This window comes from Dermacentor andersoni, chromosome 9, assembly GCF_023375885.2.
Source record: "Dermacentor andersoni chromosome 9, qqDerAnde1_hic_scaffold, whole genome shotgun sequence".
Taxonomy (NCBI): domain Eukaryota; kingdom Metazoa; phylum Arthropoda; class Arachnida; order Ixodida; family Ixodidae; genus Dermacentor; species Dermacentor andersoni.
In genome coordinates this window covers 78,999,195-79,135,465 of record NC_092822.1, presented here as the reverse complement: position 1 = coordinate 79,135,465, position 136,271 = coordinate 78,999,195, and the positions used below count along the sequence as shown (strand labels likewise).

Below are 136,271 nucleotides of genomic sequence, written 5' to 3'. Positions count from 1 at the left end.
AGGAATGAAAAGCATATTTGAAAGGTGCTTTTTAAAGCATTGAAACATTAATTGTGACTGGAGGTACCGTATGAAAAATTTGGAGGGCGCGTAAGCTTCGCCTTTAAGAGTGGAAGGCGATAGCATTCAAAGATCCCTGACTGCTTCCCACGCATTCCGGCAACTTTAGCTTACGTAACCGCAATGTTCACCGTGAAACGCTGGCAGCGAACGCTATGCAAGAATGCGAGCTTTCTGGTAGAAACGTGGCCTCTTGATGAGTCGCGATGCTCGGAGGCTAGCACCACCAGAATGGTGTTATTGCGAGGAGCCGAGCGCTCTGCGAATCGCAGAATCGCTGGAAAAAGGGACTTATGTTTGAGTTTGTGCGTGTGTGTGTGTGTGTGAAAACCTTTATTGTGATGAGGTCCGGAGGCTCGACTTCTCAAGCCAAGGCGGGCCGCTTCCACGTTGGCGCTGTCAGGCCAAGCCTTTCAGTGACATCATGGGCCCTCTGGACTGCCCTTAGTTGGTCCTGAAACAATGGGCTTTGAAGAGAATTATGTTTTCGCCTACATTCAAATTACAGTCAGACGCAATCAGACGCTGTCTGTAGGTTCTTTGCAAGTCTCAGTTTGCGATTTTCTGACCAATTTTACTGCGAAAAACTCAATTTGTTCAGTAACTTCCTTGCGCGACACAGAGGGCCTGCGCAGTTGGGAATGCGTGGTACAAAACGCTGGACGCGAAACGCTGACGCCTGCTTTCCTGCGACGCGGGGCCCTTAAAGCTATCGCGTTAATATGTGCGATGCATCGACATTATTAGGTAGTACAACGTTAGTTTCCTTAGGAATAGCCCTATTTTTAGCCCTATTTTAGTAAGAAGGTTCAATGGCACGCTGACAAGCTGCGTTTCACCGTCCTTCCGGGTACAGGACTTTTTGTGCAGCGCTTCACATAAATATCACGACACTGCAGTGCGTGACGATTTATTTATTTATTTTATTATGACCATCATATATATACACAGACACACACACACACACACACACACACATATATATATATATATATATATATATATATATATATATATATATATATATATATATATATCATGCCCAGATTAGTAATAATGCGAATGCATGTTATGTACCATTACGCGAAAATTCGTCGACGTCGTTAGAGCGGCGTGACCGAGCGATGCAGCCCAAAATGGCCGACAGCGAAATAAGCGACCACAGGTGAAAAAATGCTCACATTGACGTCGAATTTCGGAGGAAAGTTCCTTTGCACAAAGTAAATTAATGGATTTTAAAAACAAATTTGGTACATTTTGATGTGGCTGGAAATCTTAGTTTATATCACATTCTCTTTGTTCTCATTTCCGTTATTTTAAATTAGTACGGCGTACCACGATACATTGTAACTTGCAGAAAAATATCAGTTGTCCCGACGCTAACCATTTGGAATAACGAAGAGATGAGCAAGTAGAGGCCTAAGCAATAACATTGATATCGAAGGTATTTTTTACTTTTCTACTTACACAATATTGAAATGTTACAAAATTGAGCAAAATAGCAATTTCCACTCATTATCCACGTTGGCCTCTATGAGTAGGTGTGAATCACCTTATCCTCATTGCTATCGGCCATGCTCTATACTACATTTGAAAGTACTAAACATGGCCGTCAAACAGGTATTTATTATTAAATAAGTATTTAAACAATGAAATCACTTACGACAATAACTTTCCTCACATCACACGGTCAGACCTCCTAAAATAGCTTATAACAGTAGAGATCATTGACTGTGACTTTGACCTTCCCCGTGTTAGTAAGTAGACCATGTCGTAAAGCCTTCCTTTACTATGTGTGGACGACAACACGTGACGTATATTCACAGCATGCGCTTTCGGTTATTTTAGACTCATGCTACATTAGTGTTTTTGATTCTTTCTGAGAGGTGTGACCTCGTTATTGAACACGGTGAGCAAAACGAGAACAAGGTAAAAGCGGGATTCAACGGTACGACAACTGGACTTGCCTTTTTCAAGGCGACATATGCTTTCTTCGGCACATCATATACTTAGGCTTCTTCTAAAAGAGATAGGGGGTAAGGTGGGTGGGTGAGGCAACGGCGGAATGTGTTAGTGGCGAAGGTGTAGAATTGAGAATAAAGGGGTGCTAGGCACATGGCTGGTAACACGGCCGAGTGTCAGCCGGCATGTCAACGGCCATGTGCACAGCACCCCTCTATCATCTGCTTCGCTGGAAGTCAGTGGGTTGTCGTCTCGCTGAAAGAGATAATAGAAGGAAAGGCAGAAACTGGTGCTCGTGAAAAAAATTACTGGAATGAAATAAATATGTATATATATCAAAGAAAAAAAGGAGGAAACAAAAACAATAAGCAACCAAATGAATATAGCTAAGAGTTGTTGCGTATAGCTTGAAATGTTGCATAGCGAATAGATTCTAAAGCTCCCTTCGAAACATTTATGCCTATTGGTTGCAATGTCTTGAATTTACGGATACAGTATATTTCTCCATATTTTCTTTCTCCTTCAGAACAGAAATATGACTGTAACATGTCCGTGCGATCTGCGTTTAACATGACGTTCATTGATTGTTCCACTTCACCGATATTGTTTCTTATAGAAGGAACACTCAAACATATAAATCATGTCCGACTTTGTACAAGTGAAGCTAGATTTGACTTGCCACGACCTTGCCACATTTGATGCCACGCTGAAACCGATGTAATTGAGTAGTGTGAAGAAAAAAAAAAAACATTTTATTTCCCCATTGCGTGGTGTCTGTAGTCGAAGGACGCGCAATTGTGTGGACCTTTAACAGTTCAATGGAGCCTGTAGTGTTGCCACGTGGCATGAAACTCGTTGTATTAAAACCCAAATTATCCACGATACTGGTTACGCTTATTGCTGCTATAGGAGAGTGTGAACATCTAGATTCTCATGGTTTTCAAAGATTCCCAACTTGTACAAATGATCTGTAAGTCACTTAGTCAAAGCGAACGTTATGCACTCCTGGGCGTTCTCTCTAAGCGCTCGAAAGTGTTCGACTTATGGAAAAGCAGCAAAATGCCTCTAATTTCAGCGTCTCGAATACGTCATCGGATCAACACAGCTTCGCCGCATCCCATACGGTAGAAACCTTAGAGAGTGGTACCGTCAGAGCGCAGCATCATCAGCGAGCAAGTGCAAGAGATGCTAAGAAAGCAGTAATTCAAGAATAGGCAAGTCCCTGGGCCGCTCCCGTCATTCTTGTGAAGAAGCTAGATGGTACGTTGAAATTCTGCGTTGACTACCGCCGACCGAATTCCGTTACAAAGGAAGACGTCAATCCGCTGCCCCGTATTGACGACGCCATCGACTGTCTGCATTCCGCTTCCTACTTTTCTTCCGTGGATTTCAGAGCAGGCTGTTGGCAAATTCCGGTGCACCAAGCTGACAAGGAAAATAGTGCATTCGGTACGCCTTGTCATCCATGGCGATTTTTCAATGGCGTACACTTTGTGCTGTGCGGATAAGGCTCGTCGACTTGCTCGCTTACATGCATTGGCCGCGCAAGGCCACTTTAAAACCTGCTACGACAGTGACAACCAACAGGTTGCCTATGTTTCTGGCGACTTCGTGTGGCTGTAGACTCCAATGCGCAGACGTGGCTTGAGCCAAAAGCTGCTTGCAGACTATGCGGGGGCTTTCATTATCCCCCGTCATCCAAGCGAGGTTAACTACGCGATTGCACGTCACACTTCCTATGGCCACTGTTCACGCAAGACTAAGGTGACGCATGTTGCCCGCCTGAAGCCGTTCACACGAAGGATACAGGAGTGACTCCTCCGGAAGGTTTCGTCTGGGAGAGGAGGAATGCCACAAAGGGCCACTGCAGGTAAAATACGCCGGAAGCGAGAGGGCAGATAGAGGAACACGACGTTTCTCCTACGATTTCGACGGTTATTTTGTGCCTTGGTGATCATTAAAGCCACCCCTTAACCCTATCCGGAGACTGTAACAATATTATTTTACCCGAGGTATTTCCTGGCCCTGAATTGACAATGTCCACTGTTTTCATTGATTACCCCAACACCCCATCTTTTAATGCTAAATTTCAGATCTAATTTCTTGCCTTCCTGTCCACAGATTTTAGCCAGATGGTGCGTATCACTTTGCTGGTGAGCTTGCAACACAATGCCGTCCGCATAAAACTAACCTGGAAGCTCCTGCTCCACTAATGTACCCGCCTGTTTCTATGAGAGATTAAGCGCGATATTACTTTCCTCTAGCGCAGTTCCCATACTTACCATGTGAATCATAAACAGCAGTTGGAATAAAGGCCTTACTCCCTTGTTGATATCAACTTTTTCCTCGCTCCTGATCCGTTCTCAATCATCGCAAACGGTCTTTTCTAGGTAAGTCTCTCTCAAAACTTGTATAAAAATGGAATGTGATCAGCGCACCTGGCGCTGCAACCTGCAGTAGTTTCCTTGCCTCATGAGTTCACCTTGTGCCACCTCCGCAACCGTTCGTGTTGCCGCAGCTCTTTCATTTAAGCGGTTGTATCAGGTCTTACAACATTAATAATACCAATTGATAATAGCTGCTTGGAGATGAGGAAGTGTTACAATGCTACTCATACTTACACAATTACTAGAGGAGTTTCTGCATGAATGTTTATATCGTGTTACATTGTGTGATGTTAAATTCCCTGTTCTGCAGAAACTGGCAGCGATCATCCTTCTTTCCGTTGTCCCCACCGTGGAGTTCATTGCCCCTTGCTCCGGAAATCCAGTTTCCGTCACCGTGGGGGTCATTGTCGCTTGGTCTTTCTGGAAACTGAAGCGGCTGCCCAACTGGGGCACCACGACTGCCACTCGGCAAACCTGCTCTTACTTTTGAATAAAGCCACTCCACTCGCCGTTGTCAAGCTGTCAAAATGTGTGTTTCTTGCCTCCTCCAAACCGAGCTCCAAACAAGTGGTTACGCAGAGCATTTACGTTTTTTTTTTCGAACATTAAGAGAGAGAAAGGCAAAGGAAAGACAGGGAGGTTAACCAGAGATTATCTCCGGTTGGCTACCCTGTACTGGGGGAGGGGCAAGGGGATGCGATAGGTGAAAGAGCAAGGCCTAAAAAAAGGAAAAAACCTAAACACATACACGCACGTACACGCGAACTGTTTCTGTGGACACTGTCACGCAGCCCCCAAAGACGTTCCTAGTCTTACACAGTGTCACCGTACAATCCTACGTCACACAGTGTACAGTCACAACCTGTCAGAAAATCCCGTGTCTTTTAAGTACCGCAGCAGTGCCTTCAAAGCGGATCGCACTGGTGTTCGCTTAGGCCAGTTTCCAAGGATCTTGTTTTCTGTCATTGGGCATTACCATTAAGCAATCACGATGCTGCTCCTACTCCTGTTGACAGAGTCGACGCCACAGTTACGTCTCCTGATGTGAAATAGTTAACGTTTGCAACTCCGTCTGCAAACTCTATCAAAGTGCCGCGGGAAATGTGTCAATGCTAGTTGCTAAGTCGGCAACAAGCAATTACAACCGACCTTCACGATGCTGTATAACCCTTCTAGCCACAGAAACACTTTGCTTCAGCGGGTCTTCCAAGTCAGTTTCGGCCACCGCTTAGCCATTGCGTAAGCCACAGCATGTGACGTCGACGAGGACACTTGCTCGTGGAGGAAGCGTTACACTGTCTCCAGAAACAGGAAGTACGTCAACATGCCGTTGATCGTCCTGCACGTCGATTGCGCGGTCGGCTGAAAATGTGATACGACGCTCTTGAAGATTTTTAATATCGCCATACTCCTGCAGGAAGTCAACATAACGAATAACGTCGCGGGAGCGTTCGCGTAATACAAGGCAACACGCTACGAATGTAGATCCTTAAATTTCAACCCTGGTCGTGCAGGCGCCCAGTAGGGTAACGATGTGGCCGCGAGCTGTCAGAATATGCGAGTTATCCCAGGGCGTGATCAATTTCTTCAGCTGCGTCGCCATTCTCCCACTTAGTATCGAGTATTCTGCGCCTGTGTCCACTAAAGCGCTAATGGCGTAACCGTGAATAGTCACTGCTATATCGGGAGAAAGCCGGTCATCCTGTTCCGCTGTAGGTGATGTCAGATCGGTACCTATCTGTGTCTGAGTCAATCGGGGGTCTTCAGTACTTCGATCGTCAGCGACCTCGCCCCCAAAGATTGCTTTAGTTAGTTTTCCTGGTGGGGTCTGCGCGACTGCGCGCTAGAATGCCGCTGGGGCAGAGGTGAGAATTGTCTCGGAGACGGTGACCCCGACTGTCACCCGACAGGCGGTTGCAAGCGCTGCTGAGAGTCCTCAATGTCCCGGGTTCGCAGGCCGTATCGGGGCGGCGGCAAATATGCGCAAACGCCACAAAGTCCAAGGCGCCAGCATGGGCACTGCTGGTACAGGTGGTCAGCCTCACCGCAGTGAAAGCACAAAGGCCGGCGATAGGGTGCGTGGCAAACCGACTTCCGAGGGGACGTGTGTCTACCGTCGATGCAGTGGACCAGTTGCTCCGGACGATGGGCAACTGGAGCGGCATGAGGAAATGGAGGCGGCGTGTACCCAGCTTCGCAGTAAGATATATGCTGCGCCGGCTGGAGTGACAATGTAGGAGGAGTACGGATGAACAGCGGTGGAGAGGAAGCAGGGTGCCTTAAGGCTTACGCGTAGGTCGCACAGCGGTATTCAATAGGTCGTGCCATAGAATGATCAGGTGGCAAGTTATCACGGAGGGCCTGGTGCAAATCCTCCTTGATGACGCTTCTAAGGGACCTTACCGTAGGGTGCGGTGTTGGTGTGACGCCGGCCCTTTGCAACTCTTCACGCACTAGAGAGCGGATGAACTCTCTCAGACAGTCGCGGTTGCTTCCGATGGTCGTGAAAATGTCAGCAGCGGACATGCTTTTCACTTGCCGCTCATATGAGTTGGATCGAGGCAGGACCATTTTTTCCATGGTCACGGCCTCGGATAAGAACTCTGCGACCGTCTTCGGAGGGCTCAGCCCCAGACCAGCAAAGAGCTGCTTCTTGACCCCGCGCATCAGATGGCGTAACTTCTCCTCAGACATTCGTGGATCAGCTCCTCTGAAGAGGCGCGTCACGTCTTCGATGTACGTGGTTACAGTTTCGTTTGGCAACTGGACACTGTCCTGAATCGCTCGTTCCGCTCGTTCGTGGCGATCAGCACTGGAGTGCTGATCGCCATGAACGTCGCAGCAGCCGACGACAAGCAGCCGACGACAAAATTCATGCCACGACGTCAGTTGCTCCTCATGGTTCCGAAACCATGCACGCGCGCCGTCCTCCAGGTAGAAGTAGACGTGTCTCAGTTTTGCCGCGTCTTTCCAATGGTTCAAGGCAGCCACACGCTCGAAGTCAGCCATCCAGTCTTAGATGTCTTCCAACACTGCTCCATGGAACGTCGTCGGAACCCGTGGGCTCTCAAGTGTATACCGGTTCAACATCGTGCTCTCCGTACCGGTTGGGACGGGTTGAGCGGAAGCATTGGTCATACCGGTTGGAGTGGTGGGCGCAGCGCCAGCGACTTCTGGGGCTAGTCCCCTAATTCTGCGGCTGACGCGATGCACGGGAGTGTCGACTGGCACTGGATTCGTCGCGCGAAACCTCGGAGGGGTTTGCAACATCCTTGAGGGCTACCCAGTACCTGCGCCAGCTTGTCACGAGCCTTCAGACTATTATTGTGGTTTTATTAAACGGGAGAGCAGCGGGCTCTTGGAATGCGCGTCCGTCGAGGTTGGCTCGTGAGCAGCGAAGGCGCGCGGTCTTTTCTTTTATTTTGGGCTCGACCCACTCTTGCCCTCGACCTGCATGTGGCAATACCATCATGTTCATCACTTCTTCAGCCGCTTACAGACCTGCTGCGTCGGGACCCCAATATACCACCTGCCTTCCACTCGTCCTCGGAGCACGAACACTCCTTCCTGGAAGCCAAAACGCGGGTGGCGACTGCAGTGTTGATGATTCTTCCGTGGCCCGACGCCCCTACTCGCCATACGGCAGACGCCTCGACCATGGCAGTGGGTACAGTAGTGCAGCACGATGGCACAGACTGGAAGCTTCTGGGTTTCTTCTCAAAGCGCCTCAAACCCACAGAATCTGGATACAGCACATTCGGGAAGAAAATGTTGGCCATCTATTTTGCGCTGTGAAGCATTTATGTATTTTCCTTGAAGACTGTAGCTTTTACATTCTGACCGACCACGAGCCATTTGCTTTAGTTTGCAAGAACAACAGTTCATCGTATTCAGAACGTGAGCTTCGACCACTTTCCATAATCTCCGAATTTACTACGGACATCTCCCATATCTCTCGGAACGAAAATGAGGCAGCTGACGCGCGGTCGCAGATCGACGCTGTTCCTGCTGGTCCTGTGGATTTCCTCGCTCTAGCCTCTGCCCAGCAAAATTACCCCGAGCTGCGTCAATTGCGGGAAAAATGCTGGTCACTCCAGCTTGCTGAAGTGCCGCTTTCCTGCACAACGGCATAGGTCAGGCAGCTCGCACGAAAATCCTCGCCCATTCATGCCCCATCAGTTTCGGTAGCCAATATTTGCTTCACTGCACACGCTAAACCATCCCGCCATCAGAGCCACACAGGTGCTTATCATAGACAGCTTCGTCTGGCCAGAGATCAACAAGGGTGTTCGAAGCTGGGCAAGGAGCTGCCAAGCCTGTCAAGCCGTTAAAGTGACCAGGTACAGACGCTCAGAGGTACATCCATTTCGATCACCCGCATTTAGATTTGGCGGGGCCCCGTTCCGCCATGCCAATGTTTCAGGCACCTCCTCACGTGTGTCGACCGAAACTCAAGCTGGCCTGCGGCGACGTCCTTACAAGACATCAAAGCCGAAACAGTGGCGAAAGCATTTGTTGCTACGTGGATGTCGCGGTACGGTTGCCCTTTGCGCATAACTACTCACCGAGGTGGACAATTAGCTCGCTTTTTTCTGCCCTGGCGCAGCAGCAGGCGCCAGGGCAGCCAGCAGGCCGCCCTGCTCAGCAGGCACTTTCATGACACCATGGCTTACCACCCACAGAGCAATAGCCTGGTCGAGCCTCTCCTCGGACAACTGAAGGCGTTAGTGATCACCCCACCCGACAAACACCCCTGGGTGAAAAGGCCGCCCTTCGTAGTGTTTGGGCTGCGAACAGCAATGAAGGATGGCCTCGGAGCCAGCGCAGCCGAGGTGCTCTATGGGTCAGCCATCCGCGTTCTTCGCCATTTTTCGGCACCCTGGAAAGTACTCCGCCAGCGGCAGCGCAACGTTTAACAGAGACTATATTCCTGGCTCTACCACCTTCGACCTGCACCACCACCTATCGCCCTCGGGCAGCCTGTGTTTAGATTGCCGATGATGGACACAAACACACACGTCTATAAAGCCACCATTGACTTCGGAGTAAACCTTGAAGATTCACCTTCGTGGCAAACAGGAGACAGTGTCGTCTGACCACGTGCGAACATTAACTCTTCATTCCTTCCACCATTGCCCCTTGGCCCGGAAATCTATTTTCCCTAGTCATGGGGGTCATTTGCCCCTGCTCTTTCTTGGAACTGAAGCGGCTGCCCGATTGGGGCGTCACCACTGCCACTCAGAAAACCTGCTTTCACTTCTGAATAAATCAACTCGACTCTCCGTTATCAAGCTGTCAAAACATGCATTCGTTGCCTTTCCTAAACCGAGTTACCATCAATCTCGCTACGGGCAGCCAAACGGTCTTAACACATTCTAATCGTCCTGTCTTTGCCTCTCTTCCGCTCCTTCTCCTTATTTCCCACTGCACCTCGAAGCTGTGCGAAGTGCGTTAACATGTATGAGCAGAATAATCAAACCTTGAAATATTAGTATACTGTATTATACATTGTAATGGACAATGTTTACTTTTTTTATCTGGCATAGTGTTCTAACGGCAGATATCAATACATACGGCGCTTAAGATGCACTGGGAAGTGTCGTCCGCTTAAACTGGGAAATCTGCTAGCCTCTTCTCTATAAGGCATCTATCTTGTCACAGAAATTCTCTAATACTTAGCAACGAGGAATCCACAGGTAAAGGAAAAGGACAACAGAGAAAGCGACAAAAGTAGAGAAGCATCCTCCTGGAGTCATCAGGTAATTAGTTTCGTTATGATTTCAGATTTGGCTTATCGTATGTACTTTGTGAGCTGTGCATTTCGTTTGAGCAGCTAGTTTTATATTGCAATGGACAACTTTTTAATTAGTGCGTATTTCTTGGGACAGCAAATTAGTGAAGTGTTAAGCATGCGCAATAACAGCTAGAACATTATTCTGCTTTGTTCTGATTGCTACTTTTGTCATGACTATGTGTGCACGCTCTCGTAAATACCAAAGACAAGGCAGCAGTTGTGTGCAGGCCGTCTGCTCCAGTAAAGCGCATTGAAAAGCATTTCAAGTAGCCGCAAACATAGCGCTATTACTGAACTACAGATTTGTTTATAAGACCGAGCGGTGTAACTTAACTCCAGGTGAGGCCGTCCTGGTGGAAACATTTTCTTTAACAGACCTTTGGTAAGAGACGTCAACCTTGACATAGCAAAGGCTAATATAGAGGTCAATATACTGTTTATGCCGATGTTCAGTGGCGAATGCCAGCCCGAACTTTGGAGACGCGATTCTGCATTTTAAACGGGCAGTCCCACGGCGTCTGCGTGTAGAATATTCAGCATGCATATCTGAATATTGAAGGCGCTTTGTTGTTCCAGTCCACGGGCACAGAGGGCCTTAAAAAACAAATCTGGTTTCTTGGAAGATTTGCTTAGAAGCAGTCATATTTTCAAAAGAAAGTGTGCTGTGGTTGTTGGGGAAAAAACTGCAAGTAGTGAAGCTTTTAGAGTACGATCGAGAATTTGCCCGTACACATCAAAAGAAATAATTAGGTGCTTCACCATTTCAAGCTCGTACGTAAAAAACCGTGCCCTGGATGTATCTGTAGATTGTATATCAATTAAAAGCGGCCCGAAATAATAATCAGCTGCTTACCTACGATATTGATAGAACGCAATCATCAAACACGCTTTCAAGGGGATCGGGATGGGTACGAAAAAACTCACCTACGTACGCAACCTGTAGGTAACCGAGACCGGTAAAGGGCGAAATCTTTACTGTATTACTTTTTAAAGTTATTCAACGCAATGATAACACGGTCGTTATCATCGACTGGTATGTTCCTAGTGAGAAACATTTTCTTTTACGGGTAAGAAAATGAACTATAATATATATTACAGATATATTACAATGGTAATCTAATTGCTTCCTTACTGAAATGAAGAGAACATGGCGAGAATTCGTGGCAGAGTTATGGATTCAGTATTTGCGATCAGCGAGAAGCCTTCTGTGTTCTTGTAGGGTGAGATTTCGCCCAAATGGTCTAAATGAAGAACTGGCGCCGTGGACACAGTGGCATTCCCGATACACACAGATACGAAATGGATATTGTGTCACTGGGTGAGGGATCTATTTACTTCGGTATACATCTCTAGCGGAAATCAGGGTAGCAAAGCTCAAGCCATATTCACTCATTAGAACAACCTACGTCGGCGTTTTGTAGTAATGTCTATTACCCTGCCATATCGTGGAACATAATTTAATAATATGCAGGCCTAACAAGCCATGCGTTTTATATCAGCTCAAACATCTGACTGCAACACCTAAATAATTCAAATTTGTGCTAGCCTATATGCCCAGCACATGAAAAGTTATGTGATTTTTTGGACGAAGAAAATCATCTACAATCCTATTTGAAAAAAGGGCTCATGGTTACAAATCCTCCTCAAAGATGCATTACGAACTAACAAAATTACAATAAAATTAAAAACTTGAAGAGTTCGTATTCATTCACTGCTCAATTTCAGCGAGCCAAAGTGATCTATTAGTCTATTATTAGTGCGAGTGCCCGGAATCTGGTTTTCTTCGCTGTATTTTCGATGTGCATTAATGTTATCAAGCTAAGCGCGAGTTCAATACTAAGCGAAGCTCTTTAATGATTTGTCCATTTAACCTTTCTTAACACTGTATACAGGGAAGGCAAGCACGTTGTAAACGCTGCACCTAACGAACCGATAGCACATTGTAACACAGTTTTAAACATCTATAATTATCGTTTTACTCTATATTCAAAAATGTTCAGCCAGTCTGCCATGGGAACATTCTGTGAGGCATCAACATCAGATATGTTCTTTGAAAGTCCGGTATGCATACCAGTAACGGAAACATTTACGAGAGCGGTGGCGAAGTCGAACTCTCAGTAGCACGTGCATCGAGGCCGATGCGCACGGCTACATACAAAATGTGATGAAGTAGCTAGCCTGCTACATGATTTACATGTCAGTACTGCACCTTATATTGATTGTGTTCACAAGCACACGGCAGTGTTTTAGAGAGTGTAAGCACATAAAATTCAATGTTGTGGACACCACCAATGTGAAGCCTTAACTCGGCCAAGATTCCAAATTTGCACATCACCTAAATTGCTTATTTTGCAAAGGAAGGCTGAAAGCCTTCCGAATACGGAAATTTTATTATGTGGCATCAGCTCATTAAAAAGATCCATAGTTGGAGGTCGTCACCATAATAACAGGAAAAGTGGAAGCACCCTGAACATCACTTAGGGGAACACTCTGACACCCAGTCTGCCTGCTATGGAAATCAATAGCGCGTAGTTTTCAAATTTTGTTGAAGATCGCCTCTGATTTATAGCGGGCAAGGGACTTGTTAAAGTTCAACATATCACGGAGCCGTTTTAAGCTGAAGCGATGAATACTAAAATAGGCATTTGATATATTCGGTATTGTTTTAGCACAAAAGGGCCGAAGACAGCCCAATGAACAACAAAAAAAAACACTTCTATTCAAACGGACATCACACAACGTTTGACGTGATAGTATTGAAGTTCGGAAGTTGCAGCCTCCTTATTTTATACATTGCGAAACGTTGTGAGTACATTTACAGCGCACTCGCTGGGCGCCCTGCAGAAGATAGAATAACGAGAACACCGTAGTGAATTCCCGTCTAGACGCTTGCTAATGGCGCAGGTGACTAGTACCTAAGCTTGACCCGATCACCAGCCTCTACACGAGTTTGGCATGCTTCTGAAGAATAACAAGGTCGTGTGTTTACTATTATACGAAGGCGTATCTGAGAGTTTATTCAACTAACATTCTTAAATTACGGCAGAATAAATGCTAACACTTGCCTTGCAGTGACAGTTTATGCGCATGATTCCCATAATTCTTGCGCTGTTACAGCCGCTGCCACGCTTACTACTTACTGCGGTGCCAATGAACGCTCTTCAAAAATCACAAGGTGAGGGCGGCACATTTATTGCGGAGGACATTTTAACCGCATCCATTTTAATGAGAGACTCATCTACGTGTTTAGCTGAATGGCGTCTGAGCATAAAAAAAGCCAATAGGCTAAGACGGAACACTCCCATACTGCTTTCAGGCTGAGATGCCACACTGCAGCCAGCATCTTCAATGACCGGTCAGATTGTTAATCATCTCTTTCTAGATGACCGGCAGACCGCATATCTGTCTCTTGCTTCAATTCTGATAAGGGAATATTCACTTCAAGGTTCCCCCTGATCGTTATTATCATCTTGTATGGAAGCTGCGTTTAATAATGAACAACTCCTTGATATTTATGTTATATTTGGCGTGCTGTACTCGATTCTTTTCATTTTTAGTGGACCAGCACCAAGCTGGTGCAGCCATATATACAGTATATACAAGCAAGCCCGAATTAGGTCATTAGAAGGTAGAGAAACATATTTAAATGTAAGCCTTTTTTTTTGGTATAACGATTATGTGTACAAGCGATGCACATTTCTGAGGTCGTCGGCTGTGTCGCCCCGATGTTGTGCATAAAGTACAAGCACGATAACATCGTCGCCGCCCACCGTTTGCTCCATGTCGAGAGGAAGCACGCGAGGATGAACCGACGATGATGGCTCAATCTCGTATGCACAAGGGAGGAAAAAGAGGAGGAAGCGTGCTGTCTTCCGTCGTGCGCAAGGCATAGTGAGCGGGGAGGGGGGGGGAGGATTCTGTACTGGGCGGTCGCCACCATCTTCAAAGCGATACGCGGTGGGGGCTGAGTGCGCTGAGTGCTGATATCTTCGTGTCCACTATCTCAAATATTCATATGGTTGAATACCCGCACGAATGACGTTAGAGTTAGTGCGAAAGCGCTGGATTGACTCAACACAAAATTACGCAGCGCAATCTTAATAGGTAATCCTGTTTTGTAGCAAAAGCGCTGGCAGCACATCAACGATTCAGCAAAATACAAATTGGTCGAATTCATACGGCGATTAATACAGGAGGGACGGAGACAAAGAAATATCCTAAATTTTTTAAGGAGAGTCTTGTTCTACCGCAATTTAAAAAAAAAAAAAAACGTTATATATCTAGCCTGAGTGAGGTACAGGGATCATTTTTAAGAGGGAGCTTTAGCTCGGGCCCAACTCCGATGCGACCTACTCAAATACATGCAAAATGCTAAAACGATTTTATGAGATATCCCCTGAACCGATTTTAATTAAATTTGTTGCCTTTGAAAGAGAAAGTTCAATTCTAGTGACAGTTGCAAGCGGAATTTCTATTTAGGCGTTAATATTGACAAAATAGGTTTCAAAATTTCGAAAGAACGAAAATACCATAGAGGCACGAAGTTTATAAATTAATAGCACGGCATCAAGAACAGATATCGCCCTTCTGTAAACGTCATCCATTACGTAATTCAAAGCGGATCAATTCGATATGTCAATTGATATGTTAAGTGAATTTGTTATGCTGCGTACAAGGGCTCGGCAAAAGCTGTATGTCCATTTTACTGATTTCTTTAGATTCATGTGTAACATATATATTTTGTCCCCTTTAGATCTACTACCAGATGCTGTTCACAGAATTGTGACATCATATTTCCTTGCTGAGTTAGCGAGCTGTAAACTTGATAGTTTCGTTTTCAAAAAAAAAAATATCGATGTTTTCCGATTTCTAGTAAAAAATTGACAATCTAAAGAAAATTAAAAAAAAATAGTCACTATATTCTGAGTAGTCCTTCATAAAGAAAGCACGAAAATCCCAATAAAGAAAGGCGTCAGGCAGGGAGATACGATCTCTCTAATGCTGTTCACAGCGTGTTTACAGGAGGCATTCAGAGACCTGGATTGGGAAGAATTGGGGATAAGAGTTAATAGAGAATAGCTTAGTAACTTGCCATTTGCTGATGATGTTGCCTTGCTTAGTAACTCAAGGGACAAATTGCAATGCATGCTCACTGACCTGGAGAGGCAAAGCAGAAGGGTGGGTCTAAAAATTAATCTGCATAAAACTAAATTAATGTTTAACAGTCTCGGGGGGAAGAGGACAGCAGTTTACGATAGGTAGCGAGGCACTGGAAGTGGTAAGGGAATACATCTACTTAGGGCAGCTATTGACTGCGGATCCGGATCATGAGACTGATATAATCAGAAGAATAAGAAGGGGCTGAGGTCCATTTGGCAGGCATTCTGAGATCATGAACAGCAGTTTGCCATTATCCCTCAAAAGAAAAGTGTATAACAGCAGTATCTTACCAGCACTTACGTACGGGGCAGTAACCTGGAGGCTTGCGAAAAGGGTTTTGCTTGAATTGAGGACGCCGCAACGAGCTATGGAAAGAATAATGATGGGTGTAACATTAAGGGATAAGAAAAGAGCAGATTGGATGAGGGAACAAACGCGAGTGAATGACATCTTAGTTGAAATCAAGAAAACGAAATTGACATGGGCAGCACATGTAATGAGGAGGGAAGATAACCGATGGTCATTAAAGGTTACGGAGTGGAATCCAAGAGAAGGGTAGCGTAGCAGGGGGCGGCAGAAAGTTAGGTGTGCGGATGAGATGAAGTTTGCAGGGAAAACATGGCCAGAATTATTACATGACCGGTGTAGTTGGAGAAGTATGGGAAAGGCCTTTGCCCTGCAGTGGGCGTAACCATGATGATGATGATGACGATGATGATGATGATGATGATGATGCAGTGAGGAGGCGTTTGGAAGGAAATAACTGGAAGGATAAAGCCGTTCATCGTACTACACATCAGGATTGGGTTTTCCCTATTTCTGCTTTTTGGTGAAGGGTTCCTAAATATAGTGATGCATCGGTCACATCCAGGTCATGACTAAGATGATCGAAAGGACCTCGCCGTGGGACCAGCCCTTTGTAACTGCCCTCTCTTAACAACTAAAATTATTTTCGCTTTGGAGTGGCACCAAAAATTATGGACAATTTGTGCAGAGGGTGCATGGTGGGAGAATACGGCACCACCTTGGAAAATGTATTCAGTGTTTCTAGTGCTAACATCATTGTTCAATAATAGATCAAAATGTAAGCAAAAGCAATGGTGCCGAAAAAAGCAAAATAAATGCTCCCGCCCGTTTAGGCAACTAAAGAAGAGCATCTGCGTCATTTTCGTAGTGCGAAATTACAGTCTATGGGAAAGTAATTTAAGTATACGAGAACGATGTTCCGTTGAGCCAAAACGCACTAGGAGTAACGTCGTATTGCGGGCACAGGTCGCTGAGCCACTGATAATGGCTCGGAATTTCTTCATATGTCGCCAAAGAACAAAGCACACGCGCGTTACCACGATTTCCCCTAACCAATCCTTCCCATTGCTGAGAATCGATTCGGCGTCGTCTTTCTCCGCAACATAACGTGATATCCAGTGAGCCCATTAGCGAGTCTGTCACTTTTTTCTTACCTTTATTTGATGATAAAGGAAAGCTAGCCACCGAATGCAACATTTTCTTTTTATGGCTGGTAGCGAAGGACAAAATATCGAATATCAGACAAAAAAGCTATTTCTTTAATAATGTGTTCTCCATTTACTTGGAACTTGCCGCGCTTTAAGAGGGGCAAATTCTCTCTCTAGCGCTATCTATCTAGCCGTTTCACTGGTAGTCAATGGTGTAACGGATACAGCGTAGGGCTGTGGTGTTGTGGGAGCAAACTTTGGAACCAACCGTTTGACTAATTTGGGTCATTGAGTAAGGTGCCACCCTTCAATGAACCTCTTCCATGCTTACTAGGGACACATGGCAAGTGCTGCTAGTTGTGTACCACTCCACATTGAACTTTTCTGACGTCAGCTTGGGTCACTGTGTATGCGCCCCTGCGGTAGGCCGCTGTTCAATGGCAAAATGCTTATTAAAAATTTATCCAGTGCATAATAGAACGAAACACGCGTCATTTAAGCTCAGGAAATCTTGTTTAATTATTCAATCACAAGTGCACCACGTGGGACCTTCGTGGCGGTGCCTCTAGATGGCGCAGCGCGTTTAGTGAGAATCGTGGCAAGGGAACACGGCTGTATGCATGTATTGTACATAAACGAGCCTCGGCGGTAGCAAAACGACGCGTCGCTACCTTGCATCAAATCTCATACCCGTGGCATCCATCTTAAGGTGAATGGTAATGTAATTATTTTTTTACTTAAGGGATACATAACAATAAGGAGAACGCGGCCTCTAGCAACTGCCTTCGCACGCGCTGGGAAGCCGCGCTGCTCAGCCCCGCCCTCGAGGATCAACTATGGGCCGTCCAGCGGGTTGAGGATGCCGCCAGGGCACACAAACTCCCGGCCGTCACCTAGGCGGGGCCTTTGGCCCTCCCTAACAACTCGCAGGACACGCAATAAAATTATTTCCTCCTCCTCCTCCTGATGCATGCAAGAAATGGCTCACATCACAAATTCACATCAGGCATAAGTAATATGGCGAAATATTTCAGCAGTTAACTGGTAATAGCTGACAATCTTGTCTCCATTATCCGCGGACATTGCGACCAAGAAATGACTGAGAACACGTGTTGAGAAATTGTAGGGGTAAGTGCAGGGAATATTGTCAAAAAAGTTAAATAATTCGCGCCGCGTTGTGAACGAAGCGGTAATTTGTGATTCATGATCAAGCTTTTGTACCAAAGAAATAGTACGTTAATCGTGTCATTAAGTCATGGTAACCACGGGTAATGCGAAGGAACGCAGCCTGATAGAAATGAATAGAGCTCGTTGGGCAATCTCTCCGTATCACAAACGGACATTTGTCGTATCAATAAGAACACAATACAAGTTCCATGTGCTCTTGGTACGGTACTTAGCGATAAGAGAGATCAAGAAAGACAGACAGCATACATGTGTTGACTTACACATATGCTTTCCGTATTAATTGTCCTGATGCATATGCTGTTCACCAGGGTAGTCAAAAACAAATTGGTCGCAGTTTGTCCTATTGTGCATTCTCAGAGATGAAAACTGCTATATTTGTGTGCAACAAGGTAAATGAAATTAAAGTTGGATACCTTCTAAAATCAGTGGAAGAAGCTGTAGTCCATAGGGAGAGAAAAAAGTGGGCAAATACTAGAGAACAAGCGTAGGCATATGGAACAAACGTAGCTCGCTGACAGAAGAGCTTAAAATGAAGAGGTCAAGATGCGTGGGCCATGTATCGGATACAACACACATACGGTACTATGTTAGTGAAACTATTAGAAGACCCTTCTCCAGGAGCCAGTCTGAAACAATCAACACAGCACATGGATTCTGGTGCCTGAAATACTAGCCAGTAAGGGCAGGTGAAATCAAAAGAGCATCACGATGAACTTTCGTAAAAGGTTGCCTTTCGACATTAAATGCAAAACTAATAGTTAGAGTTCGCGAAATGCCACACCGGCAATGTGTTCGAAATGAGAAGAGACTATAAATTGTTAGTTTGCCTGCAAACAAATACTAGTTTGTCTCTGTATTAGTGGCTATGCCTGAGAAGTTTTCGTCATTGAGTACTGGACGAAATATCTCTTGCAAACGGTCTGTGCATTAGCCGAGGTAAGACAAGGCCCTTTCTTTCCTTATACTTCGACGTAACGTTGAAGCCACATGTAAGTAAATGAGGCTAGAAAATAAGACAAGGCCACACGATGGTACAAGTAGGAGGGTGTTAGGGTGGTTACAAGCAGTGGTAATAGTACTTTGGCACAGCAACAGCTCCCGTCCTCTATCCAAGAAGTGCGTTTTGTCATCTTGAACGCGGCGGCATGCAAAATGTCAACATTCGATCTAGAGGCGTTATTGATTTGATGAGTGCAATTTTGCGGAACATGTTGCGCCAGTTCGGGCCTCGATAGTGCAATAAATATACCCAAAAAATGTACACAAGCAACCAGCAAAAGCCAGACACACATAAACATGTGCGTCTTATTTTGTATTTTGTGTGGCTGACGTTAATCTCCTGGGAACGATATGGCGGACTATGCTGCAGGTCCCAGCGGCCTGCTTCACATACAACGGTATTAGAACCATATGCTATTGAAAAGCATGCAAGAAGCAACGTGATGGCGGCGGACGCGGTATCGCGTTGTCTTCACATTTATTCGGGAAGACCAAAATGACGAGCGTAACGGCGGCGTACAGAACAGCCGATAGCGTTAGGGCTTCTTTTCTTTTCTTTCTTGTGGATCATGAGCCGAGACACAGACGAGAGCAGACGATGTGCGATCACGTGACGATGACGTGACACAGTGCGATGACGTGGCTAAGTCCCACCCCAGGAATTTTTCATGTAAGCAGGAAGGCAGTACAATAAACTCCACTGTATCAAGAACCTTCTGAATAACGAGTCAGGTGACGCACACAGCAGTTAGTTGAGCAGGCTGAGTGCTGGCAGTGCCAAGCACAACACGAGAAAGTGACCTGGAGTCCTTCCCGAGTGCTCCAAAAAGCATCTCACGTAAGCAGAAACCACTGCTCCCATGTGAACGAGTGCAAATGCAGCGGTCCTTTAACGCGTGCTTCAAAAATGTTTTGCTATGATGTCGGAGGCTGCCTAAACTACTGCCTAAAACTGTAAGCGCTGTTCACACTTGTTGGAATGTCCAAGGCACCTAACCGCTTTCAAGTTCACATGCTTACGCGCGGCTCAGAACCACGATGTTAGACCTTTTTTATATCTTTTTTTCATCTTTATTTTTCTTCTATTTAGCCTACACACGCGACCAAAGACAATGGAATGGCGCTCCGTTGCTACAGTTGAATGAACAATATCGTCCTATCCATCCGTATGAGTTCCACTCCGTTAGCCTAGCGCTGCTTTCTAGAATAAATTGCAGCTTTGTCCTTCGAATTCACATACGTGACAACCCGTGGCCTCGGGCCTAGATGTGGCACCTGCCTTGTTCTGGTAATCATTCATTGCGCGGTTGTTCTCCTGCGAGACGTGTGCAAACCAGGGCTGACGGATCGCAGACGCGTTTGCTGTAGCTTAAAAGAGGCATAGCCTTCCGGATTGGCTACAAGCTGAGTCTGAAACGTCTTCTTCGATCATTGTGGCAGCAGTAGAATGTGTCACCGTGGGAATGTGTCTGTTTGTCGGGTGAGCAAGGCGGCGCGCTCCGCCATTTTTTCCTTTAGTTCTCGTAAGCGCTGTTCAAATTTGTTGAAATGTCTAAGGCGCCTTGCCGCTTTAAAGTCAACCTGCTTACGCGCGGCTCAGAACCACGATCTTAAATCTATTTGTAAATATTCTCCCCGCTACTAATTTTTCTTCTCTAGGGCCTATCCACGCGATCAAAGACAATAGAATAGCGCTCGATTCCTCGCTGAATAAAAATTATTATCCTACCTGTCGCGATAGTACCGTGCTAAGTTAGTCTAGTACTGCAGCAACCGTCTCGCGGATAAACCAAGTGAGTCTTTAGAGACCTGGGATCCTCTGGACTGGTCTTCTCCGTAATAAGGTGGCCTCACTACCTACAGGTTTTTCTGAATATCTCGGTGGCTCATTTGCAGTAGTCAGATGTTTTTGTTCCCTTTTTTCGAACATCGGGCTTCTAATCTGAAGGCAGTAAGTTCGAATTTTCCTACACTAAATCTCCAGGCTAGGATTTGCGCCTGACAATGGAATAAAATGGAGAGACAGTGGGGCTATAATATGCCAGGTGCAACCAAACAAGGAAAGCCTACAAAACGCCAAGACAATGCCTCACCAGGTCAAGAAATGTGCTCCCTGGTGCAGTTTTCGGCCACTATTTCCCTCATGATTCCTTTAATCAACCCATGGATATGTTTAATATTATATATATTAGAGAGGCTCTTCCAGATTCGTGGCAATCAGCTCGGGTAATTCTAGTTCTGAAACCAAGAAAGACGACCCTTTGTCTTGACTCGTATCTCCCAAGCTGTTTTTCCAAGCTAATGGAGAAGATGGTAGACAGTCGACTGCAATTGTGGTGTGAACAGAAAATGTGTTTTCGGACTACATGACCGCTATTTGACAAAATCTGTGTACTATGGATGCAGCCTTAGACATTTCCATTTGCGTCGAGCATGAACGAATTTGTGGAAATATTACATTAGCAGTATTCTTAGACATTCAAAGAGCATTCAACACTGTAAGTCACATACACGTCCTTGCTGGTATGTTAAAGCTTGGCCTACACGGTCGAACGCTGCGATGGGTATCAAATTTCTTGAAAGATAGAAAAATCTTTATGTAGACAATTGAGGGAGAGAGTAATTAGCACAGCATCCCGCAGGGCGTTCCGCACGGCAATTTTCTCAGTCCGTTTTTATTCAGCTGTGTCATGGCAGCCTTACCACAAAAACTCCGGTGTGGTCTACAGTATTCTCTGTACGCAGATGGCATCTGCATATGGACCTGTGGATCTCATATACAAGACATTCAAACAACGCTGCAGGAGGGCCTTGATAGTATTGACACACTTTGGTGTCGTAAAGTAGTTGATTTAATTTGATAATGCCATCGTCGGCAGGACAACGAAGGTCATCTAGTAACAGCTTGCGGAAATTATCCAGCATGTGGGTATGCGCACGATGGTCGGTGAAAATTTTTCGCAATCTAAAGTGGACCGATGACAGATTTAACATAAAGACAGAGTTCACACCAGTAAATACAGTACGCAGAAAATAGTAGTTATTTATTTACTTCAAAAACGCATATTTGGACCAAAATTTGCTTAGTATCGCCGCACAAAACACTCAAGGTTCTTTACCTTCTTTACCAATTGGGTTCTGTGTGTCGTAGAGTTCCTACGGGACTTCAGGAAACATTACTGATAACGTTAGTGTGACACTGTGGAAGGTATGGATTGCTAATTTTATGTAAATGCTGTAATTCATTCACTTACATTTAACACCACATGCACATAGTCCATAACGTTTCCCCCTTTACCGAAATTTGGTCTCGTTCGCCGGCAGTTGAAGTATTCGTTGAAGTACAGGTGAACAGTGAGTGGTTTAAGTATCGTGCAATTCACAAAACGCACTACGCTTACAGCACTTGAACGGGTGATTCACTGCAAAGGGCCAGGCTGAGGAACACACTTCGATCCTCTTCTACATTTACCCAAACCCAGTGCCTTGTCTTGCAGAATATAAACAGGGTGGTTGCTTTAGTTGACCCAAACATCGTACAATGCATAAAAAAGGAACAGGAAGAAACCAGTATTATGTATATTCAACAAATATAATTCGGACATAAACGTTAAAGATTCTTCACATTTCACTCCTAACGTGGACACCAATTTAGCCAAATTTGAACTTCTCGTACCGTATAAGTTTTGTGGGACTCTAGGAAGTATTGCAAATAACAGCTTTATAACGCCTTCGAGTACCTGCTTCGGAAATTTGCTGCGCAACTCGTATTTCACTGGCGCTCTTGAAGCACTGTCCGCACATCTCTCATAGCATTTCTCCTATTCCTACAATATGTTACTTTGTAACACATTGAGTTTTCTCAAAATATTAGACAAGCTTTCTGCATAGTTCGTAAAATTTACCTTTAATGATTTGAAATGCGTGTAATATAAACGGGCAGCAAACGCCGCAATTAATCTCCACACTTCAAGCTTTGTGTTACATTATGGTAATCAATACAGTTACCTACATACTTCCGACTATAACATTGCTGCCACTTGCGCTTCCGCCAGGGCAGCAAGTGGCCATGACGGTAGAGGTCGTCATGCGGGAGCAGGGCAGCATGACGTTTTGCTCCAGCACGCATGGTCGTCTTTGCTGCCGCTTCGGCCCTATTAAGAAGTAGCAGTATAGGACGCACTCGATCGAGGCGAAGACAGTGTAAAAACGTGGTGACGTCGTGCTCCCATTGGCTAATTTCCGCATTATGGTGTCACGACAAAACCACTTTTGGGAAGCGAAGGCAATACTGGTTGCAGAAAAGTTAATATAGCAATGCAATTAAAATGGGGTACTGAAGCTTCTGAGGGTTACTCCCAAGAGTTTCGAGGTCCCGGACCTTCATTTAAAGAGAAATATATATAGAATAGTATATAATATGCCAGCAGTGCTTTAGTTACAGACCATTTAGAGGTGGTAAGCAAAGCCGCAATGGTAATCAGCATGGGTCTACCACGCCTCAACGCTATTCGCACTTTGGTGCGAAGAAGGCTTCGACTTGTTAGATTAATTTCTCCACGAATGACGTCCATCACGTTGTTTGAAGCTTTTCGATGCTCTTGGATTCAAGTTTTCCGTCATTACACGGAACTATACAAACATCTTCAATCGCATGCCCATAGCAACCTACCACCATGGTCGCTAACAGCTAAGATAGTGCGAGCCTCTTACGCCTTGCAGTAAAAATCAGAGGCGAACTTCAAAGTTCGAAACTGTGTGTCGAGACGTTGGCCAAGTGGCAGCATTTATCTCTATTAGAGTTGCTAGCTAAGCTGGTTTTACTGTCATAAGCTATCCTTTCTTATTAAAACAAACACTGCTTTTTCTTTGACTTTCCCGCTGCTGCGGTCTTGTCAATTGGTTGGTGCCGGAATTTCCGCCCGATAACACAGAATAATTACGAATACTAAGCGTCAACGCACGCAGTATTCATACCGAAGTGGTCAGCTTGAGGCGATTAGTCTTGGTTACAGCGCGCATTTAATCGTAATAAACAAAATTTGGCTCCATGAAGGCATTGTTTATCATCATCATCATCATCATCATCATCATCATCATAAGCAACAGCAGCAGCAGCATTGGTTACGCCCACTGCAGGGCAAAGGCCTCTCCCATATTTCTCCAACAACCCTGGTCATGTACTAATTCTGGCCATGTTGTCCCTGCAAACTTCTTAATCTCATCCGCCCACCTAACTTTCTGCCGCCCCCTGCTACGCTTCCCTTCCCTTGGAATCCAGTCCGTAACCGTTAATGACCATCGGTTATCTTCCTTCCTCATTACATGTCCTGCCCATGCCCATTTTTTTTCTTGATTTAAACTAAGATGTCATTAAATCGTGTTTGTTCCCTCACCCAATCTGCTCATTTCTTATCGCTTAACGTTACACCCATCATTCTTCTTTCCGTTGCCATTGTTTATAGGCACATATTTTCCAGTACTTACCTTGCTTTCCACCCTGACAAATCTACGAAAGGCAGCGGTCTGGCAATTTCAGTAAAAAATTACAGCATTGCTCCTTGGTCAAGCTGCTATTCTCGAGACGAACTCTACATATTTCATGCTGAGTACATCTCTATTACTGTTTCCTCTTTATCGTGCGCTTTACTCTGTTCCTGCGTCAAGTTGTTATCCTCGAGAAAATGTATTAAAAATTTTTATCCCCGAATAGTTTTCTGTTACTATTCGCTCTTTATCATAGCCCGCAGGGGCGTCTTTGTCAGCAGGCGTTTGGTGTGTTACGCAGCTACGGACCCGAGCAGATGGGGTCGGACTCTACTGCGCTTAGACGTGCAGTGCTTTTTTATAATGTCCGGGGGAGAGATCTTGAAGTTTGAGTCGGTGCCGGATGCTTGGGCCTTTATGGACCCTCGGCGGAGTCAGCACACCTCTTTGGCCCCCACTTCAGGTAAGCGGCACCTCCCGACGGACCCACCCGGGGGAAATCGCCCTTTGCATTTTCCTGTTCCCCTCTCAAACATTTTTCTTTCTCAGTTAATATGAAGACGCACTCACAAAATGAGTCTAGCAAGCGCATACGACAATGCGGCTGACCTCAACAAGATAAAAATAAAAACAAGCGAGGCTCGTGTAGCGCATAAAAAGGTGATCACGCAGAGAGAGAGATCGTTCGAACGCCGACATGACTAGGGCCATAGAGCCTACGGAACCCATATCTACGCGTGAAGTTCACTTGACCGGGCGTCCGTCTTCGGGATTGAGAGCGCCTCGGCTCGTAGGCCGGCACGAGACCTCAGAGAAGCCTGCTGCCGTATCGGAACCCGGATCTACGCGCGAGGTTCAGGAGGGCCAGGCGTCCAACATCGAGGCGAAAAGCGCCTTGGCCCGTCGCCTTGGACTAGGTTTTGAAGCGGCCTGCTGCCGTTTACTGAGCTATGGCCCGCCCATCTTTTCCTGCTCCTTCCTGCTTCTTCTACTTTGCCACGTCAGACCCTACCCGTGAGATTTCCACCTCAAGGACTTTTCCAGTGCCCCCACCCTCCGCAATTCAACTGCTACCTCTTGAGACTTCCTAGTTTATTTTCTATGTTCGAACCACCAAGCATGCTTGTATATAATTGCAGATTTCTTTTTCGTGTCTGTATGTCATCTAATATATGTGTCGCGTGCTTCATGATCATGCACAGTCTCTGCTATGTGCATTGTGCGACACGAATTGCACCATGACGATCCTAATCATCGCATATCCTGCGTACGCGAGACAGGACTTCTCTTATGCTATCTAGAAGATCATCACATTGAATATGTGCGTCTGACGGGTGAGGATGGAGACAGACAAGCTTACGGCAATTGGAAAACAAGTGGGTTTCGCCGGCCCAGCGCTGAAACAATGGGTAGACGAAGGACGCGCACACGAAAGGAAACGCGAGAAGCACGCCTGGCTGTAAATTCAATGCAGCAAAAGAAGCTGACGCCGAAGCATCAGCTCGATTAAATGCAGAAAGGGAAGTGCTCGAGCTCAAGTTAAAGCTGAGTGATTTAGATACGACAGCGCGAAGCATGACTACTGAGCAGCTTACAGAGAGTGTGCACGTAAGCGCTACCGAGAGCTACCAAAGTGCGCATAAACTAATCCCAGCATTTATCGAAGGACGCGATGAGTTGGACGCATACATTGAACGATTTGAGCGCGTCGCAACGAGGCAAGGCTGACCTCAAGACACATGTGCTGCATCGCCAAGCCTTTGTCTGACCCGCGAAGCTCTTATTGTTGGCGGCAGAAGGGCACCTGATCACGCCATGGACTAGCAGCACTAAAAAAGCTTTGTAACGGCGTTTTGATCTCGCTACGGAGGTATAAAAGAAGAGAGAGGAAGAAGAAGATCGCGAGACGCTGGCTGCTGCGTGTTGTTGCTAGTTCGCCATCTTAACCCCTTTGACTCTGCTTGTATATACTTTGTAAATACAGTCTGTCTATGCTCCCAACATCCCCGTAACACATGGGTGGAGGTGTGGGGTACCACGGTTGGAAGCGGTGCTCCGCTGTGGACGTCGCATCGTCGTCCTCACCATGAATGACGGTGAGCACGCGGGATCAACGTCGTTGCCGCCTCCAACATCACCATCGCCAGTTACGTCCTTGTACCCTTCAGTTGTGGTTGTGCAACCCAAGCATCCCGGAACTTTCTGCAGGACTGATGACGCCGACGTTGAAGAGTGGGTGGCTATATATGAACGTGTGAGTGGAATCAACAGATGGGACCCTACGCTTATGCTAGCTAACCTGTTGTTCTAACTAAGGGGCACGGCAAGGTGGGGTTCGAAAACCACGAAGAGGAGGTCACCAGCTGGGACCAATGCAAAGAGAAGTTAACAGAGTTGTTTGGCGAACCAGCCGGCCGTAAGTTTACCGCAAATCAGGAACTGGCCTCCCGTGCATAATACCCCACGGAGTCCTACGTTTCGTAAATTGTAAGTCCTATGTTTTGTAAAGTGATGGCGCATTGTCGTAAAGCCGATCACGACATGACAGAAGCTGAGAAGGTAGGGAATGTTCTCAAGGGAATAGCTGACGATGCCTTTAATCTGCTCATGTGCAAAAGCTGCTCTACAGTTGATGCTGCCATCACAAACTGCGTGCATTGCGAGCTGGCCTAAAGCCGACGCGTCCTGCAACAATTCGCCAGACATTTCCATACTGCCGCAACGTCGACGTGTGAAGATCAGCCCGCACAGCAGCATGCCTCACCATCAGAGGATGTGGTGCGAACAGTTCGACGTGAACTGGACGCGATAGCGCCCATAGCTTTCTTTTCGCGTAGCCCTGATTCTACCCCTTCTTCAGTTCCCCTCGTACAAGCCATCGTTTGCCAGGAACTTGAAAACATTGGACTACATTCTGTCTGTGCTGTCGCCGACCCCAAAGCCAACGAACACCCTTCTACTATTTTCGCTCTACCCAGATGTTTTCTCCCTGTTATCGTGACTCGACTGAGTGGATAACTGCGGACGACCAGCCAATATGTTTCACCTGTCGCCGCATTGGTCAGGTCGCCCGATACTGTCGCAAATCGTGGCCCTCAACACCTCGCAGACCGACCAATATGAACTGTTTTAATGGAAATACCCGCAATGTTTCGCCCACCGCCGAGTATAACAGCGCGACAACCCTACTAGGAACGCGTGGTACAGTCGCTCAAGATCGGCGCGCGAACACTACTCTTGTTCACCGCAAACGCGTCGACCATGTTCCCGTTCGCCGCAGTCACGTCGCCTTCAGTCCCCTATAGATTTTGCCGCAGCCTTTCGGAAAACTAAGAAATGCAGCCCTCGGAGGTGGTGCTGATTCCCTACTACTGAGCAAATCCTCTGTCTGTGTCCACAAAGAGAAGTGTGATTGACGTTAACATAGACAGCATACCTGTCCAAGCCATCGTCGACACTGGAGCCCACGTATATGGGATGAGTGCTAGCCTACGTAGATGTTTAAGGAAGGTCCTCAGCCAAGGAGCTGCCCGAGTGTTTCGTGTGGGCGACAGCGGCGTGCTGGTTGTGGTTGAATTGTGTACGGCGCGTTTAGGTATAGATGGCCACCCTACTTCTGTTCTCTTTGCTGTGATTGAAAACTGCCCTCACGACGTTATCCTTGGATTGAACTTTTTATCCCGTCCTACCGCTCTCGCCGACTGCGCAAACGGCGTTCTTCAGTTCGAACTGCCTCAAGTCGCCGATTTTCCGAGTACCGCTCCACCGCACTTGTCTTCGCTTCAAGATGTGCGTCTGTCATCAGACGGCGTCACTAACGTCGCTTTGACAGCACAGTCACAGATTCCTGACGGTGAATATGTCATTCGCCCCATCATCGACGTTCTTTTTAACCGGAACCTTGCTCTTCCGCATGCGCTGGTGGTGATTACTAATAGCGGCGTCGTTTTTCCGCATCTGAATTTCAGCCAGTGCCCTCACGTGCTTCCAGCCGGCGTGTTCTTGGCCAACGTTTCTAATACTTACGAATTTGACATTGAAAGTCTGAATGCCGAGAGTGGTTTCTTAGCCCCAATTGCCATTCATAGCTCTGGTGCCCTAACGAATGACTTCGCAAAGATGATTGCACCGGACCTCACCTCTGCACAGGCCACAGACATACGTCTCCTACTGGAATCGTACCACGACATCTTGGATTTCGGCCACAGACCTTTAGGACAAACATCTGTTGTTCACCACCGTATCAACCCTGCAGACACGAATCCTATTCGTCGGCGTCCCTGTCGTGTATCACCTGCTGAACATGGGTCATGCAATGAGAAGCGGACAAAATGCTCCACACAGGGGTCATCGAATCCTCAGCCAGCACTTAAGCTTCGCCTGTCGTCCTTGTGAAAAAATAAAAGATCGTACCTGGCATTTTTGCGTCGATTATCATCATGTAAACAAGATCACCCTGAAAGACGTCTACCCACTACCACGCATTGATGACGCCTTGCCCTTACAAAAAAAATTGTTGAAAGGTTATTGACGTATCATTGTTCAACGTCAACAAATGACCTTGAAAGATCATCGGGGAATTGTTGAAACATCATTGAGGAAATTGTTGACAAGTGTTGATAATTGGCCCGCGAAATTCACTCGAAACATCATTGTGGCCTCTCAATTTGAAAGATCATTGGCATATCGTTGAAACTATGGTGTACTTCAATGCTGAAAGCCCATTGAAGCATTGTTGGAGATGTGTTGTTTGTCAATGTTGAAACCCAATTGACGTATTGTTGAAATGTGTTGTTTGTCAATGTTGAAAGCCCATTGAAGCATTGTTGAAGATGTGTTCAGTCTCAAAATTGAAAGCCCATTGACGTATTGTTGAAATGTGTTGTTTGTCAATATTGAAAGCTCATGGAAGAATTGTTGCAGATCTGTTGAACATCAACACAAATTATGTTGAAATTCCTTTATGCCCCACTGGGTATTTAGCAGTTTAAACCTGCACTTACCTTAAAATACTGCTGAGCTATGTTGCATATAATTACCTTTGATGTCACGTTGGTATGTTTGCTGTGAGAGGATAGGGATAAAATTTAAATACAGCCGTTTTGTATCGCAGGCCTCTGTCACCCTGGGCTCAAAACATGCTCCTAGATTGCCTGTAATAAAACATTGCAAAACTGCTAGCAGTACTGTTATGCCACTTTTTTCAATTGTCAGAGTGAATGGTCCTCCACAAAATCAAGAGTGCTGAACTGATGCAGACAAAAACCATTTTTCTAGGTGAACTGTTTATTTGTAACCAAACATCTGTGTAAATGTACAACCATTTGTAGTTTGAGAACATCAGAAACTTCTTAAAAACTATTGCACAGTACAAACTTCCTGCAGCTTGACACCATAACAAAATTGAATACTGAAGGTGTAGTCTGTGTGGCCCTCATAATAATAATAATATATGGGGTTTTACGTGCCAAAACCACTTTCTGATTATGAGGCACGCCGTAGTGGGGGACTCCGGAAATTTTGACCACCTGGGGTTCTTTAACGTGCACGTAAATCTAAGTACACGGGTGTTTTCGCATTTCGCCCCCATCGAAATGCGGCCGCCGTGGCCGGGATTCGATCCCGCGACCTCGTGCTCAGCAGCCTAACACCATAGCCACTGAGCAACCACGGCGGGTGTGTGGCCCTCAAGTAAAACACATTTCCCAAAAGAAATAAATTAAAAATAAATAAATAAATACCTAAATAAATAAATGTAGAAGCAGACTGACATGACTGTCAATAAGGACACTCGAAAAAGGTACTTGCTTTCTCTATTAGGGAGCCAGTGGTACTATTACCATGGCACGATTTGCTTGAGCCCACAGCACTCAAATGAGACCTGATATGCAGGGTGGTTATCTTTAAGTTTCATGGAATTTATTAAACACGGACTGTTGCAGCTAACACAATTCTAGATACAGAGTGCCAAACATTACTTGCATGAGAAATCAAGACACCATAGTCAGCTGATTAAGAAAAAAATTACCGACGATTACGTTACTTCCTAATGCGAAATTTGAGCGCAGCAAATGAGCTGTTTCACCTTTTCGATAGATTGAGGCAAAGAAATCGAGCAACACATGTATGCGCTATCACAGAATTTTTTTTTATTTTTCACACGTATTCCTTTAACAAAGACTCCACTAACAGTTCTTGACAGTCATGAAGGAAGCTTTGTGGTCGGAGAAATAGACTGATATATGTTCGACTTGGTACACCAATGCTTGATTCTCAAAGACGAGATCTATACAAGTGCCTCGCGAGGTTGTCACAGCCGTGGGACGCGTTACGAGCGAGAGGAACGGGATGTTCTCCCGCATAAGTGTTAGGAAATTGCTGTTTGTCTTTATGTCAAGCCGCCATCGATCTGGCTCTCTGATTGCCACCGCACAGGGCGAACGGCAGCGGCAATTTCGGCTCGGGCGGTGCACATATACAGATCCGCCGCCACCGATCTGGCTCTCTGATTGCCACCGCACAGGGGTTGCATTGGAGGAGGAGCGAAGAAAGGAATTAAGTTCGAGCCGGCGCTTTGACAACCGGAGACTCGCAGGAAGAGGGGGGAGGGGGGCGGCGTGTACACCCAGCGGCAAACGATGGGGGCAGAAGCGCGCGCAGCAAGCGGACAACACGATAAAGGGAGGAGGGAAGAGATAGCTGCGACTGACTGATGCCGCTGACGCCGATAGTGAGTCAACCCCAGCTGCGGAGTTGGTTTCAGGGACAACGCCGCCGATGCCGACACAAACAATATGATACCCTCGCTTCCGCAGCGCTAAGAACCAGGTCTAGCCGTGGGAAAGTGGTCACGTATTCGTCGGCGTGCCGGGGCCTACGTGAAATAACCGGCGCGTCGGCAACTGAAGAGCACCCTATCCGCCACACAAGAACAGGGGGGGGGGAACCCTTTCCTCCTCTTTCTGCATGGCGGCGACGGTGTTCTATGCAGTCACGTTATCTTGACTCTCTAGCGGCGTCAGCGGCATCCAGCGGTATCAGTCGGTCGCTGCTAGCGCTGGGGGGATGAAAGGGGGGCGGAGCTGGTTACGAGGCCGACGACAACGCCGACGACGACGCGAAACCCAGGAACGGACGCCAAAGAGCTGCGCTCTAAAACTCAGTTCCTAATAAAGTTTTTACGAATTGTAGACGGTAATTTTACAAGGTGTATCCACTAAGAACGAACTTCCAGAATGACACCAGTAACGAGACACATGCCATCAAACTGGCTGTAGAAATGCACTGCTGTAGCACTTTTTTGTTAACAAAACGCACTGTTATGCATTGAAGCACAAAAGTAACCGGAATGCCCATGTATTTCTCTCACATTTATGAAAAAATCTCGCAACTGGTGTCATCCTGGCAATTAATTTCAAGTGAATATGTCTTTCAACCTCACTGGCTACAATTTGCAAACTGAAATATGTGCCGTGATGTTTAAGTGAATTAATAAATTTATGAGAATCAGTTTAATGTTTCCATTTCTTGTGCTAGTAATGTCCACCTCTGAATAATCCAGCTCAAGAACAAAAATTATGCTACCTGGCACAGACAACTTTAAAAAAATCTGTAAAACTGAAAAAGGACCACTGTACAACCCTCATTTGTTGGTTGAATGGTGTGTGCCAATTTCAGTAAACCTTACATACTTCTGAAATATGGCAATCACAATAAGTGATGCTTATGGGAGCAGTTTATTATGCTGCATTGCTGTTGCATGATACAGTTGCGTTTTCTGCCATGATAACGTTCCTGCGCAGGTCATTCCATATCAAGCGACTTATTCACATTAACTACTTCAGATTTTTATATGAAAAAAAAAACTATTAGTGATGTGCTGGAATAAAACAAAGTTACTCCTTTTGTGAGTTCAATTTTATTCACTGTCACAAAAAAATAACGAAAGAATTCAGAAAAAGATATGGTTTCATGCAAACATGAAAGGCACATCATTGCCATTATCGGAGATTTTTTGTTGCATTTTAAATTTAAGCCGACTTATACCTATTAATTTTTACTCATGTATTTTAGATAGCAATAAACCATGTTTACAAAGCTATGTAAAATGCAGTTTTTACTGAACTCTGACAATGGCACAGATGCACTTGCAGGTGTGCGATTCCATGCCGAATCGACCAGTGTTTTTTTGACACCACACATATAGCTGAAACATTGCCATGTGTTTACTAGAGTTCAAAACTCGTTACCCACTTTTATTAATTTTTGCCAGATATTTTGTAGCATTTTGGTGACAGTTTAGTTTTCCTGCTCAGCTGAGCTAGAGGACATCAATCAACATTCTTTTTCAAATGCACATTGTATTGATCAAGGCCTTCAAATGGTGTGCATGGAAATACGGTGAAGTGATGCAACTGCCAAAATACCCAATTTTTCAAATATTTGAATACTTCAATTGCTTTTGGCACCGGCAAAAATGAGTCAAATTGCAATCCGTTAGATTTTTTTTCGTAACGAAAAATTCACAGGACAGAACTTAAATACAGAATGGTAGCCCAGGTGACATAGTATAGCAAAAAAATATGTGCAGCTTTGAAGGTTCAGCTGATCGCCTGTAAAAAAAAACAAATTCTAATCTTTTGCAAGAAGCTTCATGTTGAAGGAAAAAACAGCTTTCGTAGTTGGCCAAAAAATATGTGATACATTATTGGATAGCTCTACATGTCTGCTATGCATGTGTGAAGTTAAAGAAGGCATTATTTTTAAATGCGAGAAATTCTTTTTTGAAATTTTGTCAGCACCGACTTTTCTCGGATGTGCGCACAGCTTGCCGGCTGGGAATGCACACGACAAAGCTGGCTTTGTCTCCACACAGATGACAGAGAAGCGGTGTTAGGGTCTGCATTTTATTGCCAAGGGACACATGCTCTAACGCAACGAGGCTTGTGTTTGGTGTGGGCCAGGTAAACCATACAGCCATTGCACATAAACTATCTATACGAGGTCTGTTAGAAAAGTATCTGACCTTTGGCTGAAGAAAAAAAAAAACTGGCATAACTGGAGCGTTGGAAACCTAATCACCCTCAAAGTAGTCTCCTTGGGACTCCAGTCACTTCTCCCAGCAGTGCTGCCATTGTTAGAAGCATTCCGAGAAGTCCTCTTTCCGAACGGAGTTTAGCTCAGCTGTCGTTGCAGCCATAATGTCTTCTCTTGTCTGAAATCGCGCTTCTTTCAATGGCCTCTTGATTTTGGGAAACAGCCAGAAGTCGCAGGCGGCCACATCAGGAGAGTAAGGAGCCTGTCGAACTACAGGAGTCTGGTTATTCGCCAAAAAAGTCTGAATCAAGTGCGAGAAAAGCATTGTCGTCATGGATGCGCCAATTTCCTGTTGACAACTTCGGTATCTTGCGCCACACAGCATCACATAGGCCATGGAGGACATCCCTGTAGTAGTCTTTAGTGATTGTTTGACCCTGCGGTGCGTACCCGTGGTGTACCACACTGCGGGAGTCAAAGAAAGCAGTCAGCAACACTTCAACGTTGATGCGCACTTAGCGGTCTTTGGTTGGTGACGTGGAATGCTTCCACTGTAATGACTGGGATTTGGTTTCCGGGTCGTAAACATACCCCCAAGACTTGTCACCAGTGATTATGGTGTTCATGAAGTTGGGGTCACTGTTTGTGGAATCCAGCATGTCTGTGAGACTTCAACACGAAGTTGCTTTAGCTCCACCATGAGCAGCTTGGGAACGAATTTCGTTGCAACTCTCTTCATGGCCAAATCTTCAGTGATAATGGAATGTGGATAAAATGTGCTGATGCCCACCTCTTCCACAATTTCTTGGATAGTCACACGACAGTCCCGCATCACTACGGGGTTCACTTCGGCAATGACCTGGTCATTTCGGCATGTTGATGGCCGACTGGAGCGTGGCTCGCTCTCCACCGATGCGTGGCCGTCTTTAAACTGGTTGTACCACTCCTTAATCTGTGTGCTGCTCATAGCATAGTCACCAAAAGCAGTCTGAATCTTCGGAATGGTTTCCACTTGGCTGTCACCCAGTTTCTGGCAAAATTTGATGCAGTAGCACTGTTCCAGTCACTCCGCCATTTTCCTTGCAATAAAAAACCAACGAGAGCACTGTGTACTACCTCATTCAAATGCTGCGTCCCAGCAAGTCACGCTATTGGCAGGCAGGAAAAAATTCGTGCATGCGCACAAAGGTTCAAGGGCGGCTGATGAAAACGCACTTGTTACATATTCATCAGGTGTTCGCAAAAAAAGGTCAAATACTTTTCTAACAGACCACGTACGTATTAAATACGTGAGGGAATCCTGCAGTGCTGAAAGATATGGTTCGTGCAGTTTACAAAAAGAAATATCAGCTATTATGTAGACAGTAAATCCAGAAAGAGCGCTGATATTGTTTATACAAAGCATTTTAAAGGGCATGTCGCAGTGCAATGCAACATAGAGGGAGCAGGACACTTTGTGCCCTGCTCCCTGAAGCCCAATGACGATGCAAGTAGAAAACACCTTCATAATTAGGACTGAGAACCTACATGAGTACGAACAAATTCTTGTGGTGTTGTTTGCTACCACTGCTTCAGAGCCGGAACATGCTCATCTATAAAAGTCATATGTGCCATGTTTAGTCTGATGTGGTCAGACACCATTGGCAACCACTTCTTGCGTTCATGTTAAAAAAATACGAATTGAGACTGCAGCTGCAGCGCTAGATGTCACCTGCCTTCGCAATGATAAAAAAGGCAGTCAGTTTGTTGAATAGTTCTTGTGGCTAATTATATTAACAATATTTCCTTACTAGATGATATGGCTTCATATATTTATGCTGTATGTGTGATCCACAAATGAACATTATAAAAAATAATTTATCGCACTTAAAGAATAATACCTTTTTGTTACTTGTCACATGCATAGCAGACATGTAGGGCTGTGTAATGATGGGTGACATACTTTTGTGCCAACCACTAAAGCTAATTTTTTTACCTTCAACACGAAGCTTTTTGCAAAAAACTTGAACTTTACAGTTTTTTAGCTGATCAACTGAACCTCCAAGGCTTGAAATATTTTGCAGCTATCCCAAGTCAACCAGTCTGATTTTATATTTATTTTGTGCCTTCTGTATTTCCCTACGTTAGAAGAAAATTCAAACTTTGCAAATTTTGGCACTCACACCACTTCAGTCTCTTGACATGAACACCATCTGAATATTTGGATCATACAATTTCCCTTTCAGAAGAAACGTGTATCAGTGCCTTCTAGCTTAGCTGGGCAAGAACAATAAATTTTTGCCAAAGTTCAAAAAAATTTTTGTGAAGGAAAATAAATGGGGAGCAAGAGTTTGGAGCTACAACTATATCTGTGATGGTCAAAAAAACGTTGGTTGGTTGCCCTGGAATGACTCATGTGTATGTACGAAAGCAAATTTTCTCATTGTACCTACTCAAAATCAAGCAAACTTGAAATGGTTTGCCATAATGGAACAGTTCTTGACAAAATTGGGTGGTTTGGCATGAAATGGCTTAAGATACTTAAAAAATATATTAATAAGGAAACACTTTCCTTACAAGAACCATATCAAAAACTAACATAAAAATGTAGTGAACTATAACAAAGCACAGCACTTGTATTCTGGATTGAGCAATCCAATGTGGACTTCTCAGGAGACTAGCATAATTAACATAAATAAAATTAACATAAAAATGTGAAGGCATAGAAAGGCACAACATTTGTAAGCTCTTTTGAGAAATCCAAATTGGGCCCTTCAGGAGACTAACACAGAACATAAAAATGTCGAGAGTTACAAAAGCACAACACTTGTGTTTTGGTTTGAGCTGTCCAACTTGGGCTCTTGAGAGGTTATTGGTCCCATGCGAGAAGCGAGGCCACAGTTCTTTACATAGGGCATGTTGGTACCAGGCAATTTGCGACACGTGAAGCCTGCAAAAACAAGAAGCCAGAACAAGTTTTAAAAAGCAACTTCCACATGCAAAAGAATGGCATGCAATCTGCCCTCGTTATAACGAAATTGATTTATGTATTTGTGTTGCTTTAGTCCAACTTTCCACGAGTACAGCTTTACAGCATGACCATTTAAATTTATTCAGTGCGGCACAGGACTCCACTAAGTGTCAAATGCAGGAAAGGGCAAAGAGGAACAAAACACTGTAGCAAAATAACTATGAATATCCTCAATGTCAAAGATGTGAGCTTTGCTTGCTGAGAAACAAAATGGTGAAACAAATTCATGTCGTTCATAAATAAACCTGAACTGACAACTAAAATTATTTCTTGTAACATTCATAATTAAAATTTGCTGCACTTCACTGTGCTTTTCCATGCTCCAAATACAATACTGTCATGTCACTACAACTGAGTGTAGCTTCATTTGATGTTAGGTTTCCTGAGTTCACATGCAATCGGAATGTACTTCTCGCCTTACAATGACTTAAGACTTTCTACATTAAAGAAGACACTGCTTACAGTGAAGTATGTTTTCTGCCTCGACGACTGAATTACTGTTATAATGAGGATTCCGTGTAGTGCACCAAGCTGCTTAGCATGACACATGCAGAATGTGACAGAGACGAAGAAATGCCGTCTTTTAAGAGCCATATGCGATAGGACTGACTTCTTTAACCCTTTTAGGTTTCACTGCCGTACATCTGTGGCTGTGATGGAACGTTCTAATAAAAATTTGCCTTTTCAGAACAAAGTGTTGCCTAGCATCCCACTGGAGGTGCTGCAACCTTCTGAAACTTCTAGAAAATATTCTTATAGTGCTGTCGCTCCTTGGGTTTCTCCAAAACTGATTTTTCATCTAGCTCCTTGGTGTCTGTCATTGCAGTAATTTGGGAGTGTTGCCACAAGTTTTTTGTAAGTTTCATTACACAAAAAAATTATGTTGCTTTATCCTGCATAAAAAAATAAAACATGTAAAACTGCAAATACTGAAATGGTATTGCCACTTTATTGTTATTTAAAAATGTTATTTACCAGTTTATTTTCTCGGAATGTCACTCTGAAGAACTTAAATCTGTAATAAAAATATTAAGGGTGCGCGAAAAGTGATTTTTGAGGCTGAACCGAATAATGCTAGAAGCAAATCAAATAATGGATAGTTTCTGAATAATGAACAGCTGATATCACAATTAATGTAAGATGAGGCTCACATCCTAGTATTATTAAAGTTAGCAAGTTTCTGTCATTATGTTATGAAAAGCTGTTTATTAAAAGCACAAATGGAGCCGCAGAAAGTTTCTTCACATGCACAGGACTCTTCAGTAAGCATAAATGATTGCTGTACAGCCTCTAAAGTACAGCTACTGAAGTAACGTAGCCTGGTCTGCTATTACAAGTTGTTACGTTTTATGTCTACACTATGTTATTGGAGGTGAAAATTTACCGTACTTTGGCTCAAATTTCATGTTTTATTGGTGTTTCGAAATATTAGAATACTCGCATTTACAAATAGTGACCATTCAAAGACTAAATTGAATAGGACACTATTCAATTCGAAAGTTTTGAGCATTTGCACGCCACAAAAAATATATAACTCCTAAATTAGAGAGGCATATTTCTCCCCAAAATGTGATCCTCAACGGGCTAAACAAGAGCGACATAAAAGCCCATTCATCTTTTTGATTAATTTAAGCCCATAATCTACTTGGCAATGGTTCATAATAACCCTGTTAACAGGTTGGTGAAGTAAGGAAGCAGGAATCAATTCTAACAATTTCAGAATGGGAGTAGTGGACATGTCCGATGGTCTGTAAGAAGCTTTATACATTAGGCCCCAAGAGCCTATTCTCAATTTATTGAAGTATATGGGGAAAAGCCACATAAATATTTTTTTCATATCTTAGAATACACATAAATATTTTTTTCATATCTTAGAATACAAAGTGATAAAGTGTGCGTTAATAAATACGAGTCATAGGTTAAGTGCTTAGAATGAGTAAGCGCCCACTAAACGTAGTACTGTTGACAGCAATGCTTGCAACTCTGTCCCTGTTGTTTCTTTGATTGAAACAACCAAAAGAAAATTGCCACACCACTCAGGTTCCCTCTGCTAAAAGGCTGCTGTCTGGCATCACATGGACCTCCTTGAATATAGGAGCAACCTTAATTCGATGTGGTCTGTTAAAATTGGTGAAACTACTGTTTCACATCTCAGAACCTGGAGAGCTGTTTTGACTTTTGCAATTTGGTGAACATGCTCCTGCTCGAGCTGAGCAGTAACCACACTTGAGCATACCTTCTCCGCAATTCGCGTATTAGAATAACATTTTCAGGCTAACTAAACATGTCCTCCATGCCAATAGATGCGGAGCATGCTTCACAGACAACTATTCCTTGCAATGACAGCCAAGTAACACTGCTAATGCGCAAATGCAGCTCATTTTATGTGGTGGAGCCACTAAAAACTTTCAGCAGTGAAGGCAGCTTTTAAATTTTAGAAGCATTTGCGTATGGCGGCATTACGCACTTAAGATCGTACGAACAGTCATTCCAAATAGTAGGCTATTGTCGCACACAACTGCACACACGGGCTACTTGAAAGTCGTTTGTTATGCCAATGGCAAGTTCATAATTTTAGAGAAAAATGTGAATGTAAAAATGCAACCAGAAAGGATATATGGTACTTGCCTATAACAGCACTGACCCTGGTGGGGTCAAGAGCCTTTTTTGCCCCTTGGTGTTATTTCCAAAGCCCAAATGGCCCATGAGCTCCTCCTCTGTGAACACATGGTGAAGCAAGGCCCTTGCAAACTTTCCTGGTCCACCATGGCAGGCCATGGTAAACTGTGCCAGGATAACCTTCTCAATGTGCACTCCTTCAACCTATGTGAACCTGCATGTTTAAGTAAATGTTAGTAAAACAGTTTTAAGCCTTTCAAGCACATTCACACAACAGCCCTACTGCAAATAAATTACAAAAGTACCTGTTGCAAATCTAGATTGCTAAACTTGACTTCTTACAAGCTTCTTATGCTGTCTGGACGCCACATGTTTCAGAAAAACAATCCAGCACAAACAAGAATAATAAACCAAAGTATCCAAACATCTAGTACTTGAAAAAGGGGAGTACCAGCGAAACATAAATGACACGCACACAAGGAAACGGCATTAGACAGGGACGGACGTTGGGACGGACCAGCGTCCGTCCCTGTCTAACGCCTTTTACGTGTGTGCGCGTCCTTTGTTTTGCTGGCACCCCCCTTTTTCAAGTTCATCATGCACCAACTGGCCCAAGAGCTTGCGCTAATGCACATCTAGTACTATTTATTGTGATTACCATTCTTAGGATACTTCATATTTTCAGGTGTTTGTCTCTATTTTCCCATCCATTTGTGTCAATAGGTAGTCCATGGTCTAATGGGGAGATTGGGCTGCTATGTTGAGGGAAGAGTTCAAAATCAACCGTTGGAACAGCTTGGGTGACTGGGTATGCGACCCTGGGCATATGCCACTTTTCAATGAATCTCCTTCCCGCTATCTTGGGCAACTGCTGCTGCTTGTGTTGGCAAGCAGCATTAGGAGCTCAAAGAGGGACATGATTGTAGATCATTACTAAGATTACCACTACACGTCACGTTAGCTTGCTGTGCTGCAGAAGTAATATGTGAGATTCCACTCCACTATATGAAATGTACATAAGCTGCAAGGACAGTATGTGCCAACCACCTCAATTAAGTTAATCGACTCGCAAAGCACAGGCTGCACAAGATCACGGAGTGAACTCAGAAGTTTGTGGACAGTCAGTTGATGTCCATGTCAGGGACCTCTAGGGAAACTCAGTCATTTCCTCGATGTGCATCATCGTGCCGTCATACATTGTATTACAATTCTGTCTGTCTCGTTGTACCACCGTTCTAATAGTCATCACGTATCACCACACAATTCAAAATATAAATAGACACTTATATCTACTGTTTATTTAATCTTTATGGAGAATACTTTGAGCATGAGTTTTTGCAAAGATCATGAATTCTACAGCTTAAAGGAGCACTAAAGCAAAATTAAATTAATTAAATTCTGGCGTTTTAAGTGCCAAAACGACAATCTGATGTTTAGGCACGCCTTAGTGGGGAACTCTGGACTAATTTTTACCAAATCAGGCTGCAAGGTACCTGGGCAGTTTTGTATTTCACCTCCATCAAAATGCGGCTGTTTGATCCTGTGACCTCGTGCTTAGCGGAGCTGTGCCAGCACCCCTAAGCAACTACGGCATGAAAGCACTAAAGAGAAAATGTATTTTAGATGTATCTGTACATGACCTTCCTACAATTCAAGAGATTCACTCATACCGTGACAAGAGGCTGAGTAAACTGTAAAAGCAGCAAGAGGAAAGATTGGTGGCAGTGCTGCCTTGAAGTTACCACACCCGCTTGCTGTGACGTCATAGATTTTGATGATGTCTGTTGAGGTGTAGCAATTTTTTTTACAAATAAAGATGTTGAATAAAGATGTTCTTCATCGTATTCTATAAACCCAAAATAAAAAGCGTCAGGAACTTTTACAGAACCAATACAGCCCAAGTTTGAAAAAATACTTGGAATCCATGATGTGACAATGAGGTGTCAGCACAAAGATTTTGGGGCGATACTCAGAAAATTGAACTTTGAGCTTTATTTTCTCTAATAATCAAACAACTACCAAGAAAGTTACAGAAGTAGTTATTTAAGACGATGCTTTAGTTTAAATTCATTTAAGGTGTCATTAGTGTCCCCTTAATACAAAACAAGGAATGCACTTGGCTGCGTAATAGGTTAACATGCATCACTGGTTCTCATTAAGGTAGGATTATCAGTATAGCAAAGGGCATGCACTGGCTGCTCCAGAGGGGAACCCTTCCACTTCCCCTCAACCTCCCAATTTCCAATTTCTTTATGAGCAGTGATGCAATTTCTGTATCTTAACGAGACATAATGCCAAGGAGATTAAAAATGCCATGCTGGCTACAGCATGTGGTGACCGGCACTTCACACCGTCCAGCTCGGCATCAATCTTTTTGGAATTTGGCCCTTGAAATGCAGAAAGCCCCGATCACTGCTCGTTCTTCAGCCAACTTTCTCAAAGGGTGCTGCTGTTCTGGTTTGATACCTCTAGCTGTGCACTGCTGTATGACATAGGTCATAATACCTTCGTTCTGGTAAAACTAGAAAGATGTGCACTCATGCAGACCACTAATGTCCACACTAAGTTTCTGAACGCCCCTCTCATATCAGGCATATACACTGAAAAAGGCACATTCCGCGTTTAATATGTTCACAAGTGACAATGAAATTCACTCCCAGTCCCGGTGCAGTTGCAAAGTCTTTAAGCTGAGTGCTTAAAGGCACCATGTCTCCTAATGAAGGCACTCTGCACCAATTGATCACTGGAGCAAACGCGTTGCAGTTGCATCAGCAATGTTGTTGTTTTTTCTGCTTCCTGCAATACATTTTCACGGTATCACTGTATTTGATCATCGTGACGCTACAGAATGGATGGCCAAAGAATTCACTTTTACCGTTCCAGCTGGGGCCTCTCCCGGCTCATTTTGAATCTGAAAAAAGATGTCACTATTAAAACGTGAAGCCACGATGCAGCAAAAGCGACAATCAAAAGAGCTACATGGACCATTAGGCTGACATAAATGGACGGATACAAATGACTAGTCATTGAATACACTAAAGTGTGGCCGCTCTTGCCAATGGCAGTGTGAGCTTGTAAAAAAATTTATTTCACATTCCTCTAGTTACTTTAAACATTATTTCCACGCATCTACTTAACTGTTATGGGCCCATATTAAAGGCAGCTCTTTCATATAAAACCAGTGTTACATTCTTTTACTCCTCGTCTACCTGATGCTACTGAAGTTTTGCTTACTCTCAAAGAAAGAATTTCACAGAACTGCTCTTTCGACAAAGCATTATTGTGGCAAAGCGTCGTGATTTAGTTCACAACGATGCGCTCCCCTTTCAATCTGTTCACTCTATAGTGCTCTGATTCAAAGCAAAAATAGCTTTTCGACATAACTAGCTACTTCTATGGTCACAAGAAACAATGCTAATTATTGATGTTTATGTTGCCGATAACGTATACATGCCGCCTCGAAACACAGTGGGACGACAACGCAGATATGCCAGGCATCTCGTTCCTTTACTGATTTTAAAACTATTGTTAAATCAGTTACTGAAGTGCGAAAAGCTGCAATTTCACGAAATTACATTATTTTCAATTTTGTAGGACCTGGAGTGCCATGAAATCTGCCTTTCCGTGAATGCAAAGAGCGCCTACGCGAAGCCGTTTGGGCGAAGCACTCGATGGCGACGAACGGAGAAGATGAAAAAATAAAGTTGAATGCGCCCGGCCTGGGGGAAAACAAAACGCACGCGGTTGGCAAGGCGTATAACTCGATGATTTCGCAGCACTCTGTGGCATCACCCCTATTGTATCTCACGTATCGCATGTACACCCTTGAAATTCTTTATTATTATTGCGCGACAGCCTCCTCCGTGTTTTCCGATCGCGCGAACATCGGCCGCACGGCGTGTCAGATAGTGGCCTTGAAGCACCGCGGAGTCACTCGATCCTGAAGGGAACAGCGCAACAGAATACACTTTCGCCAATCCCAGCGCACCCCCCCCCCCCTTTTGCTGAAAGCTCGCTCACACGCCTTGTACTAGCGTGGCGCAAACGAAATATCTTCGATTACAGTACAGATCGGATGGTTTCACGTCGCATTGTTTTGCGCTCATTAATAAGGCTAACTCAATCGGTGCTCGAACACCGTATCAGAAATCATGGCGTACAACATGCCCTGTTTTAGTTGGCACCACATAGCTGCCTTACGTCACCACAAGCGGAGTGTAGAGTTAAACCAGGACAAAACTCCACGTTATCTACCACAAATCTAGTGCTGTACAACCCATTCTCGCAACGGAAGGATAGTACTAGGAATGAAAACTAGAAAAGAGGCGCGCGGAAGACACGCGCAAGCGCTGAAATCATTTCCCCGCTTCCGTTCACCGCGTCGCAATGGACGAACAAGGGGAATTCGAAACACTCACTCACCCTTGATGTCGCTGAGTCGGAGGCGATCATGGCGATCTTCGAGGCAACAAGTCCATAAAAAGCGAGCAACACGCAGGAATATTCCAAAGATGTCACAGCGAAGCACACAAATAACTCAGAAAACGCAGGAAACTCTCAAACAAACTGCGTGCACGAACTCGCCGGAATGCGCCAAGCATCAACAGCGCAAACGCGCAATCATACATGTACACTCATACAAATACAGGCTTATATTATCACAAATTGTACCATTGGATAACAAATTATGTGATTTCACGTTATTACTGAACAATTGTTGCGATTTGCAAGTGTATAAAAGTTTTTTGCTTCGCTTCTTTGATGAACTACTTTTCTTTAGCGCAGTAACGCAGTGCACCGGCCGGAGCTAATGGCATGCGCGGGAAAAGGCGCCAAATTCAAACGTCACAAACGCCGCGCTAATTTGTGCGCGCACAGTTTTCGTCGTTTGGATTTAAAAAAATAAAGTAATGCGTGCCGCAACCATGCGAACTGAACTATTGACCAGAAAAGTACAGAAACGTCGCTGTTTGTGCTTCTTATTTCGACGTCATGGCAAACTGCGGGCGGTCTGTCGTCCCATTCTTTAAACATTTGTGCGTGTGCTCCTGCGCTGTGCGATTTGTCACCGAGAACGTATAGCAGCGCAGATTGTGCTTGGTGGCCGAGCAGATTCCGAACACATTCGCCAGCACCCCGTCTAGGTCACCGAAAAGAATTTGGCCTCCATGTGAAATATGAGCACCATGTCGTACATATCGGCCAAGCTTTTCGTTTCGTTCTGTATAGCGCGCTAACGGGTAAGCGAAACGCACTCTGTAAAAACGATGTTCACTCCTTTCTCCGCCGCACCCACCGTGGTGGCATAGTGGCTGAGGTGTTGCTCTACTAACCCGAGTGCTTGGGATCTAATGCCGGCCGCGGCGGCTGCATTTCGATTGGGGTGAAATGCAAAAACGACCGTGTACTGTGCGTTCGGTGCAGGTTAAATGACCCGAGATGGCAAAAATAAATATGGCGTTTCTTACTACGGTGCGGCTCATAATCAAAGCGTGGTTTTGGCACGTCAAACCCCAGACTTGAATTTTGTTAACGTTCTCCGCCACCTTGACCATATTTAACATGGAGGCATGCAATGCCGTTTCCTAACACACAGCCAGGGCACTGGCCCTTTATAATGGACGCCGATGGAAATGCAGGATGCGTCCAATCATCGGTTGTTTGTCACTGCTTGTAGGGACGTTTGTCTTCTCAAACTGCATATATATATATATATATATATATATATGCAGGATGTTTCTGCTAACTTTAGGCCGACTGTAAACTCTATGACGACGCGACTAAATGCATGTTGCTCCCTTTGGTATGTAGCGTGTCGCGCTATTTGTGTATTCTTGCTTAATTAGCTAATTAGTCAAGCATAATTAACCAACTTCTGAAGCAAGGAAGTTAGGGAAGAAATTCCAATTAGAAAGTTGCAGAGCTGTTCGCAACACGTCCGAATAAACAGTTTCTGCCTTTCTATCTGTTAAGTATTATTGTTTTTCAGCTTACTGCGGATGCTCGCGAAATAGAAAAAGCACCACGTGACATATGCCCGCCTGCGAGTCGTGATTGCACTGCTCCTAAGCCTTCTGCGCACAAACGAAAACATACCATTTAACCGGTGTGAACACCCGTCTGCTTATCGCCATCATGAACCGCAGCGAGGGAAGCACGTCGCTGGCGTCAATACCACAGCCAACGCCTTCGTCACTGCCCGGTCGCCTTTTAAGCGGGAACACACCCTGCTCGATGGTATGCTCGTTTGGGAGCGCTGCAAGCACGGCGCGCAAGCGGATATGTCAGGTGATATTTTTACTATTTCACGGGCATCCGCAGTAAGCTGAAAAACACTAACACTTAATAGATAGAAAGTGAGAAATTGCCTAATAGGACGTTTTGCAAAGTGCTCTAGAGCTTTCTAATTAGAATTTTTCGCCTAACTTTGTTCCTTCAGAATGGCTAATTTTCTTGACTAATTAACTACTTAGGAAAAATACAAGAATAGCGTGACACGTACAAGAGTGAGCAACATGCATTTGGTCGCATCGTCTTATGGTGCATCGGCATATTTTTAAACTCTGAGTAAAGTTAGCTGAAACACGTGTATATACGTCTATGGTTCAAGTAACGTGAAACAACACCCTGTATATATATGCAATGGTGATCAAGTGATCAGTAAAGCAACATATATGTGCAAAAGACGCACACATACATATGTGCGTGTGTTTTTCACATGTACTTCGAAACTCAATATTGCTCGTGACTCAATTTTATTCAACAATAAGTTAACAGCATTTAGTCAACGACTTTATTGTTGGAAACTATTTAACAATGGTTCAATAGTCAATACTATTCAACAATATGTCAAGAGAATTTAGTCAACGAATTTATTGTTGAAAACTACTCAATATTGGCTCAATAATACTCAATACTATTCAACAATATATCAAGAGAATTTAGTCAACGACTTTATTGTTGGAAATTACTCAACAATGGCTCAATAATACTCAATACTATTCAACAATATATCAAGAGAATTTAGTCAATGAATTTATTGTTGAAAACTGCTCAACAATGGCTCAATAATACTCAATACTATTCAACAATATACCAACAGAATTTAGTCAACGACTTTTTTGTTGTGAACTGCCCAATAACTTTACTGTTGAATTATTGCCTGTGGTTTCAATAATTGTTGAGCTATTGTTGAAAGGCTATTGAGTCAACAATTCGTCAACAATGTGCCAAAAACTTTTCAACAGTCATTTTCATAAGGGTGGGCTGCTTGCACGGAGCTAAATGCTTCTCCTCGATTGATCTTCAGTCCGGCTACTAGCAGATATCAGTTGATGAAATAGACCGCGAGAAGACGGCCTTTATCACACCTGATGGTTTATATCAGTTCAAAGGCATTGCCTTTCGCCTATGCAAGGTTCCTGCGACATTTGAACGTACGATGGACTCTCCTCTGCGAGGCTACAAAGGGACCAACTGCATTTGTTATCTTGACGTTATAGCTTTTCCCCCACGTTGGGCAGCTAGGTTAACCGACTCTGCAATTCTTGCGGTCTTCCGAAAAGCCGGTCTCCAACTGAAGTCCGCGAAATGTCAATTCGGGCGCCGTCAGATTAACGTAAGGGAACACCACGTTGAGGCATCCGGAGTAGAACCTGATCCGGAATAAGTTCGCGCCGTTCGCAGCTTCCCTGTGCCACGTTTTGCTTCTAACGTGCGCAGCTTCGTCGGCCTATGTTCTTACTTTCGCCGTTTCGTCAAAAACTTCGCCGACATTGCTCGGCCTTTCACAAATTTTCTTAAGAATAATACGCCGTTCTCATGGGCCTTGAGCAAGCTCACGCGTTCGACGCTCTCATCGGGTTTCTGTCCGCCCCTCTCTTAGTCTCCAACTTTAATTCATCTGCACCGACCGAAGTAGACAATGACGCAAGCGGCCACGACATCAGCGCTGTTCTCTCCCAACAGCAGAATGGTACCGAGTGCGTGATAGCTTACTCCAGCCGCCTGTTATCACCTCCCGAGAAAAATTACCCCATCACCGAGCCGTTGTGCTTGGCTTTAGTTTTGGCTGTCGCCAAGTTCCGGCCATATTTGTACGGCCGCACGTTTTCGGTCATTACAGACCACCACGCCCTCTTCTGGCTATCTTCACTCCGCGACCCCACAGGATGGCTTGGTCTCTGGGCTTTGTGGCTCCAGGAATTTTCGTTTCTTGTCAACTATGAGTTTGGACGTCTGCACAAGACGATGACTGCCTCTCTCGTTACCCCGTGGATCCTACCGATCCTGCTACGCGTGATCCGGAGACCTGCGTTTTGGCATCGACTGACATGACCGAGACGCGCGTTGAACGCGACGCATCCTTACAGTCCATCATCGCCAAAGTGCAACCTAGCAGCACCGACGGCACGTGCCACATGTTCGTGCTGCATGACGGCATCTTCTATAGCCGCAATATCAACCCTGACGGTCCTGAGTTGCTCCTTGTTGTTCCTCGTCATCTGCTATCAGTCGTTCTCGAACTACTTCACGATGCATCAACGGTGGAACATCTTGGAGTTTTGCATACAGGCGACCGCGTACGGCGCCGGTTCTTCTGGCCGGGCCTCTGCTATTCTGTGCGTCATTATGCCGCAACTTACAAGTTGTGTCAGCACCGGAAGAAACCTCCCTTGCCACCTGTCGGACGCCTCCATCCACTTGATGTTTCCTCTGAACATTTCTCTCGCGCAGGTCTTGACCTGCTTGGCCCTTTTCCGACGATGACTAGAGGGAATAAGTGGATCGCCATCGCTACTGATTACGCGAACGCTACGCGATAACAAAGGCATTGCCGGCTAGTTGCACAACTAACGGCGCCGATTTTCTCCTCCGTCATTCTCCAGCACGCTGAACCTCGACAGTTTCGATTTGTGGACGACATGCTCCTCTCTTGTGCCACTGAGCACAAGCTGTCCACCGCCTACCACCCACTAGCAAACGGCCTTACGAATGGTCTCAATCGAACATTCACAGAGATGCTGTCGATGTATGTTTCCAAGGATCAAAGCGGCTGGGATGGCACGCTGGCCTACGTGACATTCGCGTATAACTCGTCCCGACATGACATCGTAGGATTTTCATCCTTTTGTCTTTTGTATGGTCGCGACCCCACATTGCGTTTGACACCATCTTACCTTCTGTGCCACGCCTTGCCACTGGGTACTCTCGTGAAGTCATCGATCGCGCTCACATGGCCCGTCAAGTCGCTTGATCTCGTTTGTTAGCCTCGTAGAATATGTAAAAAGAGTGTTACGACCGGTGCCACCACGATGTTGAGTTCGCCCCAGGTGCTTCGGTGCTCCTTTGGACACCATGTCGTGGGGTGGGCCTCTCCCAGAAGGTTCTCTCTCGCTACACAGGGCATTATGAAGTCCTGCGTCAAGTTAACGTCGTCAATTACGAGATCTCTCCGTCACAGTTTCGCCCACCCCAAGTACGCCGCCTATTGAATCGTGCATGTTTCGCAGCTGTAGGCATACTGCGCTCGCAGTTCTTCGTTTACCATGCGCCGAGACGCCACTTTAGCACCCGGGGGTCCTGTTATGGAGGGATAAAAGAAAGAGAGGAAAAAGATCGCGAGACGCTGGTCGTTGCGTGTTGTTGCAGGTCAGCCATCTAAACCACATTGACTTAGCTTATGTATACATTCTAAATAGTATACTCACACTCCCCACATCCCCGTAACAATATACACTGAGGAAGACTACCGAACCAAGCTTCGGCCAGCGAAACCCGATAACTCCTTAACCGGCGCACAGTTTGCTGGACACCTTCTGGGTTATATTTATCACTGGCAAAAAATAGCCAAAACGGACGGGACATATGGTGCTCTCCGAGACAAGATTTTTAAGAGCAGTTCCGGAGGAGTTGCCTTGAGATGGTGGCAATATTCTTGAGAGAAAGATATTGTCAAGGGTTTGACAAGCTAGCGGAAGCTAGTGATTATAACCATGAGGCGCAGGGGTTAGTCAACCTTTGCAAAGGTAAAGACGAGAGCGAACATAACAAGCCACTAGGTTAAGCTCGAATATCTTGGCGGCAAGAACAGAAATAAAAGCCACGCTGATTTTTTGTGGTAAACGGGGTGACAGAGCTGCTGATTGCTGGACTAAGACAATGAGTTCGAATACAAAGACATCTTTCTGCGGAAAGTGTCGCGAAAGTGCGCGTAAGAGGGGTGATTGTTTTAAAAAAGGCCCACATTGTGGAGAAAGCTTCGTGCTCGATACAGCAATCCGATGTGTCCAAGGCAAATAACGAAGCGAAGCAGACCTTGTGTGGAGTTCCCGAAACTTCGGAACGCGGGAGAATGCAAACGCATAAACGAAACGAGAAGTCTATGGCGACGGTTGAAGGTTGACTTCAAAGGCATCCCACTACTACTCCTTGTACCAGACAAAAAGCTGACAGGAAAGATTTCCTCGGTCTGTCTTCCGGACCGAAGATTGTTGAAACTACCTGAGGTAGATGTGGAAATCATTTAACCGTTCTTCAGAGGCAAGACTCGGGTCCTCTGCATGGACAATACCTTATATGACACTGTCTTGGAAAACGTCAAAGGCGTTCGGCATGCCTCAGGTCTTGACTTTGAATGAAGAAGACACGGCGCTGGTATCTACTTAGCAACCAAGCCAATAACGCGGTTATGGATCAAGTGATACCACGCGATAGGAGTCTCAGTCACCCTACCTTGAGTGCATTGAAGTTCAACTCCGCATTTCGCTTGAAGTATCTACCATGATTTGCGTCGGGGCAGAGGCAGCCACCAACATAGAAGACATTGTCGCGAGTGAACAATTCGAGCTGGCCGATCATGAAATGTGCGTCGCAAGGAAATTTTTCAACTGCATGGAGGAAATGTACAAGCGATCGTGGCAGACTTCAGCAAAGAATGTAAGCACTTAAACGAGAGCGCAAACATCGCACACGTGGCAGAAGTTACAGCAGTCGGGAATGCATTTGTCCTCTCAGATCCTTGCAAAGCCTCAACTACAGTCCGAGTTTCTGAATCAGCTTTCGACAATAATCCGTCTTCCCACGTATACACAAGAGCACCTCGAAGGTATCCCAGTAATAAAAGGATGGCTTTTAAACGCCTTGGAGGATTAAATCAGATAATAGTTGCAAAGCGTCACTTGATAACGCAGGAACCCCCTGCGCCGCTTTGTTAGAGCTTATATCGAGTGTCGACGCAATAACGAGAAGCCATAAAGCAGCAACTGGATGAAATGCTACACGATAAAATTATTTAGCCGTCCAAGAGTGCGTGTACGTCTCTGGTTGTATTAGTTAAACAAAATAATAGAACGCTGCCTGCCCTTCTGTATTGATTATAATCGCCTGAACAAAATAACAAAGGAGTTCGTTTATCATTACCGACTGATAGACAATTTCGTGGACGAGCTATGTAATGCAGACTCCTCTCCGCTGCAGTCGTTCCGGCACATCACGACGAACTTACTTAAATCCTACATCGGCATCCGGAAATAAGTTAATTGTCGTGGCTACGGGCTACTTTGCTACGCCGAAACTAAATCTGTGCCAAAAGTAGCGAAGTTCGTCAAGAAGGTTCTGCTACAACGTGGTGCCTCAGAAGTCATCGTCATCAGTGACGAAAGAACGGCTTTCATGGCAGAGCTTATTGAAGTCATCCTGCAATACAACCAGACCATTGGTTGTCAATAAGTCCATTGGTGACATACCAATGGCCTTAAAGAGCAGCGGAATCAATCCCTCGTCGACATTTTAGCCGTGTGCATCGACGTCGAACACAGAACGTGTGATGCCATCTTTCCGTATACGTCACCTTTGCTTACAAGTCGGCACTGCGATATCAGCGCAAATGGCGTGCTTCAAGCTGGTTCAAGTAAGGAATGAGGTAACGACGCTGAAACACTTTGCTTCTGAACTTCAGCGACGAAGACGATCTGGACGCCGCCGCCTATCTCCAGCGGACCGAAGAAGCACAACAAGCCCACCTGTGCATCATGAACCAGCAACAAAATATGCGGATACAGCGCGCTGTGGCAATCGATGTACGCAAAGCTATCATATTTGTTTTGATGGACGATAATTAGTAGCGATGCTGACGGCGAATGTGTAATTTCTTAAGCGTTCAGTCAAATACGAGAGTGGTGAGCGGACGTTAAGCGTTACCCTGCGTGCACCACTGTTGTTTGTCCGCATAGTCCACAGAACACACAGGGAGACGTGTTTGCTTTAGGCGTTGTTGGGCACCATTGTTTATAATCTATGAGAGAGTTGAGCAGTATCATTGCCTCACATGGCAAATTATATCGTGGCAGAAGTGTTAAACATCAAGAAACTAATGGAGCTGCACGTAATTCAACTATTTATTATGAAATTGTATGTATGCATTGTATACATATATTCGCTGTCTGCCCCACGTTTCGCTGAGTAGTGAAAACGCTCCTGTTACGCGCGACGCTCTACGGGCATGGGTGTCCTCGACGCTGAGTGCACGCTTTGGAGCCATTTTGCTGGTGGGTGTTAGGGCTCGTTCTGCATACGTGGCCAGCACGCTGTTGGGGCGCCACCTCAGAGAGCTCTCTTCAGGTTATGGACGATTATAATGTTCACACTGTCACAGCTCAGTACGCGATCTCGACAGACGAGCACCTGCATTTTTGTCGCGTTCGAAATTAAGCATGGCACGTGCAATACGCACACACTGTGAACTGCTAGCGCGATAATGCCGGCTGGGATGGCTAGATAGATCGGTGGATGCTATGAGGGTGCTATTTGGAACGCAGCGGTGGGTTGCACAGCCAATCTCTTGTAGCAGACTTTCTGAACCCCTGTTGGGAACTTTGTTTTCATGTACCTCGGTTGTATGTCACTTGCCTACTTTTATTCCACCAATCTTCGAATTGCCTCTTACTAATCTCTATTGCGGACATGTTAGCTTTTCGCCTGCTCTCGCTGAACCCAACGACTTCAAGAATGCCAGAGGTGCCTAAATCGACCGCCTGGCAAATATCGTCACATTCTAATAAAACATGCTCCATTGTTTCCGTACACTCTAAGAAGAGTTTACACCCTTTGGAGTGCCCCTTCTGCCACACAACAATAATCGTCATCTGCCTTGATGCGTTTCGTTTCTTTCACGCTGCGAGCCCGGTACTTCCCAGTAACAAACGGCGTGCGCATTATCAGCATGATAGCATTCCCGACAGGAAAGTAGTGGGCGCGACGTTTTGAAAAAAGGAAAAGCATCAAGGCAGATGACGGTTATTGTTGTGTGGCAGAAGGGGCACGCCAAAGGGTGTAAACTGTTCTTAGAGTGTAGCGTTGCTACAGTAAGCACATGCGTCTTCTTTCTTGTCGGATCTAGCTTTATAAGTGCGTGCTCTAAGGGATCCTGATCTCCCTTTGAAAAGTGACGAGCTTCGCTATGAGTAATCATATGCTCTTCATACCTGATTTCATTTTTTCCTCTTAAGTAGTCACTCATAGCCGGTTTCTTTTACCATTGCCACCACCCATAAGATTATCTCAGCCTCTCTGATTTTCCGCTTGACGTTATTCGTTGCCATGTAGCTCATCATACAGGTCGCATACTAGCTGGTAAGCTTCCTAGTTCTACTTCCTACTGTGATTCAATGTTTTTTTCTGTACAAATACCTAAACAATTTCCCAGCCCATTTGCTTCCTTCCATATTTCTCAGTCTTTCTTCATAATCAATTTTAGGGTGAGTTCACCTCACTTCAAAGCTTGTCCAGCCCACATCACGCTGCACAGCTTCATTTGTAGTCTTCCCGTGAGCGTCCAATGCGAGGCGTCCCCCTGACATTTGATTGCCATTGAGTCCTGATTGTATCCCTGATTTCAAGCAAGCAACCGCATTTCCAAATGTAAGCCCTGGAAGCATTACACTTTTCGACGCGCACCGGAGCACCTCGTACCCATTGTATCCCCATAGCGCTCTATGTTTAATTATGGCCGCATTTTTTTCTGCCTTTCCATATATCTATTGCCTTCGTTTATCCATATACCAAGGTATTTATATTTTTTTTCACGTGAGGTATTTTCTGGCCCTGTATTGACCCTGTCCACTGTTTTCATTCAAAATAATAACACGTGATTGTTTAACGCTGAATTTCAGACGTTCCTCATCAATCTGCTTGTTAGCTTGCAACACAATATCATCCGCATAAAACAAATCTGGAAGCTGCTGTTCTACTGCTGTACCCGCCTGTTTGTATGAGAGCTTAAATTCGATAATACTTCACTCTATTGCCATGTCCATACTCACCATGTACACCATAAACAGCTGCGGGAATAAAGAGCACCCTTGCCTCTGTTCCTTGTTGATACCAACTTTCTCTTCGCTCCTCATGCCTTCCCATTCTACGCAAGCGTTATTTCCCAGGTAAATATCTCTCGAAAGCTATGTGAAATCGACGCCAAATCCTTCCCCTTTCAGAATATCTCACAAAATGTTGTGGTCTACGTTGTCATACGCTCCTGTAATGTATAAAGAGGCCACATAACGGTTTCTTTTCTACCCTTGATTTTTCGATACACTGAGTAAGGAGAAATAATTTATCCTCCTGACGCCTACCTATTGTGAAGTCATTCTGAAGTTCTACTAAAATACCATTGCTCTGTGCTCGCGCTTGGAGCTTTAATTGCCTGCATTGCTAACTTGTATGTTACCGATGTAAGTGTCAATGGTCTACAGCAGAGAATTCTATCTTCCTCCCCTCATATTTATAAATTAAATTCATTCTACTTTGTCGCCAACTGTCTGGTATTCGTCTATCTTTTAAAGTTTCTTCCACTGCTTTCACCAGAGCTTCCTTACTTTTTGGTCCTAGTTCATTAATCAGCTTAACAGGAACTTCATCTAGCCCTGTGGCTGCGCGCTTAGGAATTTTCTCAGCGGCTTTCTTCCAGTTGAAATTTGTCAGCACCAGCTCCTTTTCCATCTGGTTCTCTTTCATGCTCTTTTTTTCCTCAGATACAACCACGTCATTGCCTTGGAAAGATTCAGCTGTTATTTTTCGGATGTAATTTATTGCCGCGTCCCTTTCCAGTTTGTTACCATCTTCGCCTAGGATATGTTGTTGTACTATTGTTGACTTCCTGCCTAATAATTTTATGTGGTTCCAAAATATTCTAGGTGCAGCCTTCTTTTTCTCACATATTTCTGACAACCAATGTTCACTTTCCCTTTTTATCTTTGCTTGCGCCACTATTTGAACCATACATTTTTCTCACGGTATATTTCCCATTTGCTGGCCACTTCATCCGGCAGCAACTGCGCCTTCTTTGTCGACCTGTGCATTTGGCGTGCTTTCTGTCGTTCGGCGATCAGTTCTCGCATCTCCCTGTTCCACCAGCTTTTCGGTTTCTTTTTTTTCCTTTCGAACGAACGTGTCGTTTCGCTTTCCGTATTTATGTCGTTATTACACTTAGAAGCCTACCATACTCCCATTCTTTACTTGGCCATTTGAAAAGTTCGTCCTCGACCCTTGTGACTAAATATGTAATTTTTCAGCGTTCAAATTTGTACTGGCCATTTTGCGCTCCTTGCAGTCTTTCCCAACTGCATATCCCTAGTTCAAAATGATGCGTTTATGGCCACTCCCTATGCTGCTATACCCATCCTCGTCAATAACAATTTATTTCAGCTTATCCTGAATTCATTCTGTCATCAGACAGTAAACAATGGTGGAATGGCGGTTTCTCATTTCCCACGTGGACTGCCCGTCACACTTAGGCCCCGTATTCACGATAACGAAATTATCTTACCCACAAAGATCTAGTATTGACTTCCTATTGTTGTCGGTATAGCCATCTATCCTAAATTTCCGCATTTATGTCACCTAATAGGATATTTTAGGCATCATTCCCGAAACCCATGATATCAGCATTTAGACATTTCTCTAACTCTTCGTTTTTCTCTGTGCAACTATTGCCAGTCCACGAATACGTTACTCCCAGCCAAGTTCTAGTTCCACTAATTGTACAGAATAACCAAAGAAGCTCTTGACATTTTGATTTTTTTTGTATTTACCTCCCTTATGGATGACCATTCCGACTACTCCTCCCTTTCTTTCCGATTTAGTTTTGTTCCACGCTTTCCAAACATAATTCTCAATGACTGGCGGCTTTCCTGAGTCTGTGAGGGTTATTTTTGTAAGCGCATATACCCCTATTTGCTCTCTATTTAACTTGCCTTGTCTTGTCTTGTATCCCAGACAGTGGCTGCATCTCAAATGATACCTACTTTTTCTTTCTTCGACCGTCCTGCATGCTTATGTAGCCTATTGCACGGCGAGCCCTCTTTCATGTTCTGCTCCTCCTTCTCTTATTGATGGCGATGTTATCCTGAGGTTCCCCTAAGGGACCTTCTTAATTACTACCTACACTGGCCTCGTGAGGCTTCCTCCTCCGGGGAAGTGCGGAAGCGAGCGCCATCTGTTCGTGTTGCAGGAAACCAAACCGGACGCGCGGTGAGACCATCACAACAGCGGCAAGAAAGTCAGGAGACAAGGCATGGAAAGCTCCGATTTAATCACCGGCAAACTACAGTACAATTCTTGAGGACTCTAGGTGAAATATCTGCCCTGCGCCAGAGTTTGTGTCTCGACCCACAAACGGCTACGTGGACTCGGATAAAAGCTATAGCGACTTCATTTAAGACCGTACAAGATCGTCCGACGTATTGGTGCACTGGACTATGATCGCGTGCCGGACGGCATTACGCAATCGCAGTGGTGCCGCGAACCACCTGAAATCATCGACACAGTGTGCGTTAAGGCATTCTACGCGCGCTCGCAAACTCTACTACTTTATTTCTGGTATTGTTATATTTTTATTACGGGCACTTTCTTTTCTTTTGTTGCTTTCCTGTTCTGTTTGCAGCATCATGATGATGCTTTTTAGGAGGGGGAATTGACGCGGGTACTTGTTCATCTTTACCTAGTGACCGATTTTCGCCGGCTAACGAATGATACAGAGTTATCGCTTAGCACAATACGCGTCGTGTATCGGAGCTTTCTGTAATGCTTTCGACGAATTCATAGCGAGCGAACCATGTTTAATCACATTGCATGCCCGACGCCAATAGTGTTGTACATTCTGAAGCACGCGATCCCCAGCAATAACGCTGAAACTTACGACGAGTAATCAATAATTGAATATGTGTTAAACCAGTAGATCTGATTTCTGCGAGCGGCGATTGTACTCGCCCTATGATTTTACCATCGGTGATACTGCTCCTTCCGGGCGCATGTTCCTCCAATCCGGAGTCACCTTCTTGCATCACGCCGTTGACAGTGCCTTATCCTTTCCCGTCATCAAAACCTGACGCTTCATCACGACATTGCCCTGCACAAAGTTGACATTGCTTGCATGAATTATCTTTCTACGTCTTTCTAGATACTGTTGTTTGATCGATGAAGTGTGTAAAAGTGTTATATGCGTTTTATTCTGGGTTCCTGTAATGAACGCATATTCCATCTAGATCACCTTACGCTGGAATGTAAGTAAATATCTTCTGGGGGTGTGGGAGACTAATTAAAAGTTCAGGGATAATTAAGGCTTATTGAGAAACATTAGAATATATCCACTTCTTGCCTCTATTGGGACACGATAGAAAGTCCCTATAAAGGTTTTCCGCTCTCCTAAAAGAATATATCGACCGCCATGCCAAAGAGAAAGCCTGCACGCTCAAAAGACACCCATTCATTAACGGCTGGACATGTCTCACTACATTGCGTTGTTCGATTCTAATGACTTGCGTTTTCCCACCAAAAATCGTCGGTTCGAGTGCCTTAATTAGGTATATAATTATTAACTGTGTTTGAATTAACTTCGGCTTAACATCAAAAGTCGTAGGTTCGGCTTCCACCAAAAGTTGTGCGTTCGAATGCCTGAATTAACTATCTTCATTCACTTTGCCTTTTTTTTGGTGTGATAGGCGGCATGGGAGCCAGCTGTGAAGACGACGACAAACACACGAGCAGTGGCACAAGCACGTGTCTGCGCGAGGCGAGCTCACATGACTTTGAGTGAGGGAGTGAAGAAACTTTATTGCAGGTCTAGCGACGACGCGAACTCGTCGCGCACCCGGCTAGTCCCACGTCGGGACCGGCAGGTCTTGCCCACCGGCCTGGTCGCGGGCACGCCGGACAGCCAGGATTTGCTTTTCTAGAGCGGGGCTACGCAGAAGCAAGTCCCACTCCTCCTTGATGAACTTACGGTATGTCGGCCCGCACTCCCAGAGCATGTGCGCTAGAGTGGAGGTCTGCCCGCAGGACGGGCAGGCATCGTCGCGATCCACGTCGGAGTAAGCCTCATGGAGAACGGACAGACTCGGACATGTGCTTGTCTGCAGAAGTCTAAGCGAAACGGCTTGCGCCCTATTCAACTTGGGGTGAGGATGTGGAAAGAACCTTCTAGACATGTAGAAGAATTTAATCACCTCATTCTGAGTAGCGGGAGCGTCCCTGCGGCTGTAGGAAGGAGGGGAGTCGGTGCTCCTTACAGAGGAAGCGCGGTGGGAGAGGTCACGCGCAGCCTCGTGAGCTGACTCATTGAGGTTCGGGGGAGGACCCTCGACCCACACTACATGAGCGGGAAACCGGTGGATTGAATGATGCGTGAGAACATATGGACTCGAGCTGCTAAGACGAGCAGCTTGCTTGGCGATGTAACCCTTTTAAAAAGCCCTAACTACCATTTTCGAATCGCTATATATCTCGGACCCACGACCGTCTAACAGGGCAATGGCGGCTGCGGCTTGCTCGGTGACTCCGGGGTCTGAAGTGCAAATGGAGGTGCTATTGGAAATCTTGGCGCCGGAGTCGACCACAACGACGGCAAAGGTCTTCCCATCGCTGTACTCCGCGGCGTCGACGAAGCTTGCTCTAATGTCTCGTTGCTTGATCTGTTGGAGGATGGCTGCTGCACTCGCCTTGCGTTTGCCCTCGTTGTAGACGGGATGGACAATTTGGGGCACAGGAGCCACTTCGAACTTGTCTCGAATGCACCTAAGGATCGGGGTACTGACCATCGGGAATCCCGCAGGGTGGTAACCCAGCTCTTCGAGGATGCGTTTAGCTGCCGCTGTGGTGTTTAGGCGAGTGAGTTGCGCACGTTCTTGGGCTTCGGCAATCTCCTCGGTGGTGTTATGCACCCCCAGCTTGAGGAGATCCTCGGTATGGGTCCTGATGAGTAGCCCGAGAGCCCTCTTGACTACTTTGCGGATGAGAGGGTTGAGCTTGTCTCCCTCTGCTCTGAGGCAGTTGTGCAGCGAAGTCGTGTACATGAAGTGGCATAGTACGAAGGCATTGCTCAGCCTGAGGAGATTGTTTTCCTTCATGCCTCGGTTCCGGTGTGCATTTATGCGAACGAGGCGGAAAGCGTTGTCCGCCTTTGCGATGATCTTGCGGAGAGTCGTTCCGTTCCCGCCGTTGAATTCGACAAACATGCCCAGGACCCGAATAACGGCGACCCTGGGTTCTTCAGCATACTCCAGGATTTGCCATTGCGCATTTGTCCGTCGATGGATTCAATCAATCAATCAATCAATCAATCAATCAATCAATCAATCAATCAATCAATCAATCAAATCTTTATTTCCAACGACAGTTGGGGGTCCCTTAGGCGAAAAGCGGTAATAACACCACTTGAAAATACCTAAAGGCCCACGTACATGACAGCGGTATTACGATTCATACGTTCAAAAAACAAGTTTACAGTAATCAAGTAAAAAATGCAGTTCAAAAAAAAAATTAAGAAGAGGTTGTGAAAATACAACAACGGAACAATAGAACAAATGTCAATATATAAGTACACTCCAGAACAGTTGTACATTATAGTTGAAATATTCAATGTTCACGTGAACACACATCATAAAATGACGAAAATAAACGTGTTACAAAGAATAATGAAACATACTTGATCATGTTCGGGCAGTACAAAAGACAATAGAGAAGAGTTAGAAAAAATTCACGCATTTCTTTTTTTGTAAACGTAGAAAAGTTGGCGTCTTTCTCTTCATATTTATTAAGTAGGGACGGCAGTGTGAATCTAAGAGACTGCAAAAAATAGGTCTTGCGGGAACGAGGAACAAGCCACTTGTCGGTGCTGCGGGTGCGTGAAGCAGTGTAATGCATGCTTATATTAGATAAACCTTTAATAAACAGTTTGAATTGTTCGTTTGAAAAGAAATAAGCATACATTAAACGAAAGTCGAACATGCGTTTCACACTGAATATATTATAGCGGGTAAACAATGCAACTGTAGAACTATTGCGCGGGACGTTTGCAATATACCGAAGTGCTCTTTTCTGCAATAGGTGAATTGTATTTATGTTACTAAGGGTTGTGGTGCCCCAGACTAACAGGCAGTAATTTATATGGGAAGAAAGCAGAGCATGATAAATCTGAAGTTTAGCATTTTCTGGAAGAAAGTGCCTACATCGTGAAAGAACACCAGCAGCACGTGATAACGATTTAGTCAGTGATTCAACATGACACGTCCATGTCATATGAGCAGAAAAAGTCACGCCCAGAATTTTATGTTTTTCCACTATTTCGACGGGTATTCCCTCAAGTGTTAATGATTGGTTGACGTTGACTTCAGTGCCTCGGGATGTGAAAAAGACAGCTTTTGTTTTTGTCGCATTTATTCGTAGGCCATTAGCTCTAGACCATTGCAGCACATCTGAAAGTACACTTTGAGTTCTCGCAACAATTTCAGTTGGATCTTGTCCAGAAACAAAAATACTAGTGTCATCCGCATAGAGCAGGAATGAGGCGTCATTGTTTATCTTAACAATATCATTTATGTAGATATTGAAGAGCATTGGTCCTAAAATGCTTCCTTGAGGTACGCCACAAGAAATGGTTTTAGAAGATGAAGAACAGTTAGCAATGGAGACGCATTGTTTTCTCTCAGACAGATACGAACTAAATAGTGAATTAGCTACACCACGCACCCCATAAGCACTTAATTTCCCGAGTAAAATGTAATGGTTTAGGGTATCGAAGGCTTTGCTATAGTCAATGAAAACGCCCAGCGTAAGCTTTCTTTCTTCGATGTTATTAATTATCAGTTCTTTTTGAGCTAACAGTGCAGTCTGTGTAGATTTACCACGTTGAAAACGTGCTGATACTCCGAAAGTATATTGTGTTTGTTGAAGAAGCTATTTACGCGGCAGAATATTATCTTTTCTAATCCCTTGGAGAATACAGGAATTATAGAAATTGGTCGGTAATTATTAGCATCATTAATATCTCCACCTTTAAATATAACAGAAACTTTTGAGATTTTCATGAGATTTGGGAAACAGCCAGACTGAAAGACTAGATTAAACACGTAGGTTAGACAAGGAGCAAGGAGGTCAATTACGTGCTTAATCGCCTCTACCTGAAATCCATCGACATCGACAGCTTTACTGCTTTTTAGAGAAAGAAATGTGCATACTATTTCTGCTTCATCTGTAGGTGCGAGAAAAATTGTGTCAGTATTATGGTAATTAATGTTAGTATGAGCAATGCTTCCCAGTGGTTGCACCGCATTAGCAAAGTGCTCACTGAAGTGCTCGGCTAGATGCACACCTGAAAGTTTGTTCCCGTTAATGGTTATTTCCGTTAATGTATTCTGACCTGCTTTGCGGTTCAGTGCCTGATTGATGGCTTTCCAAACTTGGTTTGGGCGCCGTCGACAGATGTTAGAAAACATGTGGTTATAGTAGGAGGCCTTTGCCTTTTTCAACGCGGCAGTTAGTTTGTTTCTGTAAGTTTTAAAGGCTTCAAATTCCTTAATATCGCGTGTGCGCAAAAACTTCTTAAAAAGGCGACCTTTTTTCTTGATCATTTTGATATGCTCGCGCCCTACCCAAGGTTTTCTTCTTTTTCTGTTAGCTTTGGTGCTTACGTAAGGAAAAGATGTGTTGTAAAGACTAGTGAATATAGATAAAAATTCACGATAGCTCTCATTTGGGTCTAGCTTATCGTAAACAGAAGACCAATCTTCCCTCAGCATACGCATGCGGAATGAAGTCATATTTCTGCTAGACATACATCTATGTTTAACGATATCCTGGCAAGTTATTTCATTTTCAGTAGTTTTAGGAAAAGCAATAAAGACAGGACAGTGGTCACTTATGCCGGCGCATACCGTGCCAGCTGCGCTTACATCAGTGTCTATGCTGACGATAAACAAGTCTAGTATGGACTGGCAAGTTGTCGTTACGCGTGTTGACGTGGTAATGACGTTATTGTAGCCACAAGCGTAAAGTTTATTAAGGAATTCCCGGGAGGTCAAATTATCCTTGAGAAGGTTTATGTTAAAGTCGCCACCTATTAGTGTGTTGTACTGGTGAATTGTTGAGTATTCTAACATCTCCTCAACAAATTCCAGGAATACACTCATATCACCAGACGGTGGGCGGTAAAACGCCACGTACATGTTAATATTGCTCTTTATGCAAAGCACTTCATAGTCGGCAGTAATGCACGTAAATTCCGGGATTATGTCGCAGAGCATGTGTTTTTTTACGTGCATTGCCACTCCGCCACCACGGCGACCACTTCGATTGATAAAATAATGGTTGCATTCAATCATATTTAACATGTCGCTTCCTTCGTGATACCACGTTTCAGTCAACATTATCACATCGAACATGAAGTTGAATTCATTAAAGAATGTGCTTAATTCATCGAGCTTGGTGGCGGCGGAACGTACATTGAGGTGAATGGCAGTGAAAATGCCCTGCGACTGCGCCGGAAGTTTAAGTTCACATGGCAGACAAAACTCTTGATTCAGCATCGCGTGTACAAGAAAACGTAACACAGATTATAAGCATAAGTACGCTACGCAATCTTGACGAGGTCAGAATCTGTTTCAATGCGCACCACCTGACTGGACTGTGTCTTGCGCGCGAAAATCTTCCCATTCTTAGTCCACACAAACTGCCACTGATTCTCCCGTTTTCTTGAAATTGCCTGTGTAAGCAGCCGCTTCAGTGTCGGACAGAAATGCTCATTCACGAAGATTTGGGCTTCGCTGGAGATTCCTACGTCACGATTCCGAATGCGGCTCTTGCGGGCTTTCTCGACCACGTGGTCCCGCTTCTGCTTGCTTTTGAACTGAACAATAACGTTCGTTTTACCCTGCTCACGAGTCTGTACTCGGTGGCAAACTTCTATATCATCAGCAGAAATGGGTTCGCCAACGACACCACCAATCTGGCCTACAAGATCAATGATGTTTTCATTCTTCTTCTCAACGAGCCCTTTTATTTCCACATTCGACCTGCCAGAGTACTGCTCACCCTGAACAACTCGCTTCTGCAGCTCTACAATGATTGACTCATTTTCACTGCATTTAGCCTTCAGCCTGTCATTTTCCTTCCTTAAGCTTTCTCTCTCGGTGCGCCCTTCCATTAACTGTTGCTTCATTGTTTCAAATTGCTTTTCCATGAATTCAAGTCCCTCTTTCATTTGTTTCATATCGGAACGTAATTCGCGCAGCTCAGAACGTGCATCCCGTTCCTTCTGTGACATCACCAAGTGTAGAAAGTGCAAAATGTGCAAAAAGAAATACAATAAGCAAAATGACACAGCAAGTTGGCAGCGGTGACAGATAATAAAAAAATAATAATACGCGTCTGTAACAGACAGAGAAACAGCACCAACCTGTAGTAGAACAACCACTCCGATTAGTCCTGCGCCTACTGGCTGTCACCGCTGCCAAATGCTACGATGAATGTCGAGCGCTTCCTTTTCTATTCTTGCTGATGCACTGTGGGTAGCTTCCGGGTGATGCCGATGCGTTGCCTTTCGTAAACCCTCGGTGAAGGGCACCTTGCACCTAGCGGTTCGTCGCGGCAAGTCTCCGGGGTTAATGGCGCAGTGGGTAGCTGCAGGGCTGCTTCCGATGCTGCGCCGCTTTCAAGCTTCCAGTGAAGGACACCCTCGTGCTAGCAGTTCCTTGCGGTGAGTCCCAGGTTACCTGTAGTAGAACAACCACTCCGATTAGTCCTGCGCCTACTGGCTGTCACCCACTGCTCATCCCACTGCTGCTTGCATAGCGTCTTGCAGTGGTCATCGATGATCTTGTGTAGCTCCGAGATCTTCTTTCGGAGCCTGCGATTGAGCCTTTATCTCTTCCATCGATGGAGCAGGGCGTTTTTGGCCTCGATCAGGTGGGCGAGTCTGCTGTCCATCCGCTCGACGTCGAGATCGGTTACCACTTTCTTGGTGGCCGCGGAAGCGGCGTTCTGGACCCCTTCACACCATTCTTCGAGAGTGGCGGGTGCCCTGGCTCTGCCAGGTTCTTCGCGAATCTCGCAAAAATGGTCCCAATCGATGAATGTGAATTCCCGAACCCTGCTCCGAGACACCTTGAAGTTGGTCAAATGACTTTCTGTACCGCACGCCGCCTTTTCGAGACTTTCGGGGATATGAGCCACTTAAGGATCTCGCCTTATTAAATGTACATGGAGTTTAAATTTGTGGGCAATGATATTTATGCGGTGTATATTCTGCACTCTATGTTAATTTTTTTCAATTATTCCGGCTTTTGAGGATGAATACTTAATACTGGTTTAAGGATAAATACTTAAAACTGGTTTGAGGATAAGTACTTTGTACTGGTTTCGATCGCAATCGCCATAGCGTGCTTTGACCAAAGAGATCAAAGAAACTTATCTTAGAATGCCGACATCACAAGGCATCGCAGCGGAGGGCGACGAGGACACTGTTGCAGCATTTAGGGGCAACAGAATGCGACAAGTGGCTGTAGCCTGAGCAGATGCTTATAGTGCTGCAAGTGCTGGTGTGCTGTGTGGTGACGGCATGCGGTAACAGTAACCTACTGTGATTGTATGTCTATGCTCTTTCCTTTCTTTATCTCTACTTTGCTCCCCTCTCTCCGCACCGTAAGGTAACGAACTGGATTTTACCATCTGGTTAACCTTCTTGCCTTCCCCTTTCTTCTGTCTCCCTCTCTCTCTAATGCTGGTTTGGAATATCTGTTATCAGAGCATGTAAAAGGGTTGCTTCGATCTTAAAATCAACGCCACTAGGTGATCAGTTTCTACTCACCTGAGGATTGCGAGCATGCGCCATATTTTAGGCACTGTGGGTAATTGCGAGCTTTAGAGAAACATTGAGACTGAAGGATTCGTGGCGTTCTCCTCATGCCTATATTGTAGTCAAGTTAAGGCTGCGCACGCCAAATAGCCCTTTTTTCTCAGCATCTGGTGAGAACTGAACATGTCACCGAGTTTACATGTTTTAAGAGTGAAAGGAAGACCTGTAACCTGTGTTGCAATCGATAAGCCGGAAACAAGGACGACAACAACCAATACAAAGGAAGCAAAAAATTCAGAAGATAGCGCGCGCTCTCAAAATCACTGTACACGACGCGTTCAAGTGCTAGCAAGACAAAATTGTGGGTGATAACACGGAACTGCACATTTCAGTGCTGCACGCGTCTTTAAGTCAACATGGCAAACTTTTAAGGGCAAGCGGAAGCTTATTAAACAAATAAACGGGTCGATTAGCAACGTACGCCTTGATTGAGCTTGTATAAATGCGCCACAGCGTCGCATGCCATGAGATACTCGTGGCATATTTAGTCGGCGAAAGTGTTCCGCGATTCTGCCTTCATTGTTAGCTAGGAGCGGCACGTTCTTAATTTTCATAAGTAAATTGTTCCTATGCGACGCATCTAACGCAACAAGCGTGTTAAAACCTAGCTTGTACGTGGGAAACTTGTAAAGGTGCTTTATCCTGTCTATTTAAGCATGCGTCGGTGACCTAACTGTCCTAGTACTGATGAAACCATCAGAAATGTAATGTTTTAACATATGCCTATTATAAGCGGTGTCTCAACTATCAGGCGCCAATATCTCAATATTTTCAAATGACACGTAGCTCGATAGACCCAAGTTAACGTTGTTTACCGTCGCTTGGATATTATCAGATTTTTTTTTGCATCCCCCCTAATTACATAATTAGCCCTAAATTGTTATTCACCTTCTCCAACATTATAGTTGATTAAAAGTTTAGACGAAAAAATGGCAGAGAAGCAAGGAAAACCGCCGGTACAACTTTCTGTTCGTCAATACGTGGTATACGAAAGTGTTTTTCAGAGCATGAAAGAACACCGCGGATACATCCAAAGTGTCTCGAGTGGCCAGTCGCGCAGAAATTTTGCCAATTCATATACCTAATGCTTATATTAATGTAGTCAGGGGCACTGAGCCCCCTTGAGCAACAAGTGTTTAAAAAACTCGATAGCTCATTACAGCACGCGCATGCTTGAGCTCATATGTTCTACTACTTAACTTTGTTTCAGCAACATCCATTTACGGGTTCACTGCAATTTTTCTGAATACGACATTTCCATTTGTGTTGCAAGAATGCAGACGCTTTGCTACGTGTTGGTACTATTACTTGCAGGTAAACTATATTCTGTTCTTTCCTTTTCTTAAAGCGTTCAGCATAAACCTTTTGTTTCTGTGCTTCTGCAGGGCTGACGCTAATCGCTATTGATAATATAATTCAGCCCACCTTACGAAGCACTCATTGATAAGGTGCGCTCAACTAAGTGATGCAGCTGATGAAACGGTACTTTGTTGTCCCAATTTAGTGTACAGTAACAAGCGTACGCGTCACTGACATTCACGGACGCGATGAAGTGCTTCAAGCGAAGTAGTTCAGCAGCTGTAATTCTAAACTTGCAGCGCTGTGTAATAAGCATGAATATATTCTTAACGTCACTATGCTTCCCGGTGCCCAAAGCTAAGTGCAAGTACACAGGCGATAAATGAAACTGTACATGTTAGCTAGCTTCGTAATTTGTCCTCTGCTGCTCGAAAATTAGGCAATTTCACCAACTCACAAAGACTTCAATTCTGTCCTAACAGCAAATGGAACGTGCCTCTTCTTTCTAGGTTTTTTTGAAGGAAGTACCTGGAAAAACAGCGTCGCTGATGAACAAAAGCTCCTACAAAACATTTTTGGTGGCATAATGGAGGATAACTTCCCACTGAAGGATATTTACTTCACTCTCCTCCCAGACGGAGTACCAAAGAATAGTACATTGTACCGTTTCAACCTAACGTACGGCAAGATCGTCAACATTGGCAAACTACTCACGCCCAAAAAAGAGGTCTTGAAACCTTTCTTTATTACAAATCTTTTAGAGTAGTTTTAGTACAGCTCACCTTTACACCGGAGCTGTATATGGTTAGCAGATTCCTCCGTCCGTCCGGCTGTAGGTCGCCTGTACGCCGAAAACACCTCCGTCGCAACCTCCTGCGCATGCCTGAAAAAAAAAAAAAAAAAAAAACAACGAGTGAGAGGCGCGCGAGTACTCCAATCCATGACGTCATATTAGCTAGCGGAAATTTCCACTGAGAAGATTGGCGTGATGAAAGCGGTGACATCAAAATCACTGTTGCCTTGAAAGCGGAAAGGCCTTGTGCTAGGTAGGTGGTGTTGGATTAGCTGCCCTAGTAATGAGGTCGTCGTTCTCCGTCGCAGCTGAACGCGCGCACAGCAGTTTCTCTCCGGCTCCGAAATAGGTGGACAAAAAAAGCAAGACCGTTAAAATAGGACTGAACATCTGATTAAGTGGCAGGAGGACTATTTGCGGTCGTAGAACAACTATGTAACAAATGCTTGATACCTTTATAACTTCTACATCGCTGACATTTACTTTAACCCATTTAAACTTGTTGAGTCACATGGTCCAAAGCCTATTTTTTCCCTTTTGTCGAATCAAACTTCCTATAGGAACACAAACACTGAATTAAGACAAGAATTAAGATTGTGACAGTGCTACTTATTCTGTGTACCGCTTACCAAACGTAGCCTGTTTGACGCCGGTCATAAGAGGCAGGAAACAAACTGAACCAAATCGAGACTACAAGTTATTGCTGGTATACGGAAAGGCATTGGCGAGTACATATGCCCTTTTAGTCCTAAACATTCAACTCAGATCAGTGATTTGCAGATTTATGTTTCTTGAGAAACAATTATGAGAGGTTCGTTTTAGAAACGTGGCACAGGCGCTCGGTCCAACTTTTTTGGTAAGATATGCTTCTGAGAACGCACGATTGCAACCAACGAAAGTCGAAACTTCATAGCTGCGCACGTCACACTTCAATTATATCTTTGTGACCACCCACTCCCCTCTCTAACGCCCTGACAAGGGCCACGAGGGCAGTACATACAATTAAATAAAAAAATTGAATATTTAACAGAGTTGTTCAAAATGAAGCACACTCATACGAAGCACGTGAGGCCTTCTTCGTGCGAAGGTGATTCATGGACTCCGGAAGTTAACAGTTTTGCACTTAAGAAGATGATTTGAAACATCGCACAGCTCAAGCTACTTTATTTCTTCCTCTTTAAGATAGCACAAGCTCTAATCTACAGCCTTCAGTATACCTTAGACACTCCAACTGGTACGGCGAAATAAATTCTTCCTCCTTTGAATCAGGTGCATGAATAGATGGGTTTCAAGAGCAGTAGGTTTCTGCCATTGTGAAAGGGGTGTGTCGTGTCTTCAAATGAACCCTCGAGCATTCTTTGAATCCTCCCGTCAACTTTAATATTTCAGTTCTCGAACTGAAAGGGAAGCTTAAACTACGGTGCTCCTATCCACGTTGATGGGAACAAAGAAATCATATTTTTAGGCAGCAAATCAACTGATAATATTCGTGATAACATTCGTTAGGATAAGTTCGTTGCATTTAAGAGAAATGAGTAAAATACAGTACCATAGTTGTAATAAATAAATGTTAAGTCTGTTGATGCTGCCAGTCTTTTTCTTAAGAAAATGATTTTAAATTTCGAGATTGCGAGGAATATCCCGTACAAATTTTACAATTCTAACTCGGCAATGAAAGCATAATATCATAAATACGTTAACTGCATGTAAAGTGTAGACAGGTAACATATTTTCACAGATCTCAAAAAATTGTGGATAATTCCACTCTGTGAAGGTGGATGACCAGCGAAGCTGTTTAGCGCACCACATAGAGGTAACTTAGAATTTTGACCATAGGTACGAACATATTTATTGTCCTGATCGGCGGTCATAGGGGTGATAGGTATGCACACACGTTGTCGTAATCATCTGCTATTAAATGCGTCCATCACGTGAGACAAAAGGTGGCTCATAACCCCTTTAGGAATGGTTCATACCACCGCAAATAAAAAAAAAAACAATTAACGCGGCCTCCCCATGACGATGACAGAGGATAAAGTTATACTGGAATGATGAGTGGTAGCGGAGCCAGCTGTGGAAGATGACGACGACGACCACGCGAGCATGGGCACGAGCGCGCTTGAGCGATTGGGCTGAGGGGCGCGAGCGAGCTAGTTGTGGAGGAAGACGACTATGCTCGTGCCATTGGTCATGATAATGATGATAACAATAGTTTCCGCTTGCCAATGAACGGCTGATACTCAAGCAATGAGTGGCAGCGGAGCCAGCTGTGGAAGAAGACGATGACGACGAATGCATCGACAGTGGCATGAGCGCGTTCAGGCGGTTGCGCCGAGGGGCGCTAATGAACTATTTCGCGGGTTGTTCGCGGACGACGGAAATGCCCTAGCCATATACAGGTTCTGTGTGATATATCGTTAATTCCATAGTAGGGCTCTTGCAAACCCTCATGAATATCTAAACTTGCCCGCTAGAGATGCTCTAGCAGTTGTATTCCCCAAGGCCGACACACCTTTTTCTTTGCTTTTTTTTGTAGTTAGAAAAACTGACTTTCAAGTTCCTAACCTGTCAGAGATAGGCCATACTTGTAAAAAAAATTTTTAGCTCCAAATGAAAACATTGCTTCCTAGACGGGCTAGACCTAATTTCTTTTTCTCTCAAGCGCAAAAAAAAAAAAAGCACACACTTCGAATATATACTGAGCAATTGTCTCAAGAAGGGATTTCTGCGCTTTACGTTCATCTGAATGGGGAAATAGGTCTTGGTCACGAGTCAAAGTTTCTTCTCAAACATTTTTCTTTGTTTATTCGAGGGAGGTTCGGCCCAGGATCTATCTCCTATAATGTTCCGCAATACTGTAGGAGCCCTCAACAACGCGTTTCTGAGCGGCTATTGCGGCATACTGAGACAGAGGTACCAAGTTATTCCTAGAAAATGCGTGCCTAACTTTCCTTAGTAGAATAACTCGTCACGTGAATACTCATCAACCGTAACGAAGTAAAAATAAAGGTTAGTTTCATGCTTTGATCAAAAAAAGTAAACAAATTTCTTGACGCTGAATTCGCGGGCATCTTTTGTTTTTCATGAAAATATATTGACATGCATGGCACACCTCAGCATTTCACGAGCAGCAGACCCATTTACCTCAAGATATCTTGCATTGTATAAGGTAATTTTTTTTACCTTTTGAGAATTTTTGAAAAATGTAAAACTGCATTTCAGACTTGATGGCAGAGATCAGCCGTAACGCCATTCAGGATGCAGAGCACGTCCATGCTTAGTGTCTAGCACAAATCCAGCCAGTGAGCCGGAGCGAGTGCTGCACTTGTTGTGACGTCACTCCTGAGAGGGTGCGACTTTAATTTCTCATCACTAATAACGATTGCTTGTTTTAGACGTTCGCATTTTAGTCAATTAGGGATAAGAAGAATTCAGTGCTTTCAGTATAAACCAAAAAAGAAGGCACCGAATAAGGTACCCTCAGTGTTTTTTTAGCAATTTGGCATTAATCGTAAAGGTTGAGCGAAAAAGATTTCCCAGATAGTTCATAAGCCGATTGCCTTGCATCTTCAAGCCAACATGCGCTCTGGTGCAGCAACCAGGGGGCATATTCTGTAAGTATTCACTTAGAGGACACTTATATTTTGTCTGCTGCTGAAGCACTCATTGGCTGGGAGCACCTGTCTCCTTGTGGTGCACTATCCAACACAGCCAATCAGCACTTGAGCCGCAGACAAAATGAACATGTCCACTGGGTAAACACTTACGTATTACGTCCTTGGATAACACATATCACCAGCCTCCGTTTCACAAATCGTTACTATTTCCGGATTTTGTCTATTTTTCAGAAGCGGCAGTGATAAATGTAGAAAGTGGGGAGTGAAGATGAGGCAATGAGCAATCTGGTTTTCAAGGCAGGGGCAGGAAGAAAAAAGCAATAATTACGAGATACCATAGAACGCGACACGGCACAAATGAGGCGCCGCCTTAGTGGAGAATCCCAACAAAGTGGGTACCCGCAGAGCCTACCACACCAGCTGTTGTTGATAACGTGGAACCTTGACCCAAGGCTTGAAAATGTTCACGTTTCGACGAATGAACTTGGCTAGTTCGCTGATGGTTGTCGCCCGGTTGTATCAGCCATATATTTCATTTTTCTTTCTGTTGTAATTCCATAGCTGCTCAATGTTCCAAATTCTCCTTCTCTTTGTGCTCAAATATAAAATGTGTTCCCTTAAATTCTGCTAATGGCGTCATGTCGCCGCATGACGTTATTCTGTTTCCATAGACAGCTTATCAAAAACTTCGTTTATCTTCGCACTGTATGCCCGTGCAGTGTCGAAGAGCAGGATCTGGAGTCGTGCTGCGCGATTAAGCTTGCACGAAATTACTTACCGAGAGATTTGCTGAAAAGAAGCGGTAAGCTTGACGCGTAAAATTAACGAAGACCGAGAAAGGTCTGTGAAAGTTCATCAAGTCAAACATACTCAGAAACGCGAAAAACAAACATAGCTTTTAGGTTGAAATACAAATAAGAAATTTTACGTTGAATTTTGGTATATGAATTCGCAGGTCCAACGGACATTTTAGAATCTATGTAAGACGACGCTTTGTTGAAGCGTGTAATCAGATTATGTCAATTTGCCCATTTTATGTATGCGTTTCCCGGTGTAATCTGGCGCGCGCATTTGGCGCGCGCATGCACCCGTGTGGCGCAGTGTGACATAAATAGCGACGATCTCGAAAAGCTCGTTGGCGTTGGCACATTAAAAGTGTTTGTAGGAGCGTAACAGTTGTTACAACATCGGGCTGTTGTACTGAGGGTGCGCGGTTTGATCCCGCTGCCACGTGCGTGTTCTCATATTTTTTGTTACGCTTGAGGTACTTGACAAGACAACGCTGCGCCGAGAAGCCATGGTCAAGAACGTTCTGGAGGGTCCGCAAAAAACAATTTGTTGTAAAGATATTGAAAACGCTGATCCTTACACAAAAGGAAAGTGAACGAAATCAAACTAGGATATACCGATATGTTGGTCTAGCAGTCACTGTCTTGTTCATAAACCTGTAACAGAAAATTATAAAGCGATAAATAAAGCCCCGTGATTCCTAACCTTCAGCGTAATTAAAATAACACTCGACTAAGAAGAAAGTCTTGAGATTACAGCGCCACAAACACAATCTGACACGGCGCATGTCGCAGAAGGAGACTACCGACTAATTTCGAATCCCGCATGCCATTTTCCGCGCATCTAATCTATGGTAGATGAACTACTTTGCATTCCATCCCCGTAGAACTGAAGTCACGACAGGCGGCACCAAGTTCGCTACCATAAGCACGGCAGCAGAACGTAAACCCTTGCCACTGGGCTACTTAACGGGTATGAAAGTCGGCTGAGAGTAGCTGATACATTACATTTACGTTTATCAATGCGTAAGCATTCTTTTGCGAGCTCCCCAGCCTTGTCACACGAAAAGTGGAGAGCTTTGTATTGGCAGAAAAATGCGTAATTTGATAAGTTATGACATTTAATCATTATGAAAGTATACATCTACCTGACTGGTTGCTTTTAAGCAATGAGGAACAGATTAAAGGAAAAAAAATGAAATAAAAAGAGAATACTCTTACAGATACATAGATCTCTTGAGAAAAGTCATAGTGAAGTTTATAGTAGGGGTGGACCAAATGAAATTTGGGGCTGGGTCAACGTGAAATTCGGAAGTGGGTCAACATGAAATTTAGGTGTGGGCCAACTTGAAACTCCGGAATAGGCCCACTTAATTTTGGGGCTGGGCCAACTGGAAGTATGCAAGTGAGCCCACTTGAAATTTGTGGTGAGCCAAAGTGAAATGTGGGGTAGGCCAACTTAAATTAGAGGGTGGGACAACTTGAAATTAGGGATAGGCCAGCATGAAATTTAGGGGTGTTCGAACTTGAGTATAAGGGTGGCCCAACTTACATTGGGGTGTGGGTGAACTTGAAATTCGGACGTAGGCCAACTTGAAATCTGGAGGTGGGCCAAATTTAATTCTGGAGTGGGCCAACTTCAAACTTTCGACTGGGTAAAGTTAAATTTAGGAGCGGGACAACTTGAAGTCTAGGGGTGGGCCAAGTTAGATTTGGGGGTGAGCAAACTTGAAGTTTGGTGGCTGGCCAAGCTAAATTTGGCGGTAGGTCAACTTGAACTTTGGAGGTGGGCCAACTTAACATTAGGGATGAGCTAAGTATAAATCTGGCCGTAGGCCACCTGAAATTTGGGGGTAGGCCAAATCAAGTTTGAAGGTTGGCCAACTTGAAATTTTCATGTGTGCAAACTTAAATTTATGGATGGGTCAAATTGAAGTTTGTGGGTACGCGAACTTTATTTTTGGGGTGGGCCTACGTGAAATTTGGATTGGTACAACTAAAATATGGAGTTGCGCCAACTTGTACTTTGGGGATCGACCTACTTAAAGGGACACTAAAGTAAAAAATGATTTCTTCCGCATCAGTAAATTACCGTTCGAAAACACCAAGAACACCACTCTTACAACGATAAGACGCTTGGTAAGCCATAAAAAGCGCAAGAACGAAATACGGGTGGCGACGCCTACTTAAGTTCTCGCACCTGGGGGCTGTGACGTCTTGGATTTTGATGGCATTTTCCAGGGCCTCCTAATTATATATAGCACTACAGATTGACGACATTGTGTTCTAAAGGAACCAAATATTAAACATGGCAAGTTTCGGGAACCTCTATTCAGCCAACGCGGCCCAAATGCGAAAACATACTTTGGAATCCCTGACGTCACGCGGACGTACCGGCGCTGGGGTTTCGGCGCGAAATTCAAATACTGATACTTGAACTTTCATTTTCTCGTCTATTAACCAAACTATTTTTTTAAATGACTGCCTGCAGGGTTCTCAAACAATGCTTCATGAGTCTAAACTGATTTATTGTTTCGCTTTAGTGTCCCTTTAAACTTGATAGTGAGACAACATGAAATGATGGTGTTGGCCAACTAGAGATATTTTTTTGTTTTGGGGGGGGGGGGGGGGTCTAAAATGCATTTGAATACTGCCGAGCGTCCTTCGATTTATGAACACCTCGGGGCCAAGAGAGCGCGTTGAGATGCTTGGCGCGTTTTAATTGCGTCTTACAGAGGCGCAGTCAGAACGCAGGCGAGAGCTAGAGTGGACAGCGAGAGTGTGTATGAAGGTAAGTCTTCACTTGCGGAAATAAGCGCGCGCAAGGCGGCGCGCCTAAAAACGCGCGCCGCGGAAGGCGCTTTCACGACAAGAATTCTCTGCCGTGCGAGGATGGGTTCCGAACGTACTTTTTTCGCGGCGCTGCGTTTCAGCAAACCTTAGCGAGCCAATCACAGGCGCCGAAGTCAACACGTGGGCGGTGGGGTCAGTGCTCTCGCCGGCGTTTCCGACCGGCGCGCGCGCCATGTCCCAGCGCCGGGGAGGAAGAACGACTGAAACGCGCGGGAATTCTCGCGGGCTCCCGAGGCATCTCGAAGGAGGCCGAGAGCTCTCACCTGCCCGCCGCTCTCCGCGACGGCGAACGCGCAGCGGTGTGACCTTCGAAACGTGGCGCGCGTTTTTAGGCCCGCCGACTTGCGCGCGCTTATTTCCGCAAGTGAGGACGTACCTTAATACAGGCTTGCGATAGCAACAGTGAGGGCGACATGGCCTCGCGGCGATGCACTCTCCCCTTACGCAACGCCTCACTGACTGGTGCGGCAGCTGGTGTTCCATTTCGACAGCCCAGCTCTGTTGAGGTGCGCTAGTACCCAGCGTTCCGGCTCAATTGGTACAATCTCATTGAAGCGGCCAGATGCGGCGAGAGAATCTGGCAATTGTCTGCGAACGTCGAAGCATCTTACAGCGACGCTGTTTACCTCTACCGACCATCCATTCTTTCGTGGCCGTCCACAGAAAACTCCCGATTCGTGGGTTGATCCAGAAGATAGTGCAAAGCTGGGCTGACCCGCGGCGGAGGTGAAGCAGGCGTTAAGCACTCAACTTACGAGCGCCGATCTCGAAGCAAGTGCAATGCCGGGCCGACCCGCGGCGGAGGCGAAGCAGGCGTTAAGCACTCACCATACGTGGGCCGCTCCCGAAGATAATGCAATACCGGCCAGACCCGCGGCGGAGGTAAAGCAGGCGTTAAGCACTGCCCTACGAGGGCCGATCTCGAAGTAAGTACAATGCCCGACCGAACTGCAGCAGAGGCGAAGCTGGCGTTAAGCATTCCCCATTCGTGGGCCGATCCAAAAGATAGTGCAATGCTGGGCCGACCCGCGGCGGAGGTGAAGCAGGCGTTAAGCACTCCCCATTTGTGGGCCGGTCCAGAAGATATTGCAACGCCGGGCCGAATCGCTGGGGACGTGAAGCAGGCGTTAAGCACTCCCCATACGATGGCCGATCTCGAAGTAAGTGCAACACCGAGCCGAACTGCAGCGGAGGTGAAGCAGGTGTTAAGCATTCCTCATACGTGGGCCGATCCCGAAGATAGTGCAATGCCAATCCGTCCATTGGCGGAGGTGCAGTTCGCGATTAAGGGGCCCACATACACCGCTTCGCTGCTCAACTGTCTTCATAGAGTCGAAGGGCACTGAATTTTTTAGCCACCGGAAGGGCCATGGGCAGACGCGCATATGCTAAGAAAAGCATTTAAGCAAGACTAAACAAAAAAGAAATTTACAGTCGAGCCAATCAATGCTTATGCTTAGTCGACAATTCTGAGTGCTTAGTCGACAATTGTCAGAATTTCTGTAGCTTTTGGTTCCCGTGCGCGATGGTCGATTTCTTATTTCCTTGAATAGTAACAAACTTGTGCTATTCTTATTTGTGGAGTGTTATCTTCTTCCTACATGACTACACGAGTCTGGGGACACCCTCCCTACTCGAACTTTGGTTCTGCGGTAGTTTAAAACTAAAGAGGAGTAGGTACAAGTAAAGTAATAAATCATGTTATAAATAAAAAAAATTAATGAATATGCCTAAACATAAATTGTTTGAAAGCGTGTATTAAATGATCCTTGCTTTTAAGCTCAAAAGTGACGTTTGATACAGTTATCTTTTTCTAAAGACCTGCAGATTGGACCTTACGGATAATGCAGTGAATGCAGCATGCGAATTTAACCTCAAAAACGCAGAAGTTCACTACGACGGCGCGATGTCCTATGGAAGAGACGTACAGGAGAGGTTCAGTCTCTACGCTTTCATAACTGAGTTCCCTTTCGGAGATCACATTAACCCTGCTTCGCTGAAGATAATAGTCTTGTTCAAACCTGGTGGATCCGTAGGTAAATGCCTAATATAACTTTCTTTTCTTCGTGTTCATTATTACGTGTAGCACCTATTCTCGCTTTGCTACAGAAGCTGTGCTGCTCTGGTGCTGCCACCAATCCGCTTTTGACAGAAAGACGCTTTCTACCATTAAGGCATAGTGAGAAAATAACGCACTCAGCACTCCCAATGTCTTTTATCAACCTACTGCCGGCGTTACGAAGCGCTGCACTGCAACATGTCTGATAGATCATGCTTAACGTATGAGCTAATAGCCTCGCAAAAAATTTCAGTGTGTGATCGCACGGCATAGGAAGCACGTATAGCAGAAGCGCAAGAACGCCGCAGAAAAATAAATCACTGCATAATCATGTTACCCCTCAAAAATCACAGCCCAATTTCTAGGGAAGTTGCTTTTTAGCTCGTGAACTAGGAATTACCGTTGCCTTTAATTAAACTACACAATAAAAAATGTTGCCTTCATATAACGCCTTCGAGAAGTACTTAAAGGATTTTTAAGTAAAGGCAGCACCTCAGCCAGGTATTTTTAACGTTGCCTGGGAATCACCCAAAACGTCCTATGCAGCCTTTTCTACCAAATATGTTCTTGGTGACAGCTGTAGTTCTGCCCTGACAGCGAGCTTAGTTCTATGCAACCACGCACTATCAAGATCGCCTACACATGACTGATAACGTGTCTCACATTTCTATGAGAAACAGACAAACTTTAGTTCAGTGAGGACACCTTTGGTGTTTGAAAATAGAAACAAATATTGTAAAAAAATCGAGAGTTCAGATATTTTCAACAATTAAAATCACATCATTAACGTTACTCCCACACATATAACCCCTCACTTTTGGTCCTGATTATTCATTGATTGATTGATTTATTCATTTAACTCGATATTTTCAGGATCTCTCTGGTGCTACATAGAGGAGTGGTTTATCGCTTATACAATGCAGTAATTCAACCACACACATAAAATCGTTTACACGTCATGATAACCTGTCCCCTATTTCTACGAACGAGAGATATATAAAGTTTAGTTCACTGACGACAACGTAGGTGCTTGAAATGAATAATGAATAGGCTAAAAAATTTAGAGTTAAGAATTCCAGTCAAAGATAGTATTCTGTTGGAAGGAATCTGTATACTGGTTTGTACGGCATCAGGGCAGAACTCCCACACTGTGATTGTTGCGGAAGAAAATGTATGAAGAGGCAGAGACAAGCTCGCACTTTAACACTTGACTACGGAAGAACATTTTGTAAAATAAGGCACAATTGATATTCTTCTAAGAACTAAGTCGGGTAGTTCGAGAGAACGAGTTATTGCCGATATGCTTGCATAGGAGGAATAGTACCTTGGATTTTGACGTATTTTGAATGTGATCTTCTAAAATTTATTTTTCCAATAGGATTCCAAAAGAATGGAAATACATGAGAAACATCTGGAATCTTAGCATCATGATATAATGGATCCATACAGATCCATACAGCAACACACCTATATGTACACAACAGAAATTTCAATTTTTTTGTGTGGATGTCTTTGTGAAGGTAGCAAACGTCTCGTATTGCAACTATATTTCCACATTAATACAGGTCGTTGTAGTGGTGTGTAAGCTTAACAAAAAAGTATTTTTATTTGCTTCACTTTAACTGTTCTACAAAGTTCTCCCAATGCTGTATAGCCACCTCTTGCCATACACATGTCTTACAATTGGCTGCAAGAATTTCCCAGCTTCGTAGCCTCGTGTTGAGAACTGGGAAGGCATGATTGATAAACAGAGAATTGGACTATTATTAGTTATGCAATCATTCGCCATAATTGTAGTTTTATTGTTTATTACAGGTTGAAAGGCATATCTGATATTTATTAGGGTGGCTTGGTTTGGGCGGCATAATTTGAACTCGACAAAAACGCCTTGCCCGATTTTCGAAAACTCCAAGTGGCTTGAAAAAAGAATCATACGTATGGCCTCATTACTCTAAAGAATTTTATAACTGTGGAAAAAAGCAAACTAGATTCTTCTCTAAGTTGTTACATCAAAAAACTGGCGACATAAATATCAGGAAGCAAGGACGGCTTATCTTTTGCATAGCTACTCAATATTCACTCTGCGTTTCAAATGATGCTCTGTTACAACGCCTAGATTTGTTAACCTAGTAACACCTTCAATGCGTTCTTCATCTACCTTAGCACACATGAGTCGAAAGCTGTAACTCTGTGTGAAGAATAAACGAACAAATGTTTTCTTTTCATCTTAAGTTCAGCAGCAGCTTAATAGCATAGAACGAGTGCCTAATAAGCTTCATTTATTGGTTAGCTATACGTAAAGCTTCCATCGAGCACACATGTTCGCAAGTTAGAGCAGTGTCATCCGCGTACTTGGCAGCATCAAAATTAAGCGATATCGGCGGTACATGGTTCATGTATAATGAATATAATAAGGGTCCCAACGTTGATTATTGGTGGACTCCCACTGTGACCGCAGAAAAATCTCATTGGACAACGTGCAATCGAAACTATTGTTGTCCATTACTCAGATAGCTGCTGAAAAATTCTAGACAAAACTATAGAAGCTGTAATGTTCTAGATTCTCAAGCAGCATCCGATTATAGACAGTATCAAAAGCTTTTTGTTAATGAAAAAATTATCAAGAATTGCCAATGAATAACACGATATTATTGCTTAAGTAGGTGCTTACAATAGCTGAGAAAGGTAACGTAGCGGTGGCGGTTTACCTGTTCCTCCTGAATACATGCTGGCTAGGTATTAGCACTGATTATCGTTCAACGAAATTAATGGCCCATTTCGCGATGAGTTTTACAAAAGCTGCAAGAATGGCAGTCAGAAAAGATATTGGGCGACAATTTTCAGGGTCGCTTCAATCTCCATTTTTTGTGTATAGCAGTAACTTTAGCAAGACCTGGGTACGTAGGTCTGTAAAAGGCATGATTAAATAGAATTTCCAATGGAATACAAAGAGCCCCTATACATCTCTTTAACATAATCGAAGATCATGTCCAGCGCTGTGTTTGTCGGGCTTCGTGTTGACTGGTACGATTAACTCGGTGGTCGTGATTTCAGAGTAACCAAAGGAATTCACCATTCTGACAGAAAGACTATAAAATATAACGCCAGCACATGGATTCGTAATTTCCTTGGCGACGTTACAAAGTAATTATCAAAAGATTACACTATTGATTCTGCCGAGATTCGTTTCACTTGAGCATAGCACATATTGTATGGATTAAGAATTGGTTTTATTATTCAGTTTATCTGCCAATAATTTTAGTATTGAATTTCTAACATGATTGGAGAATACGAGCACGCGTGATTTGCGTTACCTTATATTGAACTATACTGAAATTTTCTTCGTATAAGTATTTGCCCTGACTCTGCTAAATTTTTGTATGCCGACTGATTTCTTTTTATGAGCTGCAACATAGCACAGGTCATGTATGAACAAATAGGCTTCTAGAAGTACCACCTCTCGCGAATGAAAGGAGATTGCGCTATGGCTTCTCTCAAGTTATTAGTTAATAAGCTATATTGCTGGTTTGCTTCAATACGGTGCCGATTTATATCGCTCATTTCTAGAAAACCTTGTTTAAAAATGTCAATATATTTTTTTATGGTAAGCGAAAATTTGTACACACGCTATATTCACGGCGAAATATGATTTGTTTAGACAATGATAACAGATTACTGTGTCATGAATAAGTGACTGTTGACGTATCGAAATTCCGAAGTATGTGATCAGTCGACGTTGACGACGAGGAAGTGTCCCTGGTAAGGGCCGTAATAGTATTACGAAAACCATAAGAACAGATCAGGAAACAACTTCTGGTTTGTATTGTAGAAGTCACCACTTACTGATATTTTATATTGAAGCTGGTCAAGTGAAGGAGCAGTGCTTCAATGTAATGCAAAATGTTATCATTATGTTGATTAAGGGCTCGACAGACAACAACAATTGTTGCAGTAGTTCTTTTTACAAGGAAGTGAAATTCATGCAGAAAAGTGTGTGAAAAGAATGGGACAAAGGGGACACTTGATATTATTGTTTGTGGACAGGCTAGACATCACCTCGCGTGCGTGACAGCCTTGGAATTGAAAAGAATGACAAATCTCGTATATCTTCAACTTCTCCTGGGTTCAGCTATGTCTAGGATACAGCCACTAAATCGAAGGGAGACGAATCAGTGGCTAGTAAAAAGCAAACTCTGCGCATTGCACTGTATCCGCCAGTAAGACTATTTAATGAGCGGTAACTGATAGAAAGACATCTCTACAATTCTTAGCATATCTCTGAAAGCCCTTCCTCAGTGTCAATATGTACAATGTCTAAATTCTGTGCTCTCGTAGCAAGAATTTTACTAATTGCCATCCAAGTAAAGTGCCAGCTCTCTTTTTTCCTTTTACGAGCAGCAGCCTTGGCAAGTAATATTTGGTTTTCTATGCTAGATGCTCATTGACGTATACCGCATCACTTCTTTCAAAATCAGTCTGTTAAACCAAATTGTTTTTTTTTTTTGCCGCTTCCAATGCACTAGCACAAGCTGTGTGGATGCGAACTTGACGATTACGTTCGGCTTTTCGTTGTTTTAGCTTGGGACCACATGTATCACATCCATGCCTTCATGATAGAGCAATTCGAGTCTTTTTTGTGACTTCTATCATTGGATCGGCTAGGCTTTTGTTGGGTTCCTTAGGCACGCCCATGGTCTTGATATTTTGTTGACAACTGTATTTTTTTCAGTTCGTTAAATTGTTTCCGGGTTTCTTTAGTTTATCGTGCAGATCTATATTTTTGTTATTAAACAGTACTTGTTCCTGCTTTAATAAATTTTCGAGCGTGATTTTGAATTCTTGAAAGCATGCTTTCATGATTAACAGTGAATTGCCTGCTCGCATTTCTGCGCATATTTTCCTGCTCAAAGTCAGCCAGCATTTTAGCGGCTTGCTTGATTGTTGTATCTTTTCCATTTTCACAGAACACGAACTCTGTAGGCCAGCCTCCTAGACACTACGTTACCGAAGCATAAGATACGCACCTGCAACAACAGGGAAGACCAATGCATGAACAACTGCTGGGGAGAAAGCGCACGTGCCTAGGCTGCCCGCAGATATTAAAACTGGAGGATAGTTCTGAATAGTTTGAAGAAATGCAGTCAGTGTAGAACAGGCAGTTAAGATACACGAGCCATGCTCAAGCTTGGGACCGGTAAGACAAAAACAAAGGCATGACCGGAAGACAAACTATTGAACTTGGATGCAATGACGATAATTGCGTGACCATTGGGGCAGAGTGTCGATTCACTGACGACTATAGGATACCGATAGAATCACGAACACGGAATGACATTGACAAGTCCACCAAGGCGGTACGATAATGAAAGCATGTCGAGAACCGGAAGTCGATGTTAGAATGACGACGATGGTACTACCGCGATATCACAACGATGGTATTACAAAAATGTATGACAACGAGTGTATAACGACAATGGCGTGTCAACCATATGAGGCGATGGTATGACGAAGAATGTTTCATAAAGCCCGTATGCCGATTATAGCGCGACGACGAAAGCTTGGGGTTGATGGCATCATGAGTGTCCGATGACGAAGCTGTAGGTCTGACGAAAGTGCGACAGCGAAGGCATAACGATGATGGTTCAACAAGGGATGCACGATAGCCACTGCTCAGTGGTGATAGCGCGACAGCTGCGGTATCATCATCATCATCATCATCATCATCATCATCATCATCATCATCGTCCTGGTTACGCCCACTGCCGGGCAAAGGCCTCTTCCATATTTCGCCAACTACCCCCGTCATGTACTAATTGTGGCCATGTTGTCCCTGCAAACTTCTTAATCTCATCCGCCCACCTAACTTTCTGCCGCCCCCTGCTACGCTTCCCTTCCCTTGCAATCCAGTCCGTAACCCTTAATGGCCATCGGTTATCTTCCCTCCTCATTACATCTGCTGCCCATGCCCATTTCATTTTCTTGATTTCAACTAAGAAGTCATTAACTCGCGTTTGTTCCCTCACGCCATCTGCTCTTTTTTTATCCCTTAACGTCACACCCATCATTCTTCTTTCCATAGCTCGTTGCGTCGTCCTCAATTTAAGCAGAACCCTTTTCGTAAGCCACCAGGTTTCTGCCCCATACGTGAGTACTGGTAAGACACAGCTCTTATACACTATTCTCTTGAGGGATAATGGCAACCAGCTGTTCATGATTTGAGAATGCCTGCCAAACGCACCCCATCCCATTCTTATTCTTCTGATTATTTCCCTCTCATGATCCGGATGCGCAGTCACTACCTGCCCTAAATATATGTACTCCCTTACCACTTCCAGTGCTTCGCCTCCTATCGTAAACTGCTGTTTTCTTCCGAGACTGTTAAACATTACTTTAGTTTTCTGCAGATTAATTTTAGACCCACCTTTCTGCTTTGTCTCTCCAGGACAGTGAGCATGCATTGCAATTGGTACCTTGAGTTACTAAGCAAGACAATATCATTAGCGAATCGCAAGATACTAAGGTATTCTCCATTAACTCTTATGCCCAATTCTTCCCAATTCAGGTCTCTGAATACCTGCTGTAAACACGCTGTGAATAGAATTGGAGAGATCGTATCTTCCTGCCTGACACCTTTTTTTATTGGGAGTTTGTTGCTATCTTTATGGAGGACTACGGTGGCTGTGGAGCCGCTATAGATATTTTTTAGTATGTATACATACGACTCGTCTACACCCTGATTCCGTAATGCCTCCATGACTGCTCGGGTTTCGACTGAATCAAATGCTTTTTCGGGATCAATGAAAGCTATATATAAGGTTGGTTATATTCTGCACATTTCTATATCCCCTGATTGATAGTGTGAATATGATCTATTGTTGAGTAGCCTTTAGGAAATCCTGCCTGGTCCTTTGGTTGACGGAAGTCTAAGGTGTTCCTGATTATATTTGCAATTACCTTAGTAAGTACTTTGTAGGCGACGGACAGTAAGCTTATCGGTTTATAATTTTTCAAGTCTTTGGCGTTCCCTTTCTTATAGATTAGTATTATGTTAGCGTTCTTCCAAGATTCCGGTACGCTCGAGGTCATGAGGCATTGTGTATACAGGGTAACCAGTTTTTCTAGAACAATCTGCCCACCGTCCTTCAGCAAATCTGCTGTTACCTGATCCTCCTCAGCTGCCTTCCCCCTTTGCATAGTTCCCAAGGCTCTCTTTACTTCTTCGGCGCTACTTGTGGGATTTCAATTTCCTCTAGGCTATCCTCTCTACCATTATCGTCGTGGGTGCCACTGGTACTTTATAAATCTCTTAGAACTCCTCAGCCGCTTGAACTATCTCATCTATTTTAATAATGACATTGCCGGCTTTGTCTATTAACGCATACATCTGATTCTTGCCTATTCCTACCTTCTTCTTCACTGCTTTTAGGCTTCCTCCGTCGCTGAGAGCATGTTCAATTCTATCCATATTATACTTCCTTATGTCAGCTGTCTTACGCCTGTTGATTAACTCCGAAAGTTCTGCCAGTTCTATTCTAGCTGTAGGGTTAGAGGCTTTCATACGTTGGCGTTTCTTGATCAGATCTTTCGTCTCCTGCGATAGCTTACTGGTATCCTGTCTAACGGAGTTAACACCGACTTCTATTGCACACTCCTTAATGATGCCCACATGATGTTCTGTAGCTTCATCTGGATTTCCTCTATTTTCCCTCTTACCGCTAACTGATTGATCGGCTTCTTATGTACCAGTTTCTTCCGTTCCCTCCTCAGGTCTAGGCTAATGAAACGTCGGCGATCCCCGGCGTTTCGGGGATCACCTATCTATGCTGGGGCAGGGCTTGCTGGACTGCGAGGGCCGCGGTGCACATTTGCGGAGTGGTGCCGCGCATCGCTGCTGTCTCTATGAGGACGCGCAGTGCTGCTGTGAGGGCCGCAATAACTGCATCCTTTGGATCGGAGGCGGCAGGGGTAGTGGGCTCTTGTGTCTGCGCTAGCTCCACCGGCTGGGCGCCGCGGCCGCTGAGCGCGTCTCTGAATGACAACCCAGGCTGTACGACCGCGGAAGGACTGGTGGCTGCTGCTTGCATCCGTCGGATGGTGTCTGATGAGGCGCGAGTTTTAGCGATCGCCTGCTGTCGCGTGAGAGGCTCTGGCGACAGTCACAACAGCACGGCAGCCTTCCTCTCCATTTGCCAGGTGGGGCAGCGCGGCTGCGAGGCTGCGTGATTCCCGCTGCAGTTAATGCAGCGCGGCCTCTGCGCGGTACAGTCGGCGGTGGCGTGCGACTCTCCACAACGGAGGCAGCGGGCATCGCGCGAACATGTTGCTCCGGTGTGACCAAACAAGCCGCATCGGTCGCACTGTAGTGGCCACGGGAATCTGGGACGAGGAACACTTCGGCCGGAACGGCGTTGCCGGCGAATCGCACCGCTATGTTGTGGACCCTACGTTCCCATAAGAGGACGGTCACGGGGGCTTCACGGTGGTTTCCTATTGTGTATGCGTCGAACGAGCGGTCGACACCCAAGATGGTGCATGCGCAGATGTTTTTTGTGGGAGCTTTCACCCTCACTGGCACATCGCCGACAGTGCGGACTTGTAGGAGATGGGACAGTTCTGCACCCGTGAGCGCGTTGACGGCGACAACATTCCGTCGAAAGTTCACCCGCACGCGGTGTGCTCGCTGAATAGCTGAGAGCTGTGCGGCGATAGTTTCTTGCGTCAGTCTCAGGAAGTTGCCTTTATTCCCTTGGGGACGAAACAGGACCGTGTGGGCGCGTTCACCCGGGGCTGGGCCGTCGACTGAGGGTGTATGTGTTAGATTAGACGCTCGCCGTCCATTTCTTCGCTTTCTGGGAAACTTCTTGTGCAAGCCGACTCCCACGCTCCTCCTAACGCGTGAATCGTAGTGCCCACGTACTGCAGCGGAATCTCAGACGTTGTTGCACTACTGTCTCCATCTGACCACTTTCTCACTCGGAAAGGCCTGCTGCTACCTTCTGCGACAGTGGACACACAGAGCTCCCGCACCATTTTTGTTTGCCAACCCGCTACCATAACCTGTGGTGGTGCTCCGAGAGGAATGTCTTGGCAATGCAGAAGCTGTCGAGGACGTCCAAGTTATGGATTTGCCCGATGACCATTACTGTACTAGTTCCAGTACGGCCAGGGCTGTTTCTTCATGTGACCTATCGCCCAGTGATGTGCTCGGTTCTTCTATTGTTGATGAGCTGACACCGGTCCATCAGTCTCAGCTTTTGTGCCTCTTAAAATAATTTCGCTCTTCTTTCGATTTTCCCTGCGTCGGACGTCAACTGTTACTCATCGGATTGACACTTGCTCGCAACCACCATTGCGGCAACATCCCTATCGTGTATCTCCTGGAGAACATCGTGTAATCAATGCACAAGTCGACAACATGCTTCGCGGCGAGGTGACAGGACCTTCAACAGTCCATCTGTATCCCATGTCGTCCTTGTTGCGAAGAGAGTTGGTTCTGTGCGGTTCTGTGTGGACTACCGACACCGGAACAAGATAACTTGCAAGGACGTGTACCCCCTCCCCCCCCATAGACGTCGCGATTGCCATTCTACAAGGCACATAGCTTTTCATATCTAGATTTGAACTCAGTGTGTTGGCAAGTACCCACGGAAGACGACGATCGGCCGAAGAGAGCTTTTGTCACACCCAACGGCCTATAAAAATGTGACGTAGTGCCTTTTGGAGTTCCTAATGCACCGGCAACATTCAAGCGTATGATGGACACAGTTCTATGCGGTTTGAAGTGGCACACGTGTTTGTGCTATCGTGACGACGTTGTAGTTCTTGCTATTGACTTCACCACGCACCTTCAACGGCTCCGGTGTGTCATGAGGTGTTTAACAAATGCTTGGCTAGAAATAAACCTAAAGATGTGACAATTCGCAGCTCCGCAACTGCCAATTCTAGGTTACGTCGTATCCAAGGATGGAATACTCTCAGATCCAGCCAAACTTCGGGCCATTGCCGAATTCCCCAAGCCAACGTCCGTCAATTAATTGCACAATTTCATAGCAAACAGCTGTTACTTCACACGCTTAATTTTCCATTTCGCCACCATCACGTCGCCGCTGACGAAGCTACTTAGCAACGGACCTTCACTTCGTGGTCGTCCGAGTGCGACAAGGCCTTCACAAAGCTCTGTAGTTTGCTAAAATCTCCGCCAATTTTGCGCCATTACGACCCGACAGCTCCAATAGTGGCGCACACAGATGCCAGCGGTGTTGGCCTCGGCGCTGTGTTTGCCCAGCGCAACCAAGGCTTTCCCGTGAATGTCGTTGCTTATGTAAGTCGTACGCTTACGAAAGCTCAGACCAGTTACACTGTGACAGAAAAAGAATGCCTGAGCATAATGTGGGCTCTTACTAAGTTCCGGCCTTACTTGTATGGCGATCCATTTGATGTAGTCATGGACTACCATGCATTATGTTGGCTGTCGTCCTTGCAAAAACCCTCAGGCTGTCTTGCCCGACTGGCAGTTTGCCTGCAGGACTACGATGTCCGCGTGCTGTACCACAGCGGACACCAGCATTCTGACACCGACGCCCTCTCGTGCTCTCACTTACCTAACCATGGTTGCCACTCATTATCCCAGTTTAACGCTTCTTTGCTTGATCTTACCACCATTGCTTCTGAGCAGCGCAAGGACGATTGCATCGCCTCCCTTATAGAGTTGCTTTCTGGTTCATCAGCACAACTAGCAAATCGCACGTTGCGTCGTCAAGTTCACCATTTCGCCGTTCGTGACAATCTACTTCATCGACACAACTGTAACCCCGACGGGCACTAGTGGTTGTTAGTATTACCACGCAGTTTGCGTTCCGACATATGCACATCTTTACACGCCGATAGAAAGTGCGCGTGCTCGGGAGTTTTCAAAACGTACGTGCTCCTACAGCAGTGCCACTGGTGAGGGCTGTATAGCTACGTTCAGAAGTTCGTTGGCTTTTGGCCTGGTCGTTAGCGCCGGCAATTTTCACACCGCCTCTCACCAGTCTTTTTGCAACTTTTACCTTGCCTCACCCGGCTGTTTGGGTGCGTCGGCATCGATCTGCACGGGCCCCTTTCCCTGGCATCGGCTGGAAACCGCTGGGCCATTGTGGCAATCGACCACCTCACGCGATACGCCAAACCGCCGCCATTCCGGCAGCTACAGCGCGTGATGTTGCCTCCTTCTTGCTTTGTCGATTCATCCAGTGTCATGGGCCACCTCATGAACTGCTCAGTGGTTGTGCACATGTCGTCCTGTGAGAAGTAGTTTAAGGCGTTATTAATGATTGCAACGTTGTTCATCATACAAGTACAGCGTACCATCCTGAAATTAAAGGCCTTAAGGAACTCTTCAACCGTACGCTTGGAGACGTGCTTGCCATGTACCACGCAAATTGGGCACCGTTCGGCCCTTCCTTATATACGCGTAACACACCGCTATTCAGAGCACTTAGCTTTTCACTCTTTTATTTACTGTACGGTCGGCACCCGTCGCACAACATTGACAGAATTCTACCATACCGGCCGAACATATCTGAATGTGCGCCAATTTCTGCCATGACAAGACATGCCGAAGAGTGCGGTGATCTCACTCGGGCCTTTGCCTCCAATGACAAAGGAGGAGGAGGAGGATGAAGTAAACTTTATTGCTCTAGGAAGAGTAACTCAGCGGTCAGGCCGGATGTCTTCATTTTCTATTGGTTGATGACGATCTCCGGCCTGCATAACGCAGTAATCCGCAACCTAAAACAGCGGACAAAGAATCCATGGCTACGTGACAGCGTTCCTATCAAACAGAACAGCCACGGTGGGGTTAGGAGGCCTGCGGACAGGCAAGTTCCACATGCCTAACAAAGGAACCCCGCAGGGATCCATGATCTCACCAATCCTTTTCAACATTGCAATGATTCGGATAGCCCGGAAGCTGGAAGAGATCGACGGCATACATCACGCCATTTATGCCGACGATATCACCGCCTGGACTAACCAAGCCTCGCTCAGCCAAAAAGAACGACCACAAGCCGCAGCAACATGCGTGGAAGAATCCGTTAGGGAAAGAGGCCTCGCCTGCTCGACGGACAAGTCGGAGCTCCTGAGAGTGAGAAGGGTAAACGCTCGAAAGAACAAATAAGCGTCACCCTGGAAGGACAGAAGATACCAGAAAAAGAAGCCGTCAGGATTCTGGGTATGTGGGTGCAGAGCAATCAATGCTGCAAACACTCCAATGACCAAGAGCACTAAAAGAGCAATAAGCGGGGACCACACTTCTGCGCCCACTTTCCTTCCTGGAGCGCTTATGTGGCTCTCGGTTCCTTCCGCTGCAACTGGTCTCTCTTCAAAACTACTACCCAAGTATGAAGCGCCCTACCATGTTGTCGAACGCTCGTCAGCCATAAAATACGTCATCGAGCCCGTTGAACCGTGTTCGGACATGCGCCGTCGTGGACGAGACATTGTCATCGCCGAGTGCGTCAAGCCGCACTATGATGCACTCATAGTGAGGAGCTGTTAGGTTGCCGTACGGCTCCCTATTCGTTCCTGGGAGTAATTGTAGCGAAGAAGAGAGACGACATAGTGGCCCATCCTCTCAAGCACTTTCTAGGGGGTCAATATATTCAGTACTTTTGCTCGGAGAACGCTGCTCCTGCTGGGGGTCCGTGTCCTGCTCTAATGGTCGGTACCAAACAACGGTAACAAATGTTTTACAGTATATATTGTATCGTAGGTTGAAGACTGAGCCTGGCAAAATAGGCGCTGTCTCTTTTTAATGGTGGACCAGAATAGCATGCCACCAACACACTTCTCCGTCTTTTATGGCGCCTACCTTCGCGCGTGCCTTTCCTCGGTGTTTAAGCCCCAGATCATTGTGTAAATTGAAGTAGTAACTTAGCGCGAAAAAATACGGAAACCACAAAGGTGGACAAGGACAAGCGTTACTCACAACTGTTTAATGGAAGGAAGGATGGTACCTATATACCTTGTCACGCATGCGCATACCCAGCAGAAGAGAACACGCACATGTACAACAAAGGTGGTGGCGCAAGAAGCTAAATTCGGCATCTAGTAATGAGATAGAAGACTCACTTATACATCTATCTCTATTCTGTTTGGTAAAGAAGGCCTCAAGACCGAACCTGGAAGAGGCGTTGCTGCTTCTGCCCAGAATAGTAGTCGCAGAAAATCGAGCGTCACAACCCCACGCGCTAACATGAGCCACCAAATGTACCTTCTATTGTGCCAAATGCGCCAAATGTGCCAACTACTATTCTTGGCAGGAGCGGCAACGCCTCTTCCAGGCTCGCTCTTGAGGCCTTCTTTATCAAAAAGAAAAAAGATAGATGTGTAAATGAGCCTTTCATCTCATTACTAGATGCCGAGTTTGACTTCTTGCGCAACCGCTTTTGATGTGCATGTTTTCTTCTGCTGGATATGTGCATACGTGACAAGAGGATATATACGTACTATCCTTCCTTCGATTAAACAGTTGTGAGTAGCGCTTGTCCTTGTCCAACTTTCTTGTTTCCGTTTTCTTTATCGCGCTAACTTACTACTACAATTATGGACGACCAACTAGCCCAACAATCAGCTCTTCTAGAATTGTGTCAATTGCCACCCCATGCGAAAAGCGACGGTCTCGGTGGCGTGAAAAAAAGTTCTTTCAGGGGCGTTCTCAGTAAGAAATGGAGCTCCTGAGGTGTCATCCGGATGTTCCCTTACGCGTATACGCTTCAGGCACACTACATGAACAACTTCAGCACGAGGACGACGACAGAGCGAACCAGAGTACTGTAGGGGGCCAGTTCGTAGGTTACGTCTATGAGGCAGTGTGCGACCATGTCGGGACCAAAATACCGGTGCAGCAACTTTTCTGAGTTCACGGTGAGGGATGAGTGTCCAGACCTACACGCAGTCGCCGATATTGTAATGGACGTCGCGTCGAGCCTGGTTGTATACAATAGTGTCGGTACGCTATTGGCTCCGGATACGATGTCGAACGAGCTGGCTTGTTTCTTGGATTTTTCAAGAAAAAATATCCACCATGTGTTTGCTTGTTGGAATACTATCAGCCACAGTTAGCATGGCATGAAGTGTTGAGGTGTGAAGCCGCCCGTACACAAGTTCAAGCGCCGTAAACAGGAGTGGTTTAGGCAAAAGTCATATATTGTAAATTCTCGTCCCATGTCTTGCGCTCTTCGTTAACATCAATGGAAAGGATATCAGCCAGTATTCAAACATACAAACATTCAAACATGTTCAAACATTCCGATAGGATGACACGCGGTGCCCTTGCAGAGACCAGCGCGCTGACTAGAGAACGTTCTGCATAAGTTCGGCTCTGAATGCTGCACCACGATCGGTGATGAGAATAGAGGGTACGTGATGTATGACGATGTGGCGGATAAACACTTCGGTCAGTTCATAAGCATTTCCTTGCTTCTGCAAGGCAATGCTTAGCTTCGGTTTCTGCGTACCACGTTAAGATTGTCGGTAGCGGCGACTATGCACACGTTACGCGATGACGTCACTGAAAATGGACCAGGTAGATCTATTCCTATTTGTTGGAAAGGTGCTTTAGGACACTTCACAAGGTTGAGAAAGCCAGTCGGTTTAACGGGCAGTTTCTCGCGGCGGTTGCAATCATGGCAAGTGTTCACATACCATTGCACAAAAGGAAACATCTCAGGCCAGTAATAGTTGTGTCGTATTCTTGCTAACATCTAGTAAATTTCACGTGTCGCGCGCATGGCTTATCACGGCAGACTTTCAAAATACCTTGGAGCTGTGCCGACGGTACAAGGAGGTACGTTTGGGGATCGCTTCCTTAGTCTTTCTTGTAAAGAACGTTGTTACACAGACAGTACAATGATAAGCCGTGCACAGCCAAGCGAGGTAAAACAGCTTCAACTCCTTCAAAGTGCTCAATCAGTAGCAGCAACTTATGGTCAGTGCACTGTTTCCCCAGCTAGCTTGACGGCGTCGATAGCACAGGCAAATGACAAGTCGATTTAAGGGTCCAATGGTGTCGTGTGGAAAGGTGCGCATCAAAACGAGCCAGAATTGTTGTGTCCTTCCAATTTGGTAAACAACGGTAATCTCATACAATTGTAGGCACAAGCTCCAGCGGGATACTCTGCCTGCCGAGTCCTTCACGTAGACAAGCCATCACAGGCCATGGTGATTGCTGACAATCTAAAACGGTCTACCGCAGAAGTAGGCTCGCTAATTCTAAATGGGCCAAACACCGCTAAGCAATCTTTGTACTGGCTGAGTAGTTCGCCTCCGCCTTGGCGAGACTGCAGCTTGCATAAGGAATGATGCGTTCCGCACCGTCTTGCCACTGCACAAGACTTGCGCCGAGACCCACAGTGCTGGTGTCAGTGTGAATTTTGGTATCAGCGTGTTTGTTGAAATGAGCTGCTTTTGCTGCAGGTTGCAAACGCTGACGCAGTTCATTAAACGATGCCTATTGCTCGTCCAGGCAAAGGAAAGGCACACTGTCGCGTCAGAGGCTCATAAATTTTCCAGAACCCTCAACGAAGCTCCTATAATCTGCGCACAAACCAAGGATGCTATGGGCAGCCTTCTTGCATGGGGGGGGGGGGGGGGGGGCGCTGAGAACTCGTCGAAGGCAGGTAATTTGTCAGGGTCTGGTCGGACGTCTTTATGGCCAATTACATGGCCAAAAAATTGGTATTATGGGAAAAAGAAGTAGCATTTTTCAGGCTTAATGGTGAGGTCAGCAGTCCGGAAAGCAGTCAGAACGCCCTTGAGTCATGCGAGAAGTTCGTCAAACGAGCTCATGGAGACGCCGACAAATTCGAAAAATACGAGGCAAGTTTGCCACTAGAGTTCAGCAAGGACGGTATCCATCATCAGCTGAAAGGTGGCAGGCGCAGAACAGAGAGTGAAAGGGACACCTATGGATTGGTAATGCCCGTCAGGTGTCGCAAACGCTGTTTTTAAGAGCCTGGTCAACAACTTCGATTTGCCACTACCCGGACTTAAGATTCAAGAAGTAAAGAAAAAACTTGGCATGCTGTAGGCAATCTAATGAGCCGTCGACTAGTGGCAATGGATGAGCACAGCATTTTGCGACACGGTTCTAGTTTCTTTATCTACACAGAAACGTAGTGTGTTGTCCTTATTTTTTACACTACAGGGGAGGGCCCCTTGTGGACAGCTGGTTACCGTCGTCCTGGAGGATTTCTTTCACCTGCTGCTTGATCGTTTCCCTTTCTACTGAAAATACTCTGTAAGGATGCTGGCGAACAGGACGTGCTAGCTCAACCATAATAATGCGGTGCTTTTTCACGGAGGAGCGTCGCACTTTGGACGTCATCGAAAAAGAGTAAACATTTCATTAACGAGACTCAGTAAACGGTTCTCCTAATGGCCTGGCAGATCACGGTTAACGTGAGTACGTTCTTTTAGGCATGGTAACTCAGTCTGCTGACACGATGAGAGTTCCAACGCACCAATGGCGGTGAAATCAATGATTCCTCAAAGAAACGCGATCGTCTTTTTTAGCGGTGAATGAAGATACTAGTTGCTAAACTTTGCTAGCAGAACGAGGGAAAATTTGTTTCGCAGCTGAAGAAGCCATCTGGCTATGCATTTGGTGCGTTCAAGAAGCAAGAGAACGATTGCCTCAGGAATGCCCTCGTCGTCGTCGTTCATATTGTATTGGACAACAGTCATCAGGCTGCTCTTGGGTGGCAAGCTGACGTGATCATCGGCTACGCTACGTGCAATATCACAGTCGTTTTCATTACGCTGAGCGGTCGCTTGCGCGGTAGCGGAGCTGACACTAGGCTCTTGCAGGTCGATGATGGCACCGTTTGCTTGAAGGCAATCTGTGTCGAGTATAAGGTTCCTTGAACATTCAGGAAGAGTGACAAAGTCGACGAACGAGGTGAGGGCCCGAATTTTAACTCGTGCCATGCATCGACCAACTGGAGTTATCAAGTGCTCTCCTGCAGTATGAATCTGAGTTCCAGGCCATTATTTCGCAAGTTTCTTTAGTATGCGCATGAGATTCTGGTTCGTAACTTCTGTGCCCGCACCGGTGTTGATTAGCGCCGTGACTCCATGGACATCTATCGTTAATGGTACGTCGCAGGATACTGACACGTCACGACACTGCTTTCTAGGCGTCCGAACTTCGTCATGTCGTGGTGGTCGAAGTGCAGGATCTTCTGCATTCGCAACGTCAGCATCCTCATCTCCGCAATTCGTTGGTGACAGGGCTGGGTGAGCGACGCCTGGCTGCGCTCGGCGTTAAAATGGGGCTGGAAGACCTGTTTCAGGCGGGTGACAGAGACCGAGGTTCACGAAATCGTAGAGTCCTGGCCTCCGTGAGGTAGCGTTAGATCCCCACGAGGCGTTCGCCATTGCGTGGCCACGGCGTATTAAGCAGAAACTTGATCAGCGCAACTAGGCGTTAAGGACATGCCCTGTAGAGGTGGCTGGTCGTACCGCAATGAACACACAAGGGCCTCCGGTCTGCAATGCACCACACGTCGCTCTTGAGGAGTGGCCGTGCTTCAACCATAAACGGCGTGCTACGAGGGTTGAAGTCGCCAGTCGCTAGCTCAATGGTGCGCACACCATGAATATCTGGCACGACGCTCATGGAGTGAAATATCGGGGACAACGAACGTCGCGCAGCCTCCGCATACGACATGCATTGCAGTGGCTGCCGCACTTGGTGCTCTGTTTCGCTTCGCTCTGGGAATTGGACAGCCTGCTTGATTTCTTCACGGACGACGTAAGCAAGAGAAATCGGTGGCATGGATGCCGGAGTCGTCTGAAGAATTTAGAGTTCTCGCTCAGCAATCCTGATGAGCTCCCTCTAGGCATCGGTGTTGTCCAAGGGTACAGCGATAGGGCCTCGCGAAATGATCGACACGTCTCATTTATAATGCCCTCTTGGCTGCTGCCACGTCTTTTCCATTGATGTGGCTTCTATGAGAAACTCTGCAAAGGTCTTTGGTGCGCTGCGTATCAAGCTACCGGATAAATAGCTCTTGCTTCACACTATGCATAAAATTCTTGAACTTCTTTTGTTCCGGCATGGATGGATCCGCGGGTTGGAAAGTCGGCTCATACCTTCCACAAAGATTGCGACCCTTTCGTTCGGCCGCGGTAGCTCGCCTGAATTGCGGAATCTCAGTGTCAATGCCTGAGGTCTGTTCAATTTAATGTGCGGCGGCGGATACTTCCACCTCCCCAGATAAAAGTACTTTGTGAGTTCGTTGCACGAGGCAGAGTGATCCCTATTGTCAAGAACCTCAGCGCCGCGCTACCCGGTAGCTACGCCGTCGACGATTCCTCGCGCAGCTCTGGGCGGACTCGTTGAGGTTGGACGGGGCACCCTTGATCTGTCCCATTTGAGCGTGGAACCAGAAGATCATATTTGCGTGTTTTCCTTGTCCCGTAGAACTCATAAGACTGGTTTCGAGACGGTGCCCTTGGCGAATACTCGGACCGCCGATATCGAGTAGCTGTATAACGTCGTTCTTCCGTCGTCACGCAGGGCCAACGCTATTGCGGCCTGTTCCGCTACCTCGGCCGCCGTCGCCGGACCGTAGAGGAGTTTGTGATTTTCCCTTCTTGACCGATGCTGACTGTAGCGAACGTCTTTCCTTCAGGGTACCGGGCTGCATCGACGAAACAGCAACTACGGGCGCGTTCGTCGGCCTCTTCCAGGAGGGCTTCAGCCCTCTCCCTTCATCTGGCCACGTTGTACTCAGGGTGGACATTCCGGCGAACGACGGCAACGGTAATGCGCACTTTTTGTTCTCGAGGTATGGTGCAGAAGGATTTGGGAATTCGCAACTGTTTATGGAAGACTTCGATGGGGATGGTTGAGGAAGAAGGAAGTGAAGTACTCAACTTTCTGATATTGACACGTGTACTTATCTTTATCGGGCGACCACGTTTCGCCACCTAAGAAATGTAATCGCACAGCGCGGGACGCGCCTGCATGTATCCGAAGTTTCTGGAAAGTTATCGATACTTCTACCCGGCTATCTGTTGTCGCCGAACGTTGTGTTATCTGATTTCATCGTGTAACGCGAATGGTGTAGAACTTTGTGGAAGGTACGCGGGTCCGAACGATTAGTCTGGAACATTCGACGACTGCTCTATAAAAGCCGACGCACTTGACTCGCTGATCAGATTTCCGACGATCGCCGACTGTGTTCGCCGCTTTCGTTGTGCTATAAGTGTAGCCTGTTTTGTGGGCACAGGTTCGCCCAATAAAATCTAGTTTTGCCTTTCACAGTATTGCTACTGTGTTCTTAACGTCACCACCACGTGACATCTGGTGGAGGTGCTTTTCTTTCATGTACCGGACGCCCCTGACAAGCCGTGATCCAAGCCCGGACCGCAAAGAGAACACCAACGTAGTCCCGGAGCATCGAGCAAGCCGCAGTCTTCAACAGCTGCCCCCGGAGCACGGACTTCTACCTGAGAAGACCAAGAAGATCGTGGACAAGGCAACCTCAATGGCAGCCCCACGACATCACTGTAACATACAAGTCCGGAAGAAAACACTCGGATGACGATTGCCTATCACGCGCCCCCATTGACCCACCGCCGCAAGATGACGAGGATGACGACGCCTTCCTTGGCACAATAAGCGCGGAAGACTTCGCCGAACAACAACGAGGGGACCCGGAGCTAAAAGGCCTAGTCGAGTATTTGGAAGGGCACACCGATGTTGTCCCTAGGGCATTTAAGCGTGGATTATCTTCGTTCACGCTTCAAAACAACCTACTCGTGAAGAAGAACTTCTCACCAGTCCGCGCCAGCTACCTTCTTGTTGTACCGTCAGCGCTGCGTCCAGAGATACTGCACGCCCTACACGACGATCCAACCGCTGGGCACCTCGGATTCTCCCGGACGCTGTCGAGAATACAGGAAAGGTATTACTGGCCGCGTCTGACCACCGACGTCGCCCGTTACGTCAAGACATGCCGAGACTGTCAACGACGCAAGACACCACCGACAAGGCCAGCAGGATTACTACAGCCGATCGAACCTCCTCGCCGACCATTCCAGCAGATTGGGATGGATTTGTTGGGGCCGTTTCCGATGTCAACATCCGGGAATAAGTGGATCGTCGTGGCGACGGACTATCTCACCCGCTTTGCTGAAACTAAAGCTCTACCAAAAGGCAGCGCAGCCGAAGTGGCGAAATTTTTCGTCGAGAACATCCTGCTGCGATATGGTGCTCCAGAAGTCCTCATCACCGACAGGGGAACGGCTTTTACAGCAGAGCTCACCCAGGCCATTCTGCAGTACAGCCAGACAAGCCACAGGAGGACAACTGCCTACCATCCGCAGACGAATGGTCTCACGGAGCGCCTCAACAAGACCCTCGCCGACATGCTACCAATGTACGTCGACGTCGAGCACAAGACGTGGGACGTGGTCCTGCCGTATGTAACCTTCGCTTACAACACGGCGGTGCAAGAAACAACACAGATCACGCCGTTTAAGCTGGTTTACGGCAGGAACCCGACGACGACGCTCGACGCCATGCTGCCCCACGTCACTGACGAAGAGAATGTTGACGTCGCTAGCTATCTCCAGCGCGCCGAAGAAGCCCGACAGCTCGCCCGCCTGCGGATCAAGAACCAACAGAGGACCGACAGCCGACACTACAACCTCCGACGACGCTTTGTCGAGTACCAGCCCCGTGACCGTGTTTGGGTTTGGACCCCTATACGCCGACGAGGACTGAGCGAGAAGCTCTTGCGTCGCTATTTCGGACCGTACAAAATCATCCGACGTATTGGCGCACTGGACTATGAGGTCGTGCCAGACGGCATTTCGCTGTCACAGCGGCGCCGCTCACGACCTGAAATTGTCCACATTGTGCGACTCAAGCCGTACCACCAGCGTTGGCGAACTTTCGGACTTCATGTAACTAACCTTTGGACTTGATTTCTTTTCGTTGTTTTGTTACTTATGTTTAATAAGGGTCCTTTTGTGTTTCGCTCTCTTATATTTGTAGCATCGGGACGATGCTTTTTAAGAGGGGGGTATTGACACGTGTACTTATCTTTATCGGGCGACCACGTTTCGCCACCTAAGAAATGTAATCGCACAGCGCGGGACGCGCCTGCATGTATCCGAAGTTTCTGGAAAGTTATCGATACTTCTACCCGGCTATCTGTTGTCGCCGAACGTTGTGTTATCTGATTTCATCGTGTAACGCGAATGGTGTAGAACTTTGTGGAAGGTACGCGGGTCCGAACGATTAGTCTGGAACATTCGACGACTGCTCTATAAAAGCCGACGCACTTGACTCGCTGATCAGATTTCCGACGATCGCCGACTGTGTTCGCCGCTTTCGTTGTGCTATAAGTGTAGCCTGTTTTGTGGGCACAGGTTCGCCCAATAAAATCTAGTTTTGCCTTTCACAGTATTGCTACTGTGTTCTTAACGTCACCACCACGTGACAATATGGTTGGTTAGAGGTTCGTGCTCAGGGCGTAGTCCTTGAAGTCGACGCCTCCTCCATACGCGAAGAGGAGTCAGCTTTACTGGACTTCGTGCAGAGCTTGTAGGCGGGGTTCGATCTAGAAACGGTAGCATGCACCCGGCACCCACACCAAAAAATGTAACGGAGGTTAAAGACGGAGGCTGGCAAAACGGACGCTCTCTCTTTAATGACGCACCGGAAGAACTACATGCAGCCGACGCGTATCATCATCTTTCATGGCGGTCACCATTGCGTGCGCATTCCCCCGGAATGGGAGCTACACATTATTGCGTCAATATGCATACTGTGACGTCACACTAACCACTAACCGTTATTGAGCCTGAGGGACGTGGTGAAGGACCCTCGGCACAGTCCATGCTAATATGCGCCCACACGCGCGATGTAGAAGAAGGGAACACACATGTTGATAATACTGCCCTGTGCACTTACTTCTGTTCGTGTCCGTTTATTTGCGCAACACCGTTTTCAACTCGTTCACAATGTCGCCTCGATAGCGCGCTGGAGATACATTTGATAAAACAGTGGGCCCACTTTATCCGCTGATGCGCGCTCATGCGCTAGTATGGTTGGCATCGCGGTTACAAAATACGGGACTGGCGAGAGTGGTGGCATTCTTTTCCGCCGACGCTCGACCACACATGTGGTTTTTGCCGCCGCCGAACAGTGTTTCCCAGAAATTCTGTTATGGGCACAAGTTTGCTCAAAGTATATTTAATTGCCAAGTCACCTACTCCCTGTGCTTACGGACAAAAACCGGTACTTCAACGTGACAATGTCCACAGGATGAAGTGCACAGTTATTGCGCACGCTAATACCCCCACGCGAGAATGGTCATCCTGGCCGCAGCCTAATTGTACGGGGAACGACAAGTAAAGGACTTCGTATGAGAATCGAGGACCGCTTCGGTAGAGCGACAATGGCAGTCATTTGAGGTTATAACAGATGTCACACGATAATTAACGGGAGAAGTTATTTCCAGGACTGTGTATGGGCCAATAAAGCGGAACTGACACTTCTCACCCAACCGAGGGGTGTGAAATAGTCTAAAGCAGTACTCCTTCGCCAGGCTGGTAGAAAACTACGCGATGGGATGCGTCCTATTGATCCTTGCGGTCCTGTTGTCTGGTTTCGGTATTGAACGCGGGAACTCTGGCGAGAATGGACAAGGTGGGAAACATTCTTCGCAGGAAGATGGAGATGGACCGGCCGGAGCAGAGAAGAAACGTTGAGAAATGAACCAGGAGAATGGCCATAAACAAGGTGCGTTGAACGGCGGTGTTATACGTGAACGTGAAGAATGGCAAAATTGCGTCCAAATTTCTGTGATCTTGTTGAATGTAGGCGGCTGTTATGTCAGAAAGCGTACCATAAAAGCGCTCAGTGAGGCCGTTGTTCAGAGGATGGCGACTTGAAGTAGTCTTGCGAGTAGTGCCAGAGGCTTTCAATACTTCGCCTACCAGTTGTGAAAAGAATGTCTTTCAACGGTCGCTCAGAAGGATACGAGGGGTGAGCTGAAGCAGGATTAGAGCATGAAATATGAACGCAGCAACTGCGAAAGCAGATACATAACTGACACAAGCTGTTTCGGCATAGTGCATGAGGTGCTCGATGACTAGCTGTCACTATCCATCTACTACTGGCAGCAGTGATGAGAAGTGGCCCATCGAGAATGATACCAGCAACCTCGAACAGTTCCAAAGGACATGAAATCAGTTCTAATTTCCCTGCAGCAGCTGATGTTGGCCGCTTTAGACGTCGGCAAATGGCGCAGGAAGCGTCTTATCTCGCGACACTGGTAGACAGGCCAGACTAGTCTTTCGTTAGTTTTCTGAATACCAAGGTAGCTAGCAGTCCAATAGTCATTAAACTCTTGAACAAAACGCGCACAAAACTGCGAGGTAGTATGAACACCCAGTGTCGTCCGTCAGGATGATGAATATGGAGGTACAGCACGGTGTTTTCAAGCTTGAATTCTGTCAGCTTTCGACAGACTCGGGCGTTACGCGGGTGCGAAGCTGCGGGACGGTGGTCTATAATACCTCGACAGTACAAGTCCGCAAGTTGAGATGAAAATTATTCATGGTCCTCCGAATTCAGATGTCAAGAGCGGCGAAGGGTAAAACCACCGTAGAAAAAACTTTAGTTTGTGCGCCACCAGTGGTGGTTGCGGAATCATACATGAGTGCGGCTGCAGGAAGCGGGCAGCGAAGAAGAGCACCTGCGTCTTGGTACTTTTTGCCGGGCCAGTAGATGTCATATTCTTCGAAGAATTTAGCCACCAAGACGCCGTGGCGAGTTCTTGAATGTGGAATAACAGCATAAGACGTGATGGTCAGTAATGACGGTAAAATGGTGGCTGTGAAGATAAGAATGAAACTTCCGGACGAACCAAACGACATCTAGGCACTCCTGCTTGGTGATGCATAGTTCTCGGGAGGTGTGTGTACGCAGCTGGTATATGCAACTACTTTCTCACGCCAAGAATTGTCTCTCTAAAGAAGCACAGTACGAGTGCCGTGCCCGCTAGCTTCTGTGTACAAGGGTGTGGGTGCAGTCTCATCAAAATGGCTCAGGACAGGTTCAGATGTGAGGTCGCCCTACAGCTGGTCAAAGCAGATTCACATTCCAGTAATCACACGAAGAGATAACCAGAAGGAGGTAAGTTGTTTAAAGGACGAGCTATAGAGGCGAAGTTGTGTATGTACCAGCAAAAATATAGGAAGCTATGCCACGTAAACTGCGTACTTTTTTATCTTTTCTGGACGAGGAAAGCAAAGTACCACCGAAATTTCGTCAAGATCAGGTGGAATATATATATTCGCAGGTGAATGATCACTCTGAGGCTCCAATAAACAACCGCCACATAGATACATACGCGTATATACATCAAAATCTCTAACTGGGTGTTCGTTAGCACAGCGAGAGACACCTTTTGCTTCAAAATGGACCTTCTCGGCCAAAATGCAAAATATTGAAAGCAATAGCAAGGTTTAGCGCTGCGCCAGAGCTCCTCTGATAGTTTACTAATACATGTAGGCGACATTTACGTGCTACACAGGACGCGAGGAAACTGCTTCTGCGTAGGATAACTAGCGGATTGGAAACGACGAGCCGTCTACATTTAACATTTTCATAATATGTGCCTAACCGCTAAAGTTACCCTACACCTCTGCCATCCATCTCGCATATTTGCTCGATGTCATTAACCTCCAGTCGGATATAGGAGATTATGTCGTACTCTTTACCAGTCGCCCTACATGCCGGAAACATCGCTTTGAATGTCACCAAATACAAATTTCTGGGGCGAGTGGGCAGCGTTGATCTAATTATACTTCATGAAGACAATAATCAAGCGCTGCCAGATATCAGACGATATTCAGGTGTTGTGTTGCTCCAGCAAGATGGGGCCGTTATAGCCATAGCACAGCCCCTCCCCCCCCCCCCCCCCCCCCCCGGCAAGGTTGCAAAATCAAGGGTCAAGCTGCCCGTGCCCGGTACCATTTGACACCCCTCCTGAGTAATAAGCTCCCCGCAGACGTTTTCCGCTAAGGGTTACTTTTGCGCAAACTGCCGCGGTGGCAGCAGCTTGACTGTAGCATATGAAGATGGGTGTTACGATCGGCCGGCAGTGTTACTGCTCTGCAAACCTATCTCAGCCCGCTGCTGCAGTTTAGGTCGTTCTGCGGGGGTGGCGTCCTTCAGAGAACCAGCGATGGCAGGAAAAGTTAAACTACCATGAACTTCCTTCGGAGAACTGGAGACCACGGCAATGTTAATCCACCATGCGCCTCCTTCGGAGAGTCGGCGACGGCAGCAGGGCTGACCACGTTTGGCGGACCGTGTATTATTGGTTGATTCGCCGTCGCCTTCATGTTCTATTTGCAGCAAGAGAGCTTCTCGGAAAAGGGTATTGTGCGGTGCGTTTTTCTTTGTGCCCCAGGATTCGTCAGTCTGCTGACACTCGTGGCGGCTACCAAAGTCAGCTCTGCAATTAAGAGGCTCCGGCTGGGGTCAAGCGTGACATTCTGGCTACGAGGACCCGCTCAACTCGGTGGGTTCTACGAATCCAAAGTGCGTATGTGAGTGTGTGAGACCTCCCCCTCGAAGACGGGGAGGTCCCCCCCTCGACTACGCCTTCAAAGACGGAGGACAGTCCGATTGGACGAAGGTTGGACAACAGTTTGTCGGCTGCTAGGATGTGCTTGGAGTTTTGTGCTCGTGTGCTGTGCGCTTCGTGGTGGGAGCTTCGTGCTCCTTTTCGCAGTTATGCTGGCCTGTTGACATGTATCTCATGTTTTAATGTAAATATTGTAATTAAATTCTCTACTGCTAGTTCTCGATGAGAGCAAGTTCGTCCCTAAAACCACGTCCCAATCGTGGGTGAGTTAGACGACGGCATGGGCCAGCTACGACATAGTTCGTGCCCGACTGCAGCCCTTACAACTGGATGCCAGGGGTGAGATCGTCATACAACTCTAATACGGGAGTGACGTAACTACACTTTCGTACGTAATCGAAGAACCTGCCTTGTAATTGATTTGTGCTGTGATAGTACTATAGGAAGGCCACGTACTGCGAGGACTCCTGAGGAACAGCGTGTATAAAAGGCGCGGCGAATTGGTCGGCACTCTGGTCTACTCTTTGAAGGTGCACGAAGTAGCGAGGCAAGCCAAGTCACCAGCGGTCGAAACGTCTTAGGCTAATAATTACCTTCAGTACATGTGAATGTCGCCAGGTGAATAATTTGAACCTACGTCGCAATGGGCACTCGTTCTAGTCGTCGTTTACAGCTTCGCTGTTCAACCACCTTCTCAGCGTTAATCGGAAACCATTTTGTAACTTCGCTTTTCTTTATTCGCAGAAAAGTAGTGATTGTTTCATTTTTATTGCAATAATATTGCCATTATAAATGCTATGTTGCATTATTATTCGCTTTGAAGAAGACATATGTGCGTAAGTAAGAGAAATGAAGAAATAGCACAAATAGCTACAGCATGCCTAATATTACAACGTTTCCTAATAACGCTATAAACTATAACCATCCACTTAAAACAACAAGTTAATACCACAGTTACCTTGGCAGAAGTGATGTTTCTATATGTCACAATTACGGTCGCACCTGCAGACACGATGCGCGTATTAGAGAACGCTTTATTGTTACAGACGCACTTTAGTGTAGTTGAATTATCATGGAGGAAAGATCCTCATTTCTATTCAATGAAACGATATATTTCTGGTATACATATAATGCTCAGAATAGTCGAGAATAACCCAAATCAGCGAGTATAATCAAAATTCAATATTTTCGTTTTGTCAGCCTTAATAAATTTTATTTCCAAAATTAGTGTAAAGACGAATTTAGTGAGAAACAGAAGCTGCCTCTTATATCAACAAAGGCAAATAGTGATTCGACAACCATTATTGCCAGAACAAAGTAAAAAGAAATGAGTCGAAGTTGTCGTGTTTGTGCTGCTAGAAATCGTTCTCCTGAAGATGTGTGGGCTGAACTAGGAACGGTTACAGGAAATTTGATAACATAAATGGGTTACCCTCGCTTTGCCTTTTTAAATAGTTTTCTGTTGTAGTCTCGCCGTGGTGCCTTTAAAAGTTACTGAAATTACGGAACCATATAAGCTCGAGTATCAGATTTCAAGATATATTTTAGCAGAAAATACCGACATTATGAATATTCAAGTTTGCAGGAATGTGCTATACATCACTGTCTCAAAACTTCGCTTAACTTGGGTTTCTAATCAGGAATAAGAAAAGACACTGATCCACCCAGTCAAGCCCTTTAATTGCAGAACTAGACGTTGAACTTTTTGCCAATGTATAATAAAGAATGATGTAATGCTTAAGGTACCAACTGCTGGAAATGTGGTGCACGACACGCTGTAGCAGGCTTCGTCATAATGCGACTAGTCGTTTGGGGGTAAAGGTATATCTAATACATAAAATGTATAATATTGTTCCGAAAAATAAACATTTCTTTATTTCACAATAGTCATAAGAGTTCAAATATTACAGCACAATACACAATTTCTCGCTTTCCTTCTCTTAACTGCACAGCGTTAATAGGTTTACGTCCTTTGTCCTTTGCCACTGCTTTTAGTGCTGCTACAGAATGGTGCTTCGTCAACACGCTGCTTGCCAAGTAGGGCGAGAGGTAATTTCACAAAGTAGCAAACTTGACGTTTGCACGGGTTGGTTAGATTTGACATCAACTGCATTCGATGCAGCAACCTGAGCTGCTTTTCAGCGCTGACTTCATGGCGTACATTCTTGTGTGTGTTGGGTGCTACAGTATTTATGCTAATATGCGTAACATTTGTTGCACAATAACAAAAGGGCCATGCTGACAGAATACGCTATAGTAACACCGTTACATAACCTCCAAGCCTAACTGGCAAACATCTCATAAAGTCAACGTACCTTGAATAAAATGTAGCGTGGTACTGAACAAACAGCTAAGTCATCATATGAGTATAAAAGGGATTTATTTATATACAAGGGTTCATTCCTCTCGGTAACATAGCGCAATCGCTGGGAGCAATCACCCACACTCGCATTCCTTTTTCTTGCTCTTTAAGCTGTGTATATTTAGAGTACGTATACCGAAAATTATTTTTTGCTGTGTAGTATTCAACCAAATTAAATTACCGAATGTACTTCTTTCGGCATTGTGTCATGGTAGTTAGTAGAATATGTCTTTTTCTTGCAGATATACGGCAGTGCCTTATTACGAACTTCCTGCTCAGTACGGTGACTTTTCCTCCATTCTGGAAATTCAACTATCCCCCATTTAAGAAGAACGAGAATCTCGCAGTAGCCGTATGGAACGAGTTTGAAGTCAAAATGTTCACTCATGTTAGACTTACAGTCATGAATGCTACAAAAGATACTTGTATCGAGGAACTGAACAAGAAAACAATATCTACAAATACTTGAAATCGAAGGAATAAACGTTTACTGGAATTGCAAAGGGCTTTCCTGGGCAGAATTATCTGCTACATCGGTAGTTTGCGACCTACACTAGGTCCAGATGATGTAAATATTCTAGTTAATGTCGAGCGCCATTTTCGCTTATGCAATTGTGCCTGTTGCTTGCGGACACAAGTGCGCATGCACAAGTGCGTGGTGACGTGTAACAAGAAAATGGTCCGCTAGTGTTTCTCAAGTCACATGATTTTTATCTTTCTTGCACTATTTTCTAAGCAAGAAACGCAGACACAGCCCAAAATGGCATTTCAGTATTCGCACACTTAAAGCTCACGCAGAAAAAAACAATTTTCCTCATACGTACCATTTAAAAAAAGCAACACAGATGAAATGCTAAAGTTCAAGAGGCAATCATTATTTGACGTTATTGATTCGCTTTTCATTAAACAAGTGACACTTTACGTGCCTTTTTAATCAGACTGTCTTTCTCTCCAGTCGCTACAATGTTTTGTCTTTCCAATCAAACTTCAATCTCACTTTAATTACAAGGTTACATGCATATCACACCGCAGAGAAGCAGTTTATTTCTGTTATCACGGCACTACTGCGAAGCCACACTGTGTTCCCAATCTAGAGCTGGTACACGAATAGCGTCAGTGGAGACAGTTTCAGGTTCTGCGCTTTATGCAACATATCGTCGCTACTCCGCTTAGCTATTTCGTGCATAAACGACATGGCCTTTACAACATTGTACACACAAGTTGGGGAGTACATGACGCTTACAGACAGCTAAACCACTCTTAACACTGCTGTATGCTAGAAAATGTGTCAACATTATCATACAAACTGACAATCACCAAGAGGCTGGAAAGTCTTTGCCGTTGAATTTAATTTAAATTTCTTAAACTAAGAACTAATCTGTCGGATGTTTCAGCCTTCTCTCGAAAATTCATAAAATTCCAACCATTTATATCCCAGGGCATCCAATGGCATCAAATACCAACACTCCAAGAGGGAGCCTCTCCACATTTCTTAACCACTTCTTCGGTGATTTGCCCTAAAAAATGCTTCGGGTATTTGTACAATGTACCGCCCAACTACTCAGAATTATGCAGACATAAATACTAAGGGCACACTAGTGCGAAACGTAATTTTCGCAACACTAGCACTCACAGACCCACAGATTTTGCTGCTTACTGTCAGGCGCCATGTTGGTATGAGGGATCGCCGTGAACGTTGCACGACGAACATGCTCTTGAAGACTTGCCGCAAGACTTCAGAGGTCTCAACAAGTTTTCGCGATTGGGAAACTTCTTATGACGTCGTTAGTAAGTTTTGAGCTTCGATATAGCCGCAATATCGATTGGTGACAGGCCTGAAGGCACTGCCATAGCTCTGTCCATGATCGAAATTGGAGGCGAGTCAAGTTTGAACATTGCTGATAGGGAGCACACATACAATGTGGTATTATTCCATTCTTACGCTTGAACTCTAGTAACATATCACCCAGGTGACAACAATCACAGGTGTCTCTGTGTGCCATGGGATAGGTCGCACCAGCGTACATATAAATCCAGGTAAGTAGCAAATCTTCAAGGAAACGAATTTGGCTAGCTTTCTAGCTCCTAGAACTTCTGTCGTACGGTTCTCTAAGCATTGTTTACACGGAACCCGGAAGTCAGGCTTTACAAAAAAGAAAACGTGCACAATAAATCGACCGGAACGGCCTTTAAGATGGATAGAAAGGCCTCATGACAGTTGCCGCGAATGTGCCACGACCAACCATATGGAAGCGATGAGTTGAAAGAATATGTGCGCTTTAAGGTCTCGAGGGATGCCTATGCAAGGGCACCTCGCCGACCCGAGATAGCGGAAAAAGGAACAACTGTTCTCCGCAGCAGCCGCTTTTTTTTTTCTGAAGCAATACAGCACGCAATGCGCGGCGTCTACCAGACTGATTGGCTTGCCGATGAAATTCGCAAGCACGAGAGGTCATGTGAGCTATAGAGCCACCGGCACACGGTAGGCATCGCCTTGGGTACAGAACGAAAAAATAAATACACCTTCATTTTATTTGTCGGCGCGTATCCTTTTCATAATATGTCCCCGGTCAACTGCCATCAGCATTTTTTTTGCCAAGCATATCTAAGAAAACATTTGAACAGGATAACTTTATTGTGCGTGCACTAACACTTAGTTGACTTCGGCCACTCGCAATAGTGTAACGGCTCGAATGCACACCTTTTGTTCATACCCTCGTTTTATCATAGGTCCCGAGTTCATCGAATTGCACTCACTGGAGAAAAATTTTTCTTAACACACACGTGACGACGCTGACAAGTGAAATTCGGACACTTTTCTGTAACCGCAGTGGTGCAGTCCACTGAAACGCCGTGACTTACGATGCCCTTCATATTCACTTCCAAATGTTATTTTTTACAGACAACCACAGCAGAAAGGTAACTCGTTGCCCTTGAGTTATATGACATCGCAGAAGGCACCCATGGAACACGTTTGAATTCCACACATTTTCAATAACACCGCTACCGTTTCAAGCGGCCGCAAGGAGAAATGGCGATCCGCACATACCAGAGTGAGGAGAATAGGGGTGCACTGTTTCGAGGCTCATTTTCTTCTCGCCGATAAAATGATCTCTACACAAACATTATAAAACCCCTAAAGTTTATCTTCGATAAAAGAAACTCCATCCGAACACAATGCACGACACTCTATCGAAATCTATTTATCTCTTCTTGAATTAGTTCTCACAAACAACTACTTCGAAATTGAGGACAACCACTACCCACAGAAACATGGAACGAGCGTCGGTGCACATTTTGGGGTTACCTGCGCGAACACATTTATGGACGCTCTGGTAACAGATTTCGCATCTCGCTGCACAGAAAAGTTCACACATTCCTACATTTCGTAGACGACACATTTATAATATGGGGACGTGGTCACCACAGTCTAGATACATCTGTAGCATTCCGAAATTCATGAGCTCGTCTACGCCGTGCCGATGCTGCAGCCCGGGCACAAGAATAGGCACGTTCAGCCGAGCGCAAGCAACAACTGCTTACTGAGGATCCGGCCGCCTACCGGATTAAACCGGAATAACCGGTAACCGTCCGGATTAACCCAGTGATAAAAAACGGGGCCCCACGTTTCAGCTTTGTTGGTTAGCCATCTGTAGTAAGAGCTTGGGTGGTGATTTTATGCAGAAACTGACTCGCTATGATGTCGTCAACCGATTGTTTGTATATAAGTGGTTACACATGGTGGCACGCCGCACAAGTTAACAAAAAGCCCATCGCCGATGGCGCTAGCACACAAGCGAGGACGTTGCACTCTGAGCTCCAGAGTTATATTTTTGTCTTGGAGCGTAAAATTTTTAAAATTCAAATTTGGAAGCTAAGTTTTCTTTGCCTTCCATCCTATCGTTTCCTCCTGGTTTGGTCGGTCGCTTCTCGGTTTCTCGAGGAGTAAATTCTGCCTCAATCAGGAAAAAACACAAAATACCGTCACCGCGGACGCGGCGACGGTATTCTAACCTTTCCTTTTTAGCGCAGCAGCCTGATGCTCGTACTGTGAGCCCACAATTTTTCGATTGCCTGCAATCCCACGTGTACTTTCCTTGTGCCAACAATAGCTACCTCATTCAAGTAAGCTTTACACGCTCTACTGGTAGATGAATGAGCTCTATTTAGGACATTCTATAGACATATTTTTTAACGCAAACAATTTCGCCTAAGCTTGTACTGAACGCCAGACGTATCCGAGCCTGGCTGCCGCGAATGCCAATCCAGCCAACGCTGAGGAAATACAGCGGGCCCTGAAGTCAGAAATCTGCCGGAAGTTTCATCTCGTTGTAGTAAGCTAACTAGTTGATGAAAAGAGTGCATGGAACTGTGTTTGTCGGAGTAGAGATGTGTGATACTACAGCACCGCACAACATTATAAACAGATGTACGCGTGGGTATCACGTTAAATAATTAGATCGTAACTAAATATTCCTATATGGGCTTCCATAAAGCGAATCAAATACGATATACGCTAGTAAGGATTGACGGCGGGTTCTGTTAATTAGGAGTGTGTGAGCATCTGCAATGAGAATCTTGAAACTACGCCGCGTTTGACACTGTTCACCTGCGTGAGTGCGTAGAACGAATCTGATGTTACACTGCTACACCCGAGCCGCCCGGAGACCCTTTCCGTGTTTTATTCGGCAGGAGAGCCTCCGTCAAGGCTCCGAGGGGCGCTTGAGATCTTTTGTTCCTATTGTTTCTCGCTGTGGTCAATGCAATGGCGCACACCCGGCCGAGTGTAAACTGCAGCGTGGATGACATTGACCTCAACAGTCTAAAGGATCCTGATGGTATATTTTAGCTAATTGAAGTAGTCGGGAAAATGCCTCTGGACAAGTATACAAGGGTAGGCAGACCAAGACTGGTCAACTTGAGGCCATTAAGCTTATGGATGTTACTGAGGATTAAGAGGTAGATATAAATCTAGAGGTTAATGTCCTAAAGAAGTATACCCTTCACGGTAATATTGCCACTTACTATGGCGCATTCATACAGAAGAGTCTACCAGGCAAAGATGATAAGCTGTGGTTTGTCAGGGAGTACTGTGGTGCTGGTTCCGTCACAGATCATGTGAAGTCAACCAAGAGCCAGTCACTGAATCAAGAGTGGATTGCTTACATATGCAGAGAGACCCTCCGGGGTCAGAGCCATTTTCAGGCCAACAAGACTTAACACAGGTACACCAAAGGGCAGAATGTCCTGCTCACCGACAATGCTGAAGTAAAGCTTGTAGACTTTGGACCGTGCAAAAGGACGACGTCAGAGATTTCATGGAACACCTTATTGGATGGCCCCCGAAGTGATTGCTTATGATGAGAATGCCGATGCTACATATGACAACAGGAGTGATCTGTGGTCCCTTGTAACCACTGCACTCGAAATGGCCGAGTCACGACCACCTTTGTGCGACATGCATCAAATGCAAGCGCTGTTTCTATCCATCGCCAGCTATCATCAGTTATCGTCCCTGTACACACACTCACGAACTTGTGCTTGTGTGCAAGAACTGCGACTCTTCTCAAAAGAGTCAGGCAGAACCGTCCTCACTGAAATGGAACATGTCTTTATGTAGTGAAAGAAAATATCGTCGTCCACTCGAATGTAGCAACGAGCTACAAAAGAAACCCACATTGGTTTGTCAGAAAGCAAGCTTAGCAGCTGAGGAAGGATTTGTCCTGCTGCTGTATACTGTAGTAAGCGTTATTGTTCCTTATATTCGAAAAAATTGCAAATACACCGCCACATTTAACAAAGAGCATGTTTATCGGTGATACAGCCCACGTTCGCAGAAGGCTATACTGTTTTGGTTCTGTGTGCTCATACCTTTTTCACTAAAGAATACAAGTTCTTGAACTTCTACGCTTACGTGATGCAGGCAAATGCTTATGAAAAAACGTTAGTCACTTCAGGCTGCCCTAAAGAGAATGAACGCGAAAGCCTGCGCGCCCAGGAGACGGTCATTAAGTAACTTGATATTCTATTTCGAACGCGTTGATACTTCCTAAGACCGAGGGTTCGACTCCCACCAAAGGTCGCGCAATTCGGGTACCTCTACCAAAGGTCCAAGGTTCGAATTCCAGCAAAGGTTTCGAGTGCCTCATTTACCTCAGTAGGAAGTCTGGCCATGGAGCGCACGTTGCCGCCATAAGATGAAGAGGCCGGAGAGAGAGAGAGAGAGAAGGAGATTCTTGATGATGGGGAGGAAAGGTTGGGGTAAAGTGCAGCGCAGTAACTGTCTCTCAGCAGAGTACGAGGTCTGCGTTCGACGGAAAGCAGCAAGAATGGTAGGCGACCTTGGCGACCTTGAATCCTTGACTTAGGTGCCTTTCTTAGTGGCACGCGCACCTCGGCGTTGGTGCTCATTGGCGTATCTTTAAGCGAACGCAACGCATGAACTGAACTTGGAGGTAACTCTCTTCCATTAACTAGCCGGTTAAATATCCGACTAAATATCATGCCGCATTCTTGTGTGTGACGTAACTGGTGACATCATTACTTCCACTTGCGCTTTGGGGTTTCCAGGAATTTAGCCAAAGTAGTGCTCCCGTGGCGAGTCTGTAAGGTCTAGGATTATGTGCTTTTGTGTGCGGTAATCGGTGATTTCTAAATAATTCTAATTATTCCAGATGCCTCCGTAATTCACCTTGTAACTAAACTTATGCCCTGATATCATATATATAATGAAACCCATGAATTTTGTACTGTAATATTTTAAACACTTTTCTGATTTATTTTGAGTTTTGTTCCGGTCGTCTCAGTTATTTCTAATAATTTCTTATTATACCAGACACTTCAGTAACTCAACCTGCAACTAAACTTATTCTCTGATGTGATATCTCTAAGGAAACTATGTATTTTGGATTGTGCTATTTTGTTCTATATTTTATTATTTACTTTGGATTTTGTTCTCGGTCATCTCAGTTATTTCTAATTATTTCTAATTATACCTGACACTTCAGTTACTCAACTTGTAACTAAACTCCGTAAGGCATTAGGGAGACCCCAGACAAGCACTTGATATCACTGTCATTACCACTACTTGATATTCTGGAGGTCGCCACTAAAAGCAACCGTGGCCACATATATTAGTTAACCGTCGGCGGCGGAGTTCCCGGGCGTACCACTTGTCCTTGGCCGCCGAATACTTCATGTTCTGGGCTCAACGTCCTCTTCGTCATCTTTTCTTCTCAGTATCCCTGAGAGCAGCGGACAATACAGCTACCACTGGAATGTGTTTCTCTACTGTGTGATCTAAACACGAGTAGATTTCGTGCACGTGGATGGCAATACCGTGAGAACAGAGTTAAAAATATCAGCAAACAAACAGTACTTGTCACGCTGTCCTCCATCTTCCAAAGTCCAATTTTCTTCACGCATACATGAAGATCAACAGGAAAAGTACTTACGTCTTACCGGATACAGGTGCTTCATAGACCATTATCAATCGGGCAAACTCAAACAACGATCAAGATGGGCAAAATAAATTCTTAAAGCGCAAAATTATTATGATACTTGACCAGTTTCCCGCGACTCCACCAGTGTTCAATAATTTCCAGGCCGATTAGACGGAAGCTGAAGCTATTGTAATGAATGAAGTTTCCCTTCATACTATGACATCTGCAAGAAAGTGTATGAGCATTCTTCAGCCAAAATGTATTGCAAGCACTAACGCTTTTTAAAATGATGAAAACTGAGTGAGAAACCTGTTACCTATCCGGACCTCATCAGAATTGGGGTTTACGTTCCACAATACATGTTTGCTAGTGGTAACTTCGAGTCTGTGTGATATGATAGACTGTTCTAGCGACTGCCGTATTTGCTGACACGACGAGAATTGCTGAATAATAAACGCCAGAAAATGCTCGGTGGTGAGATCGTCAAGCCATGTGCATCCAGTTTTGCGTACTATTGCTATCAATGCAATGAATACGGCGCATCCAGAATACGCTCGTACAATTAAATTATGACACTGCAGGCAGTTTTACACCCGTTCCTTGTACTAGGAATGTATGGTATTTTCAATGAAACTGAAGGATATCAGTTGTTCTGACGAACACACCTCTTTAAAGGGTACTTGTGCGCCACAGGATGAAGGGTGCAGAAAGTGCCCAGCTTTCAAGACCCCTTTTTATGCATAAGCATGTCATCAGCTGCGTATGGCAGAAAAACTCATGACAGCTGTTCTGATGAAGACGAACACTACGAAAAGAAGAAGACGAACACCACCAACAGCAGCAACATCGTCGACACTTCACGCAATATGGCCCTAAAGTTACAGCTCTGAGCGCTGCCCGACGTAACGCTTCTAGCCACCTGTTCCGAAAAATAAATCTCGCTGTAATTGGTGGAGGTGCTAGAATCAACTACCAAGCTTCCATCTTAGAAATCCGCACCCGTACGCTACGGCCGGTATGCGCGAAAACGCAACCTCGCCCGTGCCCCTACCACCCGTCATCTTCTTTGGATTCGCTTGGGGATCCGGTGGTCTTCAGCGACACCGACGACCGCGATGGAGAGGACTGGCTATCCTCTTACGATAAGGTAACTGTAGACAAACGATAAGGTGGCGCCACTATATTAAACAATGTCACCTAATAGCTTTCCAATCTGATCCGCATTCAAGGGAGCCCTCATAGAAGTATTTCGGCGCACCACCGTAGGACAGTTGCCCGCCGTGCCTAACATCACAGTAGATATTCAGAGGAATGAATGAACAAAGTAAGCAACAGAGATTACATGTCCGCTGCGTACAGAAGGAGCTCGAACTTCAGTTCCTCAGAAATCTTGTAAACCTATATTCAGTTGTGAATAACAATAGGCCAAGGAATAATTTATTGAATATATTACCATCATTTAACTAGCGCATTCCTTAGGAATATGTGCTTGAGCAACGCGCTATATCTTGCCGCCATTTCGGCAAGAGGAAGCGAGGCACTACCTAGGGTATCCTTAAGTGATCGTTCAAAAAATGTTTGATGCGACAATTTCAAGTAAAAGACATTAGCTATTTGTGTGTGATAGACTGAGCATAAGCGAAAACTTGCTGACGTTAAGAGACGAAAACTAATTCGTCTACCATGCCTTGATTTGGAGAAGATCGCCATGAAATATAGCAGTCTAATGCTTTTGTTATTCTTAGCGTCATAATAAAATTTCCAACGAGATCTACGAATATACTGCAGTATAATTTTACTGGGAGGTCCTATTATACACGAGAAAAACTGGAGGGTCGAGAACGAATCGTTCAGGTGCCCCGCATTGAATGAGAGATAGACTTGAACACATTAAGCTATTGAAATACACTCGCAGATAAACGAATTGGTTTAAAATTCCTTTTAGACCCTCTTAACCATGGCTGGGTGAATGTGAAGGTGCCAGAGTTTTTGCTGGAGAAGAGCATGTGGCACTCTCTCAAAAACATTTTTCAAAGTCTGTAACAAGCTTCTAGCAGACTCATCGAGCAGTGATTCACTCACGATACCTTCACGAAGCTTAACGTCACTGGCTTAGAACGTTAGGAAATACAATACCATTCCTGCAGTTTTTAGTGAACTCTTTCTTCTCAAAGCACCCTTTCTGAAAGCACCGTCTAGACTGTTACTGCGTTTGTGAACGTATTACGAGGTGTGTCTTAAAAGTCTGCATAGTCCTTGATACGCTGTTGACTGTCTACTACTTGTTATCGACTAGTTGAGAAATTTTCTTCAGAGTTAACAAATGATCTATTCCTACTAAGTTGGGTATTTATTAAACGATCCCCTCTCTACGGCTTGGCTTGTTGAAAGACTTTAATAGCCGATACTTCAGTGTTCACATATGTTTAAACTTCCTTAAAGCACTTGTACCATATTTCTATCTTGATCTCTGCACGAAAATTCCAAATTACTTCGGCTGGGTGGTTAGGAACCACTGCAACTAACCTTATGCGCTATCTGTGCCTATTTTGCTGAGCCATTTTTACCCTATTTATATTCGTGCAGACATTATTCGATAGTAAAGCACCCAACTGTTACCGGTCAGCAGCGCGCAAAAGTGAAGATCATACCATTGCAGGATAACACCAGCATGGACTTCACTTCAACTTCACACAATGTGGCCACCCAACGTATTTTAGTTATTCTTTTTAATACACACGTTGAGATACGTTTTGAAAAGGGCTTCACTGCGCAAATGTGGTTCAAGCTTTGTTGCAAAGCAATATATCGACGGAACGCCGAATACCTTTGGTTATAAGTCGTAAAATGAAGGGCTGGTGCTATTTTTGATTGTTCAGTTAATTTCTAGTCTGAGGTAATACTTTGTCGATGAAAAGGCAACGCAGCTGATGCTGTTGTGTCGAACACTTCTGCAATGGGTTCCAGAACGTGTGGCAGTGCGGCCTGCACGATCGCAATATATTGACACGTGCACTTGTTTATCATTTTCGGTTGGCTGTTTTTGCGCCGTTTAACAAATGTTATCGCTCGGCGCAGGACGCGCCTACATGTATCGGAAGTTTCTCTAGCGTTATCAATTGTTCTTGCTGCTGTCTGTTGCCATAGAAGCTTGCGTAATCTGACTACATGTGCGACGCGAATTGCGTAGAATTTTCGGGAAGACACGCGGACACCAGCGATTACTCAAGAACATTCGACGACCCATGTATAGAAGCCGACGCGCTGTACTGGCAGATGAGATTTCGACAATCGCCGACCGTGTTCACCGCTATCGCTGTCCTTTAAGTGTAACTTGCTGTTCTGGGCCCAAGTTCGTTCTATAAAAAGTCAGTTCCGTCATTCACAGATTCACCGTCACTGCTACGTGACAATATTTAGCAGATGGGCAGAGCCGACAGAGGTCAATAAGGCGCTTCTAAATACCATGCTGTCCATTGAATGAAATAGTAAGTATTATTCACTTACTTTATTGAGATGTGCGTCAGCAATGCACTCTAGATGTATAGATCAAGAAATCAAGAAGCTGCATTGCTCGCATATGAAAGGACGGCAGAAAACTCATATGTCAACACCTGCGGTTGCAAGCTACTATAGAAACAGGTGACACTGCTTGCTGTAACCTTAAGCCAGATTTAAACATGCAGCATTATAATCACGCAGTGAACTTTTAAATGCTTGCATGGAGAGAAAACAGACTTGCGCCAACTTATAGTATCCCTCCCCAATTTCAAGCGAGGCTGCTTGCGTAGCGCATATGCTATAAAAATTTCATGCACCTTAAATTGGACAATGTGGTTTAATCTTTGTCCCCACGGGCTCTTCAGATTGATGTCCTGCACCCATATTATTGCGAAGATTTCACTGGAGTACTGCCGGTAGAACCCATTTATTGCTATATTTCTCCGCCAAACCTCGTCGTCTTCTTCTCTTCTTCATTATCCCGCTGGCAATGTGGATCGCCGCACACTCCCAATCGGCTGTACTGGCCCCCGCGATGATAATACGGTACCACGTTTCCATTTGAAGTCTTTATAACTTTTCCACTGAGTCCTTGGTAGCCTATGGTCTTCAGCAGTCCTTGTTGTCTAGCAGTTTCGATGACGTAGTAGGGTCCTGTAAACGGCTTTTTCGAGTCAAGTCACTTTCGACCCAGAATCCACGAATCTGGTTCAATCTGCGGCATCATTGTGCAGAGTCTGCGGTCAAAATTCTTTTTTATTGTCGCTCTATATTTTTGTAGCTGATGAGAAGTCATGGGATATTCCTTTAAATCAATTTATTTCACTAAGCCCAATTCGTGGTCCGTTGCCAGCCATGAGGTCGTTCCAAATGCCGCAAAATGGGGGCTGCATCGCAGGCCTGCTGTATATGATCTGTTGTGATGTGCAACAGCGGCTTCCAAGGCGCATTTCCAGCCGCATTTGAATTAGGGGTATAATCGTATGTACGTCTTCAATTACCCTAACACTCGCTCGGCAAGGGAATTCACTTCCGGATGTTAAGGTGCTGGGAAGCCAAGGGTGATATTTCGTTTCTCAGCCCAAAGTCGCAGTTTTTCGCCTTTAAAGGCTGGGTCATAGTCTGCGTCCTCCTTTCCAGCTTTGGAGGCTGCAAATCGCGTGCACTCGTCTACGGTGACAAGGAATGCTGGGGTCCTTCTAACTCTTTCCCCCTTCTTTTTGATTTCAGCGAAATAAAGATGCACAACCTCGAAGGGGATATAGCAATACTCCGGCAAGGCCATCCTGTTGCATCTAGGCTTGTAGTTGGCTTTAACAAGCTGACACTCACGACAAGTTTTCAGATGATTTGTGATGTCTTCTTTCAAGTTGTTCGGCACTGGCTTTGTAGCCTTCCATGGCGATTCGTCCTTAATTGAACGCGAAGTTCATCTTCTTCTCCACAGGTTCCCGTTTTTGACTGCGCCAATGTAAAGATTTCACCAGGGTACTGCCGGTAGAACCCATCGATTGCTACATTTCTCCGGCTAACCTCGTCGTCTTTCTCTCTTCTTCATTATCCCGCTGGCGATGTGGATGGCCACAATTATATTTTTGACCACTTTACTCAATAATTTTTTTTACAAAAACTGTTTCATAAACGGGAATTCACCTGAGCGAGCGCGCCCATGACCATTATCTACCCCATTTTGATTAAATTTCATCTCTGTGGCTTATGCACTTCTTCCATTTCATGGCCCTCTCTTCTGCGTCGTTTGCAAAACACACTTGTATCGCTCCGACACGGCTGAATAGGTAAATAACTACAAATCCCATAATAATCCACCCGCTTTCATCTTCGCCTTAACGTTACAGGACCCTTCGCGCGGCAATCACCGGCCTAGGGTATCCTAGGCCGGTGATACAACCCAGGGTATGCTTAATTGATCGTTCAAGAAATGTTTGACGCGACAGCTTCAAGTAAAAGACATTGGCTATTTGTCTGTGAGAGACTGAGCACAAGCGAAAACTAGCTGACTTTAAGACACAAAAACTAATTGGTCTACCACACCTCGATTTGGTGAAGACCTCCATGGAACATAGCAGTCTAATGCTTTTGTTATTCTTAGCGTCATAATAAGATTTTCAATGAGATCTACGAATATACTGCATTATAATTTTACTGGGAGGTCCTATTATACACGAGAAAAACTGGAGGGTCGAGAACAAATCGTTTAGGTGCCCCGCATTGAATAAGAGATAGACTTGAACACATTCAGCTATTGAAATAGACTCGTAGACAAACGAATCGGTTTAAAATTCCTTTCAGACCCTCTTAACCATGGCTGGGTGAAGGTGAAGGTGCCAGATTTTTTGCTGGAGAAGGACATGTGGCACTCTGTCACAAACATTTTTCAAAGTTATAACAAGCTTCTAAGGCTCATCGAGCAGCGATTGACTCACGATACATTCACGAAGCTTAACGTCACTGGCTTAGAACGTTATGAAATACACTAACGTCCCTGAGAAAAGACGGGGAATGCGGGAGATGGAAATTCAAGACGATGAGCCAAACGTGAACAAGGTGAATGCAAGGCATTCACCTTGTTCACGTTTTGCTCACTACCATTCGGACAGTTTTTAGTGAACTCTTTCTTCTGAAAGCACCCTTTCTGAAAGCACCATCTAGACTGTTACTGCGTTTGTGAAAGTATTACGAGGTGTGTCCTAAAAGTCTGAATAGTGCTTAATATGCTATTCACTAGCTTCTAGTTGTTATTGATAAGCTGAAAAAATTTCTTCAGAGTTAACAAATGATCTATTCCTACTAAGTCGGGTATTTATTAAACGATTCGCTCTTTACGGCTTGTTGAAGTACTTTTATTGTCGATACTTCAGTGTTCACATATGTTTAGACTTCCTTAAAGCACTTGTACCATCTTTTTATCTTGATCTCTGCTCGAAAATTCCAAATTACTTCTACTGGATGGTGAGGAAGCAGTGCAAATAACCTTATGAGGTACCTGTGCCTATTTTGCTGAGCCATTTTTACCCTATTTAGATTCCTGCAGATATTATCCGATAGTAATGAACCCAACTGTTACCGGTCCGCACCGCGCAAAAGTGAAGGTCATACCACCTGTAGGATAACACCAGCATGGACTTCACTTGAACTTCACACAGTGTGGCCAACCAACGTATTTTAGTTATTCTTTTTAATACAGGCGTTGAGTTACGTTTTCAAAAGGGCTTCAATGCGCAAATGTGGTTCAAGCTTTGTTGCAAACCAATATGTGGACGGAACGCCGAATACCTTTGGCAATAAGTTGTAAAATGAAGGGCTGGTGCTATTTTTGATTGTTCAGTTTATTTCTAGTCGGAGGTAACACTTTGTCGATGAAAAGGCAACGCAGCTGATGCTGTTACGTCGAACACTTCTGCAATGGGTTCCAGAACCTGTGGCAGTGCGGCCTGTACAATCGCGATATATTGACACATGTGTTTGTTTATAATTTTCGGTTGATTGCTTTTGCACCGCTTAACAAATGTTATCGCTCGGCGCAGGGCGCCATTGGAATTTTATTGTGGCGCTTTGCGCCAGATTGTTTTGTGGCGCTTTAATGTACAAAGCAATTGTTTTTCTTTTTTTATTCTCACTGCTTCTGAGCAAATTATGGGTGGAGGGACCTTAGTCAGGCAGCGTTTATGTGCCTTTAGTCCTTTCAACCCAGGCAATGTATATCTGAAAAAACAAACTGAAACTGAAACTGAAAACTGAATATGAACCTGGCAACGTTTAACGCTAGAAAGTTAACTATTGAGGCGAGTCTAGCAGTGCTATTGGAGGAACTAGAGGGCAGTAAATGGGATATAATAGGTCTCAGTGAAGTTAGGAGGCCAAAAGAAGCATATACAGTGCTAAAAACGCGCACGTCCTGGGCTACCGCGGCTTAGCGGAGAGACGAGAACTAGGAGTCGGATTTCTGATTAATAAAATATAGCTGGTAACATACAGTAATTCTATAGCATTAACGAGAGGGTGGCAGGTCTTGTTGTGAAACTTAATAAGAGGTACAAAATGAAGGTTGTACAGGTCTACGTCCCTACATCCAGTCATGATGACCAGGAAGTCGAAAGCTTCTATGAAGACAAGGAATTGGCGATGGGTAGAGTGAAAACAAAATACACTACACTCATGGGCGACTTCAATGCCAAGGTAGGCAAGAAGCAGGCTGGAGACAAGGCAGTGGGGGAATATGGCATAGGCACTAGGAATAGCAGGGAAGACTTATTAGTAGAGTTTGCGGAACAGAATAATATGCGGATAATGAATACCTTCTTCCGCAAGCGGGATAGCCGAAAGTGGACGTGGAGGAGCCCGAACGGCGAGACTAGAAATGAAATAGGCTTCATGAAGCGGCATGAGCCTTGGAATAGAAGATGAAGGAGCGCAGGAGTCTGGGTTCAGGAGAAGAGAAGAAGAAAGTGCGAATAAAATGGTAGACAAGATGGGCGCCAGTTCCATAGCAATACTTTCCGTCTATTGTGCCCTTTAACTAGGAACGCTACACTTCATACTCTGCGCTAACCCTGGCATCATACAAGATGTGGACGTACTCAGGAAGGTGCGCTGCAGTGACCATAGGATGGTAAGAACTCGAATTAGCCTACACCTCAGGAGGGAACGGAGGAAACTGGTACATAAGAAGCCGATCAATGAGTTAGCGGTAAGAGGGAAAATAGAGGAATTCCAGATCAAGCTACAGAACAGGTATTCGGCTTTTACTCAGGAAGAGGACCTTAGTGTTGAAGCCATGAACGACAATCTTGTGAGCATCATCAAGGAGTGTGCAATAGAAGTCGGTGGTAACTCCGTTAGACAGGATACCAGTAAGCTATCGCAGGAAACGAAAGATATGATCAAGAAACGCCAATGTATGAAAGCCTCTAACCCTACAGCTAGAATAGAACTGGAAAATGCGTGCACTCGTCCACGGCGACAAGGAATGTTTGGGTCCTCCTAACTCCCTCCCCCTTCTTTTTGATTTCAGCGAAATAAAGATGCAAGACGTCGAAGGCGATATAGCAATACTCCGGCAAGAGCATCCTGTTGCCTCTAGGCTTGTACTTGGCTTTAACAAGCTGACACTCACGACAACTTTTCACATAATTTGCGATGTCATCTTTCAAGTTGTTCGTTAGTTGCTTTGTAGCCTTCCATGGGGGTTCATCCTACATTGAAATCGAAGTTCATCTTCTTCGCCATAGGTACCCGTTTTAGACTGCACCAATGTAAAGATTTCACTAGGTTACTGCCGGTAGAAACCATTTATTGCTGCATTTCTCCGGCTAACCTCGTCGTCTTCCTCTCTTCTTCATTATCCCGCTGACGATGTGGATCGCCACAATTATATTTTTGAGCATATTACTCAATAATTTTTTTACACAAACTGTTTCATCCACGGGAATTCACCTGAGCGAGCACGTGCATGACCATTATCTTCCGCATTTAGAATAAATTTCACCTCCGTGGCTTATGAACTTCTTCCAGTTCGTGGCCCTCTCTTCTGCGTCGTTTGCAATACACACTTGTATCGCTCCAGCAGGGCTGAATAGGTAAATAACTACATATCTCGTAATAATCCACCCGCTTTCATCTTCGCCCTAACGTTACAGGACCCTTCGCACGGCAATAACCGGCGCGCCGCCATGTGTTAGCGTGGTGACGCGTCCATTGCGTGCTCAGCTGGCTTTGTTGCCTCTGTGCAATAGTTCCGTGCGGCTTAGAAAACCACCGTTTCGGCGATCATTCTAGACAGTGGCAGGGCGGGGAACACAAAGCTTTGACCAAAGGTTGAGAGGATATGTAGGCGCTTTTGGAGGTCATTACGCCTTGTGAAAACAGTGTTTGTACGAAAGGGCCACTACAAATATATTCCACGCAGTCCAGAATTTGCGTGTGTGCAAAAAATCACCGTCAATGTCTTTTGTTCTTCGTTTTTTTTTACTTGTCAGTTACTTTGAAGCAGCGGCCCTCGTGCTTATGACTCAGAACGTTTCCTCAGTACGCTCACTGATTGTTTCCTTCCTAGGGCACTATGACATAATACTATTCCAAACTTTTCTATTCCAATTTTGGACCACCCCCAATTCGCCTGTCTGTCACGTGACATCAAGAAAACTGAGATAGTTCCCAATCTGATATGACGTGTGCACACTGATTATGCATCATTTGACCGAACAAAAGAGAGAGAGTAAAAACTTTATTGCATATAAATAAAACAAGGCACGATGGTTGGAGCCCCTATTCCAGGGCCCCACTGGCACGAGCGGTTCGCTGGGCTTGGTCCTGAAGAGCCAACTGGCTCTCCCGACCCTCGTCCGCAAGCCATGCCTCCCACTGCCTATTCCTCATTTGAGGATGTTGGTTTAATATGGGGCTGTCTATGTTCGGAGGCCTCCTGGGGCACTCCCATGTGATGTGTTTTAGTGTAGGTGTGTCTGTGCACCACGGGCACTCATCAGTGAACCTCGTGGGGTGTATTCTGTGTAAGTGGTGCAGGTTGGGGTATGTATTCGTCTGAATACGACGCGAGTCCCTCTCCTGTTGGCTATTTATATCGGAGTGAGGATGTCCAAAACGTCTCCTCTCCTTCCTTTGCTGTAGGAGGATGTCACGAGAATTTGGTGGAAGGTCGTCGCCAGGCCATGCCGTTGCTCGGATGTTGAATTCTCGAGCAATACGGTCTGCCCTCGCGTTTCCTGCCAGTCGCTCGTGTGCCGGACACCATACGATAGTGTGGTGCCCCTCTAGTTGAGTAACTAAAATTTTGATTATTGATTTCGGTGCCGTTCCGTGTAGAAACAGGCGGCAAGCCGCTTGTGAGTCGGATAATATGACAGCCGAATTGGTTTGGCGCTCGGCGTCCTGGATGGCCAAGGCGATGGCTGCAGCCTCTGCCACGCATGCCGAGGCGGTTTTGAAGGATGCCGTTGTTATGTTGTTGTTGCATGTAGAGACTATGGTGAAAGTGTCGGAGCTGGCTCGACTGGCATCCGTATAATACACCCCCGGTCCCATGCCGAAACATTTGTGAAGAGTCTTTACCCTTGCTCTTTGTCGTCCGGGATGGTACTTGGGGTGCATGTTTTTGGGAATTGGGGCCACCGCGATTTGCGATCGAACGTTGCGGTCTATCTGTTCCGTTTCCTCTCCGCAATACTGGGGTCTCAGCGGAAAGCCTAACCTCGCCAATACTTCCCTGCCCTGAGTTGAAGAACAAAGTCGTTCTTTCTGAGCATATAACGTCGCGACTGCGTACTCGTCAAAAGTATTGTGCTGGCCCAGTCCCTCGAATCTCGCTGTGCTAGAGCATTTGGGAAGACCAAGGGCGGCTTTGAAGGCTTTTCTTATTGTTGTGTTTGCCTGTATATTCTCTTGGTTTGTGAAGGCCTGATATGGAAGGGCGTATGTGATTCGGCTAATTAGGAATGCGTGAACCGGGCTGATGGTCTCTTCCTCAGTTAGGCCGTCTCTGCTTCTTGCCACTCTCCCTATCATTCTGGCCACATTTCCTGTGATCGCCTTTAGTTTATGAAAGGTGTGGGATGTTCCAGCGTTCTGCTGTATCCACATCCCCAATATTCTGAGTGTCTCCACTTCACGAATTGGCGCCCCGTCGAGAGTCAGAGTGAGTGGCACCCAGTCCTTCTTTCTTGCGCATTTCGCACGCACCCGAATGAATTCCGATTTTTCGGGTGCGCATGCCATGTCCGCCGCCCTCGCGTATTCCACGAGTGCGTCTATGGCCTTCTGAAGAGTTTCTAGCTTGTCCCCGTAGGACCCCTGGTGAGCCCAGACCGTGATGTCATCGGCATATATCGCACAGGCGAGATTCGGGTGTTTATCTGGCTCCAGGGCTAGCTTTCTCATACCTACATTAAATAGCAGTAGAGCGAGTATAGCACCCTGAGGGGTACCTCTGTCGGCACAGTTGAAGATGTCGGACCTCGTGGAGCCTAATCCGATAGTGGCCGTGCGGTCGCTGAGGAACGGGCGCACGTAGTTATAAATTCGCGTTCTGCAGTTCACCGCTTCCAGTCCCTCCAGAATAGTGTGGTGGGAGATGCTGTCGAAGGCCTTTTCGATGTCCATTGCCAGTACAAATTTATCGTTCGACCCCCTGTTGGGGTGCAGGACCTCGTGCTTTAGTAGTAGAAAAACGTCCTGCGCCGACACGTGGGGTCGGAAACCGAACATGTTGGAGGGGAGCATGTTGTTTAGCTTTATGTGGTTCGAGAGCCGGACCTGCACAACCTTTTCAAACAGTTTCCCCACGCACGACGTTAGGGAGATGGGCCGAAGGTTGTTGATCTTACGAGGCTTACCTGGTTTAGGTATGAGAATAATTTTTGCTTTCTTCCATTCTTTTGGAAGGACGCCGTCCTCTGTCGAGACCGTGTCGTTAAAGAATTTGGTCAAGCTCTTTAGCGTGTCCTCACTTAGATTGCGAATCATTGCGTTCGTGACCTGATCTACCCCTGGGGTCATGTTTTTCCTGAAGGAGTGTGCCGTTGCATAAACCTCTTCAAAGGTTATGGGGGCGTCCAGTTCCGGTTGGTCCTGACCTTCGTAAACGGGTTTGGTAGATTGCCCGGTCGGACCCGTTCCTACGTATGCCTGTTTAATTTTGTCTATCATGTCAGCTTCCCGACATTCAAACTCGTTTTCAAGCAGCTTGAGTGTGCGATTCGCGACTGTTTTTGTTCCTCCGGGTCAATCATACTTCGAAGAATGCGCCATTTTTCTTTGTAGTCGATGTGCCCCGAAGCGAGTCGCTGAACTGACGCCAATTGCTGTCGCTTAACTTTTGTGCGTATTCGTTAGCTTCCTGCGCTAGCTGAGCTATCCGTATCCTTAGTTTGCGATTAAGCTTCTGCCTTTTCCATCTTTTTGTGAGGCCTCTCCGGGCTTCCCAGAGATGCAAGAGGTGACGATCCATGGCTGGAGCCTCCGTTGTCGTTTCAATTGTTTTTCTGACCCAAGAGTGAATAACTCTGATCCGTTCGGCCCAATCTCCTACGTCTGTTATGCGGCCAATTGTTTTCTGTATTTCACGAAATTTGGTCCAGTCGGATAGCCTTGCCTTGCCAATAGCTCTTCAAATCCTGGCTGCATTAACCGATATGCTTAAGATATAGTGATCGCTTCCTAGGCTTTCACCTAGGTTCGTCCATCGCGTCTCACTTTCATTGTTGGTGAACGTGAGGTCAGGGTTAGTGTCCTTGGACACGCTGTTCCCGATTCGCGTTGGGAGATCCGGTTTAGTTAGCTGGAAAAGTCCGCTCTACGTAGCGCTCTACAACGTCAGCTTACAAGGTGCCCTTGGGATAGTCTCTACTGTAGCCCCAGTTTGAGTGTTGTGCGTTAAAGTCGACTAACAATATTTATTTGTCCCCACCTTGAGCAAGTCGCACCGCGGTGGCCACCACGTTTTCGAAATCCGCCTGTTTTTTCTGGGAGAACTATAAACGTTGACAATAATTGTTTTAAGTTTGCCCCTTGTTTGCGGCCAAATCGTGATTATCTGGTGCTGAATAGGTTCCCCAAAAAAATAATTTACGCTAATCGCGACATCCTTCTTGGCAAAGGTGGCTACTTAAGGGTAATCTGGGTGAGCATATAGCTCCTATCCTTTGAGTTTTTTTATTTTATTTCCCTATTTCCTGAATACAGATAACGTCGGGAGGGATTGGCGCCGATTCTATGTAGTGCGTGAAATTAGCCAATTTTGTGCGTAGCGCGCAGCAATTCCATTGCCAGATTTCAATGTGTCCGGTCTTTGTGTTGTCTGCCATATTATCCATGGATATAATTGTTACTATCAGTGTGCTCTATAGCTTTCGGTGTTCTGGTAGGAGCTTCCGGACTTTGACTGACCCCCTTTCGGGGGACGGCTGCGGCCTTTGTTTGCACATTCTCTACCATTCGCGTGAGTTTGTGTAGCTCTGCGAACATTAGTTGCATGTTTTGTGCTAACTGTTCCAGCATTACCGATTCAGCGCTGGAGGCGGTACTTTGTTGCAGTGATGTCTGCGGTGGTGATTTGGAAGTGTGGTCCGCAATTTGTGTGAGTTGCTGTGATGTGCTGTTGTTTGCCATGCGCTTAAAAACTTCAAACTCGGCTCGTAGCTCGGCTAAATTGTTTCAAAGTATTTTGTTTTCTTCTACTATTTTCTTGTACTCTGGGTTTTGTGTAATAGGTGTAGGTGTATTCTCAGCATTGGCAGTGGGAGATGCGAATTGCGCCCAGCTCACCTGATTATTTTGAGGGGTGCTGCATGCCAGTAGGACCCTTGGTGACTTGCATCTTGGGGCCTCCTTTTTTTGTGCCGGATGTTGCTGCTGAGACACATTGGGTCGGGATGCCGACCGTCTCCTCTGGCCCGGCTGCCCGGAACACGATCGGCTCCGTGACGGCGAGCGGGTTCTGGAGAGGCTGCGACGATCCATCGCCGGAAGGAACTCCAGCTCGGAGTCCTCGTCTTCGGTGGCGAACCACCGTAGGTGGGGCTTCGTTGGTTGCTTTGGCCATGGTCTTGATATCTGCCTGACTGCCTTTAGTCTTTTGGGACATCTGCGGTCACCCGTTGGACGATCACTCCCACAAATGCCGCGTTTGGGGATGCACGTGTGTCCATCGGCAGGCTCCCGCACCCCGCACGAGCGGCACACCTGTACGTCGGGCTGTGGACATACGTCGGTGCGGTGTCCCACGGTGCCACAGATACTGCAGAATTGTCCCGCATTTCGGTAGGGTGTGCAGAGTTTCTCCCCCCCGAAGTGATAAACACACCTTGGCACTCGGCTGCCGTAGAAGGTGAGCAAAGCACTTTGTGAAGTGCCCATCATTCTTGCGTCGATCAACTCCAGTCCCTGCGTTCGGATACGAAGGTTCGATCGCAGCACGTCAGAAGGGGTGTGTACTGCTATTCCGTGGATTACTTCCCGCGTCGTGTCTTCTCCGGCCGTAACGTACGCATTGGCCGGGTTTTGTCGTCCGTTGATGTTAAAGGATTTAATGGCTTGCATGACCTTGGTCGTATCCCGATTCGGGGCGGATATCACTGCAATGTTGGAACCTGACTTGATCCTTAGAATAATATTGTTGTCGGTGGTTCTGTCCTGGCACGCCTCATGACGGCTCTTGCCAGTGCCTGACTGGTAACATTCTTGAGTGGTAGCCCTTAATGTGGTCTGATGACCACCTTCAGGTCACTCTTGGGTAGCGGCGGAAGACGCTTGAGTCGCAGGCGCCCGCGATGCGCCGTGCGTTTGGATGAGTTGGTAATCGGACTGATGGCACTGCGCTTCCTTGCGCGGAGCGTCGCTCCTGAGCGAGGCTTTTCTTTTCCTTTAGGGAAAGAACCCACTCCCATCCGGCTTCCGCTGTCGCTTCGTCTACCACGGTAGCGGTTTGCATATTGTTGTTAATTGTAGCGGTCTTATTGCATTCGTGATGCGGTGTTGAATCACCCACCTGAGATGCAGTGAAATCCATCTGTTCTTCAAGTCGCGACGTTGTAATATGTCGCTGGTTCGACGTCGCAGCCGGAGTTCTTAAGGCCGCCATGCTCGAATGCGCGCTCGCCCGCCGGCGCCGGCGCTGCTCCCCTAACTGAAGTTAGTCTTAGCAGCTCGCCACGTTTTGAAGGCGGAAAATTGGCCGTAAAACGCAGAAATATGGTCCGACTGACCTGCAGCTGGTCTCCACAGGCACCGGACCACTTCTTGGAGATGATGGCGATCGTTTCGAGCTGGTCCCAGAAGGTGGTCCACCCGAAAAACCAAACATGCGTAGCCTGATGTAAGCGCAGCCGTTTCGAACGGCGTTTTCTCCCGAACAGAAAAAAATTTGCTATTTCTGATTCGACATCTTTTCGCCTTTACACCTCCAATATTGGTCAAAAGATTTAGGGCTGCACCCACTTCACCTGCCTGTCACACAATGGCACAAAACCGCAAGAACTCACCAGGCCAAAGTGACGTGTACGCGTAAAAGATGCATTATTTTGCCGAACAAAACTTAATTTTCTTCTGACTAGCCGCACGCAGCCCCGTTCCGAAAGGAATAAAAGATGGCTGCCGCCGATCGCTCAGGCACTGGCTACTCGCACCTGCCGGAGAGCACGGGTTTCTTTTCGTGTAATAAAACTTTTTGCGTGGCCGTGTAACGTTTTCGAGCACTTTCGGCACGTTTACGACCTCGTTCAGCCAACTCTTCTTCGCTGAGGATCCGTTTCAGCGTCATTCTTCAGCTTCCGTTGCATGCCGCCGCGATCTTCTACCAGTCACCGCAAGCTAAGTAAGGGAAAGTGGACCAATCACCACCTTCTTCATCCGGTTATCAATTTTCAGTGCACTGGCTCAGCTCCATCGAATTGCTCTCCACTTGAGCATGCTCCCCGCCTATTATCAGCCAATTAGATAAGACAAGCCGCTCAGTGTAGGCAATGTTATTCGTTTTTCAAGCAAACAAAAGTGACCTCCTATGAACGAGGAGAGCGTTTGATTGGTCTGTTCAGACAAGCCTGTGGCTGACCGCCCGTTGCTTGCTTAGGCGGTTACGCAAATTTGACGTTAGGAGATTGAAATAAAAACATATTGGAATAGTTTTACGTTACAGGGCCCCTAATAGCTCTCGGGTGCGCTCATCTGCGGTAAGTTTTTTTCGTTTTTGCGTGTCACGCTTGGTACGTAGATGCTGTGCACTGTCTACGCGCTTGTACCAAAGTCGTGTTTGTGCCAGTCACTCACTTATTTTGTGGGCCGTCACGAAATGTTCAGCTTCGAGCATTCGTGTACTGTCGGCGCAGCTCGTCACCCACGCTTGGGCGCATTGATTCAATAGTGCGCTCACTCACTTGTTTTTCACTCGTGGGAGATAGAGTGGGCGTAAGATTGATTGTGCGATGAGGTGGATATGTATGAACAACATCGGAGAAACTTACTAAGTCATGAAAGGGCGCTACTACCTTGTCACCGAATAACAAACGGTACTCACTCTTGCCGATGTTGTGGGGGTGAAGTACTTCTTTCGCAGGTTAGTGATGTAACGCTCATGGTGGAGCGATTTTATTTTTCTCGAGGAACGCCGTGTTTAGTGAAGGACCAGGCAACACAGGCAATCCTTCTTCAGCACCAGTCGATGAAGTTGGGCAAACAGATTAAATTCATTCCCAATATGTCATACACTATTTTTGTAGTCATCTACTATAAAAGTATTCCTTCTACCGCTCCACTTCTTGCGGAGTGAATGAAACGCTTTCCACAATGCACAATGAAGTTGCAATTGCGACAGCTGCTGTTACAGTAGCAATGCAAAAGCGGTAATATTTTCGCATCTGTGCGCTTTCGCTTGAGGCAACCTACGGTGCGCCGTAGCAAGTGCCATCCCGTTTCTCTTGAGAAAACTCTGTGAAAAACGCCTGTAATGGTCCTAATATTACGCCAATGCCGAGAAGGTCTTGCTTTTACTCAAGTGAGTACAACAGCAAGGCCTTGTCACAAGCGTGAGTTGAGTAAATATTGAAAAGAATAGAATCAACAAAGAAGGCAAGATAGATTACACGTCGTCTGCGTACAGGAGGAGCTCGAACTTGAGTTCCTCAGAATACTTGTAAACTTATATTCAGTTTTGAATAACAATATCCCAAGGAATAATTCATTGAATATATTACCATCATTTAACTAGGGCATTCCTTAGGAGTATGTGCTCGAGCAACCCGCTATATCTTGCAGCCATTTCGGCAAGGGGAAGCGAGGTAAAACCTAGGGTATCCTTAATTGATCGTTCTAGAAATGTTGGAAGCGACAGCTTCAAGTAAAAACATTGGCTATTTGTGTGTGAGAGACTGAGCATAAGCGAAAACTTGCTGACGTGATGAGACGAAACCTAAGTGGTCTACCACGCCTGGATTTGGAGAAGATCGCCATGGAACATAGCAGTCTAATGTCTTTGTTATTATTGGCGTCATAATAACATTTTCAACGAGATCTATGAATATAGTGCATTATAATATTAGTGGGAGGTCATATTATACACGAGAAAATTTGGAGGCTCGAGGACAAATCGTTTAGGTGCCCCGAATTGAATAAGAGATAGACTTGAACACATTAACCTATTGAAATACACTCGTAGAAAAACGAATCTATTTAAAATATCTTTTAGACCCCCTTAAACATGGCTGGATGAAGGTGAAGGTGCCAGGCATTTGCTAGAGAAGAACGTGTGGCACTCTGTCAAAAACATTTTTCGAAGTCTGTAACAAGCTTCTAGCAGACTCATCGAGCAGTGATTGACTCAGGATAGCTTCACGAAGCTTAACGTCACTGGCTTAGAACGTCAGGAAATACACTACCATTGCAGCAGTTTTTAGTAAACTCTTTGTTCTTAAAGCACCCTTTCTGAAAGCACCGTCTAGACTGTTACTGCGTTTGTGAAAGTATTACGAGGTGTGTCTTAAAAGTCCGCATGGTCCTTAATACGCTACTGACTATCTACTAGTTGTTATCGACTAGCTGAGAAATTTTCTTCAGAGTTACCAAATGATCTATTCCTACTAAGTAGGGTATTTATTAAACGATACCCTCTCTACGGCTTGATGAAGTGTTTTCTTAGCCGATACTTCAGTGTTCACATATGTTTAGACTTCCTTAAAGCACTCGTACCATATCTTTATTTTGATCTCTGCTCGAAAATTCCAAATTACTTCTGCTGGGTGGTGAGGAAGCATTGCAAATAACCTTATGCAATACCTGTGCCTATTTCGCGGAGCCATTTTTGCCGTACTTTGATTCGTGCAGACATTATACGACAGTAATAAACCCAACTGCTACCGGTCAGCAGCGCGCAACAGTGAAGGTCATACCGCCTGCAGGATAGCACCAGCATGGACTTCACTTTAACTTCACACAGTGTGGCCAACCAACGTATTTTAGTTATCCTTTTTAATTCAGACGTTGAGATACGTTTTCAAAAGGGCTTCAAAGCGCAAATGTGGTTCAAGCTTTGGTGCAAAGCAATGTATGGACGAAACGCCGAATACCTTTGGCTATAAGTCGTAAAATGAAGGGCTGGTGCTATTTTTGATTGTTCAGTTATTTCTGGCCGGAGGTAATACTTTGTCGATGAAAAGGCTACGCAGCTGATGCTGTTGTGTCGAACACTTCTGCAATGTGTTCCAGAACGTGTGGCAGTGCGGCCTGTACGATCGCAATATATTGACACGTGTACTTGTTTATGATTTTCGGTTGACTGTTTTTGCACATTCAACAAATGTTATCGCTCGGTGCAGGACGCGCCTACATGTATCGGAAGATTCTCTAATGTTATCAATCGTTCCTTCTGATGTCTGTTGTCGCAGAAGCTTGCGCAATCTGACTACATGTGCGACGTGAATTGCGTAGAATTTTCGGGAAGACACACGGGCCCCAGCGATTACTCAAGAACATTCGACTACCCATGTATAGAAGCCGACACACTGTACCGGCAGATGAGATTTCGACCATCGCCGACCGTGTTCGCCGCTATCGCTGTGCTTTAAGTGTAACTTGCTTTCCTGGGCACAAGTTCGCCCTATAAAAAGTTAGTTTCGTTATTCACAGTTTCACCGTCACTACTACGTGACAATATTTAGCAGATGGGCAGAGTCGACAGAGTTCAATAAGGCGTTTCTAAATACCATGCTGCCCATTGACTGAAGTAGTATGTATGATTCATTTATTGAGATGCGCGTCCGCAATGCACACTAGATTTATAGATCAAGAAATCAAGAAGCTGCGCTGCTCGCATTTGAAAGGGCGGTAGAAAACTCATATGTCAACACCTGTAGTTGCAAGCTACTATAGAAACATGTGACACTGCTTCCTATAACCTTAAGATAGACTTAAACATGCAGCATTATAGTCACGCGGTGAACTTGTAAATGCTAGCATGGAGAGAAAAAAAACTTGTGCAAACTTATAGTATCCCACCCCAATTTCAAGCGAAGCTGTTTGTTTTGATCATACGCTATACAAATTTCATGCACCTTAAATTAGAGAATGTGGTTAAATATTTGTCCCCACGGGCTCTTGGGATTGATATCCTGCACCAATATTATCGTATAATTTCACTAGTATACTGCCGGTAGAAACCATTTATTGCTATATTTCTCCGGCAAACCTCGTCGTCTTCTTCTCTTCTTCATTATCCCGCTGGCAATGTGGATCGCCGCATACTCGCAATCGGCTGTCCTGGCCCCCACGATGATAATACGGTACCACGTTTCCAATTTAGGCCTTTTCATCTTTTCCACTGAGTCCTTGGTAGCATATGGTCTTCAGCAGTCCTGGTTGTCTAGCTGTCTTGATGACGTAGTAAGGTCCTGTAAACGCCGTTTTCGAGTCAAGTCCCTTTCGGAATCTCCGGCATCATTGTGCAGTGTCTGCGGTCAAAATTCTTTTTTATTGTCGCTCTATATTTTTGTAGCTGATGAGAAGTCTTGGGATGTTCCTTTAAATCAATTTGTTTCACTAAGCCCAATTCGTGGTCCCTGTCCAGCCATGAGCTCGTTCCAAATGCCCGAAAATGGGCGCTGCATCCCAGGCCTGCTGTATATGATCTGTTGTGATGTGCAACAGCGGCTTCCAAGGCGCATTTCCAGCCCGATTTGAATTAGGGGTATGATCGTATGTACATCTTCAATTCGCCTACACTCGCTCTGCAAGGGAATTCGCTTTCGGATGGTAAGGTGCTAGGAAGCGAAGGGTGATAGTTCGTTTCTCAGCCCAAAGTCGCAGTTTTTCGCTTTCAAATGCTGGGTCATTGTCTGCGACGACGATTCTGACGATCTTGAAGAGTTCTCGCTCCAGTAATGATATCACGCAGTCTGCGTCCTCCTTTACAGCTTTGGAGGCTGCAAAACGCGTGCACTCGTCCACGGCGACAAGGAATGCTTGGGTCCTCCTAACTTTCCCCCCTTCTTTTTCATTTCAGCGAAATAAAGATGCACAACTTCGAAGGGGATGTAGCAATACTCCGGCAAGACCATCCTGTTGCCTCTAGGCTTATACTTGGCTTTAACAAGCTGACACTCACGACAAGGTTTCGCATAATTTGTGATGACTTCATTCAAGTTGTTCGTCAGTTGCTTTGTAGCCTTCAAGGGCCGTTCGTCCTTCATTGAACGCGAAGTTCATCTTCTTCTCCACAGGTTCCCGTTATGGACTGCGCCAATGTAAAGATTTTACTAGGGTACTGCCGGTAGAACTCATTTATTGCTACATTTCTCCGGCTAACCTCGTCGTCTTTCTCTCTTCTTCATTATCCCGCTGGCGATGTGGATCGCCAGAATTACAGTTCGGAGCACTTTACTCAATTATTTTTTTTACAAGAACTGTTTCAACCACGGGCATTCACCTGAGCGAGCACGTCCATGACCATTATCTACCCCATTTTGATTAAATTCCACCTCTGTGGCTTATGCACTTCTTCCAGTTCATGGCCTTCTGTTCTGCGTCGTTTGCAAAACACACTTGTATCGCTCCGGCACCGCTGAATAGGTAAATAACTACAAATCCCGTAATAATCCACCCGCTTTCATCTTCGCCTTAACGTTACAGGACCCTTCGCACGGCTATCACAGGGGCGCCAACATGCGTTCACGTGGTGACTTGTCCATTGCTTGCTCAGCTGCCTTTGTTGCCTCTGTGTTTACAATAGATGTGTATGAGGTCCGTGCGGCTTAGAAAACTACTGTTTCGAACAGTGGTTTTCACGAAACGCGGCGAAAACAGCGTTTCCGCACCCACTTCACCTGCCTGTCACACAACGGCGCAAAACCGCAAGAACTCACCACGCCAAAGTGACGTGTACGCGTAAAAGATGCATCATTTTGCCGAACGAAACTTAGTTTTCTTCTGAATCGCCGCAGGCTGCCCCGTTCCGAAAGGAATAAAAGATGGCTGCCGCCGATCGCTCTGGCACTGGCTACTCGCACCTGCCGGAGAGCATGGGTTTATTTGCGTCTAAGAAATTTTTTTTCGTGGCCGCGCAAGGTTTTCGAGCACTTTCGGCGCGTTTACGACCTCGTTCTGCCAACTCCTCTTTGCTGAGAATCCCTTTTAGCGTCATTCTTAAGCTTCCGTTGCATGCCGCCGCGGTCTTCGACCAGCCAACGCAAGCTAAGTAAGGGAAAGGGAACCAATCACCACCCTCTTCATCCGGTTATCAATTTTCAGTGCACTGGTTCGGCTCCATCGAATTCCTCTCCACTTGAGCGTGCTCCTCGCCTATTGTCAGCCAATTAGATAAGACAAGCCGCTCAGTGTAGACAATGTTATTCGTTTTTCAAGCAAACAAAAGTGACTTCCTATGAACGAGGAGAGCGTTTGATTGGTCTGTTCAGGCAAGCCTGCGGCTGACCGCCCGATGCTTACATAGGCGATTACGCAAATTTGACGTTAGAATATTGGAATAAAAACATATTGGAATACTTTTACGTTATAGGGCCCCTAATCGCTCACGGGTGCACTCATCTGCGGTAGGTTTTTTTCGTTTTTTCGCGTCACGCTTGGTACGTAGATGCTGTGCACAATCTACGAGCTTGTAGCGAAGTCGTGTTTGTGCTAGTCACTCACTTATTTTGTGGCCCGTCATAAAATGTGTTGTATGCGTTTGTCCCGTAGACATGCCGGCATTGCTGAGTGGGGTCACGTTTGTTTACGCTCCGCCGCTGGCGGCGCGCGCAGTTAGGCAGTGGGCACGGACGCCCCATTTGGTGATCACTGTGTTTGAAGGGGCAAAGTTCTGACTGATATTGTATAAGTCGTTGGTCGCTTTTTCGTCACGGTAATAGATTGCACTTCTTACAACCACTGCTTCAGGAGAGCACGTGTAAACGGCAAATGGAGGGCTCAGGAGAGCACCCGAGGTTTCAATAAAGCAGGCGGCGCAGGGTACCCAGGGCACCTAAGGGGTGGCGGGGGGATCAAAACTGGAAGTAGTGCGACCCGTGGGTCGGGACCGCGGAAACCGAAGCGTCGCAAAGGGTGTTCGCATAGAACATTGGCTGCCCGTGATAGCGGACAGCCGATCTTATACACCACTGGCACGCGTAGGCCTCGGCGAGCCCCAACCCAAGGACCAGTCCGGGTTCCAGCTTTAGTGTCCCCGTTGCCGCTTTGGTGTCTTCAAGGCGCTGCCAATAATGCGAAATAATGGCAAAGTGTTCCACTTAGTAAATAACACGGTCGAATAAATATATTTACGTCCAGCCGCCAACTTCTGACGCTAAGTACAGCACTACCGCGACTTGTGCAACACCAGTCAAGACTTTGCCTCTGAAGGTACGTCCGACAGGACTTTCTCGCGCCTGCGGAGCTGGTGCTCAGTCAGTCATCGTCACCGGCGGCCTTTCAGCCACTTGCGTTCAACCGCTGTTGCTAAGGCACTCTGCCTCCTACATTTCCGATATATGTGGCCCGGACTGTACTACAGTCGCTACTGCTCTCTTAGAAACATCTGTGATGTTATATTTCTGAGCGCGCGTTTTAGGCGTTTGTCCCTAGGCTTTGATCTGCCACGACTGACTTAGCACGAGCGCCGCAAGGGCGAGACAGTCTGTCCGACACAGCGGTCGCCAAATCGGGCGTCAGTGTCCGCTGCTTCACCTATTTTACCGCGCCTGCAGCCAGCGGCAGAGCGCCAACAAACTCGACCTACTCCGCAATGCCCACACGCCTAGGAACAAACGCCTACAACACGTGCTAAGAAACCTCCTCCGTAGTGCCTAGGCAGAGTCATATATTCCAGGAGCAAAAGCCCCCACATTTTCTCTCCAGCACCTGCTCTTACTCGCGCCTGCGCACTAGCGGCTGGTGATCTCTCAAATGAACGTTTCTTGCATATCGCGACCGGGCGTATGGAGAAGTGACGCGGCTCAATCTAGCGAGCCTACAGGGAGGAAAACGGGGAGGCAGCGAGGGAGCGCGGATGGCTTCGACTGCGCGATGAAGTGCGTACTTTGCATGGCCGCACGCGGCCGCACGCGCCGTATCTTGAAAGGCACGTGCATATGGCTCATGCCTTAGTGCGCGCAGTGTTCTCGCCGCTCTTGCGTGGAAGCGATGGACCGCACGCAGGTCACTTCGCTCGTTACTGATGCCGCGCTTACTCACACCACCGTTTTGATAGCAAGTGTCCGTGCTCAACGAGTGTCATGTGTTCATCCTTGATTGTGCGCGCTGACACCATGCTGATTAATTATAAGGGAATGTTTCTGAGTTTATACGTCCAATAAAGCTACTATCCTTACTTCGTATAGCTGTGTACAATTTTCCTGTCGCAATCGATGCTTCTTCTTCCGGGCGAAAGAGCGACTGTTTTTCATTCTTTCTAAAAGCTGTGGCCTTATTTTTGAGCAGTTTGCGTGCTTGGTACCATTTGTATGTCCTCTGTTGCCATCACTTCTTCTAGAAGTGTAGTAATCTAGTGCAACGGATTGTTGCTTTTCTATCATGCCCGCTCAATCTACACGTACTGATATGAGAAAAAATCAGGGTTCGGTTCTCTCAGGCCATAGTGAGCTTTAGGTGCAGTCAGTCAGCAGCACATAACATTGTTGACCTTGTTTTATCTGAATATAAAAGAAATACTGATGTTATTGACGCAACGATGGTCTTGAAGGGCGCTTCGCCTTCCCTTATAAATGTAGAAACGACGGCACGGCTCATCAGTCGTCGTCGACTTTTCTTGCGAGAGGTATAATTCCAACCAATCATGCAACTTTGCCATAGTACTTCATGCCCGCAGCAAGACAAAACCATTATGGTACTACAGCTCCCCCCTCCCATGTCCATCTTGCCATTCCTTGGTACGAAAACGGAAACTGAGTCATCATTTTTGGCTCGTGCGAAGCTCCAGCCCTATTCTAGCACCGAAATCATATCGGGCGCCTCCCCGTTTAAAGCGATAGTTCAATTTCTTCTTCAAGCTCAGCAGGTGCCGTGGTCATTGTCAAAAAAGCAATGACTATAACAGTGAAGAGATATTTGATGTAATTAATCCACAGCTGCGGAACTTGTCGCCCACATATTGCGGTATAATTTGTAATTCAAGGAACGTCACCAGCATGATTCATCTTTTCTGGCTCGAAATTGCTTTCCAGTCTCTGAGGTTGTTGCAGCGAGGGCATATTGAACACCCACGCTAATTACTCCATCACTACCGCATCAACGGAAAACCCAATATAGTATGTGATGATATAATTTCATTTGTGGCATCGAGGGTAAAATTGTTGCGGATAGGATGTAAAACCTACCTATTATGGTATTTCATTGTATAGCGTTTTCACTTTCGAGAACCGATGGAGCCACAAGGCTTTGCTCGCTTACAAGCGAGCTTACACTTGTGCAAAATAACTCAACGGAATTTACAAACCCTCTTCTGAATAGCATATACATACAGGATGTCCCAGCTAACCTTAGCCAGAGTTAAAGAATATGCGAATGCCGCGTAGCTGGATACAAAAAAGGTA

The 136,271-nt window shown here is 45.7% G+C and overlaps 2 long non-coding RNA genes across 5 annotated transcripts; one reads left to right on the top strand and one right to left on the bottom strand.

Annotated features, from left to right (window-relative positions):
- Positions 1-18,863: 18,863 nt before the first annotated feature.
- LOC126528286 (uncharacterized) lies at positions 18,864-104,271 on the top strand. Of its 3 annotated transcripts, none has more exons than XR_011890164.1 (5): positions 18,864-18,941; positions 65,550-65,653; positions 66,148-66,365; positions 75,509-75,725; positions 104,011-104,271. It is a non-coding gene; the product is annotated as an uncharacterized lncRNA (long non-coding RNA). The 3 variants fall into 3 exon arrangements; XR_011890165.1 differs by lacking the exon at positions 18,864-18,941 and adding an exon at positions 20,343-20,484; XR_011890163.1 differs by lacking the exon at positions 18,864-18,941 and adding an exon at positions 56,616-56,714.
- On the bottom strand, positions 36,265-43,675 carry LOC129384108 (uncharacterized). Of its 2 annotated transcripts, XR_008611886.2 has the most exons (4): positions 43,579-43,675; positions 42,032-42,067; positions 39,166-39,370; positions 36,265-36,456 (listed from the first exon to the last, which is right to left on the bottom strand). It is a non-coding gene; the product is annotated as an uncharacterized lncRNA (long non-coding RNA). The 2 variants fall into 2 exon arrangements; XR_011890032.1 differs by lacking the exon at positions 42,032-42,067.
- Positions 104,272-136,271: the final 32,000 nt, after the last annotated feature.